Here is a 128,040-nt window from a genome sequence, read left to right as displayed (position 1 = left end):
TTAGCCGCTGACAGCCGCTCAGGGAGGACCGTGTGCTGTCAATCAGCCTTCGCTAATTATCACTTGGTCACTGCCGGGGTCACGCGATGCTCAGTGTGTGTGCTCGGGTCGAAGTCCGCTCAGCTGCACTAATTCATCGACTGTCATTTGTCAGCCTGACCAGTGTCACTTGATTCGAATGGGAGTGTTCTTCAGGCTCAGACGGCCGGGCCCTCAGTAAAGTAATCTTGGCCAGGCCCTGCGGTGTGAGGAGCACAGGCTGGGCCATGACTCGGTCTGCCACGGTGGGTTTACAGGCAGAAATGTCGACTAGCAAGGCCAGCCTGTCACAACAAGTCACAGGCCGGTCAGCGCATCTCTCTCTCTCTCTCTCTCTCTCTCTCTCTCTCTCTCTTCTCTCTCTCTCTCTCTCTCTCTCTCTCTCTCTCTCTCTCCTCTCTCTCTCTCTCTCTCTATCTCTCTCTTCTCACCCACTCTGTCTCTCTCTTTCTCTTTCTCTTTCTCTTTCTCCATGTTTCAGCGGTTTCTTCCTCTGTCCTTGTCCGTTTTTCGTTTTTCCCTGTCTTTGTCCATCCCCTATGATTATCTCGATTGTCTGGTTCCTCTCCACCTATCCTCGTCAGTCGGCCAGTCTATGAGTGAAAGTGAATTAAAGCCTGTTAAAAATAGCCATGAACCACGTCTTGATCCATGTAAGGGGGCGTTAAGATGCTTATCGCTGCAAAGGCAGGGGTTATTTTCAGACGGTACCGTGCCCTCTCAATTCTTACCGGGGCAGATTTTGGTGCTATATTTAACGGCTTTGCGTCATACGGATGAAGTCACTGTCACGAAATGAAAGCATGCACCAGTTGCATGTTTGAGTGTTATGTTGCCAAATAAGTATAGACTAGATCGGTCGGTCTAGGGGGGGGGGGCAGAGGAGGATCCGGAAACCTTATGTGCAAACGTGCTATTTCCAACCGTGCCGGTGCAGATTCACTTAGGATTCATTTAGGTAAGATTGGTGCTTTGCACCGAAACGAGGGACACCTATACAATAGGTACCTAAAATACTGACCGTCCAACAAAAGTCTTTCTTGATTTGAATAATAGAAACAGATTCACCCATTCGCTGTATCATCATCCATTATTTTTGCACACAAGTACAGGCATATTTCCTTTCCATTGCATTAGCTGAATGCATTGACGCATCTTTCCACGTTTGTTCAATAGTCAATGTTTGTTACGGGAGTTTTGTGTCGGCCCTAATGGTAGAGGCGGTGCGGTAATAATCCTTCGGGGCCGGGTGGGCATCGGTCCTCGCTTATTTTCACTAGGGAGGAACGGCAGGATATTTGCTGCAGTGTCAGACCCCTCTCCCTCCCTCTCTCTCTCTCTATCTCTCTCTTCTCTCTCTCTCTCTCTCTCTCTCTCTCTCTTCTCCTTTCTCCTTCTTCTCTTCTCTCTCTCTCTTCTCTCTCTCTCTCTCTTTGACGCAGTAATGCATTCTCTAATTTTCTCATCAGTCACTCACATATACCCACAAACTCCGTACACATTTAGCGCTTCCACTAAATGACTGTGGATCACACCTGACCATAGTGATCTCGCAGTCGGTTATAACAATAACTATAGGTTTAATTATCTTATGCGACCTGTTTCAATCGCATGCTTTCGTTAATTTGCTTTGTTTCTGTTTCAGGTGACGAAATCTGCTGTGGCCCTGCTGAAACACTACAAATGGAATAAATTTTCCATCATCACCACCGAATCATCAACGATAAGCAAAATCGCCGATTCGCTAAAAAAGGTAAGGTGTGATCCCTTTATCATTCTTGTTCTTTCTTGACCAAGTGAAAATGAACGGGTTAAATCGAAGTTACATGAACAAAGTATGGATGACCGACCAGGTCTCGTTTCATAAAGCGAGTCCGTAACTTACGGCAGTTTTTGGTATTTTATTGCAAGTGCATGGGAAGCGATGACGATAGTTTGAATCCGTTTGAATCGTTGAATTTATTTATCTTGCAAGCAAGAACGGAAGGGAGAAGGGGAAATAAATTTATCGCTTCACATGTGCTTGCAATACAAGCCCAAAAATGGCGTAAGTTACGGACTCGCTTTATGAAACGAGGCCCTGGTTGCCGATAACGCGCGGACTGATCTGACCTGACCCGCGCCGACCAAACTTAGTCAGACCTGAATAAATAGCACCGACCCGTCCAGTCTGACCCGGTGTGACCTCAGCTGGCCGATGGGTCCGTCGGGAGTGATCTCATCTGAACCGTATGAGTCACAGACGCGCCCTGACCTGACCTGACCGGACCGTACCCGGTCGGCTGACCGGCCGCTCTGCCCCACAGCTGGCCATCTCGGAGGGGATGACCATCAACCACAAGGTGGTGATTCCCGACTACGACCGGTGCTGCAAGGAGCGCAGCGCCTGCTGCGACCTGCAAATGCTCGCCAACGTCATCAAGGAGACCAAGGATGGCACCCGAGGTGCGTATACGTCGGATGCAGGCCGACCCCAGTTGGCTCTGGTCATTACCACAAGTGACCAAGTGTTCTGAGCGGTTTGCTGGCAGTGCTGAAATAAAACGATGGCAATGTCGGTGCTCCCATACAATGAAGTAAGGTTTCGCGTCGCTTTTGCAACTGATGAATAGTTTTTTCTGGCGGCTAATTTTGGCTGTATGTATAGCTAGTACCTACCTATTCTGAAAGCGTTTAGCCGTATGCTTGCTGTGAAATCATCAGAACATTATAAATGTTGCAATAATGCGTTAGCTGCAGAGGCGCCTTGCGGGGCCTCGGTCTGCTATGTTCGTACATACACACACTCTGTGCTAGAATCTCAGCACTGCGTCAGTCTATACCTGCCGTGCCGTGCTGAGACATACCGCGTCCCGTGCCGATTCTAACAGTACCTCCCCGTGTTCCCTCGCCACCAGTATACGTCTTCTTGGGCACGTCTGAGTCTCTGCAGAACATGCTGACCACCATGTCGATGTTCAACCTCCTCGACGGCACCTACATGGTCATCTACATCGACTTGGACTTTGTCGTCACCAAGTCGAACTCCTTCAAATACATGTGGCGTAGGTAAAACAAACGGTTCCGCGCGGGTACCCGGGCGAATAGTGTGTGCACCGCTCGTGACGCGTTCAAACGATGCTTGCAGCTCAGATCGAGCTATATCAAACCAAGAAAACAGTTTTTGTTTATTTTGCATAATTCATTATTTTATAGTGTTGTCGTGCTTTTATCTTATTCTAGTGAAGCTAGTTAGACAAGCATTATACATACAGCAGCTAAGTAGGGGAGATCCGTGTAAGACGCCCAGGGTCGGTAAGAGGCCCCATCGCTTTTTTTACCAAACCAATAATGTTTTATTTTTTAATGTTCTTGTAAAGCAGAAGCCCTCTTGAAACAACAACTCACGAAACCTGAGGTATCAGGTGCGTCGCAGCGACTTTTGGTAAGCCTGTTTCTGTTTTTGCCCCTTTACTTGCTAGATATATGCATCTTTATCACCCTTATATATCTGAAAAAACAATGGCTATCAAATGCAATCTTATCTCATCGAAATTGTCACATGTTAGCTTCAGAATAGACCATGTTCTGGTGCGCTGCAAATGTCTCATAAACCATAAATATTGTGACGTTAAAACACTGCATTTTTTTAAGAGGCCCTCCCTTCGAGGATTATAAAACGCCCCCCGATAAAAAACGCCCCCGATGCTAAAACGCCTGCACCTGCGGCAGGCGTGGCATTCTTTTTTCAAGGAGTTTGTTTTTGTTTCTTTTTTTCTGTTTCTTTTTCTAGAGGTAATAGGTACAATTTTCGTTGGTCATCAGCGTTTGGTTGTGCTAGTTTTCGCATTGTTCGAGCGCTTTGGAAGTGTTATTGGTTTCGATAACACCGTATTTGCTTAGCTTTTCGAAATAAAAGGCCTTGCAGCTGTGTTCGCAAAACGTCTTTTACAAGTCGACTTGCCTTGTTAAACGCCCGAGGGGGGGGGGCGTCTTACCATACCCATAGTGTAAGAGGCCCTTTTGCAACTTTTTCCAAAATGTTAAAGTTTACGGTTTGTGTACCCCCTAGATTCATTTTGAATGCAAATATGTATGGGAAAATGATGCATGCTCACAGCGCATGCACACGTTAGCTCTTAAATATTATCAGTTGTCTAAAAATAGCAACTGAGCTTAAGGGGGGCCTCCTGCACCACTCTCCCCTATCACATTTCTATTGATTGCACATTAATTTCAGCTGTCTTCCTGGTCGACGCCTGATGAAACACCTATGATAACTCTTTTCAATTTATATGATATATTGTGATTTCTGTTAGCCTCTTTATTGGTGGTAGTTTAATTTCATCGCTTATGAATAACCGCATAGGTTTCCATGAGCCACGCCGATGGTATCCCGATACTCTTCTGTTTTTTCAACGATACATTTTTCAAATTTTCATTTCCTCGCTCATGCGGCTATTCCTTCCTCGACGTTCCCCCCCCCCCCCCAAGTGCCCGCCGCTAACCGTCTGACCGCCCCCTGTGGCCCCGGGCCGACAGCCGCCGACAAGATGTGGGAGCTGGCACACTACTCGGACTACGAGTGCCAGGCGAGCGACGTGAGCCCGCTGCGCAGCCTGCTGGTGGTGATGGCCACGCCGCCGCGCGGCCACGACGCCTTCAGTCGGCTGGTGCGCACCTACAACGAGCGGCCGCCGTTCGACATCACATCGCCCGGCTGGTGGCCGTTCAAAAAGGTGAGGGACGCGGCGCGCCGGCGGCGCGATGTGGCGCACTGGTGGTGAGACGCGACGCGCCGGTGGTGAGAGGCGACGCGCCGGCGGTGAGACCAGACGCACCGGTGAGCAGGGTAGTGGGGTGGGTGATGGAGGGATGTGTGCTGAGGGTAGAGCATTGATAAAGGCTAGGGAATTTATCGCTCAAAGGAACTGGGATTGAGAAGCACATTAGGAAGTCCATACAGCCTTTCGCGAGCGGTTCGGGGAAACGTTGCGTGGTATTTCCCACCTCACTTCGAGCTTCGAACAAGGTGAAGGTACGAAACTAAAACTCTAAAATATTTATTCGTGCTTATTTGAGTTTTACCATGCCGAAATATAATATATATATGCGTCATCGTGGCTAATGCCGGTAACCATTCATCTATCTATATCTGGAGAGCAACGCGCTAGCTGACGATGGGGCGACTGCTCGAATTATGTAACCTGAGGACCAGCTGTGTGCCGTGTCATAGATATCCGTCACCTCCCCTGCCCCAGTGCCTGTCGTGTGACCCTCCCCGCCCCCTCCCCCGGCGCCCCCGTGTGACCCCGCCCCGCTCCTTTCAGCATGTGGGCGTGTACGCGGCCTACCTGTACGACTCTGTGATGATGTACGCGCGCGCGCTGAACCGCACCATCAGCGACAACCCGGGAGTGCCACTCCGACAGATCCTCACCAACGGCTCCGACATTGTGATGCGCATCCGCAACCAGACGTTTCAGAGTGAGTACCACCACCGCCGGCCGGTCGGGTCGCGACAGCCCCGTGATGGCGAGGCTATTGCTGGCGAGTTTTACATTTTTCACGTTTCTTGTTTTTTTTTTTCCAAGGTTATAAGGATGTATAATTCACTTAGCGTATCGATGAAATACTATAAATAGTGCGTGTATCTTCGTATGTGTGTTTTAACGGGTTCGTGGTGCCAGAGTTATCACCGCGTTACCTGCTTCTCACCACCACTAGTTACACGATGCTCGCTTATTACCACCCACATAATCTCGCAGTATTAGTTTCTAACCTCGCATTCTCTGTCTACACCATCTGGTCGTCACCTTCACCAACCACTCTCCGCGCTGCCTGCAGGTGTGATGGGCTCGGTGATCAAGATGGACGACAATGGCGACTCGGAGGGCAACTTCACCGTGCTGGCGCTGCAGTCCGGCTGCGGCCTGCACATCCGCTACGAGAACAGCCACCAGTTCGCGCTCAGCTGCGACGACTGCATGGCGCAAGTCGGCCAATTCTTCCTTACCAACTCGACGCTGCCGGTGAGAGTTGGGGGGCTGCGGGCTGTCCTTACAACGGCGGGCTGCCGGTGAGGCCGGGTTGCGGGCTGTCTTCACAATCACGGTATATTGTGCTGGGCTGTCCGTGACACCAAGCTGTCATTACAACGGTGCACTGGTCCATCCGGCTACTGTTGATGCTACGTTTCACCCTTCTACTCTCATGGTCTATGCCCTCCTAGGCTTGGATGCGCTGTCCTACCACTCCGGTGCACCGGCCACCAGCTAGTTTAGACGCTATTTGGTCATGTTGCCTGCAGTTTTACGCGCACTTATCCGACAAATCTAACATCTCAGCCTTCGTGGGGCGGTTGTTTGGCCTAACGTCATCCAAGATGATCTGCAGCTAAGTCCTCCGATGTCAGCCACTGAAAGTCGCATGAAAAATGTTCCGCACGAGACGCCACGGGTCGGTGGCACGCCAGCGCCGGCAGCTCAGCAGGCTAACCTGTGGAATTCCGAGCTGTGGAGGGTGGAGCTCAGTGGTCCGAGAGTTGTGGCTCGGTGGGGCGAGCTGCGAAACTCAGCGGAGTCAGAGTTTTGGCTGATGGCTCAGAGACGCGGGCTGTGGATCTCATCTCAGTGGTTTGAGTCAGGGGCGTAGGCAGGGGGGGGCACTGGGCAATGGCCCCCCCCCCTCTTGGGCGCCGAAGGCGCCCTTTGCGATTGGAGGGCGCCGAAGGCGCCCTCCAATCGCAAATGCAATTGTGATATAATCGAATCGAAAAACAATCGCGACTGGAGGGCGCCCTCCAATCGCGAATGTGTTTACAGGGAAAATACGGATGGAGGGCGCCCTCGGAGGACGCTCATTCCAAATACGCCCTCCAAATACGGTTGGAGGGCTCCCTCGGGCGCCCTCCAACCACATTTGTAGGCTGTAGCTCTCTAAGCGTAACGGTGGTCGCCTATGTAAGCCTGTCCTGTAAATAAGCGCCCTCTCACCCGAAGGCGCCCTCCTGTAGGTCGCCACCCTGCTACACATTGCCGCCCTTCTGCTGATCGGCGTCCTCATAATTATTGGCGCTCTCCTACCTATTGAGCCCTCATGTGAAATTTTGAAGGCCGCCTTTCTCCCTTTTGGCACCCTCTTGTTCAGTGCCGCCCTCCTACCTATTGGTTCCCTAGTCCTTCCTGTTGAATGTTAATCGGGGCCCTTCTCCTATTGGCGCCCTCGTGTAGATCGCCGCCCTCCTAACCACTGGCACCCTCTGTTGATCACCGCCCTCCTATCCACTGGCACCTTCCTGTTGACCAGCGCCCTCCGCACAGACGCCCTCCTGTTCGTGTCATCCTCTTGAGCAAAGGCGCCCTCCTCACCATTGCCACCCCCATTTTAATCGTCACCCTTCCGCTCATTGGCGACTTCCAGTTGATGACCGCCCTCCCACCTATTGGCGACCTCTTGTTGATCGCCACCCTCCTATTGGTGCTCTCCTGTTCCTCGCCACCCTCTTACCTGGTGGCGCCCTCCTGTTGATTGTTGATCGGCGCCCTCCTACCTATTGGTGCCCTCCTGTTGATCGCTGCCCTTCTATCCATTGGCGCCCTCCTGCTGCTCGCCAACTTCCTACCTATCGGTGCCCTACTGTCGAAACTTGGGATGTTGATCGGGGCTCTTCTACCTATTAGTGCCCTCCTGTGGATCGCAGCCCTTCTACCTATTGGCAATATCCGTTGATCGCTGCCCTCCTATCATTTATTTACTCCTTTGGCATGTTTTTCAACTTAGTCGTTCTATTGCACATAGTTGATGTCTTGCCTGTGAAAACTGCCACAAATGAACGTGCATTCAGCACAATGAATGAAGTATCTATACCTACCAAAACTATCTACGCTCTACGATGCATAAAACACGTCTTTGGTCTTAACGGATTGATCCTACTTTACGTGCATCATGGCATCTATATGGATTACGATTAAATATTGTCAACAGGTTCGGGCGCAACAGCAGGCATCTGAAGTTTCGGTGATTGAAGCTGGTTATGTGGGTACACTGTATGCATCTGTGAGAAGGCTATTAAGGCTGGTCTGAGGTAATTTGGATGATGTTTACGCATCTCGCGCTCCGGTATCAATCCGATACGGTGATCTGGTGCGTAGATATGCCACCGCCAATAAACTTTTATACATCGACACCCATGAGCCAAGCTTTCTGTACAGTTTGTGTGGCAGCGGCCCGACCAAACCTTAGGTATTTTTTACACCTTCAAATTTGGTAAAAGAGCGAGAGGAGCTTTGAACAGTGATCGTATAAAAGGCGTGCCTAAAAAGCGGAGGAAAAGGTTGTTTTCAAAAATTTCGCGCGCCTTCGGCGCAGCATTTCAAGAACACTTGACCTTTTGTGACCTGGAGTATAATGAATACACACGATGCAAAATCAATGCAGCACGACCTATACGAGGTTACGCAAAAAAAAAAAAAACTGGTGGCATGGTAAAAAACGCCTCCCAAACCCCACCCCCACTGAGCGATTTTTTATCTCGCGACCGTATGGCGCCCTCCTTGGGTGAGGTGGCGCCCTCCAAACCCTTGCCCCCCCCCTTCGCGATTTTCTAAATACGCCGCTGGTTTGAGTTGTGACGTCCGGCGGTCAAGACGGCAGGACACTCGGGCCATAAGCCGCCACTCGGTGATGACCATTGCCCGGGCCTCCCGGCTCATTGATGGCACTGGATACGCTGCTATATTTAGCGCTAGCTCTGCAGCTGCGTTCCATCCCAAATTACAGTCCTTCAGTGAGCCGGGCCGGGATGGCTCGGCTGAGCGTGATTTACAACCAACGTACTCCTCGGATGCATAATCATTTATCACTCGTCAGTTGGTCACCACGAGCGTCATCTAGTCTGCCGCGCCCGGCTGGGCGCGCCCTGCATCCAAACCTGGCATCAATCATTGTCGGTCAAACCGGTCAACATGTCAACTTTTCAGAGACTTTTTACAGGATTTTAAGACAAGAACGCGAGGATCTCGTAGGATCAGCCCTTTTTCAAAACGGCGTGCTTATTCAGCCCAATTAGTCAGCCATTTTTGTCGACAACAATGACTCATCGCCATCGTCATTCAGCGCTGTTTTTGCGGCATCAGGTCATGCTCAGCATACGTTAACAGCCATCTGAGACTAGGTTCCACTATCTCCTGATCTCTGCGTACTGGGTACGGAACGACGGCTCTGGTTCTTCTCAAACTGTGTATCTACTATCTACCTCGTGCTGTCCAAGTCCCGAGCACAGATATGTATATCGCATCATATGCCGCGCAGAGTAGGAAATCTCTGAGAGGATTTCATGCAGCTCATGTCACGATATCCTAGCACTATTTGAAATACATTAAAATAAACTCCGGTTTCATGTCTTGTTCAACATTGTTTATATGGTCCCGCGTGGTAGACAAATGTACCCGCTAGTGACTTAATATGTTCGTGTCCAGAATATGTCTGTGATACCAACTCATAGCCCTAACAAGTCGACCAGCTTGGCTTGTCATACTTGTGGCCGGACACGGGTCTGTTCAGGCTGGTGTTTATGATAGCCTGACCCGCCCCTGTGTCTCTATTTTCAGGAGTTTAAGATCGACACGGGGAAGAGTATCCAATGGCTGGGCGGCCTGCCGCCGATTGACGAACCCCACTGCGGCTTTGACGGCACAAAGTGCTATACGCCGGACGATAGCCGGCAGGTGGGTATATATGCACATAGACCCACGCCTCCGTGACATGCTCTATCCCCAGCGCTCTCCCCTCATTTGCACGCACTCTCTCATGTATCTGCAGATACACCCTATACATACACCACTTTGTATGTATATTGTATAGTGGTCTATGCCATATATTATCTGCCCCCACCCACACCACTCGGTAGTAGTTACCTCGTTCTTGACAACCAGAGAATATCGAGTTATTTATTAAATCCTTATTTTATCTCGGCTAATGTCTTGAAGTTGTGTTAAGTACTCCGTCAGTGGGTACTGGGTAGTCAGTGCACTGCCACTAGTTATGTCGTAGCGGCCTGGTTCCGTGCCGCTCTGTGAGTTCCGCTGTGTTGGCTCACTGACCCCCCTGGTGACGGCGTGCCGCTGCCTCGCCAGACAGTGGCCACGGTGCTGGGCTCGGTGCTGCTGGCCGCCATCCTGGTCATGCTGTACGTGTACAGGATGTGGAAGGAGGAGCAGGAGATCCTCGGCCTGCTCTGGAAAATCGCCCCGGAGGCGCTCGACACCGGGCCGCCGCCGCTCAGTGACAGCAAGGTCCGTGCACGAGGAGAGTGTGCAGAGGGAACCAGGGTCATTACTGCTCGGCCGCTTATTTGGGGTCACTACTTCATGTTTGTGTAGCAAAGTCCGTGCCTCAAATATTAAATAAGAGAATTTCATGCACTTTTACATACTGTTTTGTTAATTCGATGCATTCTTTAGTACTGACAAGTACCTAAGCAGATGCCTGTTCGTCTAGCATTATGCCTTTATAGTAGTTGCCCTATGTCGTGCAAATTTGTAGCCCCTTTGGCCTTTTATGTCATCACATAATCGTTTGCGATTTCAGCAAAGCATCACCAGTATAGCGTCGTTCGAGTCCAAGTGTTTTGGCCAGATCTTTACCATGACGGGGCGCTACGACAACAATACTGTGCGCGTGCAGACGCTCAACTTCAGCCGCAAGGCGGACATCTCGCGCCGCATGATGAAAGAGATGCGGTGAGTGGACGGCGGTGGCTCACTCGCCGGCTGTCGATCGACGGGCCATGTTGGGGGACCGGGCTGCCCGTCAGGTATGGCTGATGTGACACTACCGTGGCATGACTGGAAGTATAGGAAAATGACGTCTGGCTACGCCTCTTTAGGGACAAATTGAGTTTTATGGATATAGATGGTGGTATTTAAAACGACTCTTTTAAACACCGCATGTTTTCGGCTCCCGACCAATTTATCCAAGGTACCCATGCTGAAATGGTTTGCCGCGGAAAGCCCTCGACATCGGGTTGATATCACACAAAAAGCTTCTTAAATTACTGACGTTAGAAAAAAGGTTAGTTCACTGCCTTCGATAGCATGGTTATATAACGTTAAGGCAGAAGGAACTCTCCCACACCAGTAGCTGCTGCGGTTGACGGTGGTGATGTCATGTTCTCGTGGTCGGGTGGCCATCACTGAAATACGCTCCCATCTGATGAGTTTTTATCATACGTCGCTGTTTTTGTACTGCCTTTCTCAATATACGACTGGATGGTATAAAATGTCAGCAATCGCTATTAATAGCAACAACCATGACAATTTCAAGTACCAAGAATACTGTTTTTACTTCATGACGTTGCATGGCTCACTTCAGACTGTTCCGTGAACCCACTCAATCGGATTAGTGTTGCCAGTCGGAACTTGACCTTCGGAATTCCGATCTTGTCCAATGTCCAATTCGGAATTGGGTTGGACAAAGGCAGCAGGCTTTGGATTACATTGGACAGTCACTTGCTACACCTCAACATTTTTGTAAAGTAATCGGGTATGTCATTGATTGGCGAATAGAAAGCTCAGCTTTCGATGTGATTAACATTTTTGGGCTGGTTATAGTGCACTTAATGGAAATTAAATGGCAGTGTTGAGTGTAAATAATTGCATAGTTTCCGGATAACTTCGGACAAATGGCTGGCCTGGATATCTTTGGACGGTCAGTCGACGAAAACGTCAGACATTGAGCGGGCATTGAACACACATTTTCTGAAGCTGGCACCATAAACCGGATGCAGCAGCTGATACCCGATGCATAATCGCCACCAAAACAAGCACTGTTTCGGGCGTCCTTCGGTGACTTGTGTCCGGCGGTGGCACCGGGCGCCCACCAGTGACGCTGGGCGCCCTCCAGTGACGCTGGGCGCCCTCCAGTGACGCAGGGCGCCCTCCAGTGACGCAGGGCGCCTCGAGTGACGCTGGGTGCTCTCGAACTATACCAGGCCTCCGTCGTTGACTTGTGTCCGCCCCTCCGCCAGCACGATGTGGGAGCTGCGGCACCAGAACGTGAACCCGTTCCTGGGTGCCGTGGTGGAGCCGACCTGTATCCGGATCGTCACAGAGTACTGCACCCGCGGCAGCCTGCCGGTCAGTGATACCCTCCCTCCCCCCCCCTCCCCCACACGCACACATACCCGCGGCAGCCTGCCGGTCAGTGATACCTCCCCCCCCACACACACACATACCCGCGGCAGCCTGCCGGTCAGTGATATCCCCCCCCCCCACACACACATACCCGCGGCAGCCTGCCGGTCAGTGATACCCCCCCACACACACATACCCGCGGCAGCCTGCCGGTCAGTGCTATCCCCCCGCTGTCCCCCCCCCCCCCACACACACATACCCGCGGCAGCGCTGCCGGTCAGTGATACCTCCCCCCCCACACACACACATACCCGCGGCAGCCTGCCGGTCAGTGATACCTCCCCCCCCCACACACACACACATACCGCGGCAGCCTGCCGGTCAGTGATACCTCCCCCCCCCCCCACACACCACATACCCGCGGCAGCCTGCCGGTCAGTGATACCCCCCCCACACACACACATACCCGCGGCAGCCTGCCGGTCAGTGATACCCTCCCTCCCGCTGCCCCTCCCTCCCGCACACACATACCCGCGGCAGCCTGCCGGTCAGTGGTACCCCCCCCCCCCCACACACACACACCCTCCCCCAGACACGCCCACGCTACAACAAAAATCGGTCATGGAACGTCCTCTACGTAGCCGGTGTGTAGCTGTTTTTTTTTTCTATACCTATATATTTCGGCTAATTTGTCATCGTCGATCGACTTCAAGTTTTCTTTGCATGTTATGTGATTTTCTGTGATAGCATCTGATCGGAACAAGAATGGTCCGTGAACGGCAAAGTATTCAATCGTGAGATTTCATGACCAATCTAGTTACGACGCCTGTCGCGTTGTTTATAACAGGGGCGTTGCCCGCTCCACGATACCGTGGAGCCCCTGAGGGGGCGAGTTTCCAGCGCCCCTTGCCTCCGGGGACCGCTGTCTGATGCCCTATCCGTCCGTTACAGGACATTCTGGAGGGTGGGGAGCTCACATTGGAGTACATGTTCATCGCCGAGCTTATTCGAGATCTTGTGAAGGTGAGCAGTGTGTACTGTTTCTTCGCGATTGCCGTGATCGTGGATTCGTGACCGAATGTTAAAATTAAAAATTTGATACCAAACAGAGTCATGAAAGAATCGCACTGTGCACAACGGAAACGAAGTGCAAACGAGCGCTGTGGAAAGTCATGTCGCGGAAAGTTACCATTTTCAGAATTGGACAATGCCTATTGGGGCCAGAGACAGGTGGTTGGCTGAGCTATAAATAGCCCGGCCTTTCTGCTGGGTGCGCCGTAAACAATCCCCTGCTCGGTGGTGACGGGACTGGCCTTGGACGGCCGGTCAGCGCGGCTGGTGTGACGCCGTTTATAGCTGCGCCTGTTTTAACTCGATGTCCGGCCGGGCGCCGCTGCGGCCGTTGCAGGGAATGCTTTATTTGCACAACTCTGCCCTGCTGGTGCACGGCAATCTCAAGTCGTCCAACTGTGTGGTCACCTCGCGCTGGGTACTCAAAGTCACCGACTTCGGGATGCGCGACCTGCGCGCGGCGGCCGACCTGGACAGCCAGTCCAACTACCAGTACTACAAGAGTGAGTCGCGCCCGCAAACACAGCCCGCACACTGGCGAAAAAAGACCCAATTCACCAACCTATACTAATCCACAAACACTGACCGAAACCGTCCGGACTCCGGATACACTGACGCGGGGTGTGCGCTTATGGGCTCTGACGCAAACTGTCCGGATCCTTTGACGTAAAATGCCCTCACGCACGGATTAACGAGTGTGTAGCTTTCCTCTGACGCTCTTGTTTCGTTACATCCGAGGATCATCTGCGATGAGCGTCACGGTCTGTCACGTCACACACTTTGCGTATTGTGCCGACGTGGCCGACGTCACAGCAGACGTCCACACACGTCACAGCAGACCTATGGGTGTCGACTGGTGCGGACTTTATATCGTGCGGGCTTCGGGAAAGACGGGATTATCCCTAATTCTTGTTACTTGACAGTCACAGAGTGCAATTGATCTAAGCTACTTCGGGATACATTCCCTTGGTAGGCATTAAAGGAAACAGTCCACTTTCCTGAAATCAGTATTTTGCTATTGATTTATGATTTTTTATGCTCAAAATAATCATGAAATAAAATAAAACCTTTTTGTAAAAACAATTATTTTCTATATTTCAATATAGGACGAACTATATTCTATGTAAAATAATGTTTGACGCGGAAGCTTATTACGCATTGACCAATCATATTGCGTAGCTCAAACCTACGCATACTGCATTGGCTGTAAGCAGCACGCTGATTGGCTGACGATGACGTGGCTGCATTCCTGTGCAAGGCACGCATTCCTCTACAAGGCACTCTTTTCGGAACGAGAAATGGAATATCTTCGTCTAGGGTGATCGTTGAGCCGTAAAAGCTCCTGATTTGTGCTAGTCTCAGCTCAAGCTACGAAACTGCTATTCCAGCTCAAAACCCCATGTTAAAAGTGAACTATTTCCTTTAAGCAAATATGCATGCATTGTCTGACGTCCCCACCACCACCGACCGTCCCCCGTTTAACGTTTAGCCGGTTTGTGTATGACAGGTCAGCTGTGGAAGAGTCCCGAGCAGCTGAGGGCCCCACAGACGCCGTGCAGTCGCGCTGATGACGTGTACGCGTTCGGCATCATCCTGCACGAGATAATGTGCCGGGACGGACCGTTCGGCGGAGTCGACGGTCCTCCGAGCTTCGAGCCGAAACGTGAGTGGGCGGGGGATGATTGAACGGGGATGAGACCACATACGGGATGGAGAGTTGTGACCGGTATAAAACAGCCCTGAGAGAACACCCAACAGGCAACCGAACTTGGCATGCTCATTATGCGTACATTTTCCACCACATGCTGAAACTCTCGGCGCTTTGTCACCGACCGTCGCGTGATGCCTCCTGTCGCTGTTTAAGCTGACCGAGCTGTCGACTGTGTGCTCGTTCGACGGGGTGACTGTGTGCTCGTTCGGCGCGCTGACTTTGTGCTCGTTCGGCAGAGATCGTCGGCCTGGTGAAGCAGGTGCCGGCGCCGGGTCAGGAGCCGTTCCGGCCGCCGCTCAACTGCCTCCACCCGCCGCCGGACATGCCACCAGAGTCGGAGCGGGTGAGTGGGCGCTCCGGCCTGTCCACAGGACAGTAATTACAGCCCGACCAGTGTCCACTATACAGCCGTCTGCCGCCGGCCGAGCTGGGCCGATAAGCGTGGTTCGAACTTCGAATGGAGCCTTGATAACTGAGAGTGAGCAATGCCAAATGTGTTTTCGTAATTTTTTCAGCTACGGCCTGATTTACAATTACAACTTTGTATAACGGTACAACCAATCCACGTCAGGCTAGAAACCAAAAAGCGATTGCTAGGTAGCGTTCCCAATAACATCCCCTGCTCCGTTTCCACTCTGAGTCCGACCTGGGCGACTCTGTGTGAGTGCCGGCCGGCGCTGACAGTATATGTCTGTGCCCCCCAGCTGGTGGTCGACTGCATGCAGCAGTGCTGGCAAGAATCAGAAGCCTCCCGGCCCGGATTTCTGGAGATTAAGAAACTGCTGCAGCCGCTGCGCGCCGGCCTGTGAGTACCCCCGCTGAGCTGTCACCCGCCACAGATTTAGTGGCCGCGTCCACCGGCACATCCGGCCGGACGCGGCGCTAAGGGCGTCCTGTCGTGCACATGTCAGCTGGATCATGTCGAGTCGTCACGATGAATGCTTGCCCAACGGATATACGCCCGAATATGTCGCATCGGTTATTCGCGCCGATAACGTGTGTTAAAAATGGGATGCCATGTACAGTTTCTTGCAGTTGGACATGATCATCATTAGTTTTCAGTAATGATCGTACGATAAGTGTCACGGCTACTGACGTTGTGTGTGTAACTGTCCGGCAGCTCCACCAACCTCGTCAACCAGATGATGGAGAAGATGGAGAAGTACGCCAACAACCTGGAGGATCTAGTCAGAGAGCGGACGCAGTTGCTGAACGAGGAGAAACAGAAGACGGAGGCGCTGCTGTACCGCATGCTGCCCGAGTAGGTCCCGATGGCGGACTCTGTCTGCCGCGCGTCCCCCTGTTTCTTTCTTCACTCCATCTCCGTTCAAACTCCGTACCTCAATCTTTTCCCTCCTTTAGTCTCTTCCGGTACACGATAACGCTTTCCCGATGCCCTTTGCAGCCTCTATTTTCGGCTCACTACATGAGCGCCATATACTTTTTGACGGGCGCTGGACGAAGGTACGGCCGATACCCGTATCGCCGCCCGACGTCACAGGTCCCCGGCAGCGGCCGCTCAGTCGCCTGCCCACGTGTCATCAGACCAGTACGATGCCTATCACCCCCCGAACGCTAATATGCTCTCCGCATTTTCCTCCTGTTGACGTTGTCCGGCCGATTTTATGACAGTGCCATCCATGCCCGTTACGATTGCCGGTCGTATTGGAAAAACATTGCCGATAGTGCGATAGCGTTTTTATCGTGCTCTATATGGCCCATGACGGCGGCGCAGGAGAATGTCGCACAACTTGCCAGCGCCGTGGCCGGCATGTGACCGGCGGCTGATCGACGAGAACATTCTGTGTGTTTAGAATCCTTTCGTTTCGTAACATCATCTGTTTTATTCGAGCTGGGATGGGAAAGTTATCATTAAACGGAAGTGAAGTGCCAGTTCCACGGGCTCTTCTGCAGGCCTTGCTACTTATATCGATACTAAGCCTTATGTTTCCCGACAGAGTTACATTATTTTCTCTGTGGCTCTGTCTCCAAGCTTCAGTTCTAACTCTGAGATTCCACCCAGCCAATTCGCGGTCTGTGACCACGCAGGTCTGTGACGCATTATTCCCTGGGGGACAGTCAGCTCTATCATGCCACTTTTCCACTCTGCACTCAGGTCACACAATTCTGTCCTAACCACTAACCAGTAACATCTTACCCTGCCAATCGTCCAGGTCGTCCTGTGGACTCACAAGCAAACTCATTCAGACTTGTGACCTATTTGTAGACTGCAGTGCACTATGCATGATGTAACCAGATGACCAGTCCTGTGACGTCGAATTGAATAGCCATGCGACTTCTGACCTCTCACACGCCGTCCAGCCGGGTAACCCGTGGCCTCCGACCCACCTTTGTAGCCCGTTGACCTCAGCTGACCGATGCCGGCAGGTCGGTGGCGTCGGACCTGACACGGGGCATCCCCGTCCAGCCGGAGACGTTCGACTCGGTCACCATCTACTTCAGCGACATCGTCGGCTTCACCAGGATCTCGGCCGAGAGCAAACCGCTCCAGGTCAGAGGCGCAGCGATGGCCGTCGAGACTGAGAGGGACGGAGAGAGGGGAGGGGGCTGTGGAGAGACAGAGGAATGGAGGAGGGAATCGTTGACTTAACCCGCGCCCTGGTGGGGTCTGTTTATAACGCGACCTGGTGGGGGGGGGGGGGGCTATTTTTTGCCCCCCCTCGTATCTCCGAAACTACTGGACGGATCCGCAAAATTCAAACGGCGTTCGAAAGGCCTGTCAAATTTGTCGAGGAAAACCAAATTTCATTGACCTCGGGGTCACCGATGACGTCACAGGTCAGGTCAAAGATGAAATGTTTCACCGTTCACGGGTCTTCTAGGGAATGCGCTATAACACCGAGGAAAACGCATTTTGTCGAGAATCAGCGATAGGGCGTCAGTTGCCTAGTAGATATATTACTATTAGAGGTCACTGACAATACCAGGTCAGGTCACAGGTCAGGTCACCAAGGGTCACAGGTCAGGTCACATGAGCCCAACTTTACTAAGGTTGTGTGATGCATGTTTTATGGCCAATTTTTCATTTCCAACTCAATGGTATTGGTTATAAGACTATCAGGTACGGCTTAGGTCACTTTCTGGTGAAGTTCAGGTCAAGGTCAGGTCAAGGTCAGGCCAAAAAAGGTCAAACTTTAAAGTTGATAGTTTTGCATTAAATGGGTATTGATTCGATGCAGCTCGTCACGGGGAGTCTAATGGTGGTCTTTGTTTTGCGCTACGGGGTCTAGAATTGCTAAAAATTGAGTTTGAAAATTTGACGTCATCAATTTTGAACAGTTTTTTCGCTATAACTTCGCCAAAAAAAGAGGTATCGATCTCAAATTTGGTATGTGGATGGAAGGCGGTAAGCACTATCACATATATTCCGGTTTTTGCGAAATTCAAAAAAGTTTTTGGATTTTTCGATTATTTTATGCAAAAAATTTATTTTTTGATTTTTGGGGGTCAAAATCCAAAAATTTCAAAAATCCGAGATAGCAGTTTTGTAGCCCTGTTGATTCTACAGCTTTTATGTCTTTATCATTTTTCTGTATTTGCAAAGCTATAGGCCTGACAGCTCTTCCCGCGAAACCCTTTTTTGGGTCGAAAACGGCAGAACATGACGTCACTCTGACGTCATTTCCGGCCAACCTATCATAGCCTTTGGAAAAATTTTTGGTCACAATGTGTAAAATTGATGTCCGGGAGGGTACTGAAAGTTTGGTGACGATCGGCGCAGCGGTTCTGGAGATATATCAAAAGTCTGGAGGGGGGGGGGCAAAAAATAGCCCCCCCCACCAGGGCGCGGGTTAAATGAAGTCGCAGTTGCAGCCTTTTAGTTGGCTGAAATGCCATATTTTCAATTTGATTGAACGAGTACCGTACCATTTTCATTTGTCATGTGAAAATTATTTACCTCTCCAACCAGTCGGCTTCTTGTAATGGTACGTACACTAATTTGATGACGTAGCGCTCAGTAACCGAAGTGCGAACTGCGAAGTGCGTGCTGCATATGATTTATGGGCGGACCTGTAACGTACCACGCAGCGCACATGGCCCTTATGTTTGTTTGCTTTGTTAGGTTGGGCCAGTCCGGTCTGACGAAACCATTTCAGGGCCGGAAGGATGATAGGAATTAGGCCGGGGAGACATTGGTCTGGGCGAGCGCCCTGGTGAGTCGCTGGGGCTGAGCCCGTCCAGACGACAGGCCGACCAGCCCCCCCCCCCCCCCCAAGCATTCACTGCACCCGGCTACAGATGTGTTCCGATGGAGCTACCCGCATGGGACAAAGTTGCCCGTCCAGCCCGAATCAGGGGGTTGAGGCGTGGAGGAGAAGGCTTTGACTGTTCTGAGGGTGGAAACGACGGAGCGATGCGGCCCTTCTGACGGTCCTCGCTTGGCCTGTTACAGGTGGTGGAACTTTTGAACGACCTGTACACCGTCTTTGACCGCATCATCCGAAGTTACGACGTCTACAAAGTGGAAACGATCGGCGACGCGTATATGGTGGTGAGTGACCGGCAATAGGAGCAAATGATGATACACCGTTTAGTTCGAATCAGCAACATTCACTTGTGTAAACTCTTAAAGAAAAACGCGTATGACGATAATTAGCCAGCTACTGGCGAAAACGGTGTCTTCGAAGGCGTGTAGGTAAATGGAGTGTAGCCACCATGGATGCAATGCAAGATCGCCAGACACCAGCACCCCCAGCGGACACACCTAAACCAATGTTTCCATCCCGACCACCAGGTGTCGGGCGTTCCGAAGCCGAACGGAATCCAGCACGCGGGCGAGATCGCCTCCATGGCGCTGAGTCTGCTGGACGCCATCCGACAGCACAAGATCCAGCACCGGCCTGGCGAGCAGCTCAAACTGCGTATCGGCATACACACAGGTAGGAAGATCTCAGTGGTCAGGAGTGGCTGGGGTGGGACTGGGCGGTATGAGGTTGAAAAGGATTAGGGAGGGGTTAGGGAGGTTGGGGCTGCGTTAGCGTGTTTATCTCCTGTGGCCGCCGGTTCGATGTGTTCTAGAGTTAAAATTCGTGACCTTCGTGACACGTGTGACGTGACTGTGACGCGATCTTGTTGTGCGGCGCCCTCAGGTCAGGTGGTGGCCGGCGTGGTGGGTCTGACCATGCCGCGCTACTGCCTGTTCGGAGACACGGTCAACACGGCCTCCCGGATCGAGTCGACCGGCGAGCCGCTGCGCATCCACATCTCGGACCAGTGCCAGCGCACGCTGACCCAGCTGGGCGGCTACCAGACGGTGCCGCGCGGTCCCGTCCACATGAAGGGCAAGGGGCTGGTGGAGACGCACTGGCTGGTTGGGTCGGATCACAAACGGCCGCCGCCGCTCGACCAGCCGGCGCAGGCGCCGCTCTTCTCTCGCGCGGCCACTGTGCGCCGTCACGAGCCGTCGCACGCGGCCGCCAGCCGGCTCAGTCTGGCTAGCGTGCGGACGCGCGGCTCGGCGGCCAGCCGCGAGCCGAGCCGGCCGGCCAGCCGGGCCGAGAGCCCGCCGCGCCGCCGGCTGGCCGTGCCGCGCCTCTGCCAGCGGCCCGCCTCACTGCCGGCCGTCCGCGAGTCGCGCAGCCTGGACAACTTTCCACGCGCGCTGCGGCTGCCGGCGCGGCCGGTGGCGCGCCGGCGCGACTCGCGCTCGGTGGCCGACTGTCGCGAGCTGCTGGCGCGCGAACAGGAGACGGGCGCCGGCGGCGGCGAGAGCGCCGAGCCCATGCTGAGCTGTCGCCTGCTGCGGTCGCGGCTGGAGGAGCAGCTGGAGCCGGCCGGCGCCGAGCGTGTGTCGGAGGACGAGGACGGCCGGCCGGAGCCGGAGCCGGCCGAGCTCGGCCCGCCGCCGGAGCCGGAGGAGCACGACCACGGAGAGCAGGAGCGGGGCCCCGAGCGGGCCGACGAGCTGGCCGAGGTGGCGGCGCCGCCGCTGGCAGACGCGCCGCCCGCCTGGGACTGCATCAAAGACTGGTTCCGACGCTTCTTCAGCCGGCACAGGCTTGAGCCGAGCATCCCTCTCAACGGAAAGCTCAAACACAACGGCTACAGCCTGCACTCGAGCCACGACACGGTGGTGTGACGGCGGCCACGGCGGCACGGGCAGACCCATGTGATAGCTGCGCTGCCGGTCGGGCCGGGCGCGGCGCCGCCGGCCGGTGCATCGTTGACGCGTGTATGAGGCTGTGGTAGAGCTGAGCTGGTGAGGCGCCGCCGGATGTGACCACTCAGCCCAGTTGTTTGTTAACGCGCAGAGCCGCGGTTGGTGGCGTTGAGTTACGTTGGCAAGCAGAGTTGGAGACGAGTGAAGGTCGGTGTTGATCCCGAAAGTGCCATGTTGTTCATTAAGAGAAAGCGGTCAGCTTGCCAATGTAGCACATATCTCATCAAACAGTTTGCCATAGACTTATATTATTTCTGATGCATCTTTATGCGTGCATAGTGAATGAATATTCATGATGAAGTGTATTTGTATGTTTGTGATAAATGCTATATAATATAATCAGGGTTGAGCTCGAGAAATTTGTGCACTTCTTTATGCGCCATAGTTGGACACGATATGAGCGTTGAGCATCGAGCTATATTGTGAGCTGTACCAAGTTTTGCGCCATTGAGCTATAGGGAAGGCCCCTTCCGTCCCGATTTTTGTTTTTTGTTTGTTGGGTTAGGCCATTTCGGTCCATTGAGACCATTTCAGAGCCGGGAGGATGATAGGATATAGGGGGAGACATTGGTCTGGGCAGGCACCCTAGTGAGTCGCCGGGGCTGAGCCCGTCCAGAGGATAGGCCACCCAGCCCCAAGGCACTCACTGCACCCGGCTACGGGGTGCGCTCCCTCGGGAGCAGCGGTGCCGCTCCAAGGGAGCAGCCCGCATGAGATAAAGTTGCCTGTCCAGCCCGGAGGGGGTTTGCGGCGTGGAGGAGAAGGATTTCAGTATCCTGAGGATAGAAGCACGGAACGGTGTCCGTCCCGAATATCAGTTACTAGCGCATGTCCGTCAATCTAAGACTGATATTTGCGAATCTGCTGCGGTAGCGGGTTCGTCGAACGTCTGTCTACCAGCAGGGCAGTCTGACATGCCCACCCAATTAGATACTAGTCACCCAGCCCGCTGATACTCACTGCACCCGACCCGGCTACGGGCGCCCTCTTATGAGAGCTTCTCGGTGCCCATCCAGCCCGGAGCCTAGGGGGTTGAGGCTTTGTCTGTTTTGTTGGGTTGGGCCCTTTCGGTCAGACGAGACCAGTTCAGGCCTGGAATGATGATAGGAATAGGAGGGGGAAGACATTAGTCTGGGCGGGCACCCTAGAGAGTCGCCGGGACCGTCCAATTGGACAGGCCGACCAGCCCCCCAAGCACTCAGCCTTGCTACACTCAGTGTGCTACAGCCTTGTGCTACAGGTTATATAGCCTTGGCTACAGCTCCCTTAGGAGCTGTGGTGCGCAGTGCGCTCCAATGACAGCCGCCCGCATGGGATAAAGTTGCCTGCCCAGCCCGGAGCAGGGGAAAGAGACGAAGAGGAGAAGGAGTAAGAGCCATGTGTTGCCAATGCCATGGTAACTGATCAACGCCTACTATTGAGAAATATTGAACACATTATTCGTATCAAATGCGCGGTAAATGTAGCGCCGTTCAGATACCAAATCGGCTAGATATGGGCTAGAGACCTTGGCTTACATTTTCTAGCCAACGTTTGTTTTAAAAAATACTTATAATTGAATTGAGCAGTTCGAGCTGTTTTTAATAATAGAGGTCTCGCAATTGTAATAAAATAATGTTTGGAAATATGAAATCATTTTTTTATTTGCGAAAAATCGTCGCTCAGAAAAAAAAAATCATTTTATTTTTGCGCTGCTTGGCGAAAAAATACAAACTTGGCGGAAAATTCTAGAGCTCGCCAAGGCCTGGGAATTTGGAAGCATAAAAATAAACAAACGAGTGGAGTTTCTCAGTTGTGGTCGTGGGTTGTGGTCGTGTGTTGTCGCTCGTGAAGGGGGGACATGCCTAAGAGCTGGACTTTTTGCACGCGTTCCCCGCAAGGGGGCGCCACTGAGGAAGCACCCTCTGACGTCACGATAAAACTGCGCGCACTGTGCGCACGGTTCTGTAAGCAAGTAATATAGTGGTGGTTTCATGGTGGAAATTGGAACAAGTATTTTGACGTTGTAAAATTCCAAGCCGTTTTTGTGAAATTAATTGGTAAATGCATTTCAAAAGTATTTATTTAAAGTGAGAAAGGAAAAAAATTAGACGAACATGGATATTTTTGTTCCAATAGCTTATTATGTGAGACATTATCGGTACTAACGGGTACTTCTAAGAAGTAGTGAAGAAGTACCAAACAGCCTGCTCGGCTACGATCGTCAGCTGTCCTTTGGAGCTGGACTTCAACGCTGTAAAAAAAATGTGTGCTGAATTAATTTTTAGCTTCACCAAAATATAAGCAATTTATCATTTCTTTTTCACTTTTGTAATTATTGTTGAGTGAAGAGACATGTTGCTAGTTCTTACAATATAAATTATTAATTTAAAAAACGAAATGCGACGGTAAGTATCTGCTACTAAATTATCACTCTAACCAAATACATGCAGAATCTTGCTACCATTGCTTATAAAACGTGCTTATCAATACACAAATGTTTTATTTCAGACAAGAAGGATTTATTTGCCTGAAGTCTTGCGTCATGTGCTACTGCTTTGATTCCAAAGACGCTCTCCGGGTCGGGGTAATTTAGTTCTTCATCGATCGATACGGAGATTTTGATTCCATTGATATCCAAATTGATAAGCTCGGCACCATGGAGTAAGGGCGTCCCCACAGGGGTGACGCAGGAAATATGAATGGCGTTTACACCGACAGTAGTTTCCCACAGCCGGCAATGGGAATCTCCGGCGCCCTGATACGCGGCACTGCTATCTGTGAAGGTGCCCAAGCTGCTGCCGCTCGAATTTTGGTCGCCTACTTAACAAAACCTCCGTTGGTGCCATCTCAGTTTCCTCGAGGTCAGACAACCTTCACACGCCGTTGGCTACCTTGGCTGGCCGGCGACTCGTTCCCCTCGTGGCGACGCTCTTGACATCCAGTCAAAAGTTGGAGTGGCTGGCGCCCCCAGTGGGGGCCGGGGAAGGGGCAGTGGGACTCCACGTTGCTCTCTTCCCGAGCCTATGGTGACTTGGCTCAACTCTCCTCAATAGAATCTGGATTCTGCACGCTGTATTAACATGGGCGTAGACACCACTACGGACAATACGGACAGTGGGTGTGACAATTAGTAGTGCCATTCATATAGAGAGTGTCATATATGAGCGGAGAGGCAACAGTACAGCTGAGCGGAGAGACAACATTAAAACAACAGTACAGCTGGCGTTGCATGGAGCTGCAGGCAACCGGACAGCGGAGGCTTGCGAAAAATAACCAATTCGTCACTTCAACGTATAAACAATGGTAAAAGCACCATAAACACATATTCTCATGGTCGAACCCATGCACTAGCGGCTCACGGCGGGCACAGGCACGCAGTGCGGTAGCGGTACCGGATCACACGTCATGGGCGTTGTCTCAGCATAGGTTGTTCGCAATCTAGTTGAAGCCTAAGAAGACGGCCAGTGGGGTCTCACTGCTGCTGAGGCGACCTCGGAGACGATGCGTCGCCCCTCCTGTCGGCGACCTGCGGTGAGCAGGACTCCAGATAGCTGTCTGGCACGTTGCCGACACTGCCAGACGCTGTCAGCAGGCCTCACTGCTGCAAGTGATGTGCAGATGGACGCCAGGTGACTTCGTCTGCAGGCGATTCCGGAGACCGCGGCCTCACCAGGCAGTACCACCTGCATCGCCATGACGGTGTTTCTAGAAATGGAAAAATAACAGTATCGGTGAAGAACAAGCAATACGATGTATTCTGTTTTCCTCTCTTGCAGGTATACGTAATCTACAATTATCATTGTTCCTATTTCATTCAACTGAACCTGAAAATTCCATATTGGCACATTGACTAAATTTGTGTAGTTGGGAACAGGGGCGACGCCACGGTGCGACGACTGGAGGCGACATTGACCATTTTGGAGGGGACGAGGACCATTTCAAGTCGATTCTTTCCATGCAACGCCATAGGCGTAATATTAAAATTTTAAAAAGTGGAGGGGATGAGATCCCTCTGTCGCCCCCCCCCCCCCCCTGTGGCGACGCCCTTGGTTGGAAAGCAGATTGTTTGAAATACATGTTTGGCTGAACAGTGCGGAAAATATTTCATTGATCACTATAGCTGCAACAAAAATACTGAGACAGAAAACATTTGCGCTTACCTGGCTCCTTAGTCAGTCCCGCACAACGGAAGTGGTACCATTTATCGCAGCCGTCGCATCCGACCATCGGTGCTGCACTGATGCTGCTGCACTCCCCACATTCCCAGTACCTTAGGAGCGTCTTGGCTGTGAAAAGATTGCATGAGTCATGGCGCATACATGAATAGTAAGATGTTTTATATGTTTAACATCCCATAGCAAAGACACAACAGCTGGGAGTCAAGTGTAAGCCAAAGTGTAAGCCCTGCCATGTTTTGCAGACTGGATTTTAAGCAAGAAAAGCTTTGCTAAAAATGACGCTTGACGAAGCCCCATCCTACTGGGCTGTCTGACATGTCTCCCTGTAAAAAGCATGTGGCCCTTATATTGTATATATGATGAATATGTTAATAATGCAGAGAAAACACAGTATAAATTATACCCAACGTTTTATCTTAATCGACTTTGTCAAGGGTGTTTGAACAGCTTGAGATGAGTGAAGTGTAAGGGTACCTACCTAGGTACATCTGAAAATAAACTGAATCTGCGTTCAATAAACATTGATTTTGATAATACATTTCACAAATCAACTGCTAATAACAATCATACTAAAATAGCACGACAGATAACTAACAATCGCATGAGGAACTTCTTGATTCGCCTTTTGACATTGTCGTCCGAACGAATGTTGTCTGATGTTACACATTTGTCTTTTCTGCGCAGCATTTGTGTTTGCCATTTACCGCACCAATGTTCGCCAGCGGTGGTGACTTTTCCTTACCTGCTCACGAAACGTCACACACGACATGACGTCACCCGAAGACGTCATCAAAAAGTCCAGCTCTTAGGCGTGTCCGTGAAGGGGGTGGGGCGGAGCCGCGGACATTTTTATTGGACTTGCAATTATCCGCGTCTTAGGCCAAAACCTTTAAAATTAAGTACATAGTTAAAGCCTCAATTCAATTAACTACGTGCCACTGTGACCATCAATATGGAGCTACCTCTTTTGTGTTTGCCACAACCAATTTGGAGGTTGCGGCCTTAGTGCACCTTATTACATGCTGGAAATGAGGAAATGCTCGCTGGTTTGAACAACAGAATCAGAATCAAGATTTCAGGAACGCAGCAAGAGTAAGATGTCTTTACTAAGGTAAGCTGAACTGGAACGGCAAATGTCAGCATAATTGTGCATCAGTATGCGTGGATCGACCCACATCCTAACCATAGCCTGCATTTGGACAGACCATTTTTCATGTGGAATTTCCAATCTGAAGAATTGCCCATGAAAACAGCCATGTTTGGGGATTGCTAAATGCTAGGAATCTTGCTGGCTCTCGCGAAATGGGCCTGCCCAAATGTCCATTTTTGTAAGGAATTCCTTGGCAAGGAAATCCCGTGCTAATAGGACCCGTCTGAATGAGCGGCTAAGTTACTTACAAAACACTGGCTAGTGTATGTCTCAGAGTAGCAGTGTCCCAAAATCATATTTTTGCTTGGGTGTCAGAGGGGAAAATTGCTGACCAAAAAAAGGATGAGAGTGAAAAATTGTCGGTCAGGTAAGGCCCAAAAAGAGTGGGAAAATGATCAAAAACATTAATCTATCTACAATTGTGACAGATGCAAAACAACCATTCACGCAATTGCTCCTTCTCGATGGAATTGGGAGTGTAAAATTGGGCTTGACAACTGGAGGTGAGAGTGGTAAATGATTTTCATTTGGATGTCGTTTCCCACCCACATCTACAAATTTTGGGACAGAGTAGAGGTGTGTTGCGTTACTGAAGCGTGGATGACAATGATTGTGCCATTTTGCATGGTTTGTGATTAAGTACCTAACTCGATTTAATGCAGCAGTAAAATCCATGTATGCTCTCATCTGGCCCATCAAACTTAACTGCCTAGGATATGTGCTGTTGCTGCCTTGACGGCTTGGCCAGTGTATAGCTGACTTCATTGGTAGAAAAAGTGGATGCAGAGCTGGAAACTGCTGCAAAATGGTTCTTGTCACTGTGCCAGTTTGACAGTAGGTCAGGTTTTTTTTCAGAAGAAAACGAATGGAAAATGGTGAGACCCACTGTGACTGAACTGCAAGTCATTGATGACTGATGTCTAATGCAGGATAAGTGTGCCAGAGTCAGTCTTCTCATGTGCAATGCCTACATTTTGCAGCCATCCCAGTGTCTGATCAGGACATAGGGCCAACAAATTTTATTCCTGATTCTAATAAAAAAGGAGCTGGAGGGTGCATTTCCATTAACCATGCATGTTGTTTAATAATATCGAGAAGCTGTTTTATTTGGCTCGATTTTTATTTGCAGCCCAGGGCTCGTTTTTATTTTACAATAATGGCCTCATGTCAGAGTCTGGTAATGTTAGCATCCAGTCAGGTCAGAGTCTGGTCACTGGTCAGTTCAGATCAGAATCTGGTCAGAATGGGTTAGAGTTCAGTCAGGTCAGAGTCCAGTCAGGTCAATCAGTCAGTCAGGTCAACAGATGTCCAATGTCCACCTATTCCGGAGAATCACATATTGTGAGAACCACACAGCTTCTTCTGTGCGAGCCATAGGAGTTACGTTAGAGCCTAGTGGGATTATCTAGGAGACGAGTCTTCCGGCGCGACGCTCGCAGGTATGCCGGGGAGGGAGCCTGCAGAGCCGCCGGTCGAATACGTGCACTTCGTGTCGGACCGGACCTCGGTCGAACGACCATGGTCGAACGACCATGGTCGAACGCCGGTCGAACGTTGAACGACCGTGACATGTTCTGAGACCGTGCTCTGAAGCTGGTGTTCGATGCCTCAGTTTCCTCAGCGTGTGCCTTGTGGATGTGCGGCATGGTAGGTAGTAGGTACCTATATCACGGAGTTGGGCGGTAACGCCGTTCCGCCGGCCTTCAGGGAGCCGTTTGGACCTGCCATAATGTATGAACATGAGCTATGACACCACCGCTCAAGTTGACCACGTCGTCGAGAGGTCATGACCCTACATATCCGAGAGACGGTTGTTATGCGTCCGGTCCCAACGTGTGCAGTGTGCCCTGGCATGTTACCTGATACAGGACGATAAGCCTTGTAGGGTGCGACTGCGGTCGTATGAGATCAGGAAGCGTCCGTTGGGCCGGATAGAGCATGCTAATGATTTCCATGAGCGGCGTTCAGTCGTAAAAACACAGTAAAGAGGTGTATTATCGCAGTAACAAAGTAGGTAGTTTTTAACCGCGAACCTCCGTACCACTTGCCATCCACATTTCGTCTGTTACAGGGAAAATGTGCAGCACGTCTTCGATTGTTTCTGCGATGTCCCGATGCCTCCTGCGTTCGCGAATCGTATGAACGCGGACGACATCAGGCTCAAGTTTCCCAACACCTTTGTCGAGAGGAACACCCTGAATATGGTGCCCAAGTTCGCCTATCCTTGCGTGGTAGAAAGGTCAGTACTAATAACAGCAGCTGTTCATTGAAGAAAAGCTCACTTTTACGCATTGCGTACTACTTTCGTTAAACTTGGTTGGTTGTCTCAGTTTTAACATGCGATGTGTTTTAAAGAGAAATTCGGAACCGATATATCTTGTTTGTTTATGTTTTGCCGTTGTCTTGGCAAAAGCCAAGACATCGGCTGCACAGACGCAATCAATTTTTCTCCTCAAGAGTCGTGGACTAGTGGAACCAACTGCCTGAACATGTGGTACTGAGTCCAAGCATCAACGCATTCAAGAACAGATATGACCGTCATATGACATTGAGAAGAGGCAGCATCCTATGAGCATCCGCTCCCTATGCCTCTTTCCTATTTACCGGGTGATCATTTTTGAATGATACAAAAAGAAAGTCGCCACGTGCAAAGATAGGACAAGATATTTTGATTTCACGTGCTGGTTTACATGAGGGACATTTGGACATTTTGTTTTTTATCAACATTGTCCAAGTCCAGTGCTGGAAATGAGGCCGCTTTCTGGTCCCGGCTTTTTATTCTCCGGGTGGGTTAGCCCCGTCCAGCGCTTAGCCTTTCGGGACCCTCTCAGAGCCGCGGTTGTTTTCGCCGCTCAGCCCATTCGAGATGCCATGTTGATAGTCACACGAAGTTTATTTGGGGCCTTTGAATATACGAATTCGAAATTAATCGAGTCTACAAAACCTTTTTCTTTCATCTATATGCATACATTTAACAGTAACTCCAGACTAGGCTGGTTTGGCTGGCCCTAAATATGTTTCGTGTGACTATTAATTTTGCATCTCGACTGGGACGAGCGGCGAAAACAACCGCGACCCGGAGTGGGTTCCGAAAAGCTAAACGCTGGACGGGATTAACCCGCCCGGAGAATAAAACGCCGGGACCAGAAAGCGGCCTCATTTCCAGCACTGTCCAAGTCCGTCCTAAGGTACAGTAGATATCATCCGTTTTATAGCATACCCTTTTTGGACATCTTAGTGTAACGATGCAATATCTCAGCTGGATGGCTTTGCAACACAACAAATTTTAGTTCATGGCGCATGTGCAAAGGCAATAGCACGGTTATACGGGCTTCCTGGAACCTGCAAAGGATCTTGGAGTGCACGGAGACACTAAGAATAACAAAAATTCCGAAGTGGACATTGTTGATGGAAGTGCGTTCGAGTGCACTGGTTTGGCGGACCCGGGGACGGTACGGCCTTCTAGAGAATGCTGTAACCTGTCGTTTGGCCGGCTTTGTATGACTAATTCACGCGTCTCCGACACTCTTTTCAACAAGAGTGTGCTTCTCCACACATGTTTTTGGAGAAATAAACAAATAAACAAATAAACATCCGCTCCTGTCATTGAGTTCCCGTGTCCCAAAGCTGGCAAGCCTGCAGCTTGCGAATAAGCGAGCACGACCGCCCGTCTTACAGCCCGGACTTCTCGTGACTGTACTTGAGTGTCTGGCCTCACCTAATGACAGGTGTGGTCAGATGTGAGCCGAAGACAATTGCACATCTAATAGTGGTAGAAGGAGACTTTACCCGGAGCATGGGACGGCGATAATCAGAAAATGGTCAGACAAACCCGGCATCGAGCGGAGCTCAGCTGGTCGGCGGTCCGCGAGGGAGCATACTTTGGGCACCTCCTCTAAGGTGGCTATTGACATTAATGACTGACTGTGTGTTCCAGATAAAATGTCCCACCGTACGTGTTCGATGGGTGTGTTTGGTTTAACTATCCAGCTTAACTGTATTTACACATGGCTGGTATTAACAAATGTTTTTGTATCATTCAAAAATGATCACCCGGTACTATGGTGAGCATCTACTATGGTGAGCATGAGCATCTAATCCACCTGTTTAGTGGGGTACACACGAGGCAGCCCACCGATAAGCTTTACAATATACATACTCCTTCCTACAATGTTGTTACGCATGTCATCTAATGTGGGTGTAAGAACTGCTCTGTCCCGTCCCCAGCCAGCACAATAGCTCGTCGATGGCCGTTACCACTACGTATGTATGTCTGTCTGTGCGGTCAGCACGGCCGTGGAGCACTTTTCGTTTGTGCTGCGGCGCGAGGACAAGTGGCTGTTTGGGTTCTGCCGACGCTCTCCGACGGAAAGTTCGACTCTGGTGCTCCTCAGTGCACTGCCCTGGCACGATCTCATGTACAAGTAAGTCGTGCTCTGCTCCCTGACCCTGACAATACTTCATGTACATTTGTCCCTCCTCGCGCAGAGTGTTGTTCAGGGAGTATCCTTATATGGTACTCGGTCACTGTCATGTGGACGGCTCAGTGCAAGGCTGTATATTAGGGCTCAGTGTTTGTTTTGTGGAAGAGTATGCTTGTCGTTTGGGTGAATGTATCAGTAGGGCGGGAGCCGAGTGAGGGTATTACCTTTTCTGTCTGTTCGGTGGTTGAGTAGAGCGAGTTTGTTAGTTGGGTTACAATGTTTGTCGATCTGGTGAGTGTACTTGTCGCCGGGGCTGCAGGCTGCTCGGCTTTAGTTACGCATCCAGTCGGCATCTGACTGCTTTAATATGTTGGTGCTGCTATCTCATTTTGCACCAGTAGCTGGCATGGTGTCAGCTGTTGACACACGATATCTGTGTATGTCGGTTACCGATGCATTCCTGGCCTCTCAGCGTAGCACATAGAGTCATCATCACGATAGCCCGAGCCGAGCGGGTATCTGTTGCCGTTGGTATGACTGTGTGTCTGGGTAACTGGCTGGTGACGTACGAGTATGCAGCTAGCCATGACTACAGGTATTCCCATTACTTCCACTGAGATCATATACCCGAGGGTATTACCTTTTCTGTAATCCTGGGAAGCACCTGTCTGACAGCGTCTTGTGCGGCTTTGCACTGTGATCATTAATCTGCTCACTATGTTCGATGTTCTGGTTACGTTACTGCTACTGTTCCCGATGTCACAATGTTACTGTCATTGGGACTGCTGACGATGCCGTGAGCGGTGAGCTGTGACTGGCTGCTGGGTGTCACCCGTCTGACCGGTGCGCGGCAGGCTGCTAGACAAGCTGCACGAGGTGCTGTCCGACGGCGGGGAGGTCCAGCTGCGCCGCTGTCTGAACGTCGTCTACAGGACGCCGGTGCCGGCCGGCGGCGAGACGCTGAGGTTCCCGCTGCCCGACGGCACGGTCAGTGACATCGGACGGACCTGCGGGGTAGGATGGGGACAAGGGTCAGTCCTCGGGGTACGGGCTGGGGACACGGTTAGGGGACGGACCTACGGGATAGGATGGGGACAAGGGTCAGTCCCTGGGTACGGGCTGGGGACACGGTTAGTGGACGGATCTACGGGGTGGGATGGGGACTCGGGTCAGTCACTGGGGTACGGACTGGGGACACGGGTCAGTCCCTTGGGTACTGGGTGGGCTGCGGACACGGGTCAGTCCCTGGGGTACGGGCTGGGGACATATAGTCACATCTCGATTTGTATCTCCCAGTTTAAAATGAGGGCGTTCTCTGAGATCATCACATGGCTCATCACTGGCATGTACTTTGTGGGAGTTTCGGCTTATCTCGCCCTCTCGCCCGGGGAAGTCTGGCGGGGCCGGCAGCGGACGGGGCGGTTGGGGTACCGGATGTGACCCACTTCTCGGCAGAGAGTCGCTCGGGACACACCGGAACCCTGATGGACTGTAACTGAATTCGGACACAACGGGCTGCAGCAAATGCGTGGAGCTCGCGGCGGGCTGTGCCATCGAAATGTGAATTGAATTCGTTCATTCCTGCGTTCATTTGGAGCTGCCTGAAACACCCGACTCAGCACATTGGTGACTGGGTAGTGGCCCTGACTGTGCCGCCCTCACTGTAGCCGTGGACCGCTGAGTTCCTGAGCAGGAAGGCCGTCAGTCACGCCGGTCCGCTGCAGCGGCCCGTTTTCCTGCTGTGGAGGTGGGCCGACCGCCGTCCGGAGCGGACGATCGGAGTGACAGACCCGTCCCCGTCCCCCCCCCCCGCTGTGCGTGTGTGACGCGTCTGTCGTCACTGAGGCAGGGGAGACGAACGGTGCCAGATAGGGTTGAGCTGCCGCAGTGGCCGCCGGCCGGGTGGGGCTCGCGGTTGATACGGACATATCTATAGCATGATGTATCTGTATTTATTTATATACGAGTATATATGCCAACTGGACGGTGTCACCGTCAAGTTGTATAATTACTTTTGAAATCAGCATGCTCTAGATTAGTTTGCCTCGCGACACAAAGAACCTTTTGCAAGACGCTGAGCTCACCGCATAACCAAGACCACATCCACCTGCTCGGCTATTCGAACCGAACTCCCTTTTAATGGCGGCAATAACCTCTCAGTTGCCGATCAACATGTCTGAAATGTTTGACGCTCGAGAGTCAGCAGGCCAACTATTGCCACAGCCCGTGTTTTTTTTTCGCGCGCGTGGGTGGGCCGGGGTCTCCTAGTCAAGTGTTGTGCTCCGTATCAGACGTGCTTCACGCGATAGGCGAGGGGTGCTCACTGTTCATAGCACAGCGCTCGGACGCCGATGGGACGCATGGCGTCACCCCGCGCCGGAGGGTTGTTGAGCTCTCCCGGAGTGGAGTACCGCGCCCAGACGACCGGCGCCCGATCACCCCCCCCCCCCCCCTAGTCTCCACCGGTACCCGTGTGCCTTATTACGGACCGTACCGGACCGCGGTCTGTATCCCCACCACGGACCGGACCGGACCGCGGTCTGTATCCTCACCGCGGACCGGACCGGACCGCGGTCTGTATCCTCACCGCGGACCGGACCGCGGTCTGTATCCCCACCGCGGACCGGACCGCGGACTGTATCCTCACTGCGGACCGTACCGGACCGCGGGCTGTATCCCCACCACGAACCATACCGGACAGAGGTGCCGGGTCGTACAGGCCGCTCTGGGCCCCTAGCATTAGATAAGGGTTTCAATTCTTTTACACTGGCTTGAATCGTCTACCGATAACGGATATATGAGACAGACGGCTCGCTGACTTTTATTTCATCTCCAAACGATCTTAAACCGGCGCTGTGTTCGCTTTCTTACGTAGCCTCTACCATAACGGGAGGAGCCGTGACTATGTCAGACCCCCACCTCTGCCTTGTGTGACCTCTGGTTTGACCCTGGACCGGTGTGACCCCTTCTGACCCCGCCCGGTCACGGTCTGTCGCAGGACTTTGCTGTCGAGTGTCCCGACCGTCGCCGGCGGCCTGCCCTACTGGTGGACGTGAGTGACCGACTGGGGGAGGTCGGGGGGGGGGGGGAGAACGAAGGTCGGGTGGATGGGACGGCTGTAGCCTGTAAGCGTACACAGATCGGGTAGTCAATAGTTATGTAGCAATGGATATTGACTATTGAGGGCTCGAAGGCAGTTTTGGTCTACATAGTTATGGGTGCGGCCGGCGGGTTTTGCGCGTACAATTGCGGCTGCTAGAATGTTGTGCATGAAGTGCAGCGCAGAACGATGTCGGTGTAGGGATATCAGTGTGATGAGTTTGACAGCGCTGCGTGCGCTGTGGGTACTGGCTGGTGTTGTGTCCGACGGCAGGGTTCCGCCCGTCGTACCCGCGGTACTCTCCACTGTGTGGTGTGATATGGTCCAGCGATGTCCTACCCCCCCCCCCCCCTCGCCGCCGCCGGACCGCCGTCCGCCATCTCAGCTCTGACGCGGGTCATTTTTTCAGCGCAACCTAACCGAGTACTACGCAGTGCTGGACAACAACACCAAGCTGGAGCTGTTTGCGGCGCTGCTGCACGAGCGGCACGTACTCATCACCTCCTCCCGACTGGGCCGCCTCAGCGCCTGTGTGCATGTGAGTGACAGCGGCCGCGGGAGTCGGCTGCCGGACCGCGGCTGTCTGTCCGCCTGTCTGTCGGCCGCCGATAGCACCGTGAGCTCACGGCTGATTATTCACCGTGATAGATACAGGCCAGACCGGCGCCCCACGGCCGCGGATCGGTGTGTGAGCGTGCACTAAACGGGCTCACAGCGTGCAGTGGTGGCAGTCGGCTCCCGATATGGTAGCGGGGTCCGCGGGCGGCCGGCCTGTTGATACTGACGGACACGCCGCTGGACCGACTGACGCGCGCTACCGGTCCGCACGTGCAGCGTGCGAGGCCGCGGGGACGAGGGAGGGAGGGGGCTATTGTCAGAACGCCCGAGGCGGCGGCACGTACCCGCACATTGTGGCATTTCCGCGAATAGAGGGGGCATACCCGCCGAGCAAGGACACGGTACAGGATATTCACTTTAGAGACAGCTTTATCAAGCGTCTCCGGTGAAAAATCGCCCAGGAACGCGCTACTGCACGTCATACTGCTGATGTGGCTAGCTTTAAATAGTACTGTTATGTAGGCACTCGCTGTGCAATTACTTCGACTAATGCTAGCTTGGAAATGCAACTTTGCTCGTCACAGCTCCATCCACCGGCGCTGCAGCAATGCATGTGGGCATAATTAGATTACTACGTGTGATTTAATTGCAATGGGAGCCGACACATTTCCTGTTATCGGCACGAATGTTCCTTTCCCTCGCTCTGCCCTTCGTATTCCTTCCCGTGCAGATTTCCTTATGTGTGTCGGTCGACCCCAAGTGCCTTGACTATGTCGGACGAAAACCGTTCACGTTTAGGCCGGTACAACGTGTACCATCTCAGGAGACCTAGGATGACTTTTGACGACTGTGTTTGATGTCACCGACCATATTGCCATCTTGTTTACTGTTAACCACGACCGACCAGATTACTGGTAGCTGGTGTCTTTAATTGGAGCACCCGTGCTGCATCCCTGGATCATGACGGACTCAGACACAGACTGGTGCGGTCTGGGCGGCTACACAGACTGGTGCCGTCTGGGCGGCTACACACAGGGCTGCGGAGTCGATGGATTTTCAGCGACTCCGACTCCGACTCCGGCTTTCAAAAACCAGCTCCGACTCCGACTCCGACTCCGGGCAGAATTGTCGACTCCGACCGACTCCAACTCCGCAGACCTAGCAGGACTGCGGAGTCGACAGATTTTCGGTGACTCCGATTCCGACTCCGGCTCGGGTTTCTAAAATCGACTCCGACTCCGACTCCGACTCCGGTCACAACTGTCGACTCCGACCGACTCCGACTCCGACTCCGACTCCGACTCCGCAGCCTTGGCTACACAGACTGGTGCCGTGTTGGCGGCTACACAGACTGGTGCCGTGTTGGCGGCTACACAAACTGGTGCCGTGTAGGCCGGCACAGAGACTGGTGCCGTATAGGCCAGTGCAGAGACTGATGTCTGGGCAGGTATAGAGGCTAGTACCGGTGCCTTCTGGGCCAGTAGAGGCCGGTGCCTTCTGGGCCGGTAGAGGCCGGTGCTGACCGGGCCGCCGACCCTGCCGCCACTCGGCGCGCTGTTTACCGGACGCGGTACACCCACGGCTGAGTGCACTCAAGGCCCTAAAACATACACTTACTTAGCTGAGTGCACTTACCCGGCTGCCTGTGTGCGTCGCGCCGCCGTCGGGCTGTCGGTCGGCCGGACCCTGCCGCTGGACCGCTGTGAGAGGTGCGGCGTGTTTGTGTATTGACGTGCGGGCGGGCTGTGAGCCGTCACCGGTGGCTGACGGCCGGTCGGGCGGGCCGACAGCGACATGCCGGACGCAGAGAGTGCCGGCGCAGAGGAGCTGTTGGAAGAGTCAGGAAATGAGGAGCGTGGCGCAGCCCGCGATAGGATGGGTCGGGAGTTTGCTCACGCAAGAATATATTGATGTGTTGTCAATGGTATGAAGTTTGCTCATTTCTGCTTAGGTACAGACTTGTTTCCGGCAACTGAATCGTCGCTAAGCTCAAACAATCTCCAATCACAGAGATATTTCGGTCAAAGAAATGTGTTCAATGTCTGTGCTGATTGTTGTTTGATATACATATACATTCTGTTATTATTACCCGCTTGGCGATCCTTATTCCTTACTAACGCAACGGTCAATCAAATCACATTATGCCCACCATTTTCCCAGTGAGCTGCCTCCTAGCGGTTCGCCTGTGACGGTCGGCGTGCCCTGTGTTCTCGGCAGGCGGCGCAGGAGCTGCTGTACCCTCTGCAATGGCAGCGTCTGTTCTTTCCGGTGGTGCCGGCCGCGCACCGGGGCCTGCTCGCCTCGCCGGTGGCCTTCCTGGCCGGCTGTCCGGCGGTGGTGCGCGCGCAACTCTCCAGGGACGAGCTGCCCGAGGAGTACGTGGAGCTGGACGCGGACTGCAGCCGTCTGCGCACGCCGCACGGGGACCTGCAGCGGCTGCCAGCAGACCTGGTGAGCCGGCGGCGACGGCAGGGTGGAAGCGAGGGGTGAGTGAGCAGGATGACGGGAAAGGTGCGGATGGGTGAGCGGAACGCTAGGGCCGACCGCCCAGCGGCAGGCTCAGCTGTTTAAAGGGACACTCCCACCTTAACATTAGTTTTGAGTTGAGATAGCCAAATTGGTGGCCATGGCCTGCAAATACCGGTTTGGGCACTCACAACATCGAAAAATGCTTTAATTCGAAGATATGGAATTTCAAACTTGCAGTTTTCGGATTCTAAGGGGCTAATGCATTGGAATGCCCCCTTAGAATTTGTGACGTCATCGGAGATCTAACGATTTTTAAATCTTAGACTAAAACCATCGTTAACACGTGGTGGTATACGCTGCTTTGCGCGCAACGTCTGCCGCACTTTAAGGCTGCCAAATTATTGCTTCCAAATAAAGTCGCTAGTAACAGGGGAGATCCCAAAAAGTAAACAAAAGTAAAAGCCTAATATCTTGAAAACCAATGAATATTTTTCGGTGAAATGTGGTAGACATTCGTTTTCGCTCTTTCTGAACCAAGGGACATCACTTTCATGCCAATTCATTAACTTTTTTGAAGGTGGGAGGGTCCCTTTAAACACCCGCATTCCTCGATGTGTTCAGATAGAAGAAACTAAGTGCAATCGAGTGGAACATGAATTGACACAGGCCTTTTTGTTTGAGAGCAGCGCTGAACGCTCACAGTGGCCGGATAGTCGATTCTCGAACGGCGCCATCTAGCCCTGGTGACCTATCTGACCCCCAGTGACCTGTGTGACCCTCTCTGACCCCGTCTGCCCCCGTCCGACCCGTCAGGTCGCCTCGCTTCGCCGCCAGCTGAACAAGGTCGGCTCCATTGATGGCGACGGCGACAGTTTGGCGCGAGCCTTCCAGACGGCCGTGCTTCGACTGGTCGACGGGTACCGACACGGCTTCAGGTGAGGCCGCCCACATGTGTTCGGGTACACACGGACTGGGGATCAGTCAGTGTGTGGCCCGGCTCGCTCTACCACCACAGGGGCGTTACCATAGAGCTGAGTCCTGTGAGGATTCGCTGGTGAGCTCAACCAAACTCTGCTCGCCCGCGTCTGTCTCACTGTTGTTCCTTACACTTCGACAGACGGGACGCCACCGGTGCTCCGCTCTTTGACCGAACGGCGTTCTTAGAGAGCCAGCCGTCCAGCCGACGGCCGTTCCTGCAAACCCTGGCGGGCACGCAGATGTTCGAGCAGGTGGGTGAGGAAACACTGGAGATATTAGCAATCTCTGTACCCAACTTAGTCTATTTAGCATTGGCTTGATCGTCCGAATAGTGTCCATGGAACTGCGGGCTGCTTTGTCTTTCCCTTGTTTTCGAAAACGTATCGCTGCTACATATCGAATGAATTTTTATGACAGTTCTATCTGACGCGGACCCAACGGTCGACCAGTTTATCCAGGAGCGACTGGCGCGTCCCGAGTCGTCGGGCGACTCTCTGCTGCGTGAGCCGGCCTACATTCCGCCGCCCGAGTCGCAGTCGCGCCGGCCCTGGATCGCCAAGATGATGTGGCGGCGCCGGCTGAGCGGCAGCGGGCGCACAGCCTCCGAGTCGAGCCAGCGGCGCCCGCAGGTGCCGGCCGGCGCGGCCGGTGCGGCCGGCACTTCCTCGGCGCCGGCGTCACCGGTCACCCAGCGGCTGCGGCCCACCGGCGTGTCGTCACCGTGCCTGCTGCCGGGCGATCTGCAGCGCCGGACCACCACTGCTGGCAGCGGGGGCAGGTGAGACCCACCACCGCCACACAGTCGCCGGAGTCAGCGGCTCCGATTGACAAACTCTTCTGTCCGCTCCATATCACATTTCTGACCAGATCGTGCATCATGAGCGTAGCCTGTATTTGCGACCAGAATGCCTACCCTTGTCACCCCTGTCTTTGGCCAGATGACTGATTTTGTTCACAAGTCTGTGTGTTGGGATATTGTGACCGCGGACCGGCCGTGTGGGGCCGTGGAACAGGATGGGTCGGCGGCCCGGCCGTCCGGCCGACGAGCCGCCTGACCGCCGCGCGGTCACCGCGCATGCGCTCTGTGCCGTGGTTATATAAGGGCGCGACCGTGACCAGACTGGGTCAGTCGGCGGGTCGCCTTGTCCGTGCTTGGTCGTCGGTCGCTGGAAGCACAATACACCGTGTCGTGGTATATGCAGCTTTATTTGGCCCTAACATGTGTAATTGGGATGCCGACTCTTGTGCCGGCAGTCTTCCCAGGCCGAACAGAGCCTCTCTGTGGACCGAGCCTTCGGCGGAGGACGACCCCCTTGCCGACTTCTCGGTGATGGCCGGCTCCAGTCTGCTGGATGAAATCAACGCTGAGCTCCAGCTGAGGTCGCAGCAGGTACGGCGCTGGAAGCTTCAGTGGGGCGTGTGCTCTGTGCAGTGCTAAATACAACCCTTGGTCGCGTGTTTTATTTCCCCTTCGTCCTACCGAAATACGGAGAAGAAAATGATTTCCTCAAGACCCCACCCCTAGACCTCTGTATACAGAAATCTATGCTCCACTATTAATGCGATTCCTGTAGAAGTTGTAGATGCACCGTCGTGGTGTCCCCGGTTGATGCCCCGGCTGACGTCCATGCCTGTCCCTCCAGCTGGCAGAGATGGACGACGTCACGCTCCTGCGCCGCGGCACCTCAGCACCCTCTGGGCATGGCGGCGGCGGCTCGGACCAGGACGACGTGTTCTCAGAGGGCGCCAGCGGCCCGCGCGGCGCCCGCCCGCGCGCCGCCAACGGGCGGCCGCCGCTCCCCGTGGCCGGCAGACGGGGGGACAGCTCCCGCCTCTGACCTGGGGCTCGGTCGAACGGAACACTGCCGTGGGGGGACTGCGGGCGTGGAGTCGCCGCGCGCCGGGCATTAGTGAGCGCCACGGGTGTGCTCCGGTGTGCCCCGGTGGGTACGCGACACTCGCGTCTGTCGATTTAACTGTGCCCGGCTGTGTGAGATGTGAGAAGCACATGCCGGTGCGCGGTCAAAGAGCTTTGCTTCAGTCACTGGGTCATCTGCAGGGGTGGTCAAACCACCGGCGAACCAGCTTTTTGTTACCTGGGACTCGTCTGTGATGGTATGATGGCACAGCGTGAGAGTCATATGTGTTCGATTCAAGTTTTCAACAGTGTGCCAAGGGGTGTGTAAATGTCAGCTTTTGTGATGCGCCAATGCAATCGTCTTGTTATAGCTACGAGAGCTACGCTGTAGCTAAAGCGAAATCGTATTTTCTTCACAAATCAGTTTTATATCGATTGTTCTCTTGTGATCTTTGATGTTCGTAGTTTTATCATGTGGCGAATTTTGAGCTTATTGACGACTTGCGACTGCTATTTAGTGTCAACGATGTCACATATCGTTACATTAAGTGAATGGTGACGAGGCTGTACGGCTTTTGTAGCCTCGTCAACAAACCTAGGGCGCCTGAGTTCGCGCTTTGTGCTACGACGCACAAAGCCTCGCTCGTGATCCGTCCGTCCGGGCTGGTATGTGTGGGAGCGCCGCTGTTCTTTGACCGGAACCGCCTGTTCGTCAGTGACTGTGCCTTGGAGCCGTTCTGTCACTGTTGGACCGGGACCCAGTTTGGGTGGCGGAGCGGGACCGGAGGGTACGGGTCAGGCCACCCCCGGGTATCAGTATATCGCTGTGTACTGGTCAGAGGCGCTGCCGGTGTCTGAATTGACGAGTTACCGAGCCTCAGAGGGACCAGCCGTAAATCCAGTGTGCCTTCTCCCGAGCTAATTCACACCACGGCAAAACTCGGCCGTTGGCGCCTTGTAAAGCCAGCTCAATTCAACTCTCCTTTCAGCTTCTTTCGCTGAACAAGTCCGTCTCCTTATGTTATCATAGCAACCGTAGCGTTGCAGCTGTTCCTGCGATGTGAACACTTCGTGCGTTCGTGCATGTCCACACAGTCTACACGCCTTTATTCTAAACGACTCGTGCCTTATGATCGCGGACTTCGTTCTGGGGATCTCTGGATCGGATTCGCTCAACCAACCACGGTGGACCATATCGTAGTGACTGGGGACGACAAATCGAAGTGCTGGGCTTTCCACGACACGCGTGCCATTGTCATTTGCTGTGGTCATTGAAAGAATATAACGCGATTTTGCTATTTCTGATGTGTGTTGACGAGCTGTTTTGAACTTCGGTGATGACACGCTGGCTCCCTCCGTCTTAGAGACGCCGTTTCATGTCCAGATGCGGCTATCGTGTGGGCCTACACAGAGCTCTACCGTGCCATAGTGCTACGATTCGCTGAGCGGCAGAACGATACACGGATAGTATTTTACCGGGCGAGCGGTAACGGAGCGCCACAGCGGCCGGTTTGGCATAAAAATCGCCCGATGCACGCAACGCAATTTGTGCTGGCGCGGCGTCCGGCCGGGCGGTATCGCGGTGGCTAGATACGGACGGGCCTGGCTGGCGGAGGACCCAGGTGATTGCTGACACCAGCAGTATAGTTACGCAAACAGCGAATTGTGAGGGTCAAAACACGTGGCGCAGGGCCACACCGCCCTAGTTTGTGTTATCGGAGCGATAGTCGACAAACAAAACGTCTCTGAAAAGATCAGTCGGCTGACTGCTCCGAGGCCGTACTGCTCATTATCTAGACTGACAGGTACTTTCGACTGTCACTGAAGGACCCTGGCAGCTTTGGAAACTGTGACACTGCCATCGAAATCGGTTGATACTCTTCTGTAATTTTTCCAACCAATAGAGGACAACGATGTTGAAGCACTTCAGCTGAAGGCATACGATACAGCCTTATCAATCATCCTAGCCGACCTGATGTCTATGATAATAAGAGTGAAATAAACAAATACATGCAACTTGTTTGGTATCCACTCGAAATAAAGCGCACCAATACCGTCCGTCAATACGCTGGCATCTCAGTGCCTCTCAGACGCCTGTACATGTATCCAGTGAGCTGTGCGGCCATGGGGAGTGAGTGCCGTGACGAGCGCCTTTTTCTCCCCGTGACTACGCGTCTGTGGCCGGCCGGCGGTCACGGCTTTACCGGCCGGCATTACCTGACCCTGGGAGGGAGGAGCGCAGATGATCCGCTTACCAGCGCCACCCGTCGGCCAGCCAGCCGCCGAGGCCTCGTCGAAACCCCGGCGCATGACTTAAGCAGGCATTTCTTTGCAAGCCCAATCGAGATCGGGAACAAATGTAACACCAGCTGTTTCCGACTTCCGCTTCGACGCCGATGAAACAAGGAATGAATGAAAAAGAAACGAGCAACGACAATTGTCACTCATTAAACAGTACCCACAACGGTAAGCTTCTTTTATATCATGCCACTTGGTAGGCAGGCGAGGTGGAGTTTCGTAACGTGTTGCGTCGCTTCAGCTCACTGGACGCTCACGTCGGAATGCTAGTACGTTTCGCAACGGCCGTATCCGCTTGTCAAACGGCCTCTCGCCGTACGGGTGTTGTAATTCCTGGAGCCGTATATATCTGAGTCATCGGCACTGCCTTGGCTGCCGATGCCGGTCTAAATCACAATAAATGCATCTTTTATAACAGAACGAAGAAATTCGTAGCCTGTGGATAGCTACCTGTCGCTCGACTTTCAACGGAACTAATATTGTTCTGTTGCTTCTCCCACGCCTCTCTCTGGTTTGTTTTATTCATGTATTGTTTTATTTTATTGTTTTATTGCTCTCTCTCTCTCTCTCTCTCTCTTTCTCTCTCACTCTCTCTCTCTCACTCTCTCTCTCTCTTTCTCTCTTTCTCTCTCTCTCTCTCTCTCTCTCTCTCTCTCTCTCTCTCTCTCTCTCTCTCTCTCTCTCTCTCTCTCTCTCTCTCTCTCTCCTTCTTCTGCTCTGTTTGACGTCAATGTGGGCACGGGCAGGCGCCGTCAGCCGCCGCCCGGGGCCGGGCCTCACCATACCTCCGCCGTGTCAGGAGGCTGCCCTGGACCCTCAGAATGCGCCCCGTACCACCACTAATCAAAATAAAACTGCCTTTGATAAGTAAAAGGCGGCGTGGCCGCGGGCTGATTCAGGCTCTCCAATAAACCGTTTACTGTCGGGTGGTGGCCCCATTACGCTGGTGCCGCCGACAGACCAGCCGGCCCTCACGGCAGCGCGGACCGTGTGAGAGGCCGGACAGGCACCCTGTGTGCCACCACGTGCAGGGCGGCTGGGGGAGCGCAGAGGCAGAGGCTCGTGGCCCAAGGGTCGTGGGTCGCTCGCACTGGCTGCGGCACGGCAAGCATTCTGGCTCCATTCGATTTTACGCCCTGCGGCTACTTAACTACCGACAAGCAGGTGTCATTTACAAAGTTATACATCGATAGAGGCCGAGACAAGGCTTGCGAGTGGCCCAGACAGAAAACTGGTACCTAAGCCACAAGCTACCAGAACGGATATACCAGCAGCGGACAAGGCTATAAAACCAACGACTGGCGTCCTTCGAGCCGCCTTGCCACTCTGCGCGTATCCGCAGACCTCCGAGAGGCCGACGCATCACTCTAATGACGCTGCGCGGTGGCAGACGTTCGGCAAAAGAGCACCGTGACTCGCTCCAAGATCACGGCGTTTTTGCGTCGCGCTCGGCGTCGTTTTTGCCACCGGGCGCGGCCGCGCGGCGGTGCCTCTTTTGACCCGTCACCGTCCATAATTCGCCACTCGGCAACCGGCGGCTGTCGGGCGCGCCCAGCTGCCGTTTTTGTCGTCACGAGCTGAGCGGCCGCGGCCGCCGAGCGCACCTCGCTCGGTGGCGATCTCGCAGCGCAGGTGATTGTCATGCGCGCTTCTTGCTCGGCGCGGCCGGGATGAGCTTTTTTGTTGATCGGCGCGGAGGGAGGTCGCGATGTAGACGGGACCAGAACGTCTCGGGATGGCGCCGACGAAACAAAAACGGCTGTGAGATCATTGTCATAGTCACCACATCGGTCGTTGGGCGACGCGTCCCGGACCGGGCGGGCATGGAGACGGATATTTCGCACTGGGGTGCGGCGTGTATACGAGTCTCCCTCCTCCAGGAGTTCAACGAGAAACTGTTGTACCCACCAGGAAATTCTTCATAACGGGCGCTCCCGCCACCGTCCTACACAGCTCCCAGCGAGAGCACCACGGCCACATCACGGTAATCGAAGGCGGCGCACTCTGGACGGGCCGAACGGAAGAGCGGGACAATCACGGCGAGTGGCGTGTTATTGGAGCGGCAGATGACCGTCATCAGCGGCTGGCTCATGACGCTAATCGCGGCCCGGGTCATTACACCGTCAGTGGCGGCGCACCGCCGGCAGTCGAGCCGTGGCACGCCCGGAACGCGACGGGTGCCGCCGCCACTGATGGCGTACCGTCACTGGTGCTCGGGTGCTAACGGAGAGTGTAACGTTGCTAATGTCCCGAACACGGTACATAAGAGACATGCACAGCTGGTGGAGGCGCCATGCTATTATCGCAAGAAACAAGCGAAGGAATTTTACTTGCATGTGTACCTAGTTCGTAGGTATTTAAGCGGCACACAAAGTTGCTACCAAAATGGTGATTAAAACGAGCAAAAGGTCTCAAAAAGTCAAACAAACGGCTAGAACATCAAACGTACGAGTGGCCGAGCATCGAGAGAGTTGTCTTCGGAGGTTGTTGAGGCCAAGATTGTCACTGGAGTCAGGTGTCAGGCGTCTGACGGAGAATGTCGGACGCCCGTTTCGCCGCGTGACGAGCCATTTAGTCGGGCGGTGGGCCGGTGGACCTGTATGCGGGACACGGTTCGTAACGACCCTCCTGGGTCGGCGTATCCCGGTCAAGTCTAGTTTTAGGTGTCTGTATTCCGGCACAGTTGAGTCTACAAGGCGTCTGTACGTATTCCGGTACAGCCTACCTTCAGGCGCCTGTATGCCGGTACAGTATACCTTCAGGCGTCTGTATTCCGGTAGGTACCTACACTATATTTCCAGGTGTCTGTGTTACGGTACAGCCTACCTTTGCGCGTCTGTACCTATTGCGGAACAGCCTACCTTCAGGCGCCTGTATTCCGGTACCTACACTATATTTCCAGGTGTCTGTATTCCGGTACAGTCTACATTCAGGCGTATGTATTGCGGCAGTCTACATTCAGGCGTCTGTATCCCGGTATACTCTATTTCCAAATGTCTGTATTCTGGTACAGTCTACATTCAGGCGTATATATTTCGGGACAGTCTACATTCAGGCGTATGTATTGCGGCACAGTCTACATTCTGGCGTCTGTATTCCGGCATATATGGGGTAGAGTGGAGCAAGGCGACCATCCGGGGCAAAGCGGCCACCCTCGATTCTAGCCCTCCACAGTCCACAACTTGAGTCAGCTCCAATCAGTAGCGGCGGAACACCTTCAATTAAGGTGCCGACTTGTGGTCCCATTCTTTCCATGCAACGCCCATAGGGCTAATGTTAAGATGTCAAAATCAAAGCGGGCACGGTGCCCCGGTGCCCTCCCCGTTCCGCCGCCTATGGCTCCAATTACTGGTTGCCAATTATACTTCTCTTCTCCACCGTTTGAATCAGCCAGACCGGGGTTTCCGGCCCGTCGCCATTTTTCCGTGACAGACGGAAAGGGATATTTTCCCAGGTTTTTCTTATTATCCCAATATTCTTAGGCATTTTTAATGCTTTTTATAACACAACCGTTGAGAAGTTGATTTAATTGTGCTCATTCCTGAATTAAGCGGTTATCACTTATCGTACCTGTCCTCTATCAATTTTGATGCGTTTCACTCCACTCATAACAGAGCTGGAAGATGCTTTTCTTTCGGAAGGTGGGAGCGGGGAAAAGCGGGCTGGGCAGAGTGGACAGCTCCTAATTTCATAAGTTGCTTCAGGCTGGGCAAGAAACGTTATTGATGTTGAGATCAAGATGCATCGTCATGCGTTAATCTCGGCCACTTTTCGGTCACAGGATTAACCAAGAAACGCAATTAAATGTTTTTCTATGAATGCCCTTTCTTTTTTCCTACACGTGGGAGGATGACAAACGTAACATCCATCCTTGTTTAAACCTTGTCACCATTAAATGTTTAAGTCGTACATGAGGCAACTATTCTGTTTCTCATATCGGGGCTTCACCAGTCGCCGGTGGTCGCTTTGTCTCAGGGTATGGGGCAAAGTGACCAAAATGCATAGGTTTAAACTTTTGCCAACATCTCCTATAACAGTAAGTGTTAAGAAATGAAACGCAATTGAAATAAAGAGCAATTTAATAGCCGTTTTCACGACGGCCATCTGGTACACATTTGGTGCACATCTGGCGCAGATTTGGTACAGATTTGGTCAACTTAGTTTCAGTGTGTCTCTTAGTAGCTATCAGGGGTTGCACTAATTGCTTATATGCCTACTTTGTCATATTATCAGAGAGTATCAGCGTTTAAAACACTGAAATAAATTCATAAAATAAAGATATTTGCTGTAAAGGAGATTAGGGGCAGATTTGGTCAAATTAGGTGCACTCGCCGGATAGCCCGTCGTGAAAACGGCTAACAGGGATCACATTGGTATAAAAAGAATCTTTCAAAGTTTAAAAGCAAGTGTCGGTACCGTAAGAAGCGGTGGCCGCTTTGCTCCACTCTCCCTTACTCTATTTCCGAGTGTCTGTATTCCGGTACAGTATACATTCAGGCGTATGTATTGCGGCACAGCCTACATCCAGGCGTCTGTCTGTAAGTATATTTCGGTACAGCCTACCTTCAGGGGTCTGTATCCCGGTATACTCTATTTCCAAGTGTCTGTATCCCGGTATACTCTATTTCCAAATGTCTGTATTCTGGTACAGTCTACATTCAGACGTATGTATTCCGGTATAGTGTACATTCAGGCGTCTGTGTTGCGGCACAGTCTACATTCAGGCGTCTGTGTTCCGGTATAGTCTATATTTAGGCGCTTGTATTCCGGTATACCTTTCTTCTAGGGCGACCATATGTAGTCCGGCCCAATATTTTTTTTTTCTGCAGTAGGAATATGACCGAACATTAACTCCGAGTATATACAAACGTCTGAATGTAGACACTTGTACGGGAATACTGACGCCTGAAGGTAGACTCCTAAAAAGCTTAAAAAGAAGTATCTATCATGGCAGAATAATTACTACTAGCATCCGCAACACTTGATCCAAATCGAGGCAACAAAATTACTTTCTTTGGCGTCGACCAGAGGCGGGCAAAGTCCGGCCCGCGGGCCGGATGCGGCCCGCCAAGCTCCGGCGTCCGGCCCGTGGCCTGGATAGGCAGCCAGCATTGCAATCCGGCCCGCGAAACCTATGATTCCTAGTGTGTGTGTGTGTGCACTGTGCGTTTTACATAAGCAGACTTGATTTTTAGTATGGTTGTCATGGGTCAAAAGTCATTCGTTTGTAAGTGTTACTATAGGTACCTATTTGTCTCTGTCTGAGCCAGTCATTGCCCGTCGTTGGTCAGTCGCGTCATAGCAACATAGCATCCATTTAAGTCATTGACAAACGAAACTCTGGCGAGCTTAGCACTCCGGCCCCCCAGTTGCTCACAAATGCAACACCCGGCCCGCGCTCCCAATAGTTTGCCCGCCCCTGGCGTAGACAATCCCTCTGTCCCCACAGCTCCATGGAGAGGAGATTCCATTCCCGAATTCGGCCAGTTCTCGCTGACGTCAGCAGGAGAGCAGTTCTGCTGAGGCGGATCAATCTTTCATCATCAGCCCAGGCATTGTGTGAAGTGAATGAATAGACCGCGGCGGGGTCACGCCGACAACAATGCATGCAGCAATACAGTCAGCTCAAGACGACAGCGTCCTATTCATCTCGATTGTATCTTCGCACCGCCAGTCACAGCGCGGCCTCGCCGCTATAGGTAGTAGGTACCCGTTTCCCATGGACTCATCCGGTCGTCCGGGGCGGGCGGCCCACGGTTCTGTCGATTCTGTCGGGTGTGAACTGTGAAGTACTGTGCAGTGGTGCACCCTCGGTCGCCGTGAGGCTGTCGCAGAGAACAGACGCCCCTGTCCATACATAGCCTGCCCTCCGCGGCGGGGCCGCTGGCCGGCAGCCGGTAGTGTCAGGCCGGCCGGCGCGGCCGCTCTCTCACAGGCCGTCCGCCGTCGGCCCGGCGGCGGATGACGCCTCACGCTGCATACCAATGACGTGCAGGTGCTGCCCGGAGCGCAGCGACCGGCACCTGCAGCCGAGCGGCGCCAGTAGCGGCCGCTTTATGGTCCTCGCTAAATCGGGTGGTCCACTTTTCTGCAGACGCCACGAACACAATTCATCCGCTTCAGTTGATAGTGGTTGATAAAAAAGATGGAGGTGACAAGTGTATGGCCAATGTGCATATACCCGGGCCATATATGCAGAAAGTTGGTTACACACGCGGGCAGTCGTAAAGCGCTCCAGTAATCCCAGTCAGCCGTGACTAATTCAAATAAGAATAAACGAGTTTACATACCTTACGACCGAAAATACTAACGTTCGAAAAGAAGTATGCAATTGGTATTCTTATATTTTTCAGGGGAGACAAATATGTTGACACCTCGTTTTTTTGTTAATGAATTTAGTTCGAATGTTTGAATAGACGGATTCAAAGCCGGAGGCAACGCTAAGCAGGGCTTGTTGGGTAGACCGCCCAGTCCGTAACGTCCGATCGCGCAATTCCGGGTAACAGGAGAATTTAGGCCTGATTTGTGACCATTGATAGGATAGCATACAGAGCATCTATGATATATACTATGCACAATAATATTTTTTTGCGCTTGACTTTTGGCTTATTTCCCACCTTTCTCAGTGACAACATGTGTGGGATTACGCTGCAAAACGTTGATGGCTATTGAATAAGGGATTGTTCTAAATAAAATAAAAAATGTCACGGAATAATTCAGTGACGATCAAGAACGGCAGCATTAGAAGCCGAGCAATATCATACGTGTGTCAAATTAGGCTGCTGTTGCGGCTCTTTACTTTATAGTCTGAGAGCGAGGGTCATGTCAGGTCTGTAAGGAAGGATGGCTATCTACCCTATGTCACCGTGGCAAATATCGAGCATGTCGTATAATTTAGTGAGTAATGACGGGTCTGGCCTGTCACATGACAGCTTGGGCACTGTCAGACCCGTCATATGACAGCGTGGGTCAAACTGCATGTGTCAGTGTGGGTAATGTCAGGTCTGTCAAGTCTGCGGCCCAGCTAGGGCAATGCTACCAAGCTGACGGCTCGTGTTATGTGGGTCAGCATAGCTATCGCCTGTCGCCATGTCTGACAGTTTTTGGGTCATGTCATGTCTGTCATATGACAGTACGGCTGTCATCTGACGGTCCGCGTCATTTTACATCTGCTGGCGCACCGGTTCAGACCGGTTTCTGCCAGTTTTCTGGCTGCGTAACCTGTCCAGACGGCATATTTGTGCCGTCTGGACAGGTTACGGCTGCCGGCGGCCGGCGGACGCTCCTCGGGCCGGCACGCGGCGCCCGATTGGGGACTGAGCCAGCGTGGGGTCAGTGCCGAGCCTGCAGGGGTACGTGGGGTCTGCCCGTACCCCTGCAGGGGTACGGGCAGGTGCAGGGTCAGCTAGGACGGGCCGGGTACTGGAGGGGTGTGAAAAGGGGGAAAGCCATGATATAGCACAGAGGGACGATCGGGGGCGTTCCAGCTCAAACGGGAAACTTGGAATCAATGACGGTCCACCATGCCATGGACACTGAAGACTGAAGAACGGAACACCCGGGCACATATGTAAATTGTTAATGCAGGACTAGGACTAACCACGGACGAAAAGGCCCATAGACACTAGCAAACTTGATAAACGTTCAAAATTTGATACCGGGAACGGTGGTGGAGATTGAGAGCCTGTTCTTACTCTTTTACACACGTATCGCTAGACAAAGAAGTCTGAACATCTGAGGCCGGGGATCGGGTACCGGGTTTAGGGGTTCGGGGCGACGTCTGAGCCGGGTCACAGCTCCAATCCCGGAGCGCTGGGAGCGCGCCGCAGTCGGCGGACGGAGCCGAGCAGTGAGCACCGAGCGGCCCGGCCCGGTCGGGGCGGCTGTTTATCCAGGCGGCGCGTCTCCGTCTCACGACAAACGACATTCTCCGGCCGAGGGCACGGCCGGCCCTCGCTCCCCGCTTTGTGTAAACAGAGCCGAGCCGAGCGGCCGGCCGGCCGGCGGCGCGGCCACAGCCGCCGAGATGGCCTCGATCCGCCGGCGGAGCGGCGCGCCGCGCGGCCACCACGTGGGGCGCGCACGGACCGACACGGACCGAGCAGGCAGCCGCGCGGCCGGCCGACCGTGAGAGCCGGGGCACGGCCCAGCTGGCTCCCATCAGCTCTCCGATACGGCCGGTCACAGGCGACGGCCGAGAGAACCGTCAGAAATTACCGCTCCGAAAATTAACAGAATTGACAGCGAAAATAAACTGAACACGGCTTTTCTCGGAGCTGGCGTCTGAAGTTACAAAGCTCTAAAACAGCAGCAAGGCAACTTTTTACCTTGGCTCCAAACGCAGCCCATCGCCAATATTGTCTTCTCCAGCTCTCCAGCAGTAGCGCCGCACGCCGCACTCCTCTATGCCAATGAATGGCCGGCGGTTCAGCCGCTGTGCTGACCGGTCCGGCTGCGCCGCGCCGCGCCCGGCTGGAATGTGTGCCTGTCTGGAGCGGGCCGTCCGTTCAGCCGCACCCCGACCGACCAGCCGGCGGCTCTGGCCGGGCGTCCGTCAGGCGGTCGGTCCGCTCCGGTTACCGGCCGGCCGGCGTCTCAGAGGGCTCCGCCGACCGACCGACCGGCTGACACGGTGACGTGCGTCACGTCGCGTCTCATCCGACCGGTGCCGGGTCAATGACCCACGCCGGCCGCCGACAGGCGTCGGGATGGACACTGACCGGACACCGGACAACGTCCACCGAACGGCAGACCTGGACCAGACGGAGAGTGGAGAGCTGGACGGCTGAACCATGCACCGAATAACTCGGCTTTTCAAAAACTGGCCAACTGGACGTTTCACTATAAGCATTGACAAACTGGATATACGAACGATTGACACCCACCCACTGGGCATAGAAGTTACATCGGACACCGTCCACTGGACAGCTTGGCATCGACAAACTGCAACAGACAAATGGACTTCAACTGGACAAATCTCACTCGAACATCCATTCGTCTAACGTATTTTGAAACGGCAGCGTTTCTGCCACACCCACCGGAGACCGGACTACAATGCTTTGTCGCGGAAACATATTAAAGTAGTATGAACTGAGTTGGACAAATAGCCTTCCCCGGGATACAGTGTACCGGGACCGGCGTACCGAGACGCGGGTACAGCGGGCCGCTGACCCTACTGTTCGATCGGGGTCACCAGTGCTGACATAACGGTGCGCCGGGCCGCGCGCCTGACTCCTATTTGGACCACGCCGATACTGATGTCCAGCGTCTGGCCCCTGTCAGACGAGCATTGAGGGCACCGAGCTGAACCGAACACGCGCGTTGTGGGCTAATTCCACTGCCGACGTGGCCTAATTATAATCCGGCGTATCGTATAGGACCGGACTTTGGTAGCAAACGCCCTACAGTGAGATAGCGCAGTCATGGGACTGGAAAGAGCGTGTGTAAGAGGGGAAAGGAAATCGTTTTCAAAAGAAAAATAAGTGCCAATAACTTTCGGTACAATCACGGCATTCCGAAATCTTGTTACAAAGGAAAGAAGAAAGAGAAAAGAGAGAGAGAGAGAGAGAGAGAGAGAGAGAGAGAGAGAGAGAGAGAGAGAGAGAGAGAGAGAGAGAGAGAGAGAGAGAGAGAGAGAGAGAGAGAGAGAGAGAGAGGAGGAGAGAGAGTCCTCTGGCCGATGGGACTGGACATGAGGGACCGGACCGGACCGGAGCGGACCGGGCCGGGCCGGGCCGGGTCGGCCGGTCGGGACGGGTGTGAATTTATCACTGTCGACGGCCGGGGAGCCGGCGGCGCCGCCACCAGCGTCCCGGGCCGTCCGACGCGCGGCTCGACAGGCGTCTGCGACACGTGAAAGCGGCGTGACGGCCTCCAGAGATGTGTCGCTTTGGAGCCCTGTCACAAATCTCCGCGAGCGGCGCCGTTTCGAAATGAGGGTCCAGCAGAGGGGACGTGCCACGCCAGTGGTGCTCTGAATTCAGGTCTCATGCTAGAAAGTGACACGTTTTTATGGGATCCGCTGCTGTACCCAATAAAAGATGTCTGGAAAGTAACTTACAACCTAAATAACATCAGCCTGATTTGTTGAGAAACAAAGAAAAATTGATAAAACAACGTGACATTCAAGGCAGCATATAGGCTTGCCCTTATAACGCGATGATAGGCAAAAGTTATGAGCTAAGCTTACGGCTATTTTTATCAGCAATTTGAAAACGACTGAGCTATCCATCACACACCATTAAATGTGAGCGTATAACATTGCGATTAAAACAATTAGGGCAAAAAAGATCCGCGTAATTCAAATTGACTTCCTTTGATGTTACACTTCCCAATATGTTGGGATAGAGCTTAACCCGCGCCGGCCGGGCCGGTGCTCTGCGACTTCCGCGCCGGGCCGGGGGTCTGAACAACCCCCTGCCTAACTCGGCTCCTGGGCTACGTAGCGACACGCAGTAAGCGGCATTCGAGAGCGCGTCAAAGATAATGACGGAAACACTTCAGTCATTTTTTTGGTCAGGTCAAAGGTCAGGTCACCAGAGGTCATCAAGGGTCAAATGTAGTCCATTTCAACAATTTTGGAAACTGCCAACGGCTAACTCGGGAACCAATAGAGCATACAGCACCGCGGAAAAGCGCATTCGATAGCCCTTTTACAGACCTTTCTGCGTATTGTCCTCAGATTTGACCTCAGGTCAACGGTTTAGCCTGCAGAGGGCAAACACTGTAAAAATAGCAGTTTTCACGAAAGCTGTTTTTCGGCAATAATTTTTTGCTCAAGAGAGCCACGACATTACTTTTGGCAGCATCGTGTTCCTCTCATCGAGACGCGTCGAATGAACTATTTTTTGACCATGTAGGGTCATTTTGAAAATTTGACCTCAGGTCAAGGTCATGACCTGACCGGAAAGTTGCATATCATAATCATATATCTGGACCGGTCATGTTGCATATCAGCTCTTCCCGCGAAACCTCTTTTTGGGGTCGAAAACGGAAGAACATGACGTCACTCTGACGTCATTTGCGGCCAACCTATCATAGCCGTTGGAAAATGTTTTGGTCACAATCTATAAAATTGATGTTCGGGAGGGTACTAGGTACAAGTTTGGTGACGATCGGCGCAGTGGTTCTGGAGATATATAGAAAAGTCTGGAGGGGGAATAGCCCCCCCCCCCCTCCACCAGGGCGCAGGTTAAAACAAACCTTGTTCAAACCAGCTGCTCGATTTTCTTTATTTGCTAGCAAAACGACAAACTGTCTTCATTATCTGACGCTGAGGGAGGGACAATGCTTCAAATGCCGCAATACATAGTTCAGAGTTCTGCAGGTGCCCTTCCTCCGGCATAAAAATTTTGAGTTCAAGTGACCTCAGGTCAGGTCGCCAGGTAACGAAAACCGATGCATCATCAAAATGACAGTGAAATGCACGTATTTTTCTACGAAAGCAAGAGTTTTGTATTCATTTGGTTCAAACTTGCTGATGTGCTAAGTTCCCTAAGTAACATGTACACCGTTTTTTCAGTTGACCCGAGGCCAGTTAGAGATCATGACGACTTAAAACTTCTAGAAGATAATTTTCTAATGGCTCCAATTATCAAAACATGAGTCATACCCGCTCCATTTTAACGTTTTTGTGTTGTACTGCCTCATTTTATATTAAAACGTGACTAAGTTTATGCTTGTTTACTGCAAGAACGCTTGGGTCGGGTCAACTGAGGTCAAATGGGGTCAAGATATGTTTTGGCACACAGTGAGGCCAGAGCTTCAAAAACTGTGTCGTTATGTCCCTTTTGAACAGCCGAGTCAAATGCTATGTGATATGATGCATTTATGTGAATTTATGAACATTGAACATGTGAGTTTCAATAAAAATGGATTTACATGTGAGCTTATGAATTCACGTTCATTTAATTTTGCGTGGACTTGGGAGACTGGGACAATGGGCCACCGTAACGCTTCTCACAATGCCGACGCTTGCTTTTTAACCCACGAGCCGGTGGGGGGGGGGGGGGCATAAAGAAACATTGCCCCCTTTACAAAACGTAAAGGGCGCAAGTTGCCCCCTTTACGTTTTGTAAAATATCTCCGAAACCTGATGAGCTACGAACGTGAAACTTGGCATAGCATGGCATAGCTTAAAAAGAATACCTAGGCAAGGTTTGAGGGAAGTATGGTGGTTGTAGTACTGAAGATGACGTCACAGTGACATCAATTTTTTGTCGATTTCCGATATGGGTCGTTTCCATGATGTCGCTGAACATGAAACTCAGCTGTAAATGAACTAAACAGCATCTGCTGTAATCCTAAAACATCTAAATACACTAACAACTAGTTCTTGACCATTAACCCGCGTCCCACTGGGGTCTGCGTATAACACGCCCTACTGGCGGGGGGGGGGGGGCTCTTCATAGCCCCCCTCCTAACTCCGAAACTACTGGGCCGATCGTCAAAATTCAAACGGCCTCTGATAGTCCCGGAAAACTGTAGAGGGAAACCTAATTTCATCGACCTCGACGTCACCGATGACGTCACAGGTCAGGTCAAAGTAAAAATTATTAGCATTTTGGCTTGTTCACATTTCGGGCTCTGGCCGCCGTCTTACAAGTCAGAGCGGGCTCATTTTTGGTTTACACACTCGTGAACAGATACTCTAGATACCCTGAGGGTACCAAATTTGTACTTTGATTTTCAGGTCAGGGTCAGGTCAGGTCATCACAGGTCACGGAAATCTTATATCATGCGTCGGTCACGTGACACACGTTTTATGGTCCATTTAGGCCATAGATTTTGAAGTTGATGTCGTCTGTGTCATTCGAGGCCATTTTGAGTCGAATTGAGCTTAGGTCAGGTCACTTTCAGGTCAAAAAAGATCAAATTTTGAAGTTAAATTTTTTTCAACAAAAAAGGTGTCTATTGAATGCAGTTTGAGCTCAGGAACACGATGGTGCTATTTATATTGGTGTGCGATGTCAAATACGTACTGAAAAATTGATTTGAAAAATTAATAATTATGAATTTTTGCAATAATGCGTATAACTTAGCCGTTTTTGAAGATATTTAGCTAAAACTTGCTAGAGTTAGTAATAAGCATGCGTTCTATCACATATTTTCCGTTTTTTTTCGAAAAGTCAAACACTTTATGAAAAAATATAAAAATATAAATTTTGAATTTTTTTATATAAAAGTTTCGAAATTTTCAATATTTTGAAAATCCAAGATAGCAGTTTGATAGCGCAGTCTATTCTGAGGCCTCTCATGCAAAGAAATTGGAACTACCTTAAAAACTGAGCTCTTGGGAGCGATTGCCGTGGTTCAATGTTTTGCGTCGAAATCGGCCGAACATGACGTCACTTTGACGTCATTTCCGGCTGACCAATGGTAGCTACGAAGTTTATATTTTGACACAAGGTGTAAAATTGATGAAGCCGAAGGTACTGAAAGTTTGGCGTCGATGCGTCAAGCGGTTTGGAAGTTATTGCAGAAAAACGGGAGGGGGGCTATGAATAGCCCCTCCCCCAGTGCGGTGCGGGTTTATCTGTCCTCCATATTCGGTCTCATATATCGGATATATCGTGAGGAAACTGAGAGTCGCCAATCTATAATTTGACTTCTGACGTCACTGTGACGTCATTTCAAATGGGATCGACACCAAATGTAGACACAACCTCGGCTAGGTATTCAGGAAGATGTGTGCAAAATTTTGCTTCTCTATCTCTTCGCGTTGCGACGTACGGTTCTCCAGGGTATTAGTCGTTGGTCGCTCGGCGAGCGGGAGGGCAACCAGTTCCGCCCCTGTATCGCGTGACCCCTTGCTCCGCCCAGTTACGCACGAGCGTACTCCACGCCGCGCAGTAGCGTGGGGAGGGTTAGAATGGTGGCATGTGTAGAGGCTAGAACCGGTTTCCACCGCCATTCCACCGCCCAGCGACATGGAGCGGGGTCAGTGACCAGGGCGCAGGGAAAGGTCAGAGGTCAGCTATAACGTAGAGCTTCGTGTCTCCCTCCCCGCCGCGTGTAACGACCGCACGACAGCGGCCGGCCGCCGATCAGGCTTGACATGTCAAGGTCACCCGCAGTCAACGGGCTCAGAGCGTTGGTCGAGTGCGTGTCCGTGGCTGACGACAGTCTCTACCATGTGCTATGGTGCCGATAGACTAGCGTGGGTAACAAGTTTTTGTTCAGTGCATATGGCTGCTGAGGTGTGTCATCTTGATATGATGCTTTGTAACGCGTATGATACGCTTAAAACCTCGCTGGCAGTGGCCGAGAGGAGAGGGGGGGGGGGAGGCGGGTGTCGCCTCCACATGTTTATTTTTGTTGATAGCTGCGAGAGCTGAAATTTGGCAAGCCTGACCTTTGATTCAAGCTGAGTTTTTATGACAGCAGCTGTATTTTCACCCTCGCCCATATTGGTGTTTTGCCAGCGTCTATCGTAAAGGGGGGGGGGGGAGGAGGGTCCGTTGGACCCCTTTGTCGTTCGGCCCCTGATCGAGCTAGAGCTTCGCGGAAAAAGGGCGTGTTGCCCGTGACGAGAGGAGGCCGATGATACCCAATTTTAGGGTCCTAGGTCATTGGTTGACAGGTCAATATAACTCAAAAGTCGGGGAATCGGGACCTGTCAGAGCTTCGTAAAGTGAAGCTGTTATAAGGGGGTTGCGGGGTGCTGATCACGAATTTCAAGCTAGTTTTGATCACAGATGATGTTTTCGTGCATTTAGGCCAGGTCGGGTCAGGTCAGGTCACATGTTACGAGGGAACCAAAACTACTTCTTAAATGTTCAAACTGTTTCTAAATGCAAAATCAACTCCAAAATCTACCCTAGAAACTTGTAGGATTCGAAAGAGTGAACAAAGGTCATCAAAGGTCAGTGACCTGACTGACTTTCACGTGACCTTGATACCCACTAGAATCCATGGGATCGACATCCTTTCACATGTTTGATCGCTTAAAGCCACAAAAAGACAACAAAACGCGCTCTTCTCGAAATACGCCAAAACGCGATTCCGGCCAAACATGGTCTCGGAAAACAGGTCACAAGTCAAAGGTCTTTTAAGTCAGGGTCATACAAATTAGGTATAGGGTAGGCGTAATATTGATTAACTCGAGGGTACTGGAAGTTTCGTCGCAATCAGTCGCTTTTTGCGCGAGTTATTTGCGAAAAAAAAACTGAGGGTAGGAGGTCTGTTCGACACCCTCCTACAAGTGCGAAGGTTAAGGTCAGGCCGTTGACCAATGACGTCAAAAGTGAACCTCTGTAAGGTCCCAAAATGTCGCGACGTCGCAGCACCCTTCGTGTCAGGGGACTTTTCAACGGGGAATGAAGCTTATATGATCTAGTACAATCTCCCAGAGGCCTCACAACTTGTATGTAGCTTTCTCGTATTTTTCTCAAGAGTCACCTGAAGTCAGGTCGGTCACGCAACCTCACGATTATCAATCAATTGGGAAATATGAAAGCTGTTATTTTGGCGCCGGGAGCCATCTAGAGCTGTATCAAGCGCATTAATTCGCAATTTTATACAATCTTTGCAAGCCCCAGTGGCCAGCATTCACTTTTCCATTCTTAAAGTTAGGCGACTTCATTTATGACGTCACTAAGGTCACAGGAGTTTTCCCCAAAAAGTCCCGATCAAATTGAGCTAGCGAGTCGGGAAGCCACCAGTGGACTTGTGAGGACCTACCGAATCTAAGAAGCAATATGACCTCCTTAGTCCTTGGGCCTGCTTCGTGGCCTGAGTGGCTCTGCCCTGACCGTGACCTGATGTGAACACCTTAAATTGACCTCAACAAAAGCAAAGCGTATACTATTCGACGCGCTTGAGCATGCAAAACTCGATGGTGCCATTATCTTGGCTCCGTAACCACTTATGCTGGTTGTTTACCAAAAACCGATCCCGCGATTTGGAGCACTTATACTGACCTCAGAGTTTATCGGTTGACCTGAGACATTCAACTCGGGTACCAGTTGCTGCATCTCATACGACGCACGCGCTCAGTTTTATCCGCAAGGCGCTAACTCAATTAGGGGCAAAAAGACGGAGAGGGGTCGTAATCGCCCCCCCCCCTCGGCCGGGGTATATGCAGAAAACCCAAAATTCCGTTGAGGGTTAAGCACTGAAGTGATATATTATGATGCGAGAAGGCATAGGTCAAAACGAGTATGCACACCAGCGGGTGTGAATAAAACTGTGTTTGAGGTATGCCTTTTTTACTTTACATTCGATTTGCTTTAGTTATTGGTAAGAACAGATACAACCAAAGAGCGCCCCTGAAGAAAAGGTGGCGCACCGGACGGGTGCGATTTTAAGGTCTAAGGTCAGTCGGGGACCTCTAAGTTCGGATCAAGCGCTGCATGTTAGGGGTAAAAAAATGGTGACAAAAACTAAAAAAGCATCCCGATTTTGGCAGCATCGTCATGCTTTGTCACGGCACTCATCCACTCCCTCGGCCGAAATTGTATTTCCTTTTTGTATGAGTTCTGGCATAATCCCGCCCATTATGCTGCATGTTGTTTGCCATGAAAAAAACAATGCATGTTCAGCTACGTTCTACGCAGTACGCACTAACCTAACCACCATGCCATCATCCACCACTAGCCACCATCCCGTTCTGTGCTCCCTTCCACCCCACACGAATCAGCCGAGATACCAGTCAGTCGGGCTAGCGCCATCCTATCCTCCCTTCCTGACTGCACAGCGCTAAAATCCAGAGCCGAAACTTCCCGAGCGCGACCTCTGACCCCACGCGGTCCGAAGGGTCGGCCGATGCCTAAGGGCGCGCCGCGCGCCGGCCACCCGGATAGCCTCTGCCGAGTCTCCCTTTCATACACCGTTTACTACGCGCTCGATTCATTCATGATTCTGTATTTCCGCGTTCCTGTCGTTAGATGGCTCTACTGATGTCATATAGGCGATCCCAGGAAGATTGCGGCCAGAATACCCCAAACGGCAGAAAATGAGGTTTTTGGTGAATATCTCGGAAAGTATTTGGCATACAACGATGCAATTTCACAGTCTCGTGGTAAATGTGCATACACATAATTCGGGTTGAGACTTATGCATTTGAACATTATATAGGACCAGATATGTCCGGAAAAGCAAAACCAACAAGACTTTTACTGGAGAACCGTACATATCTTCGCAGAGGTAAAGGGGGGTAACTATATGCCCCCCCCCCCCACCCAGCGGCCGGCGGGTGGCGCGGAGGCCCAGCGGCCACCGGGTTAAATTTTGAGAGATTATTTCTATGTATGCCAATGTGATCCTCATTTAGCTGCCCTCTAATGCAACTTCGTTTCCTTTCTAAAGAACTTAACGTATGGGAGATATTGGCAAAGCTTTGAACCTATATGCACTTTGGCCTCTTTGCCCCAGGCAAGCGGACACCGGTGACTTCCTTGCCCCAAGATGAGATGCAGGATAGTTGCCTCATGTAGGAATACAGTTTTGATTGTAATAAGATTTGAAAGAAGATGGATGTTTATTTTGTCATCGTTCGCCTGCAGGTAAACACTGCAAGCAGTGGCGGCGGAACACCTTCAGTTAAAGGGGGGGGGGGGCACTGACGACTTTTGGTCCCATTCTTTCCATGCAACGCCCATAGGGCTAATGTTAAAATGCCAAAATCAAAGGGGGCACGGTGCCCCGGTGCCTTCACCGTTCCGCTGCCTATGAATGCAAGGACATTTATGGAAAAGCATTGAATTGCAATATTTGGGCAACTCATGTAATCGAAAAGTGGCCGTGATGAGTGTATGACGATACATTTCAATATCAATAACGTTTCTTGTCCAATTTGAAGCAAGATACGGAATTAACCCGCGCCCCGCTGGGCTATTCAGCCATACGCGCTCTGCTGGGGGGGGGGGGGGGCAGATTCTGCCCCCTTGTCTAACTTCCGAACCGATGGTCGTAGAAAGACGGGGAAAACGGCAATCGTAAGCTCTCAACAAGGCGGATCTAAAGAGTCCAAATTTTTTTGCTTAAGTAGGTCAGAGGTCAGGTCAAGGACAGGTCAAGGGTACAAAATGCAAGTTTCTACAGTATCGGCCCTGCACCGTAGTTGCCGAAGAATGGACTGAGACTGATTGCCCAAAACGTGTTCTTAGACTGCCAAGACAATATTCGTTGCATACAATGTCATTCAAAGGTCAAGGTCAAGGCCAGGTCAGGTCAGGTCAGGTCAGGTCACCAAAAACAAAATATAGAAAAGGGCATATGCGACACATGTTTCATGGGCCATTTTACTCATAGAATTCAATAGGCACACTCAATAAGTGATATGGACCACCTCTGGATAAATGTCAGGTCGAGGTCAGGTCAAGGTCAGGTCAAGTGAGGTCAAATTTTGAAGTTGGTTGTTAAGGCCTCAAAAGGTGTCTATCTGATGCAGTTTTTCACGGCGAATCGAATGGTGCTATTTTCGTGTCCGTACGAGGTCTAAAACTTCCCAAAAAATCATTTTTCAAAATTTTTGTTTGTCGTGACGTCATAAAATTCTGAATAACTCCCACATTTTTGAACCGATTCTTCTAAAAATTGGTATGTAGGTGCACATAGACCACTTCTCTGACATATATTCCGGGTTTTTTGATGCACTCAAAATTTTGGATATTATAATTATTTTCCCAAAAAAGTCAGTTTTTGAAGAAAAAAAAATTGGGCCAAAATCCAAAATTTTCAAAAAACCGAGATATCCATTCGATAGATAAAGTAGAATCACGTATAACCTTTTTTGTTACGTCTTGATTCCTTTAAAAATGAAGATGTTAGCGGCGTTTGAAATTTTGCCGTTTTTGAGGCGAAAATGGCGAACATGACGTCACTAAAACGTCAATTTCTCAAAATTTCCGACGGATTTCGCTCAAATTTTCAGGGAACGTGTCAAATTGATGTATGATAAGGTACTGAACGTTTGACGTCGTTGGCGTAACGCGTTTAGAAGTTATTGGCGAAAAACGGGAGGGGGGCAGATTCTGCCCCCCCCCCAGCGGGGCGCGGGTTAAGAGCTGTCCACTCCCCCCGTTCAAGCTTTGCTCTGCTCTATTAGAGGGGCAAGGAAATGTACGATAACCACTCAATGCAGGAATGATAACACTTACATAAGCTATCAAACGGTTATGGCATAAAATAACATTTAAAAAGCGAAAGAACAATGGGATGATAAGAAAAGCCTGGGAATAATAGGTAATAAGAAGAGCATTTTCGTCTGTCACGGAAAAAAGGCCGGAATAACGCGTCGGAAACTCCAGTCTGGGTCATTCGAACGGCAGCGCCAGTTGAGCTATCAAACGATTTTGGCATAAAATAACATTTAAAAAGCGAAAGAATAATGGGATAATACGAAAAGCCTGGGAATAATAATAAGAAGAGCTTTTTCGTTTGTCACGAAAAAATGGCCGGAATAACGCGTCGGAAATACCAGTCTGGCTCATTCGAACTGCAGCGAAGAAAGGGTTTACTGGGCAACATTAACAGGATCTGACGCCAGTTGTGCAGGGTTTATACGAAGGGTGGCCGCTTTGCCTCACTCTCCCCTATATCCATTCGATGCGGATTGACGAGCTGAAGATATTGCTGCTTTTTGTATTTCCTCTTTCTTTACCGGAAGTAAGGTAAAAAGGCGAAAACATTTGGCGTGTTTTAGCGATAATTTTTACATTTATACCCCTGAACCCCGTAAATATTGACCTAGAGTTACCAACTTTTCGCAGGGACGAGATTTCTTATTGGTCCACCTACCCTGTATATCCCGCGACCTGGTGGGGGGGGGGGGCTATTTTTTGCCCCCCTCCAGACTTTTCGATATATCTCCAGAACCACTGCGCCGATCGTCACGAAACTTTCAGTACCCTCCCGGACATCAATTTTACACATTGTGACCAAAATTTTTTTCCAAGGCTATGATAGGTTGGCCGGAAATGACGTCAGAGTGACGTCATGTTCTGCCGTTTTCGACCCAAAAAAAGGGTTTCGCGGGAAGAGCTGTCAGGCCTATAGCTTTGCAAATACAGAAAAATGATAAGACATAAAAGCTGTCGATTGGACAGGGCTACAAAACTGCTATCTCGGATTTTTGAAATTTTTGGATTTTGACTACCAAAAATCAAAAAATAGATTTTTTGGATATAATAATAGAAAAATCCAAATAGTTTTTTTTTTGAATTTCGCAAAAACCGGAATATATGTGATAGTCCTTACCACCTTCCATCCACATACCAAATTTGAAATTGATACCTCTTTTTTTTGGCGAAGTTATAGCGAAAGAACTGTTAAAAATTGATGACGTCAAATTTTCAAACTCAATTTTTAGCAATTCTAGACCCCGTAGCGCAAAACAAAGACCACCATTAGACTCTCCGTGACGAGCTGCATCGAATCAATACCCATTTATGCAAAACTATCAACTTTAAAATTTGACCTTTTTTGGCCTGACCTTGACCTGACCTTGACCTGAACTTCACCAGAAAGTGACCTAAGCCGTACCTGATAGTCTTATAACCAACACCATTGAGTTGGAAATGAAAAATTGGCCATAAAACATGCATCACACAACCTTAGTAAAGTTGGGCTCATGTGACCTGACCTGTGACCCTTGGTGACCTGACCTGTGACCTGACCTGGTATTGCCAGTGACCTCTAATAGCAACATATCTTCTAGGCAACTGACGCCCTACCGCTGATTCTCGACAAAATGCGTTTTCCTCGGTGTTATAGCGCATTCCCTAGAAGCCCCGTGAACGGTGAAACATTTCATCTTTGACCTGACCTGTGACGTCATCGGTGACCCCGAGGTCAATGAAATTTGGCTTCCTTCGACAAATTTGACAGACCTTTCGAACGCCGTTTGAATTTTGCGGATCCGTCCAGTAGTTTCGGAGATACGAGGGGGGGGGGGGGCAAAAAATGCCCCCCCCCCCACCAGGTCGCGTTATAAACAGACCCCACCAGGGCGCGGGATATCTAAGTGCCAATTGCCAGAGGCTGCTATGGCAGTTCGTGTACCAACCAGAGGGGTTGCCATGGGGGGGAGGTCGTATGCGGAAGGGGTTCGTATATAGGTCGTCCGCGTTATGAAAAATATCCTGGACTGGCAAGGGTTAACCCGAGCCCCGTAGGGCTATCGGTGGACCCTACCACCCGTAGGGAGGGAGGGATGGGGGCGTTTCGACCCCCCTAAGATCTCGGAAATTTACCGGCCGATTTTCAAAACTCAAACGGCGTTCGATAGCCCCATCTGGGAACTACTTTGTGGCCCAACTTCATTGAACTTGGTCCAACCAATGACGTAACAGGTCATGTCAAATGTCGCATTTTCACCGTTTACAGGCATTTCAAGAAATGTGTTGTGAAATCGAGGAAATAGGTATGCTATTGAAAATCATCGATGCAGACTTGTTCGTAGAACACATATCTTGCTATCTGAGGTCACTGATACCAGGTCAGGACACAGAGGTCAGGTTACTGAGGGTCAAAATGTGCAAGTGTCGTGTAGTACAAGTTTTATGGTCTATTCTAAATGACAAATGCGATTATGTGGGACAGGCAACCTTTGGGGCCAGTTAAGGTTATATTCTGGTGAAGGTCAGGTCAAGGTCAGGTCAAATTTCAAAGTTGATATTTTGCATACCATGGGTATCGATTCGATGCAGCTTGTCACGGTGAGTCTAATGGTAGTCTTCGTTTAGCGCTACGAGGTCTAGAATTGCCAAAAATTGAGTTTGAAAATTTGACGTCTTCATTTTGATTTTTTTTCGCTATAACTTGGCCAAAAAAGGTATCGATCCGAAATCAGGTATGTGGATAGAAGACGATAGGTACTATCACATATATTCCGTTTTTTTCGAAATTCGAAAAAAAACTTTTGTATGTTTTTGACAATTATACAAAAAAAAAACTTTTGTTTTAGGGAGTTAAAAACCGAAAACTCAAATACTCCGAGACAGCAATTTTATAGCCCTGTCAATTCTTCGCCTTTTATGTCTTGAACGTGTTTTTGTAGCTTCAAAGCTGTATGCCTGCAACAGCTCTTTTGGCGAAACCTTTTTTGGGTAGAAAATGGGAGAACATGACGTCATTCTGACGTCATTTGTGGCCAAACTATCATAGCCTCTGGAAAAAAATATTTATGTAGTCACAATGTGTAAAATTGATGCCCGGAGGGGTCCTGAAAGTATGGTGGCAATATCTGCAGCCGTTTAGGAGATATCTACGAAAAAAAATCATATTTTTTATTGAAGATTGTGTGTCGTTACCTCACCGAAACGCCCTTTATTCCCAAAGTATTGAAAAAATGTGTCTGCTAATTTTACTGCAGTCCTCAAGACCTAGGCATTTCTTTGACGTACCGTTTCAGTGGTTGTCTTCAAAATCGGTTCCCTAAATTTTGGGTAAGAAAACAATGTTTTTTTTAAATTACACGATGATAGCACAAAAACTTATTAAGTAGTAGGTAATATGTTTATGTCTTGCTGTCCTTAAAGGGACCCTCCCACCTTCAAAAAAGTTTATAAATTGGCATGAAAGTGATGTCGCTCGGTTCAGAAAGAGCGAAAACGAATATCTACCAAATTTCACCGAAAAATATTCACCGGTTTTCAAGATATTAGACTTTTACTTTTGTTTACTTTTTAGGATCTCCGCTGTTCCTAGCGACTTTTTTGGAGGCAGCTGAAAGTGCGGCATTTGTTGCGCGCAAAGCAGCATATACCACCGCGTGCTACAAAACGTTTTAGTCAAACATTTAAAAATCGTTAGATATCTGCGCTGACGTCACACATTCAGAGGGGTATTCCTATGCATTAGCCCCTCTGAATCAAAATGCTGCAATTTTGAAATTCAATATTTCCGATTTAAGGCATTTCTCGATGTTGTGAGTGCCGAAACCGGTAATTGTGAGCCAGGGACCCCATTTTGGCTATCTCAACTCAAATCTAATGTTAAGGTGGGAGGGTCCCTTTAAACGTAACACTTTTATACGCGTATGCACTTACTTTTTTAGGTACCTAATTACCTATAGCAAAAATGATGCGACGTGACGGCACTAAAACGAAAACGTTCTGGAAGGATTCCGTTTTTTTTCTGAGATCATGGACTGGACATTAATGTAGAAGAGAATAAGGTGCTGGAACTGCTGAAGCTTTCACACAGCGTTTCGCATAGGGCTCACATCATACATTTAAAGCATTTGGAAGATATTGCAGAACTAAGGGAGAGAGGCAGATACCACTTTCCCTTAGTTCTGTAATATCAGCATGGTGGGTTTATACGTTTACTGTATGCCTGGCCTATTCAAATACATTAGTCTGAGGCAAGCAAGGCCATATATAGTAGGTAGCGACACTGAGCGATTTGTTTACAGCCAGTTTCGATCCCGATGACGCAAATGTGTCGTCACGAGACAAAACAATATGGCCACCTCTAATGAGAACCAAGTGCAAGAAGTTCCCGGATGTAGACAGCACTGACGTCACCGGGATCGAAACCGACGACATCAGTACTGGACCTATGGCGAAGCAAAGTAGTGACATCCCCCTGGAGGCAAGTCTGAGGGGTGTGGTAATAACTGGTGTAAGCAAAGTGACCACGGTCAAAAACGAATTACCAAGTCAACATTTTGGGATGGCCTCGTTCAAAAAATGGCTAAGAGCTTCGGTCTAGACAATTATTTTATCGTTGGCATACAGTAAAATGCATACCAAACTCGGCCGGTGATAAATTTTCAAGACCTCAGTCCTTACTGATTTTTGAACTCGGCCTTCGGCCTCGTTCAAAAATTCAGTAAGGACCTCGGTCTTGAAAATTTATTTACACCGGCCTCGTTCAGTATTGTATATCATTACGGTTATGTGATTGATAAAACTAAACACAGCAGTGACAATCTACGTGAGGGCAGACTACGGGTAGGTACGGTCTAGATTACCTTAGTGCTTCTATTGCACGCTTCCAACTGCACACTTTGAGTTTGAGTAACAAGGCTAGCCGGCCCGCGTTTTTAAATGCAGTGGATACATTTAGGCAATCTTGTGTGGTACAGCCTACATTCAGGCAGTCGTGTTGAGCGGTACAGTCTACATTCAGGCGACCGTGTCGTGCGGTACAGCCTATATTCAGGCGACCGTATTGTGTGGTTACGAGTGAGCGCGAAGCGATGCTTTTGAATAAACCTTACAGGAAAATTTCAGTATGAGCAGCCCCGCCCGGCCTGCAACACTTTTGAGAGGCTTAACTATAGCTCAGCAACCGCCGGGCCGAATGATTCCACGTGCTAAACGAAGAAGTTCCAAGTTTGTTCCTATCACAATAACTCGGCAATTACCGGGGCACTTGCGCAGAAACTTGGCATGTGGGCACATGCATCCACCATTTCATGCGTCATGCGTCATGACAAAAGTGGGTCCATATTCATGATTCCAATAGATCTCTAAACAAATTAGAAAGCTGGAGCTATAATTCCATCGGACCAGAGGTAACATTCATGGGGATTAAATTTCATATCCATCTAGTCTGAGCCAAAGAAATGTCTGGTTACGGGTTCAAGCTAAAATGAGCTCATGTAACGTGCGAAGCGATGGCTCGAGCCGGATGTGAACATGTCTGTTGATAATTTCTGCTTAGAACTGACGTAAGGCAACCTGAGACGTCTTGAGGTCAATTATTTTTTTTTTAATTTCGTTTCGCTTGTACTCGAGTTATTCAGAAAAAAACTAGTCAATATTTTCTTTTCGAGAGGGTTACCAGAGCTATGTACCAAACGTTGTTTGAATTTTAAAACCAGTTGTTTCGGAGATCCACCCCTCAGTCACCCGCAGTTAGGAACATCCCCCAGCCATGCGTGGTTTATTTTAAATGTTTATGTCAAAGTGTCTGACTTCCATCGGGTTACCAAGCAGCGGGCTCGTTTCATCACATGGCGTCCTGTCGTCCATTCTCTCCGAATTTCTCTGCCGTTCTGTTCCCCGGCCGGTATCTGTCCATCCATCTCCTGAGCCGAGCCGGCCCGGACCGCGGCTCCTTTCTCATCCGTCAGTCTTCCTTTGGCGGCCGGGCGCACCGTCAGGGGGCGGCGGCTCTCTCCTCATTGACACCGGCATCCATAACCTGGCGGCTCCCCGGCCGGACAATGCGCGCCGACCCGCGCCGCCCGCCCGCTCTCTCTCCCTGAGGAGCCCTCCCTCCGTCCGCCGGCCGAGCAGCCGGCGACGCCCGCTTTCGCTGCCGTCTCCCTCGGCCTCTCCTTCTCCGTCCGACGCGATGATCAGGCGCTGTTCTTAACTTTGGTAACCTAGCTTTATGACGTCACAGCCACTCATACAGCTAGATAACCAAAGAGAAAATCAGCACCGCAGAAGTGGCCGCAGGAGGCGGCCCGCAGCTGTTGCCGGTCGGTGGTGATCCGCTGGTGTGCGCCGAGTGGTCCCATGGCCACGAACAGACCGCTGCGGCCGACGAACCTTTTGATGGGGCTTGGAGATCCTTTAAAGGTCTATAGGTGGATATATGCGCAAAGGGATAATCCGCGCAATCGTGGTACGGTGCTTGTATTTTGTTTATCATAAGTCATAAGAGTCATAAGAGTTTACCAATCAAATCAATCGGAGGCCACTGAAAACCCCTTCTTAGTACATGCAACACCACAAATTACTAATCTGTTAGGTATATGCATTGCAAATATTACGCTAGGCATCGAGCATAGGAGTTAAAAGGCATTACCTGTCATAGCTTTCTTTTTCCTTTGGCCATAATTCACCGCATGAATTCATATTTCCCAACGCAAGGATTTATCGAGCTTCCTTCAGCGCGCAGCGCTGGCGGAACTGCGCCGGATCGGTCCATCGGGAGAAAAGACCATCAGAGTCCGACCCCGCGCTCCAGCCGTGCGTAGACGGTCCAGCGCGCGACGCCATCCATCAGACGCCGGCCGGCACCGGACGGTGTTTGTGATTGTAACCGACGACCTCGTCCGCTGACCGGTCGCTCACCCGGCCCTGGAGCGCTCTGGTGGCGACAGAGCTGACAGCGGGAGCGGCGACAGTAGGCTAGACAAGAGCGGACCAGGCTGAGTAACCGAGTGATTCTCCGGGAGCATGCCTGTTCGGCGCAGACATGGGCCTACCCGTTTCGACAAAATACTAACTATTCGGCTCGACGGCTCACTTGTCCGGTGATTTGAGATTCCACACCGTTCACGCTAACACCCACAGGTTTTCGGGCCCGAAGATTCTTTGTTCACGAGCCAATGGTCTTCGGATATTTCATACTCGGCGTCCCACCGATAACCATCGCCCATTTCCAGCGGCACAAACAGCCAACAAACACCACGTGCCGGCCGCCTCGGCACCGATTACCGCGAGCTCAGGGGCCGACCAGCCGCCATCTGGAGATCGAAATGTCGTTTCAATATGCCCTGGATCGAGACTGGCCCATCGTGCTCACTGGGGGAGCTTGGTGGTTCGAAAAGATCTAAAACCGTCCTCGCAGCAGCAAGCTCGAAGGACAGGACCGACGACGCGGCGTCTCGCAGTCGCTATCGCAGTTTCCACAGACACGGGGCCGACGCACTGCCGTCTGATAGAGAATGGCTCAGATAGTGGACGCGTTGTATAGGCGGACAGGCTGAGCGCACTGGCTGCTGACGGGAGGTGGAGTAGAGAGGGACAGGCGACCGGGACAGAAATGGATGCATCGGAACATTGCTATAGATGCCTCCTGCATGACAAACCATCCATTTATATTAGGCTAAATAAACTGTCCTTTATTGTCTTTGAGTGTTATAATTTCAAGCTCGACTTTCTGATGGCTAAGCTAATGCGGTGCGGGTAACAAACACTGGAAACTGTAGCAAAGTAGGTAAGGCATTCATGTCCAATCACTTCGAGAATGACATACAAGTGAACTTTGCATGATACTGACACACTGATGACCCATCCGAAACGGTTCGGGCACTCGCATTACCAAATTTAAAAGGCGCGGTTGAATGATACCCCACTACACAGTAAGACTATACGGATAGTTGACTGCTGGCCCAGGCATGACAGCAAGCCACACTAATGGCCAAGTAGAGACGGTATTGGTCGGTAAAATAACGCCTCAGCTCATGCAAAGCAGGGACATTGATGACACCGTTCAGTCGCAGGTATAGATGAATTCAGACGGCACCGGTCGAAACGGACAGGTATGATTGGCAGCAGGCCAGGAGGAGCAGTACGATCCGACACGGGTATGTCGCGTCACGACACTCCACAATCAACAATGCACATTGAACTTCGTAACCGGTGCGCTGAATTCGAATTGTCTTCGGAGACGGACTCATCGGTAGTGAGGCCGGGGTGGGCCTAAACCGTCAAATCAGTGGGCATCAATGGACTCTCTAATTTCATGATAAAGCTTTCCTTCCCTGTTTTGGGATGGAGGCTTGGCCCGAGTCCACCTGCTAAATCTGTCTTTGATGCCTAGATACATTTCCAATGCCAATAATAGCGAAAAATACGTTAATTGGCCAATTATAAAAGCGGCGACTTGAAACGAGCCGCCGAAAGTATGCTTACTAATGCTGCAAATCTGTCTGCAACTGAGCGCTCGGACAGAAGGTCGCGACTTGTGACCTTCTGCTGTATTGCCGTAGCTCATGGCCATAAACGGCGCAAAGGACAGAACGGTAGAGTAGGTACTAAGTTTTAATGCAACAAGTCTCGACCATGGGTGAAGTGATTTTCATCCCGCTTTTCCCATTTTTTATTCTGAACGGGCCCCGCTGTTAGTTTACGATCTGCTTGGAGTTGGCCTGTAAATCTGCTCATGCTGCACGGAGTTTCTTAAATCGAGTCCCAGGAGCTCCTTCCGCAGGTCACGTGGACGTACTAGGTAAATACTGATACGGACGGACACGAGCCACAGCCTCTCCGACGTCAGGTCTCCATAGCTTGGCCGTCTCCACTTACCTCTCAGCGGCTGCTCTCCGGTCCTTCTCTGTTGGAGATCGTCAACTTCTTCACCGGCCTCCCATCGAAGTCGCACCGTCGCTACCACAGCGGCGGTCCGGCCCGGCGCGGGGTCACGGGGGGCGTGGCAGGGTCAAGCCGCACGCGCCACCGCCTGCCGACCGCTCCTAACCACAGTCCCGCCGACCACCGGCGCCTGTCTGAGAGCCGCCGCCGCCGCCCGGCGCCACCGCCGGCCCTGGGCACCCGCAGGCGGGCCGTGACGTCACGGCCACGTGGTCGGCGCCGCGCCGAGACCGGCCGAACCCGCGGAACCAGCCGCGGTCATTGGTCACTGGTCAGCCACGCACGTCAGAGGGGTACGGACTTGTAGCGCCATCCGCGAGTGTCGGCCGAACTACGAGTTAGAGTTGCTCCCGACAGGGGACAAGGCAAGTTGTGGATGAGACCTGCCCGGAGGCGTGATGGTCAGGGCAGAGAGCACTTCCTCGAGCCTGCCAATGGCATGCTCGATGAGTAAATCCGAAACCATACGATAGAACTTTAAACCAACTAGACGCACCTGGAGACAGATGGAAGAATCAAAAGACGATAGTACCCGATAGCACCCGCGACGGCCGGTCTAAAAAAGCCTTGACAACGTCCCGCCCACTTCGCGGAGAGCGCATCTCATTAGCAGGAAGGCGACAAAAAGTGTGAGCGAGAACACTTGTATTTCCCGCCTGGACAGGCAATATGATATCGAACCTCATATCGCGTCACGGGGCACCGGTCGGCACACATCACACTGTGGCTGTGTTGGACCACTGCCGGTCGCCGAGCAGTGTCCCAGGTGCCTCGGACCGACACCACCCCGCCGGGAGACGCCAGTGGGCACCGCGTCACTGGCCGGCGGGGCCCGGCATCGTCAAGACACAGACATTATACGACCGGCTATCCAGGACACAGCGGACCCCTAGACATCGTCAGGACACAGGGCTTGCCGCCTCATACATTCGGCTACCGGCGGGCGGCATGCCCAGTACCCTCGACTTGGTCTTCACTCTCACGCAGGCAGATATGCGTGCAAAAGTCACTCTCAGCATCCTTCCAGCCACGATGGATTCACTGTATGAGCGTTCGAACACCCATGACCAAGCCCGCTGTGGCTGCGCTCAATACGCACTACACAGTGATACCGCGTCCCGCGAGTCCGCGACTGACTTCGTTCGGCGATACAACGGTGATACAAAGCCTAATCCAGTGCCGGGAGATTCGAGTGGCTGCCACAAAACAGCCGCATCCCAGTCACAAAGCGGTTCGCGTTCCAGAGATGTCTCCCAGTATGGCAATTGGCAAGAGAACATGCAAAACACACGTGAGTATCGTCACAGCACAGCCATCAGAGGCTGAGCGACAATGGCACGCCGAGCCCCACGGATAAGTAAACTAGCAGCGACGCGGACAGTGCGAAATTGGTACAACACGGTGACACTGACAGGTGAAAAGAAGCGGGACATTCGACACAGTACGGTGAGCAATGGGAGTGATACAGAGTGACAGACGCAGAAGAGGCTGAGTCACGGCACGATGCACAGGCGGGCACATCTGAGCTCGGTTACATGATTATATGGTCCGAGAAGTCAGGAGAGGAGAGGAAGTCGCGAGGTCTCTGGTCGCCGAGTGGACCCGATACGGGCCGTCGCCGCGGGCCCTACCACCCGGTACAAAACACAGCGCATGATTGGTCTCCATACCACCGTCACGCTCCCAGACACAACACGATTGCTTGTTAACAGCTAGCTGAACACGTGACGACAAAGCCAGCCGTACAACGCTGAAGGAACAGCGAAGAGCGATAGTTTGGATGATGGACGTCAGGAAATACTGGTCGAACGGGAGCTGTCGGCGGTGGCATTAGGTCTTCACACCAAGGCGCATCACCAGGGCAGTTAGCCGCAGAGCTGGTAGCCCCGGGTCCATCCGCCACGCGGCGCCGCCACCCAGCTGCCCTCCCACTGCAATCGCGGGCACGACACGTGTGCCGCTCCCTGACGATACAAATGCCTCTGAATGATGTAATTCGACTATAAAAGCTGGCAGTTCCTTCATTACTGCACCTCCCACCGTCCCTCCCGGCTCGGTTCACTCCGCTCACTCTCGTCATCAACTCATCCTCCGCCGTCCGCACACCTCTCACTGCCTCCTCCACTGACTAGAGCCGGACCGGCGGACGCGCTGGATGTGAGGCCGTTCGTCCGCGCCGCGCTCAGAAGCGGTCGCCGTCCTCGCTCACAGCGCCGCCGAGCCGAACCGAGCGGCGCGGCGCGGCGCCGGAAGCCACCGCGTTCAGCCGGTCCCGCGCCGACACTCCGCCTGGGGGAGGAGTAGTGAGTCAGGGCGAGATCGGTGATTCATCGCGAGGGACAGAGGGACACACAACAATGACACGCACAAGGAGTAAAGCGTACGGACAGCGTCTACAGAGCTCAAACATCAGATAATTATCTGTCCAAGGATCTGCCTCTGTGGCACTCACCAGCGCGTCGGCGCAGATCGGCGCTCCGCTCTGCGGAGGGGCTCGGCCGGCGGCCGCCCTCCCCTGGCTGGGGCGTGTCCAGCACACTCGAGTTCAGGTCCAGACCGGAGTCGTTACCCACGTCCTGGGGAGAACAGGGGTGCTGATAAGATGGGATTCGGGTGCTTGGAACGAATGTGCAGACCTGGATAAGCCTTAAACATATTTTTTTTTTTGATAAGTTCGCGCCTCTTCGTCTCTTCATTCACACCCCACCGCAATTTGCCTGCTCTCTGTCCTGCCTCTCACCCACAACGGTTCGTCCACATCTCAGCCCATCCTTCTCCGTTCCTTCTAACCCTCATCGCGCCCCTCTCACCCGCCGCGGTTCATTCTTACCTTGATCTCCTGTCGCCGGTTCCAGGTGACGCACAGGTAGACGCACACGAACGTGATCACCATCTGCAGCAGCAGCCAGATCAGCACGTTCGTCACCACCGTCTGCTTGAACAGCTCGCGGCCGAACTTGAAGCAGATGAACGCCTCCGAGAGCGTGATGCAGATGTAGACCCAGCACTGGGTGCCCATCCGCTTCACGCGACGGTCCGTCACGTACAGGTAGTACTGCCTGAGGACGTGAGAGAGATGAAGTTTGTAAGGGAAAGTAAATGTTGCTGACTGGGGGCAGGTCATCAGCTGGGCAGACAGGACTGAGGACATATCAGCAACGGACAACTGTCACTCCACTGCCGGATATCTCTTGACGTCGCCGGTGGCGACGTCAAGCTGATTTGTGGGCGTCTCACCTGATTGTGGGCGCCACGATCGGTCCCAGACACAGGATGCGGATGGCGTTGAACGGGTTGTGCGGCGGCATCTGAAACACGTGCTTCAGGAAGAACGTGTTGAGCTCGGTGAGCTGCCAGGCGATAACCAGTAGCGACACGGAGAGCACCCGCTTGGCCGGGCTGTCCGAGTCCATCCACCGCACCTGGATCCACGACTCGGGTGTGAACTGCATCAGCGCGCGCTTCACCTTGCCGCTCGTGGTCGAAATGTCCCTGGGGGAGGCAGACAGCCGTACGATTAGGTGGGCAAGCTGTAGAGGGCGAGTCCAGCGTACGAGGGGCGTTCAAAAAGTTCTCGGCCCAACCATGAAGGAGTTGGAATTTTGGCCTGCAACGCGGTGTGTTCAATGATGTGTTATTGGGATCCCAACTTACGTAGCCATTAACCAATCTGCCCCGTGATTGGTTCAGGCTGCTAATTAATCGTAACATAGTTTGCTATTCCCGGTCAGAATGGGTGACGCCCAGAATAGAACAGTGATTTGGTTCATGTATTGCAGAAAAATGCATCAAACGTTATTCACGAAAAGCTAGTGCCAACACATGTTGAGGTTTGTCTTTCTTACAGTAGCGTCAAAAAGTGGGCATCTCTGTTCAATTTTGGTCAACAGATCATTAATGGTCACCCCCGCAGTGGCCAGCCATCAACAGCATTGACTCAAGAAAATATGAAAAATAAGCACTTCTTTTTGAAAAATGACAAATGTTCCGGTCTGAAACAACGCAGCAGAAGCGGAGTTGTCTATCAGGTTCCTCAAAGCCATTCTTCGACAGCGTATTAATATGTTTAAGATCTCTACAAGATGCATCCCCCGTTTGCTGACTCCAGAGGAAAGGCAAACTGGTAAGGATGCGTAACGCGAAAATTTTGGCCCCTATTTCGAAGATCCAAAAGAGTTCATTAAACAACTTGTTACCGTGGAGGGATTGTGGGTGTCACACATTGACCCTCAGGGCGTGACCGAGTTGCACAAGCGGAAGCACACTGAGTTAATGCCACCAAATGTGTGCGACGTGTTAAAGTCAGACGGCAAGGTGACAGTGGTTGCATTTTTGGATGATGGCGGGGCTCTGCTCGTCAGCTTTCTAAAACAGGGGCGCACAATTAATGATGAATGCTACACCTCCCTTAGATAACAGAAGCGAGCAGCAGATATCAAGGAGAGACTAGGGAAGCTGACTAAAAGTGTGCGCCTGATCCAGGACCACGCATCAGCACACGTGAGCAGTGTGACGATCAGCGAAGCAGTGAGCTGTGGCTTCGAGTTGTTGTCACAGCCACTTTTTTCTTCGTACCTTGCACCCTCAGGTTGCCACCTCTTCCCCAACATAAGGAAATTGCTTAGCAGTGGCAACTTCGCTGACAGCAAGGAGACAAAAGCAGCCGTCTTGGACGTGCCAGATGCGTCCAAAACCCACTTGGCTATGGAGACCCAGGGGCCTCTCGCGAAGCGCTGCGCGAAATATTTTTGTCTTAACGCTGGTTATTTGACTAAATGAACATTTTTGGTCTAATAAGTCGATGTCGTATCTCTGCTCCTTCATGGTCGGGCCGAGAACTTTTTGAACGCCCCTCGTAGTTAGAGCGGGGCTGCCTACCGACTTAAGGGGATAATAGCGTCATCCCTTTCAGTCTAATGTACGCTGATGAATTAAACAAGCACTAATAATGTGCAACACAGGGAATCATTCAGTACAACAGAACGAAACACCTCCTTCAACTCCAACATCAACCAAATATGTAGTAAAGGGCCTGTTTGCAGGCAGATCTACTGCTCTATTCTCTCAAAACCACGGAACGCATTACTGCCTCCGACTTTTCCTACGCGGCGACTCACTTGATGCTCTCCCACTTGTAGTCCCGCATCTCCAGCCAGCGGCACACCTTCATGCCGATGTAGATGCCGACGCCGTTACAGAGCAAGATGTCCAGGATGATGGCGTCCCACCAGCACTCGATGAAATTGGGCAACAGGTGGGCAAACAGCAGCTGAAACGGGCGGGCCAACGTCACACAAACGGACAAGTCACGTTCACAACAGTTAAATTCGTCATCCTTCCTGAACAAATAACTCGAAAGCCGATAACCGACGCGCGCCCACGGACTGAACAAAGTACGGACATATCTGGGCGGTCAGTAGGCTGACTCATCGGATATCCATACAATTTCAACCCACGATAAACGGTTTCAATTTTCACCAAGCGCGAGCATACTGGACAGTGGACAGGATACCTACTCTCACAGACTGACTGACCGGACACTGTCACTAACCTGACCTTTCCACTATTCCACAAACTGACCTCTCCACACTGGCTGACCTGACCCCTTCCCTGTCCCACAGACTCACCTCAGTCACCTCCCACATGATGGAGATGGTCCAGAGGAGGCCGTAGTGCCGGATCAGCAGTGCCTTCATCATCCAACCGAACAGGTGCGCGAACGCGAAGATGTCCAGGCTGCTCCAGATCTTGTCGAACGTCAGCGGGTTGCAGTTCTGTCCCCAGTTGCTCTGGGGATTGGTGTAAAGAAGAGGGGAGGTTAGGCTTGGAACACTGAGTGCTTATTAGGGTTTGGCACGGTGGGAGAACAGTACAAGGACAGCATTTACACTGGCTTGTGTTTGATAATATGTTGGTCCGTAATGACGCTAACAGGGCCAGATTGTGACCGAATTGTAATTTGTGATTACAACGTACCGCTTGTGTACGATGTAAGTAGTGTCGACAGACACAAAGGGACTAGCGCCTTTGGTCAATAATCTAAATGCTAGTTTGGTGAGAATGACCTTAGTCTAAGGGCGTTCTACTGGCGGGAGCTACATACCTCGTCCATGTCTATAGTGAAGTTCTGCAGCTCCGGGTAGAAGAAAACCAAAATGCTCCGCACCGTCTCGTAATCCTGAAATGCAGATGACAGTTTGAGAAAACTCATCGATGAATGGTGGACTTGATGATTCTGACATAATTAATTCAATTGATTTGTAAATAATTGAACAACGATGGATCTAACAAGTTTAACGCATAAATGATTAATATCAACATTATTTTAAAATACGATAGAAAGACATTGAAAACAAAGAGGCGATAATGAATTCAGTGCAGCAGTATTATATGGAACTCAGTACTCAAATCAATGGTGAGAAGTCGGTAAAATTGATCAGTAATACGTAAAAAATCGGTAAGAGATACGCCTAACAAGTTACCATTCCATTCCAACGCAAATGACTTTTTAGCACTGGGAAAAGATGAACAATGCCAAGGAGCTGCAAAAGCTCATGGGTTCACTGACCTGGAAGAGTATGAAGACCAGGAACATGAGGTAGAGCACGCTACAGCCGAAGACGAGCCGCCAGAGGGCCGGGTGCGGCCGCGTGAACGGTCCGTTCGGGAACGTCAGAACGGATATCACCAGGAAGAAGAAGGTGGCGCAGCACATGCCCGTCCAGATGTTGTTCTGGTGGCTTACGGTTTCATCCCTGCCGGCGGCAGCACAGGTGGGGTCACGGGACAGAACGGAGGGGAACAGAGGAGGGGCGGATACGGCGGAGATGCGGGCCGAGTGGTGGTCGGTGGCGGCACAAATAGGAGGAAGATGTATTACAAAATTGATAAAACAATTAGCATCACCGTACTAATGACCTTCGCACTATACGAACACGACCCACAGACACTGGAGCCAAATGGTACGATGTCAAACGGTGTTCTGTTGACTATCAACAAAGTTAGCTAAACACTTAAAGCGAATAAGGCCAACAAACTTCCCGAAGACGGCGACCACCGTAATTTACCAACCCTTCCTCACCGGGTCACCCCACACACGATCATTTATCATCATCTCGCCGCCACTCCTCCCTATCCCTGCAAGGCAACCGGTCAGAGCGGGCAGCCCGAGGCCCCGCGGAGACCCACCTGGTGAAGGCCATATAGAGCATAGTTCCAACGGACAGCAGTAACAGCGTGATGGTGTGCGGCTTGTAGAAGAACTCGATGGAGATGTCGTCCACCTGGCGGTCGTTTATCTCGTGGAAGTACTCGGAGAAGTCGGACGAAGCCGACACAGTGCGCGTCCGGCCGCCCATGGTGCCGCTCTGAAATCGCGCCCGGCGTCAGCACACAGCACAGGACCACGCACGGTAGCCGACAGGGCTGGACGGGTGTCGGAAGTGCCGTCAAGTGGCGTGTGTGGTACAATGAAACAGGAACTTCCTGGGCTGTGCCTTCTCAAGGAGGATACAGCCAGAGTGCCGTAAGACCACAAACACCTACGGCAGCACAACTACCCAACCATTATTCAAATAACACCGGAGCCCATGAATGCGTCCTCTAATGACACTCACAACTCAAAGAGCAGCTCCTCTCGCAGATCGAGTGGCACAACTACACGGCGGCCCAAAGGGTAGCGCGGTAGAATCCGTTAGGGAGACACGTCTAATTTCTCACTAAGAGGCGGAGAGCGTCGAGTCGATCGTGCTCGACGGAAGGGCGACGAGCCAGACGGAACGAGCGCCGGCCGGCCGACCGACCCGTCACGTGCTGTCCGAGCCACGGAAATAAACACCGTCTGGCCACGCGACCGGTCCGTCCGGCGCTCACGCCACCGTGGTCCGGCGCGCGACTGATGGACCGCTATCGGCGGCGGCGCGCACCGAGGGAAGGGAGGGGGGGGGGGGGGAGGCGACAGTGGGGACGCGTCAGCACCGGTCGGCGGCGGCGCCACGCCACTGCAGACCGCGTCGGCCGCTGCCGGAGCGCCAAAGGTCGCCGCTGCTGGGTGCCGACAGCCCACCTGGCCACTATGACCGGTGTGCAGTGGTGGCGCCATGGCGTGGCCCTACTGAGTCGACGGTCCGGCGGAAAGTCCGATCCACGATACCAAAGCATCATACTGCGTGCGGTACAGTCGCTCGGATCAGAGTCCAATTAACTTAAAGACTGGGGAGCAGGGCGTTTCAACTGACCGAATGCAGAACCTAGATGCTTAATGCATGACGTACCACGACACCAGATACATGCATGATATAAAAATATGCCTGCTGATGCTCAATGCCCATACTTTGTGCCTAGCCCATCTGCTAGAAGTGGGGAAAATTTTAGTCAGATTGGATGTAGTCGTAACAGTTCAGAGGCATCGATGTAAATCTATTGTTTTGTAATTAATTTCTCCTGAAAATCTCTGCTAGCAACAATATAAGATAAAAGGAAATGCTCTATCTTCTATTTGTTTTAATGAATACAGAATCTAGAAGGCTACACTTGGCCTAGTGGTTTTCAAATACATTGAGCTCCTTCCTAGTGTAGCAGAAATTATCTTGAACTGGGATGTATCACCACAGTAACATTCGAGTTTGGAATTTGGATTGAAATTGATTGACTGAAGTGAATAGGACGGTGGAAGCGCTTCAGTTGTGAATATCTCTGACTAAAAGACAACTTCTTCTGGCTCTTGAGGTAGCTGAGACTCAGAGCTTCTGCAGCTTAAACATATGAGCTCTGCTAACAGTTGCGAGTGCAGGCTGGAAGACGGTAGAACTGGTCCAGTCTACCTATGTTGACACCACCTGGTAAGGTCTTGAACACACCAAGCCAAATGGTGATTGTGTCAACCATTTACCTTCTTCTTTTTCTTTAAGAGATGGTAGTCTTTTAGGATTTTGAAGATGCTTTTATATTGACAAATGTCTCAGTTCAGGTACTACTTTAGTCATTCCCAACTGTAGGTATTTTTTTCTATCAACTCAATTCAATTGACCACAATTAAGATCCCTATACCCCAAATAGGGCCACATTAACCGGTCTCCCAGAAAAAGAGTAATATGACTGCATCCATGCAGCAGAAGGATCACCTCACCAACAGCAACAGTCAACAGTCTTCTCTATTGTGGAGCGATGAAGGCATAGTTCATCCAGTGCTTGTCCGGCTGGTTCTGGAAAACATTTGACAATTTCCTCTGGTAGGGCGTTCCGGGACCGCTAATTGCTAAAGTAATATGCAGTTTTAACAATCTCAACAAATGGCTTTGACTGGCGATTTTTTAATGCGGAGTGATTGAAAAGAAGACATTAATAGATAAAATTGCAGCTGCGAGGGTGACAATGCATGAAAACTACATTCAAAGTTTCATTGTAGTCTAACTAGTTGTTCTTAAGCTTCAGAAGGAGAACATACCCATGACTGAAACCGCGCATTACTTCTACTGTGTCCCTGTCCCTGTCAGTTTCACATGCAGCACAGTGGTGCCTATCATGAAGAAGACCGGACTGGACCCCGACTCTGCCGATAGCTACCGCCCCATCTCTCTCGTGTTGACTATCTCCAAACTTCTGGAACTGATCCTTCAGGAAGAGATCGACACGTCATTTGAGGCCTCTGAACTTCAGTTTGGGTTCTTAGGGCATAGGGGCACCAGCGAAGCGTCTATGCTTGTACACGAGACCGCGCAACATTACCTATGCTATAAACTCCCGCTGTTTGCAGCTAACCTCGATGCTAGGAAATGTTTTGATCGTTTGTGGCATGATGGCGTCCTCTTCCGAGCGAGTGAGCACCTCCCACGCCGGAGCTGGGCGCTTCTGGCCTATTGGTACTCTCACCTGTCAGCCCGAGTACGTTTTGGTGGGAAGCTGTCAGACGCCTTCTGTGTGCGCCGAGGAGTGAGACAGGGTGCGCTTTTATCGCCGTGCCTCACCAATATGTTTTTATACCCGCTCATCCAACAGCTCAATGACTGTCGCTTGGGCGCCACGCTGTATGGCCACCACATCCCAGCAGTTGCATACGCTGATGATATTCTGATTATGTCTAGTAGCGCACGCGATCTTCAATCAATGCTTCATATCGTCTCCTCCTTCTCAGTGTTGTGGAGGATAGATTTTGTACATGTGAACCAAAGCTTGACCAAGAGTCACAGCTTTATATTCGGGGCCGAGTTCCTCTCTCGGACGCCTCAGTGGCAGCTATGTGGACAGATCCTGAAGCACCGACAGGAAACCACACACTTGGGTGTTGAGCTGCGCTCCCAGCTACACGGTGCCGATCAGGTGACTGCCCGAATTCAGCGGAGCAGGGGTGCGTTCTTTGGCCTAACGCCGGCCGGCATGTTTAATCAGCACCTCTCTGCTGTTGATAAGGCATTTCTATGGCGGATGATTGTCGCTCCTGTTCTGATTTATGGATGTGAGGTCTGTTTTTTAAGCTCTGGAGATATTGCTCGCCTCGAAGGCTGGCAAGCCTCGGCGGTCAAAAGCGTGCTACGCCTACCGCGCACTGCCCACCACTCCGCACTAATGGCGCCTGGCGGCACTTCGCATCCCAAGTGTACAAGCTCTCGTTCGGCGGTCTATTTTTCGCGCTACTCAAAACGCTTTTCGTGGCCAGCACCGCCTCTGTTGTGTGCTGGTGAGTAGCCTGGCCCAGTTGGCGACCAATGCGAGATTCGCGGAAACATCTGCTTCTATTGTGTGCCATCTAATGTCGCTATGTGGGGGAAACTTCATGTGGGTACTGGAGGCTGCCAGCGGTCATATACACGGAGACTGGGTGCACACGCCCAGGCCCGAGTGTGGCCTTGCGGACTCGCTCAGCTGGCTGATGGACAGCAACAGCGCCGAGTCATGGCAGCTAGTAAGGCTGCTTGTAACAATACATTCAAACTGATTCTCCTAGTCCGCCTGATGTAAAAAGCTGCCCGTGCTTTGCAAACGTGACTTTGTTGTGCCGTGCTGTGTTTGTATCTTCATGTGTCACGGTTATGTTATGAAGATATGTTCTCCTTGTTTTGTCCTCAAAGGATGTCAAATAAATATGATGATGATGATGATGACTGTGGACTGTTCCTATATAACTCACATTACAATTATGATTGGCTGAGTCAAAACACACAGCAAGCCCCCTTGAGACCAAGCTGAAGTACACACGGTATATAGGTATATATGGCCTTGGGTATATAAAGAACTCAATTACCTTGACCAGTGACCTAGCCTTTCAAAATTTCACACCCTTTATGACAAGAGAAGCATAATCAGCATAATAAAAATTTTACATATATGAATAGCAGGCAAGCAGCCGGCAAAACCGAGCGCTGTTCGCTCGCAATCGTCTTTTACCAGCGTGCTACGATTTCTCGGCTCATCATTGGTGAACTTCAAGTCGCTCATGCTATTCACCAATGAAATGACGAGATCCTGCGTCAGCCGGGTTTGCGAAATCGGCTGTCTACTAATAAAATAAATAGTGACAAACTTGGTCTGCTTATTTAAATGTATTTAATATTGACGTCATGAAAAATATTCTCACAGCCAATCATAGCTGTACTGTGACGTTTTGACAAAAGCTCATTCAAAGTTTTTGCCTGATATTTTCCTCACTGAAAGACATTTGAACCATCCTCATCTGATAAAACATAACAGCTTCTCCAAAACATAACCAAAACTTTTTTATTTTAATTGGTGCGTCGTTAGACTTAAGTTTCTATGATGTCATATCATATCTAGTTGATCAAGACTGAAAGCATTCGAATTTTGAAGCATAAATGTTGACGAAAACGGCGCAGTGAGTGGGAGTTGGGGACACTGAACTCTATAATGTGGAATGCGCATCGGCCGCCAGATGGTGTCCAACGGTGCCGCCATGTTGCGCAGACCAGGAAGCGGCCGCCGCCTGTGTTGGGGAATAGGGAATTCGGGACCTCGATTTACGTTTGCGGTCGCTGCATCCGTTACGTTCAAGCTATGTGGACACGGAACCCGGCATCTTACGCAGAATTGAGTGGAAAATAAGATGAAATCCTAAAAACTTCTCAGATACAAGGAACTAATACGTTAAGCCCTTATAAGTCAATGGGGAAATATGAAAATTGCTATTTTGGCGCCGAGAATGATCTGAAACTATCTCAAGCATATAAAATCATGATTTCATGCACTCCTTGCAAGGTTCTATGCTTCATATTTGCATTGTTGCCCTTGCGTGACGTCATTTGTGACGTCACAAGGGTCACAGTTTTTCTTCAATAACTCCCGATCAAATTGAGCTAGCGAGTCGGGAAAGCCACCAATGGACTCAGGAAGACCTGCCGAAACGAATGATATGCGACATGACCTCTTTCGACCAACTTCGTGACCTGGGGGTGCTGACCTGACCTTGACCTGAGGTCAACACCCTAAGTTCACTTGACCCGAACAAAAAGTATATCACTCGATGCGCCTGAGCTAGCTGAACACGATGATGCCAAAATCGCGGCTCTACGGTCATTTTTGGCGAAGTTATTTACCAAAAACCGAACCTGTGCCTTAGATCACTTGACCTGACCTCAGAGGTCACCGTTTGACCCGGGACCTTTACAGTGGGTTCCTACCAGTCACTCTGCATTATCCTTTGTCGCAAACAACCAATTTACCGCTTAATTCTAGTTTAATTAGCGGCGCATTAGCGAGGTGGGTTCAATCAACCCCCTCGGCCGGGGCAAATGTAGGTCCGGCGAGTGAATTTGAGGAATTCTGAAGATACGATCGTGTTCCCCACTCAATTCTGCGTAAGATGTCGGGTTCCGTATCTACGTAACTTGAACGTAACGGATGCGGCGGCCGCAAACGTAAATCGAGGTCCCGAATTCCCTATTCCTCAACACAGGCGGCAGCCGTTTCTTGGTCTGCGCAATATGGCCGCCACCGTTAGACACTACGGCCAATAGGGTTCAAGCGGCATTGCTCCCCTGTGGTTGGGGAGGAGGCTTAGGTAGTTTTTTTTTACGTTTTTTACACAGTGTATATAGTTTTTTATTGCTTATGGCTTAGAGACTAGAGTGGAGCGTATTGTCAGTAAATATCCACAATGAATTGTTCTTTCGACTGATGTACGACTTCATAGCATTTTGTAAAAGAGTTCGAGGTTTGGGCATTACCTAGTAGACTAGCAGACGTCACACGAAGGTTTTCCAACCAAGGAGAGGCGCTGTAGGTTTGTAGGTTGTAGGGTAGGTTTGTAGGTTTGTAGGTTGTAGGTTAGGTTAGGTCAGGTTAGGTTGGATTTGTTTGGGTTTTGTTAGAAAGAACTACCTCCAGGCATTGCGCCTCTCCTTGGTTGGAAAACCTTCGTCTGACGTCTGCTCTACTAATACCGAGGTTTGTTCGTTAAGCCGTCTTGAGAACGAGAACACCCTGAGAAGTGAGAACTGCAGGAATTTGCATAATAAATGCCTACACTCAAAGAAAAACACACCTCAATAGACTGACAAAGCCACAGAACAGAAGACTCAAGTGCTTACAGTTTTTTCGGTATAAGTAAGCCCTTGGTTTATAAAGCCTTGAGTAAGTCTGAGCTCTGTTTGCCCCCCATTTATTTATCAGCAGGCTGCGACCAGGTTGCTACTTCTTGGCTCCTCATTGGTCAAATTCAAGTGGTCTATTAGTTAGACCAATGAGAGGCCAAGACGCACCAGCAATAACTTCCTTATATGGGAAAAACCGACAGTACGCTGATATAAAAACATCGACTGGCATGCTGGGAAGATGCCAGATACGGTGGTAGGTGGTGATACGGTGATACGGTGGTAGGTGAAAGTGCCCACTCACATATTTTGCGATTGAATGCATTGGATTGTGCCGCGTGACTAAGGAAAGAATGAATACATTTTTGCTTAGGCTGGTGGTAGGTTGTAGGTTTGTAGGTTTGTAGGGTATGTTGTAGGTTTGTAGGTTTTAGGTTTGTAGGTTGTAGGTAAGGCTAGGTGACGGTCACATCAGGTTAGGTTTGTTTTTGTCTATCTCCATCGTCCCAATCTGGCATTCTGGACTGTTATCGCCATGCCCCGTGTGGATTGTCCATGAAGGTAATACAATACAATACAATACTTCCTTGGACGCCAGGCTTACTAATACCATATTAAAATATTTTCTACATTCAATCATAACTCGTAAGACACTGGCACCAGTGGCACCCATCACCTGCACAGGCTGCACTGCCTTCAAATTTGGTGCTTACTGCTTACATCATACCTTGTTAACCTACATTTTGGCGCAGTCAGCTGTAACGTTAGGATGTCGAACAAAAATGGTCCCGTAGCTCAGTTGGTAGAGCATTGGACTCCGCGTGGTGAGAGCACGCGTTCCCGGTTATAACAGTCCGGGTTCGAAGCACGACGGGCGCTCGACATTTATGGGCCTCCTGACAGGTATGGTTGTGGTTGGTGGCAGGCCGTAGCCAAGCGAAGTCAGTGAGGGGACCGGCCGTGCGCGGCTATGTGCGCACGTTAAACTTTGGACTCTAAATTCTGCCATAGAACTGGAATTGCGCGATCGGAGGGTAGAGGGCAGGGTCACCGCAACAAGCTTCGCTTAGCGGTGGCTCTGTCCTTGTGAATCCTTCCTATCAAAAGGTTCGCACTAAATTTATAAAAAAAATAGTCATAACTTATATCCCTTATGCGTTTGGTTTCATAGGATAAGTAAGGTTATGGCTATTTTTTATGTTAGGTTAAAATGAAAATCCTGAATGTAGGTAATACCTATGATAGATAATGATGATGATGGGTTAGAGTATTTGCCTTTGCAATGGCTCCTCCTACTCTTTTAGTTTCTACATGCTGTACAGAATATGTTTCTTTTTTCCATGTTCGTTCTATTATCATCTCATAGAAATTTCATAATTACTTTTTCCTTATCATCCCAGTATGGCTGCTGTAGTTCGTGACATTTCTCTCTAATCTCACTCAATATTGGGCATTCCAATTGTTATAAGTTTGCGATGGTGGTGATGGATGGTGCACTTAAATGACTTCCTTTTTAAATAATTGTATTTAACCTTCGCCCCAGTGGGTGGGGAGACGGGGTTGGGCATTTGTTACCACCCTGTCGCGTTTTTTGCGTGTGAATAAAAAACCGTGGCGCGTAGCTCCGCGCCGCTTGGGGTAGCTTTTGGTCAGGGCTGCGGAGTCGGAGTCGGAGTCGGAGTCGGAGTCGGAGTCGGTCGGAGTCGACAGTTGTGACCGGAGTCGGAGTCGGAGTCGGAGTCGATTTTAGAAACCCGAGCCGGAGTCGGAGTCGGAGTCACCGAAAATCTGTCGACTCCGCAGCCCTGCTAGGTCTGCGGAGTCGGAGTCGGGAGTTGGAGTCGGTCGGAGTCGACAATTCTGCCCGGAGTCGGAGTCGGAGTCGGAGCTGGTTTTTGAAAGCCGGAGTCGGAGTCGGAGTCGGAGTCGCCGAAAATCCATCGACTCCGCAGCCCTGCTTTTGGTACATCAATTTTGGACAATGTATGAAATTTTTTACCCCAGGTCAGGTCATGTCAGGTCAGGTCACCAGGTCAAGTTAACTGACCTGTGACCAAGCCTAAAAAGTTTGCAATCATGTCCAGCCTGCAATGTTTGTCAGAAAGGTTTTAAACTTGGTGGATTGCATGCTGTTATGGGCGCCTACAATTTGTATATCTCATATTTTTTATATCTGTGACCTAAGGTCAGGTCAGTGGCGTGACCTTTCCATTACAAGTCAATGGAGAAAAATGAAAAAGCCTCTAGATCCGTGTGTACGCATAGGAACAGTCCAAATATTTCAGAATCACAATGATTTGGACCACCCGTGATGACCAAGGTGTCATTTTTGCTGATAGCTTCTAGAAAGGTCATCCAAGGTCATTTGAGGCTACAAACAGATTTTTGCCAATAATTCGCGATTGGAAAGAGATAGAACGCTGGGGATGGTCTCATTGTGTTTGTCTTATTGAGACGCATCGACTGATATGCAACATGACCTTTTCCGGTCAGGTCATGACCTTGACCTGAGGTCAAATTATAGTTCATTCCACGGCCACGCGTCTCGGCGAGAGGAACATGATTCTGGCAATAGAAATGTCGTGGCTTTTTGTAGTCGAAAGTTATTGTCGAAAAACACTGTAAAACAGCTATTTTTGGAGTTTTGCCCTCTAGAGGCTAAACCGTTGACCTGAGGTCAATTTTGATAATGCCCTTATCAAAAGAAGAGTTCAAAAGCTATCGATTGCTTTTCCATGCGTTTTTCTAGCTACCATAGTTCCTGAGATAAAGGCATGTTTTCTGAAAAATATTATGACAAGTGGCAAATTTTCACCTAAAATGACCTCTGGTGACCCTAATATTGCTCTAAGATGAAAAATGACTGAAATACTTTCAAACGTACGCATTGAGAGCTATCGACTGCTTTTTACTGCGTCTTTCTAGCCCTCTTAGTTTTTGAGTTAGAGGTGGGTGGTAACATATGCCCCCCCCCCCCCCCAACTAGGGCGAAGTTGGCTGAGACCGTCACTGGGGCGCGGGTTAAGATAGGTATCGTACTTTTGGGGAGTAATGTGCATGTTTCAAGAATTTTCTGTGTTGATTTATTGTTCCTTACCATTTTGCTTAGTATGTACCTATCCAATGATGAGTGAGGTGAGTTCAGGTCAGCAAACACACCTGACTCATCTCACTCACTCAGTGTTCAGCTCAAGTTCAGCTCCTTTGAGCGATCTGTGTAGCTCAGTGGTACTAGCTTATCAGTTCACTCAGTTCACTTGCACAGTGTACTGAACTTTGTCCAAAAGTCCTATAGCTTTTATGTAATCAGGGTCCAGTGTGCCATAACAGGTAACATTCCAGACTGCAAGGTAATGCCTTAACCTTTGTGATTAGTAATGCAATACATTATTCAAATTAAAGGAGATGGTGAAACAGACTGTTGCCGACAAACTGCACAAGGTAGTTGGTGTTGCGGCTCATTTCGGCTCTGATCGTAGCTGCCGGGCCGGGCCGATTCGTGATCCCGGCCGGCGCCGCTCCGCGCCGCCGCCGCCCCATCCCCCTGCCACGCCGCCGGCAGATGGGCCGTCCGCGAGAGACTTTATGGCAGTGATCGGGTGACGGGACGCTCCTCTCTCCCTGCGACCGTGTCTTACAGCTGCAGTTGTATGAAAGGATGCGCTGTTACCGGAGGGACTGACCCGGGGGAGGGGGTGGGCTGGCGTGGCGTCGCACGTGGAACTGTGTCCCCGGCGGGCCGGAGCCGTTAGGCCGACATGTGCCGACCGCGTGGTAGGGTTACCAGGACGCTGTGTAGTGTGTAGCTTCTTTGTTATTTTCATCACTTCCGTCGCCATCTGCGTCCTCCCGACCCAGTACATAAACGGGGCGGGAGCAACCCTCGCTCTCACTTCTTTACTTTTCGGCGCCGAGAGAGCACTGCCTCGCTCTCTCTGGCCAACTCTTCTTGTCAGTGATACTGTGTTGTCATCGCCTATTCGCCATCTGCAATACTCACCAGTTCGGAAGAATCTTGTGTTTGTGAATGGTGAAGAGTGGAGTGCAGCGGCGGATAAGAGCACGGGGAGAGTGGCACACAGTCAGTTCGCACAGTCTTCTATTTCACGGTGACCGGGTCTACTTATCATTCCTATCTGATTCCTTATTTTCCTAATACCTCTTGCTCTCTGAAAAGAGGGTTCCTTTGTCTCTCTGTAAAGAGGGCTCTATATTTAGGTCTTAACATGCTCTCTGTAAAGAGGGTTCCTTTGTCTCTCTGAAAAGAGGGCTCTGCATACCCTTTTAGGTCTTAACATGCTCTCTGTAAAGAGGGTTCCTTTGTCGCTCTGAAAAGAGTGCTCTTAAACCTTGATCCAAAATTATATCCATTCATATAGCATCCACTTCTTATATTATAAATTCCCAATTTCGCCTCATTACCATATCAACCTATATCCTGTCAGGCCCCGGTCACCACACCAAATGATGCGAGACGTCAACACACACACAGTTATACAGTCCACTGAGTCAAGTTGAAGAACGTCTGCAACATTTTCTGGTCCTCCGGGCCGGATGATCCCGGCCAGAGGTGAGAAGTCAGAGGAAGAGGTCCAGGGTCACAGCTCGCAGTAGCAACCCTCGCCAGTGTTCGTCAAGTGGTATCAACTCGCCCCCTGCAGGATCTAAGTGAAGGTTAATGGAAGATTCAAAGGAGGGAGACGACAGAGAGATGATGCTACGGAGCGGCGACGGCGCTGGAGCAGAGAATGGACGTGTTGCTGGAGAGTTGGGAGCCCTGACGCCTCAAGACTCAACAGAGGAAAGCAACGGGAAGGCGATGCCGCAGAACAGGGTCGATGACGGAGTGAAGGAAGGAACAGCCACCAGTGAGCTGAAGGTCCTGAAGCTGCAGCGTGGCCGCAAGGCCGCCCAGTTCACCCGTGCCTGTAACGCGGCTGAGACACAAATCACTTGCCGTGCGAACGAAGAGGAACTAAGGAAGCGGCTTGAGGCCCTGAACACGGCGCTGGACGGCGTCCTGAAGATAAATGATGATTATGCGGAGAAGGTGCAGGAAGTGAGTGAGATAGAAGAATCAGAAGAGTATGCCACCCGGATGACTGCCAGGCACGCCTCAACAGTCAAGGCTATCGAAGATGCCATCAAGTTGAAGTCCTCAGGCTGCTCGGCGTCCGAGACAGAGGGGAAACCGATGTCGCTCGCTCCACGGCGAGACGGAAGTAAGGTCAGTGGGTCACGGGCTTCAAAATGCTCAAAGGCCTCAACAGTGGCAAGGGAGGCTGAAATAATTGCAGAGATTAAGGCCCTCGAGCTGAAGCATCTCAGGGCAAGAAAGGAACGAGAAAGGCAGAAGAAAGAGCAAGAGGACATGCTGAGGAAGCAAGAGGACATGCTGAAGGAGCAAGAGGACATGCTGGAGGAGAAGGCTATGGAGGAAGAGGTTGAACGAGCGCTTGTGAAGGCACGTCTCTGCAAGGCAGCTGAGAGCGACCTTGAGTGGGAGAGACGGCACGATTTCGATGGCGAGAACGTCGCTCTGGTCCCCAGGGAGTGCAATGTGGCGGAGGGTCCAGTAACGGTCGACCTGCCTCAGCGTAGACCACCGCCACAAGAACAGCGCCGAACACTGCAACCTGAGCAGCAGACAGCCGCAAATAACGCCGAGCTGCCGAGCAGCAAGAACGAACAGCATCCCGCTAACTGGGTGACAGATGCTCGCTCTGAGCAACAGCCTTTGTTTTATCAACAATCGGAGTTTGTGAAGAGCATCCCACGTCTTACCCTGCCGACGTTCCGAGGAAGCGCTCAAGAGTGGCCACGCTGGATTGGGCTGTTTAAAGCTTTGGTGCACAATCAGCCGTCGTTGTCAGACTCCGAGCGCATGGCACACCTTCAGAACGCGGTAGAAGGTCCAGCTGCTCAAGCAATCAACGGCATGCTCTTCGACGGGGAACTCTACCAGGAGGCTCTCAAGACCTTGCAGGAACGCTTCGGCAGAGAGGAAGACATCATACAGGCCCACCTGCGGAAGGTCTTCACCTGCACCCCGCCATCCCTCATGGATCTCCCAGCCATGGAACAATTCTACTCAGTCGTCCACAACACGGTGACAGTTCTGCGTAATCTGGGATACTCAAGCGACCTAGCGAGCAGCGAAAACTTGAGAAGAGTGGTGGAGAAGCTACCAGTCGAGCTTGGTCGAGAGTGGGGCCGAGAAGTGCATAGGCTCCGACCAGTGCGACCCACCCTGGAGGCGTTTAGCTCATGGTTGAAGATAGAAGTCGATGTCCTTAGCCACTCTGGCAGCCAGTTTGTGACGAACGACAGGACAGAAGCAGCCAAGTCCAGGGACGGTGGGACGACAAGAAAGTCGGCATTCGCGACAGGCGTCACTTCTTCGGCAGCTCCAGAATCCCGACGGGCATGTGTGCTGTGTGAGGACACGCACAAGCTCCCAGACTGCCCGACGTTCAAGGCCAAAACTACCGAAGCGAGAATGAATATCGTGAGCGCTGGGACACTGTGCTTCTCGTGTCTCGGCAAAGGGCACTGGAGCCGAAGGTGCAGGGTGGCCAGAAGGTGCGGTATCGAAGGCTGCAAGTTCAAGCATCATCCTCTGCTTCATGGCAACAAAGGACAAGCGGTACCCGACAAACCTCGCAAGGAAGAAGGCAGTGACAGCGCGCCGTTCGTGGCGGCTTCACTGAACGAGGAGACGGACACCCTGCTTCAGGTAGTTCGGGTCCAAGTCCATGGCACCAGAGGCTCGAAAGAGGTTCTTGCGCTGCTCGATACCGGGGCGCAAACATCCCTCTGCCGTGAAGGCGTTCTGCGCGACCTTGGGATCACCGGACACTGTCGCCAACTCCGAATTCAGAATGTGGAAGGAAGTGGCGTCCAGAAGCCCTCGCAGCGCGCCTCACTGACCATAAGCGCACTGGACCCTGATGGAAGGAAGAGCGAAATCCAAATCCCGGAAGTGTGGTCCGTTCCAGCTCTCAACGTGACTGCCCCTGTGGTAAAAGGAAGCCAGCTCAAGGGATGTGAACACCTTCACGGACTTGAGTTCCCACAGTACGACGGTGGGCAAGTGGAACTGCTTATCGGAGCGAACGTCTTAGAAGCGGTCCTGCAAAGGGAGACGCGTGTCGGACGCCCGAATCAACCAGTAGCAGTGAAGACCGACCTCGGATGGGCACTGACAGGATCGGTCTCGGCCATCGTTCCCAGTAGCTTGCGCCAAGTCATGTCCACGAAGCTGCTGCTGACGGAACAGGAGGACGAGCGGTCTGCTGCTCCCAATGAAGGGCGGTCTACCGAGCCTTTCGGGACTGAGCGCTGCCAGACTAAACCCAGGTCAAAGGAGGGAGAAAGAGTGGTCAAACCGTTGGAAGAGAGCACAATCAGAAGCCAAGGACGATATAAAACCGGTTTGCTGGGGGCTCGATCGTCACCAGGCATCGCCAACTATGTCCTCAAAGAAACGGCCCAAGAGCACTGGAATGAAGGATGGACAGCGCCTCCGAGAGAACCCGAGCAGATCCAGCGAAGCTTCGACATGGATGACTTCTCGCTGTATGACGCGGATGTGGATACCGCCAAGCATCTGAAGCAAGGAGCCATCGGAGCCCTCTCTGATGGGGGATTCAAGCTGACTAAATGGAGGAGCAGCCGGCACGAAGTCCTGGAAGGCACTTCGATCAGCGATCTGGCCTCCGCCTGGGTGCGCCAACGGCTGCAGCTGAGAAAACCTCAGGAGTCGTCTGGAAAGAGAACCTTCAGCGGCACCAGGCGGCACGTCCCGGAAAAGATGAACCCGGCCGATGACTGCTCGAGGGGACTGGCTGCCTCCGAACTCACGTCCGAGAGCCGGTGGCTGAGCGGCCCAGCGTTCCTGAGCGACGACGAAGAGAACTGGCCGGCGCAAGCGCCACCGCCACCGCTGACGGACGACCTGAAGGAGGTGAAGTCAAGCATCCTGGCCAGCGGTGTGATGAGATGCAGTTAGTGGACGTGCCGGAACGTTTGTCGTCTCCTTAGTGTGTGTTTAGAATGCATATCTAAACACAGGGGGGAGTGATGTTGCCGACAAACTGCACAAGGTAGTTGGTGTTGCGGCTCATTTCGGCTCTGATCGTAGCTGCCGGGCCGGGCCGATTCGTGATCCCGGCCGGCGCCGCTCCGCGCCGCCGCCGCCCCATCCCCCTGCCACGCCGCCGGCAGATGGGCCGTCCGCGAGAGACTTTATGGCAGTGATCGGGTGACGGGACGCTCCTCTCTCCCTGCGACCGTGTCTTACAGCTGCAGTTGTATGAAAGGATGCGCTGTTACCGGAGGGACTGACCCGGGGGAGGGGGTGGGCTGCGTGGCGTCGCACGTGGAACTGTGTCCCCGGCGGGCCGGAGCCGTTAGGCCGACATGTGCCGACCGCGTGGTAGGGTTACCAGGACGCTGTGTAGTGTGTAGCTTCTTTGTTATTTTCATCACTTCCGTCGCCATCTGCGTCCTCCCGACCCAGTACATAAACGGGGCGGGAGCAACCCTCGCTCTCACTTCTTTACTTTTCGGCGCCGAGAGAGCACTGCCTCGCTCTCTCTGGCCAACTCTTCTTGTCAGTGATACTGTGTTGTCATCGCCTATTCGCCATCTGCAATACTCACCAGTTCGGAAGAATCTTGTGTTTGTGAATGGTGAAGAGTGGAGTGCAGCGGCGGATAAGAGCACGGGGAGAGTGGCACACAGTCAGTTCGCACAGTCTTCTATTTCACGGTGACCGGGTCTACTTATCATTCCTATCTGATTCCTTATTTTCCTAATACCTCTTGCTCTCTGAAAAGAGGGTTCCTTTGTCTCTCTGTAAAGAGGGCTCTATATTTAGGTCTTAACATGCTCTCTGTAAAGAGGGTTCCTTTGTCTCTCTGAAAAGAGGGCTCTGCATACCCTTTTAGGTCTTAACATGCTCTCTGTAAAGAGGGTTCCTTTGTCGCTCTGAAAAGAGTGCTCTTAAACCTTGATCCAAAATTATATCCATTCATATAGCATCCACTTCTTATATTATAAATTCCCAATTTCGCCTCATTACCATATCAACCTATATCCTGTCAGGCCCCGGTCACCACACCAAATGATGCGAGACGTCAACACACACACAGTTATACAGTCCACTGAGTCAAGTTGAAGAACGTCTGCAACACAGACCACTGCTCATTCTGACGTAAGCCTTACCCACCCAATGACAAGCTGTGTGTCAACACTTCAGAGGTTAGCAGTGCACCATGCAGAATGCTGAGGGAAAAGGTACCTCACTTCAGACAACTCAAAGAACAATGGAATCACCTAGTGATGATCAAAAGCTGAAGACTTGCAAGCCTGTTGATTATGCTAAGACTAAAAATAACCTTGCCACACAGCTCTCTTCTGGCCGTAAGCAGTAAGTGTGATATGGGATACAGTGCTTCCTACTTAACCTTACTTACTTACTCCTCGGCGACAGCTTCGTCGACGGAACGGGAGCCGAAGATCCGCCTCCATGCCGTCTCCGCTCCTCCCAAGTCCCAACGTGCAGATGTCGGCCAGGGTTCGTCGAGACACCGTCCCGCACGCGAGCTGGCACGCCATCCTCCCACGGGGGCCGCAGAGGCCCGATCTCGCGATCCAGCCCGGCCTCAGACCGACACGGGCCATCCTCCCGACTTCCGCTTCTACTTAACCAATAACCAATAGTCACTACCATCACAGATGCCTCATTCAACGTCTTGTGTTTGTTTATTGTTAGATTCTACTTATTACCACCTGTTTTATTTTTATTTTGTGGATAGATACGTTGAAGCATTTTTACTGTAGGAGAGTCAGGGATCATACCCATCCTTTATTTGATCTTGAGATTCTAATTAGTTCAGTAAAGCATGCTGTCCTTTGTTTTGCAACCCCTTTGATAGCACTGAGCAATAAGATGTAAACAACAGTTCACAATAGTTGATTCACTGTACCTCAAATGACTATTTTATTAATTTTTCTTATGTTGCTTTTGTAACCAGCCGTACATCAATAAAATTCCTGACTCCATCATTTTTAGTGAACATATTTTCTGTTAGGGAATCAAAGACAGTGAAAGGCATGGTGATTAACACACTACCTATTTGAATTTTCATAAGTACCTAATGTGCGTAACAAGGGATTTTGATTTCAGGAGCTACAGGAAAGGGTTTCCAAAGGAGGCAAGGGTCTGTCCAGTTCGCACCACAGCTGATGAAAAGCTGAGAACAAAGATTTATGTGGAGAAAAGAATGGCTCGATTGAGGAAGGAGACGTTCCCAAATATGAAGGTTTTTGATCACGGAATGAACCAACGTGGCCCGAGGTATGTTTTCTTCAGAAACTGCTGCTCTTTCAACATGGTGTCCAATCCTCGCCTGCATTGGCATTTTCACATCAGCTAACGTATGTGGGGGGGGGGGGGGGGAGTCGATCGTGTCCCCTAGTCACTCGGTCCATGATCAAGCTAGAACTCAGCAAAATGCATTGTTCGTCACGAGAGAGAGGGCCAATGGTACCCAATTTCAAGGTCTTAGGCCATTTATTGATGTTTCAGGTCAGGTGAATAACCCGAGTCAGGTCAGGTAGATTTTCCGGTGCTATTTTGGTGGTGTGGTTTCTGAATTTAACATTTATTTTGTTAAGGAATGTTGTCCCATTCGCATTTGCGTAGGTCGGTTTTAGTCAAGTCGGAGGCGCATGTGATTCCTATCTAAAAATTCGCTGTTCCTGACTGACAAAAGGGTCTGTTTCAGCCTTAGTGGTTTTGATAGTTGGCACCTAATGCATTGACATTTTCTTGCAGTTTTTTTTTTAACAATTTACATTTTTGTTTGTTTGTAATATCTCAAACGAATAATGAGTCGACGCATGTGGCTGGTAGACAATTGTTCGCCTGTTACTACAACAGTTTATGTGTCTTAACTTCAGTGTAATTTTCAGGAAGCTGCCAAAGGGGACGACATGCGTACCACTACCGCGGCCAGAAAACACTGCTCACACACCGGTGTCGCCGCCAAAGAGCACTACAAGCGTACCAGTGTCGCTGCGAGAGAGGGCTGCTGGTGCACCAGTATCGCTGCTGGAGAATGCCTTACTCTCACCACGACCGCTGTCGGAGAACGCTCCCCGTGAGCCAGTGTCCGGGAACACCGCGCGCGTACCACCACCGCTGTCGAAACACGGCTCTGGCGCACCGGTCACTGCAGCTGTACACAAGCCAGCCAATCTTTTCCACAGTGTCAACACTTACGGCGAGCTTCTGCGCGTTAAAAAGGTTTTGAACCGCGGTCATTTATTAGCTGAAACGGTGGTCAAACGTCTCAAGGTACTTGAGGGGCTGAAGGCTGCTGAAGCCGCAACACCAAACACTGCTAATGAAGCGAAGAATGGTACGTCAAATGAAGGGACAGTCGGATGTAGCGACCGAACCTGTGTCACCGAAGGACCGAAGGATGACTCCTGTGCTAAGGACGCCAATGAGCTGCTGGTGCTACGTTCCGAGGATGTAGTACCGGAACTCGGCGACCTGCCAACGATGAACCAGCTACTCACTCTGCCCTCCACTCTCACGGAGGCAACTCGCATGATTTTCGATCTGCGCAGAGACATGCTGAAGCTACGTAACGCCCTACTAAGGCGAGCTCTTGAAAAGACGGAGGGGGAGATCCAGATGCGCACTAAAAAAACTCGCCCGGACAAGCAGCAGCGTCTCATAAAGCAGCTTGTTAAGTTGTTCAGTGGAGCACAGCTGGCTTTCTGGCGTGACAACGGCAAGTCGGTGCCCTGGGGTCTCGAGGACTATCTTCACGCCATATCGCTGCGCAAGCTATGCAGTCACAACACGTACCAGTATGTGACGGGCACTCTGAAGCTACCACTGCCGTCGATGTTCTCTGTGAGGAGTATGGCGGCCTGTGGTCTGCTGCCGGAGGTCTCAGAACGCTACCAGGAACTGGCGGAGATCAAGCACCTGAACTTTGACCGGCGTAGGTCTCGCAAGAAACGTGCTCAGTCCCCCGAGGGTTTGGCGGACGGCACCATCGCGCAGCCAGAGAGCACTGACACGAACAGGCCGGTGGCTAGGGCGAGACGCGGTGGTGGCAGTGGCGGGATCAGTAGATCGCCCATCAAACGCGCACGAACTGAGGACTTAATCGAGCCGGAGGCACCGCCAGCGATCCTGCGTCGTCCCTGCTGGGGCGACCTCAATCAGCGGGTGACTGTCGATCAGTTCGCAAGTGACGCCGAGCAGCGATCGGACTCGTCCGGAAACGAGAGTTACGTCACGATGACCTCGCCGCTCCGGAACAGAGTCCGAGGCCGCGGGAGGGGACGTGGAGGCAGGGGACGTCGCCAGCGAGGCGCAAGGTCATCCCCGGACCCCAGCTGGACAAGGGGGAAGCGAGGGCCGTGGGAAGGCGGTCAGCACGCGGTCCATGGAGACGTAAGCTATTCTTCGGATGAGGAGTGGAGTCGGACGGATGTAGAGGACTTCTCGCCACCTGGAGCCTCGCGGCACCATGAGACCAACAGAGAGCGCTACTTTCCGGGTGCCTGGTCGCCGCGAGAGCACTGGACGGTGTCGCGACGATCTCCGGAGCCGGGGAGTGGGCAGTCGGCGTCGCTTCGTAAGTCGAAATCCAAACTCGGCAAAGACAAGTTGCAAAAGAAACACGGGAAAGACAAGCCGAAGAAGAAGCACGTGAAAGAAAAGTCAGAAAAGAAGCGCGCCAAAGAGAAGTCGAAACACAAACACGTCAGATAAGCAGGCGATCGACTTCTCGGAAGAGATTGGTCGGTGACTTTTGAAGTTGGAATCTCGCTCCATCTTTTGTATTGCTCGTTTATTCCTGTTGAGTGCAACTTGATATGGGTGCTGCTGTTGCTGCCGATATAAAGTGTTTGCCATCACCTTAATTTGGTTTGATGCGATAGATGTCTAGCGCATAGTTCAGTTAGGGGATCGATATTCAACGTAATAGCCATTGTCATGCGGTGGAATACAGGGTTGGGCAGATAAATTGGGACAAAATGCATATTTCCATTCAGAACGCCGTAGCTTAGAAATTTGTAAACATAGGCATTTCAAATTTGGATCATATATTGTCACACCAATTTTACACATTTATCACCAAATATGGTCACCGTGGTGCACCTGCATCAGTCCTTATCGGTGTCTGGACTGGCCGCACGCGCGGCGAGATCTCCCGTCTGAAATGGCTCGTAATTGTAGCCGACTGGCGCTGCTGAGACTCGCCACAGTCACATGGGGACGTTCGTTAGACTCACCCGCAAAAACGCCCCAGCAACCAGAACTTGTGTGGGCTGAGGTTTAATGAGGAAGAGGGCATTTTCCCTTGGGTACAGTTTGCGGGATCCTCCGTTTCAGGAGATTTTGTATTTAATTTACTGTATGTCGGGGAGCTGACTCCTCGAAGAGCATCACCCCATGCAGGATGTTGCCTTCTTCCATCTTGTTGGTTCGAACTGCCGGAGTAATGGTTAGGTACCCTGTAATGGCGAACCCCCTCCCGATTCCGTAAAATAAGGGGGCCCCACGTGACCGTCAGAAGTCACCGAGTGGAATGCCATCACCGATGTCTGCTGCATGTTTTTTTTTTGGAACTAAGATCACGTCTTCTGGGCTGGTTGCGATGTTACATGGTGTTTGCGGTTGTTCATATGTTCGATTATGGGGATACTATCGTCAGAAATGACCTGCACGTGCTTGCTCACTTCTCCAAGCCCTTCAAGAGGAAACAATCTTTTCAACGTCACAGCTGCTTCAACATCCATGTTAACAGGTTGATATGCATCAATGCCTAAGAGTGCATGTTTGAGGTGCTGGTATATCGCTTTCTGATGGCGCGGCTACCTTCGTTGTAAGCTCGCGCCACTGTTTTCGCGAGGATCCTCTGATTTAACTGAATTTTGCCTTTTAGCCCCCCTGGAAAACCGGGGGAGCGGCCGGTGTCAATGCAATAGGTATGTAAGGATGAGTCAATATCTTCTCTTCCTCCAACGTTTACGTCTGTTCGATACACACTACTTTCAGCCATTTGATAGAGCATAATTAGAGTATTGGCATGCATGTGCGCGCGAACTAAGTTGATAGTGGCTTGCTTAAGCCCACGTTCTGTGACCAGCCGACTCAAAATTACAACGCAACCTGCATAACATGGAAAAGTATTCATTAGCCTATATTTATGTTAAAAAATTATCTTTATAACTAAAAAAATTGTCGTTTTAGAGGAAGTTGAAATTTGTCCCAATTTATCTGCCCACCCCTGTATGGAACATGACCTGTCTTTTGATGTTTTCGTTGTATGTTTTGCACTTCAATGTTTTTGATATTGAAAAATGCTTCCCTTCGTTTGTTTACTTTCTTGGTCAGATAAGTACTGCGAAGTATACTACAATTGATGAAACCATAGATTAGATAATATTAGTCTCTTGGAAGTGTCGCGCCTTACGTCTCGGAAAGTATCATTATCGTTCCCTGGTTTGAATGTCCTTGCTTTGAGTGTTGACCGCCTGGCCGGCCCGTGAAACCGTGAAATTGGTACGGGCCGGCCAGCCGGCCAACCCTCAAAAGCTAGGGGCTGTCAAACCAGGGAGTGATAGCGATACTTTTGAGACGCGATACTTTAAAGAGATTATACGATCTAATCCATGATATTGCCATGGTGAGAAGTATTTTTTCTTGAGCTTTTTGATGGGTAGATGCATTTTTCACTGTTTGGTTAATCCTGCTTCAAATATAAAACAGGAAAGCAACCATCCCTGGCTTTATCACAGTCGTGGCCACCACATTACCGCGTTCATAGATATACATGCCATTGGTTTTAGGGTTTATTGTTCTTATCGCTCAGTCCGTAGTAGCCATAATTTGCATCAGCATTTTGCTCACTATACCTGTGGCGGACTTCGAGGACTTCGAGGACGAGGACTGGCGGAAAAGGAGGACTTCGGCACGGCGCATCAAAAAGACGAGGGAAGGTTAGACCGTGCTGGTAATTGGTACCTAATAGTGGAGGCGATGTTGAATGAAGGATGCCGTAATGTGTCAATCCAAATAACAGACCACGCACAACCAATAACATGCGCTTTCCCGGTGTCTTATTCACGACATTTACCAAAAGAAGTGAGCCTAGCATTCTGATCTTTGAGCACCTCAGTCCTCTATGTAAGCCGCTGATCGAAGCTGGTCATGCGCCACAGCATGTAGGGAATGCCTAGTGAATGGTTAAGTGATACCTAATGGACGAGTGTGTGCGTGCCCATTGAAGCGCGCTCGTGTCGGCGTTTGGTAGCGGTACGCTCATTGGCAGTGAGCCTCCACCGATATCCTGATTATGAACGGTAGGACTAGGCACCATGCACGGTCTTCGTTACCAGAGACTCGTGGTCAGTGGTATGGCCTACCTATTGAGGTTGGTTCGAGTACCACCGATGGGTGAATGGCTGTCTCGCTAGATTGTATGGATCGAGGTCATAGAACTTCGTATGGATGACGTAATGTGAATACGGCATGCGGCAAGGCTGCACTTATGAGCCGTGTAGCAGCACGCGACGGCGAGCTGCGGGCGGAGTTGTTCACTCGCCAGTGGGCGGGCCCGGTGTCAGCAGCGGTCTATACTGGTTTCTTCGCTCGGTCACTCTCTCAGCACTAGACTTCACCCCGCTGCTGAAGAGAGAAGAGTAAAGCCTCTGTTCTTGGTGGAATACTGGACCGGACACCCATTGAGAAGTTGTGACATCATAATTTTCTTAGGAGATAACCCTCAGATCACTGATGATTTGTTAATAGATATTTTCAGAATTACAGATTAGCAGACGTTCAAGAAGCTGCTGTCTGTATCACAGACAACCCGACGTTGGTCCGTTCGGTTTCGATTGCGTTAGTCTTTCTCGTCTCATTCGGTCGGCGCTGATGTTGATACGCGTGGTATTGCGGCCCACGTCCGGTGACGGCCGACGGGCCCCACCTCCGGCCGAGGAGGACCCCGGACGACGGTCACTGTCCTGCTCGTGGCGCGCCGCGCTGCAGTCAGTCGCCGCCGCCGCCGTCCTCGGTCTGAAGCTGGTGTCCTCGGCCGTGCTGCTGTGGCTCTGCTATCAAGAACTGGTGCTGTATGCCTCCGAGCCGGTGGCCACCGACACTCTGTGGACGGCCGCGCCGGCGCCGGCGCTGACTGTGTGTCCTCTCTGGCCGGCCGCCGCCGTCTACAACGCCAGTCTGGAGGAGCTGCGCGCCGGCAACATCAGCTCCGGCGAGTTCGTGGAGCGGCTGCGGCCGGACCCGGCCCGCCTGCTGCGTCCCTGCGACGGCTGCGACGTCACCGCAGAGCACACCGTGGCCGTGCGCGTGCACCATTCGTTCCAGCTCGACGACGAGACGCGGATGCCGTACTGCGTGACGGCCGAGCCGCCGCCGCGCTCCGCGGACGCTGCCGGCGGGGAGCGTCAGGTGGCGCTCGAGCTGGCCGTGGAGCCGGTGTTGTCCCGGCGCGTGACCCACCTGCTGCTGATCCACTGGCCCGACCAGGAGCTCACCCTGCCCGAATCTGTGTACCGGGTGCACGAGACAGCCTCCGCCGAGGTGCCGCTGCGGCCGGGGACGGTGGTGACGCTCCAGCTGACTATGATGGCTTCAGAAACGGTGAGCCGGCGGAGCGCGCCGTGCGGCTTCACCAGCCAGCAGCGGCGGCGAAGCTGCATGCAGCGCGCGCTGGCAGAGACCGCCGGCTGCCGCGCCGACTGGATGGCCTCTGCCGAGGTGCGCGCGCTGCCGCCGTGCCCTCTCGGCTCCCAGGCGGCGCTGCGCGAGGCCTCGTACGGTCCCGAGTGGCGCCAGCGGCTGGTGGAGCGCTGCCGCGGTCCCTCCAACTGCCGGTTCGAGCAGGTGCGTCTGGTCGAGGAGGCGCGCGTGACGCCGCTGTTGACGCGGCCCGACACGGTCCGGGTGCACCTCAGCTGGCCGCCCATGATGCGCGAGACTCGCCAGCGGCTGGCCGTCACCGAAGGGGACGTGGCCGCCTACGTGGGCGGTCTGGTCGGCCTGTTCTGGGGCCTCTCCGCCTTCACTGTGCTGGATGCCGCGCTGGCGACGCTGCGTAGACTCACGGAGAGTCAGTGACCTTGACTGAGGTTTACAAACTCCGGCATACCTACAGTCAACAACTCAGTGGAGCGTTTCAACAAAATCCGTTTAGGTAAACTTTCTTTTCCGATTGCCCTATATAAAGGTACGCCTTGTTTGTTGTATGGGTGGACAGTGAAGGTGTTTTGAAGAGTCCTTCTACCGATGTTCTAGTATTCCTAACGTCTTCAAAGTTCAAATATACCTAATGACTCAAATTCCGGTGGCGGTGGGTATCAGATAAAACCATTTTTGCTGCTCCGCTCCGTAAACTGATATATTTACGAGAATAGGTATACACTGCTTTTGTTTGGGTAGTATTGTATAACGTGAATGCATTGTACAAAAATTTGAACAACAGGATGATCGGGTATGTATTGACAAAGGAGATCTCGTTACAGGCCAATATGCTATTTCGAACCACTTAACAATCGTATACCTTTCCTCATCGGGCATATCATCTCGAACCATTCTATGGGCGAAAGCGGAGTACGCCAAGGCGTAACAGAATCAGCTGCGCACTACCGCCTGTCTCTCCGTTCACTTGCCCAGTGATTGCGCCACCGCGCGTATCCAGGGCACGTAGTGGTCCACCCGGGTGTACACGCCGGGCTTCAGCGCCGCGCCGCAGCCCTCGCCGAACGACACGATGCCGGCCAGCTGCCAGCGTCCGTCGCCGCCGGGACACACCAGCGGCCCGCCCGAGTCGCCCTGGCACGAGTCGGCGCCGCCGGCCAGGTGACCGGCGCACAGCATCCGGCCGGCCGCGAACCGCGCGCCGTACAGCTCGCGCACCGCACACAGCGTGTCCGAGATGACGGGCACCACCACGCCGTGCAGCACGTCGGCCGCCGAGCGCGGCGAGTCGGGCAGCCCCGCGTCCGTCTTGCCCCAGCCGGAGACGTGGCACTCCTGACCGACTGTCGGCGGCCCGCTCGGCAGACACAGCGGCTGCACGTGCGAGCTGAACACCACCGGCCGGCCGAAACGGAGCCGCAGCTTCATGACGCCGATGTCGTCGGAGGCGCCGCTCGCCGAGTCTGACCGGTAGCCCGGGTGGCTGAGCATGTTCTCCACGGCAAACGTCTGCTCGAATTGCTCGCTGGCGTCGCGCCGGTCGTGCTGACCGAGTTTCACCTGCAGTCGCGTTCGCGCCGGTTCCAGACAGTGCGCCGCCGTCAGCACGAGCCGCTCGCTGATCAGAGCGCCGCCGCAGTGGTGCTCGAAGTGGCCGGCGTCGCTGTACAGCTCGATCTGCGCCTGCCACGGGTACGTGCCGTAGGTGGCTGGCTCGCCGCCCACCACGCGGTTGGAGGTGCGGCCGGCCGGGATGACACGCAGCTGGGTTCTGGCCGACAGAGGGTCCAGAGGCCGTCGGCCGCAGTCGGCGAACAGCTGCGAGCTCTGAGCCGGCAGCTGAGGGGTCGCAGTCGGAGCGGCAGCCGGTGTCACCGATCCGCTGAAGGAGCTGGAAGGCGCGGTGGGGGAGTTGTTTGGTGTTGCGAGCGTCGGCGGCCTGCCGAAAAATTGGTCCTGAGCCTGACCACTGTTGGGCTGATTACCGGGAGGCTTCCTCCTGGGGGGAGGTCGAGGCACGCTTCCCGGGCCGATAGTGGATGCCGATGGCACCGCCGTGCGAGTCGGATTCAGCAGGGTTGAGACGGCGTCGGAAGACCGAAGGTCGGGGATGGAGATGCCCAGTGTCTTCAGAGACTCGGTCAGTTGGTGAACTGTCGGACGCAGGCTCTCAAAGTTAGCAGCGTCCCTGTTACTCGGCGAAGCGCCAAAGTCCACAATGGCGGCAGCCAGCGCTGCCGTCCCTGCAACGTGCACCGAGTAGAACTCTGATCCAGTCTCGTCGATGACTTGAGGGGAGTCGCCGCACGAGCTGCAGCCGATCAGACATTGTCGATTTGAGCTGCGGTACGCGAAGAACAGACATTTTGGGTGTTCGGTGGAGTGGTACAGACAGTAGGCCGCGCAGGTGTCTCGACTGACGGCCGGTAGCGGGCTCGAGTACGATCCGATCGTCTTGCCATCCAGTCGAGAGTATATTTTCAGGTAGAGGGGGCAGCCGAACTCCTCGCTGTTGCCGGAGCACTGCTGGACGCCGTCGCACAGCTGGCTGTACGGCACGCACTGGCCGTTACCGGACGGACACGGGCGCACATCGGACCGGGAACAGTCCACCGCCGGCGGCGCCATCTGCAGCGCGTCCGCGCCGCCGCGCCCCAGCCGCGGCGTCGACGGCTCGTTGCGAATGTACAAGCTCCCGCCGATGTTGCTGGCCACGAACGAGCCTGGCTGAAAGAAGATCCGACACCGATGTTCGCCTTCGTTCAGCGCGTTGAAGCTGAATCCCACACAGCCCGACTCGATGTCATTGCAGGCGCGCGCGCACCCCTTGAGGTTGACACCGATCCAGTAGCGCACCGCGCTGTCAGGCACAGACGCTGTGACGCCGTCCACACGTTCGTACGGGCACAGGCACTCGTCGCAGAAGAGCTCGTCCCGGCCCGAGCTGCAGTCCTGCTCGCCGTCGCAGATGTCGGCGTTGTAGTAGCAGACGCGCGGGCGGGCGCTGGGGTCGCACAGGTTCTCGAGACTGCACTCTGTGTCGCTGATGAGCAGCCCTCGCCGCCGCCGCCGCCACTGCTGCTGCCCGCCGGCCGTCACCGTCCCGGATGCGTCATCGGGCGGCGGGGCGCCGACCCAAGCAGACGCCGCACTGGCGGGGATTTCCCGCGGCACGCAGCCTGCCGTGAAAAACAAGAGGTCAAACCATCTATTGCGCAGCAACGCAGCCTCGTAGCTCGCACTGTGGTAATGCATAATGCAGTCACTCGCACAAATTGTCCGGAAAAGGATCCGTTACATGTTCATGCACACCAATGCAATCTCATTCCGTAACATTGCACGCTAATGGACATAGGTAGGTATTAGCGCTGCATAATTATATAAAAGTAACTCCAAATGTGGTCTTGTGTGCCTCGATAATTTTGGATCACATGTAGATGAAAAGTGTCTAAATATGAGGACTGCAGAGGGCCCGAAGGAGGCCAAGCCGCCTAGGACGGGCTCAATAGCTGATATGCTGTGTTATGTATGCAAATTAACGCGGAAGAGTCGCTCGTCGACCGATATAATTTTGGTAAACTGTTCCGTTCAGTGCTGACTCGCGAAACTCAGCTCTTTAGCGCACACTGATGGCACGGGTACAATCGGATACAATAGCCAGAAAGTAAACTACCGCCGAGAGGATGACCACAAGCTTGGGACTGTAGTTGGTCCTCACTGGACACTCACCGCTGACGGGCCGGTCGGTGCTGTTGTCTCCCAGCTGCCGACAGCAGCCTGGCAGACACGCCATCAGCAGCAGCAGCGACAGTGGAGCCAACTTCGCCGTACTTCCGGTCGGCAGGTGGGCACCGCGTCGCGCTGTCATCTCCCTCTCTGGTCTCACGGAGCGTCGCACTGCGTCCCTGAGACGACCCACCGCACCCCTCCGCCTCAGCGCCGCGACTGACCCCCGCCGGCAGCGGCTCCGGCTCCGGCCCATCTGCATACCCGCACTGCACTGCGCGAGCCGGCACGGACACGGCAGAGGACGCTCGGGACGGGCGGGCCGCGGGACTGATCAGAGTCGGACAGCACAGCGCAGTGCAGAGGTCGGACTGAACGGACATTATACATACATTAGAACTGTTGTATCAAAAATGAATTGATTCAGAGATTTAAAGGCGAATTTACCTATACCCATTTTGGAGTTAGATACCTACCTACATGCCCGATCGTCTTTTTCATGGCCATGGTGAAACAACGTAGCTCTCGAGACTCGGAAGTCTTCGGTTTTCAGTTTTCGCCTTGGGATACAGTGATATCACGATACCTACTAGGTACATAGAATCACACGGCAGCTACAAATATAGAAGAAATTGTAGAGCACCTTTTGTACTCACACTAAGCTTCTTTTATACTTCTCAATCGCACTTATACCTACTACCAGTCTATTGCAGATCATCTAAGGAAACAAGAAACCCCGATAAGACCGGCGATCAATCATCAGTGATCGTCACTCTTCAAGTTCTTAGTCCACGTTTTAGCATGTTGTATTGTAACACTTGGTTTGTACGTTTGCATATATTAGTTCCTATACAGTGCGTTTGAACACAGGTATGCGCTGTGACGGTGCACACTGCACAGCGTGCGACTCGCGTCCTCTCGTCAGGGGTCAGTGAGCGTCACGGTTCGGAGAAGGCAGACGCGCCGCCGGCGGCAGTCGCCGCCTCGCGCTGCCTCTGATGACGCCACCAGCACGCGGCAGTAGGTGGCGAACTGCGCCGTCAGTGTCGCCGCCCCGTCTCCGCCACTGGTGAGCAGGGCCAGCAGCCAGGACGCCGGCAGACTAAAACACACGACGCCACATAGTCAGCCCCACCGGGGGGGGGGGACACACAGGTTCGCTCCACCCACAGCGTACGAAATCGATGAAAAATTGCCGTCTTCCTCGGAATACAAAAAAAAAAAAATAATGTGATGACTGATTAGCAGAAGCTCACCTAATCGTTCAGACAAGCCGGATGAGTGACTAAGCTCCCGTCGTGTTATTGTGGATGGTTCCAAGCGTAGGGAATAGGTATTAGTGGAAATCCTCGCGCGTGACGAATGAGCTCGGCGCGCATTGGCGTGCGGCTGCAACCGCATATCCGCAGCACGGCAAACTACCCTGAAAGTGCGTCATATGTCCCGCTCTGATGCGAACCCAGCGCACTCACACGCGTGACCCACACGCAGCGGAGGGTGGCGCGGGGACATAGCGGGGACGTATAGCTCCCGGAACCGTGCGCGTCCCCCTTCCATGAGAACCTCTACTGCCCGAGCCTCACCTGGCTAGGCGAGCCTGTAGACCTCCATTGGGGAGAGCCTCGTCCAGACTCTGCAGTCCCCGGCAGAGCAGCTGCGCGGGACAGCTCCCACCACGGCCGTGCCGTGGGTCACCCCCGCCGCTGGTCCGGGCCACGGCGGCCAACCAATCGGACGGCACCTCCCAGCCTGCGGCCAGCCAGCAACAGCAGCACTCGGTTAGGCACGGCAACGACAGTGCATTGTTCAACACAAAGTGTCAGCACTCAGCTTAACATAGTTTAGCTCACCGCTCCTAAGGGTGGATGAGGATGGTCCAGTTAACTCCAGAACCGCATAAGAATCGCATTTGAATTATATTTGGTGATATTTTAATTCTGATATTTGATTTGTTGGTAATTGCCGTCCAGGATCCATTTGCTTATTTTTACTGGTTTAGACACTTTCACCTACTCCAACTAAACTGATGCATCGGAAATGGAAGATACCTTTTGCAATTCCTGCGACTTTCAAGCTACCATTCGCAGTTCGTCAATGACAGACTGAGCTCGTCGATTGTCAACGACGCGAAGTGTTCCACGGAATGAAGACTTTTTAAAACAAAGAGCGGAACGTCTGAATACCTAATACCTATAGACTAGACCTCACGACTGATTGATCAATGTGGAGTCGTAGAACATACTAAATGACTGAATGCAGACTGTACCGCACATCACATCACGGTCGCCTAAATGCAGATAACCCGTTACCGCACAATACGGTCGCCTGAATGCAGACTGTGCCGCATAACACGTTCGCCTGAATATAGACTGCACCGCACTACACGGTCGTCTGAATGCAGACGGCACCGCACAACAAGATCGCCTGAATGTAGACTGTACCGCACAATACGGTCGCCTGAATGTAGACTGTACTGCACTACACGGTCGCCTGAATGTAGACTGCACCGCACTACACGGTCGTCTGAATGCAGACGGTACCGCACAATAAGATCGCCTGAATGTAGACTGTATCGCACAATACGGTCGCCTGAATGTAGACTGTACTGCACTACACGGTCGCCTGAATGTAGACTGCACCGCACTACACGGTCGCCTGAATGCAGACGGTACCGCACAACAAGATCGCCTGAATGTAGACTGTACCGCACAACAGGTCGCCTGAATATAGACTGCACCGCACTGCACGGTCGTCTGAATACAGACGGTACCGCACAACACGATCGCCTGAATGTAGACTGCACCGCACTACACGGTCGCCTGAATGCAGACGGTACCGCACAACAAGATCGCCTGAATGTAGACTGTACCGCACAACAGGTCGCCTGAATATAGACTGCACCGCACTACACGGTCGTCTGAATGCAGACGGTACCGCACAACAAGATCGCCTGAATGTAGACTGTGCCGCACTACACGGTCGCCTGAATGCAGACGGTACCGCACAATTCAAGATCGTCTGAATGCAGATCGCCTGAATGTAGACTGTACCTATCGCACTACACGGTCGCCTGAATGTAGACTGTGCCGCAAAACATGGTCGCCTGAATGTAGACTGTACTGCACTACACGGTCGCCTGAATTTAGGCTGTACCGCACTACACGGTGGCCTGAATGCAGACTGTAGGTACCCATTATCGAGTTCAGTGACTGTCCACATATCATGGGAAGTCTGGATGTAGACTACCGCGTCTGCATAACACGCTCCCGGCCCTGAATGCAGCCCGTAACTCAGCGGCTGCCGTACCGATCAGTCAGTCACCTGCATCCAGGCTTATTTCCTGCCCTCGGGCGATAGGACCTTTTCACGGAGATAGCGGCGACATTCGGCCTTCAGGGGTTTCAGGAAGCAAATATTCCACAACAAGAATTCCGCGCTTGAAGGCCTTTAATTTAACCCTCGCCGGACCTATTGGTTTTCTTCATACCGAGGGGAAGGTCCGAAGGGGGCGGGGGTACGACCCCCCTCGCTGTTTCGCCCCTAATGGAGCTAGAGCCTCGCGGAAGAACGAACGTGTGCGCCCGTTACGAGACGCAGCGATTGGTACCCGATCATAAGGTCTCAGGTCAAACGGTGACCTCTGAGGTCAGGTCAACTGGCCCAAGGCAAGGGCTAGGTTTTTGGTAAATAACTTCGCAAAATGGGCACAGAACCGCTATTTTGGCACCTTCGTGCTAGTCTAGATCAGGGGCGTCGAGTGGTATACTTTTTTGTTAGGGTGAGGTCAACTTAACCCTCGCCGGCACAGGCCATTTTAAGTCCTTCGCTTCGACGGCACAAGGGGGGTTGGTACGACCCCCTCGCGTTTGGCCCCTGATGGAGCTAGAGCTTTACAGAAAAACGAGCGTGTTGCCCGTCACGAGAGGAAGCCAATGATACCCAATTTTAAGGTCCTAGGTCATCGGCTGACCTTCCAGGTCAGGTCAATGACCCAAAAATCGGGAATATCGGGATCTGTTAGAAAGTCGTAAAGTGTGGTTGCTAAGGGGTTTTCCGGGGTGCTGATCACAGTCGTGTTAGTTTTGATCACAGATGATTTCGATAAGCGTTTAGACCAGGTCGGGCCAGGTCAGGTCAGGTCAACCGGCAGTAGCGGCGGAACACCTTCAATTAAGGGGGGCACTGCCGACTTTTGGTCCACCTTTGCCGACTTTTTTTTTTGGGGGGGGGGGGGCACGGTGCCCGGTGCCCCCTCCGCCTATGTCAACCGGTAGGGGTCGTGACGGGTATTCGTAGTACCTGTCATCCGCCTCTGACAGCTTCGTAACATGTTACGAAGGCACCAAAACAACTTCGTAAATGTTCAAATGGTTGTTAAATTCGAATTCAGCTAAAAAAACTAGCCTAGAAACATGTACCTAAAACTCGAAAAAGTGAACCGAGGTCACCAAAGGTCAATGACCTGACCTGACCTTCAGGCGACCATGACACCCACCCTAATGAATGGGAGCAACATCAAATCACATGTTTGAACGTTTGAAACCACGAAAAGCTTGCAAACGCGCGGCTAATGCGAGCCGACATACGCCGAATCGCGATTCCGGCCAAACATGGCCTTGGAAAAGAGGTCACAGGTCAAAGGTCATTTGGGTCAGGGTCATGAAATTTTTAGGGTAGGTGTAAAATTGATCAAGGCGAGGGTACTGAAAGTTCCGTGGTGATCGGCCGCTTTTTACGCGAGTTATTCGCGAAAAACCTTGGGGGGGGGGGGTGCATCAACCCCTCTGTGCCGGCGAGGGTTAACGTTTCCCTGTATAGGGGGGGGGGATCGAGCTGACCCCCTTGGTTTTTCGCAAATAACTTGCGTAAAAAGCGGCGGATCGTGACGAAACCTTTAGTACCCTCGCGTTAATCAATTTTATGCCTACTCTGAAAATTTCTGACCCTGACCCAAGTGACCTGTGACTTGACCTATGACCCACTTTTCCAGGACCTGTGAGTGTGACCCACTTTTTCAGACTGTTTGGCCGGAATCGTGATTCGGCGTATGTCGGCTCGCGTTAGCCGCGCGTTTGCAGTCTTTCGTGGTGTGAAGCGTTCAAACACGTGATATGATATTCCTCCCATAGGTACATTAGGGTGAGTGTAAAGGTCACCTGAAGGTCAAGTCAGGTCAATGGCCTTTGATGACCTTGTTCACTTATTCGAGTTTTACATGCTTATAGACTAGTTTTTGGAGCTGAATTCGAATTCAGCAGCCATTTGAACATTTACGAAGTAGTTTTGGTGGAGCCGTAAGACGCGGTTGATTCATCCTACGAGTACCCGGCAGGACTCCTACTGGTTGACCTGACCTGACGTGATCCGACCTGGCCTAAATGAATAAAGACATCATCTGTGATCAAAACTAACATGATATTCGTGATCAGCACCTCGAAAAAAACATATGCAGCCACACTACCATATTCTAACAGGCCCGATTTTCCCGACTTTTGGGTAATTGACCTGACCTGGAAGGTCAACCGATGATCTAGGACCTTAAAATTGGGTACCTATCTATCATCGGCTTCCTCTCGTCACGGGCAACACGCTCGTTTTTCCTCGAAGCTCTAGCTCGATCAGGGGCGAAACGGCAAGGGGTCCAACGGACCCCCTCCCTCTTATACGCTCGACCGCTTGATACGCTCGATACGCTCGACTTCCGAGCGAAACCTATTTTCATTGACCTCGAAGTCACCGATGACGTCACAGGTCAGGTCAAAGCAAACATTATCAGAATTTTGGCTTATTCACAATTTAGGCTCTGGCCGCCGGCTAACAAGTCCGATCAGGCTCATTTTTTGTTTACGCACTTCTATGAGTATGCACCCCTTGGTATATGCTTTAGATAGGTACCCTTAGGGTACCGAACATTTATTTCGAATTTTTCAGGTCAAGGCCAGGTCATCCTAGGTCACGGAAATTTTATATCATGTATCGGTCACGTGACGCATGTTTAATGGTCCATTTAACTCATAGGTTTCGGAAACAGTAGGTATCGTCTGAGTCATTTGAGGTCATTTTCAGTCGCAGTTAGCTGAGGTCAGGTCACTAATTCAAGTAAAAAAGGTCAAATTTTGAAAATGAAAGTTTTCAACAAAACAGGTGACTATCAGATGCTGTTTGAGCTCAGGAACACGATGGTGTTATTTATATCCTGCACCTACGATGTCAAAAACGCACTGAAAAATGGATTTGAAAAATAGAAAATTGTGAAATTTTGACTAGGAATGCGTACCTATAACTCAGCAATTCCTGAGGATATTGCGCACCTGGGTGACCGTCACGGCACGTGTCACGTGCTAATTCAAGGGCATCAAAATCGCTCCACAACGTCGGAAGGAAATTTTACCAGTATTACTAATTAATTGTTGGGTCGAGTGCTTATAACAGTGACCTGCACACCTCATTTTGGATTTGATCCGACAAGTGAATGTTATTCAATATGCATACCTATCCGCCGATGCAGTGGCGTAACATTCGACATGGTGATCGCCCTGATCGGTACCTATCTCTGTGGTGCATTCATTTACTCGTCTCCCTGCCGCGGAGACCCCGACCCGCTGCCTGCCCGCCCTCCCGTCCCATTTCACACTGCCGTTTACCTGTCTCCTTGCCGAAGAGACTCGCCGCCCGTCCTCCCGCCCCTGCCGGCGCTGCTGTCGTTGTTGTCGTCGTCGTCGCAAGTACAGCGGCTGTGGCGGCGAAGGCTATGGCGCCTGCCAGCGCCGCAAACCCGGCCAGCGAGCCGAGCATGCCGCCGTAGCAGTCGCACTCCTCCAGCATGCTGCGTCCGCCGGCCGCCGGCCGCGGCAGCGAGACCGGGCTGCGGGCCGCCTCAGCCAGCCGGCCGGCCGCGCCGCAGGTGACACTCAGCAGGCGGTCCGGGTCGACCAGTGCCACCCGCAGCGCCGCCCGCAGCCGGGGCGGCACCAGCGCGGCCAGCGGCGTCGCCTGCTGGCTGCGACCGGTGCCGCCGCTGGCCAGCTGCTGCACCAGCGCGGCGCCCAGCGCACCCAGCGCCGCGCCACTGGTCGCCAGCCCCAGCAGACTGAGCACCGAACAGTCGCAGCCGGCGCGCGGAGACACGGCAGCGCCTTCTGACGGTGCCGGGTGAGGTCGCTGGGCGTCTCCTGGCCCAGACTGACCTCTGCCCGACCGCTGTGCTGCGCCACTCTTGTCCTGGAGCTGGCCGTCGGCTCTGCTACGTTCCCAGCGGACTGCACGCTTTAGTCTGTGTGATCTGATGCCGTAACGAGGGCGGTACTGAGGACGTGGGCTTCTTTGCACACTAAGTTCAAAGGCTCTATTGATTTCATAATTGTTAGAGCCGACTAATTCACGGAACTGATCACTGCCCGTACCCTCATGGGATACTTTTAGTTCACTGATGGCATGAGTGTCCGTTCTACAAGACTGAGTGTGATAACGCACTGTCAGGTGACTACTCGACGGCGCTGAGGACTCTCGAGAGTGCTGGATTGACGGTGCCTGCAAGAAGCCGGCACCGCGTGTCAGCCGCTCACTCTCCGCCCGCACCGAATGGCAGCAGCACTGCACTGAGAGCGCGACCAGCAGAAGGGCGGCACAGACGGCGCGCACCATGACCTCATGGTGGTCACTCGGCGAGCGGCGCACTGGCCGGGAGCGCGCTCACTCCGCTCCGCAGAGCACCACGGCACCGAGTCGCCAGCGCTCCGCTCTCGGACGACAGGGTCGTGACGACAAGCGCCGCGCACAACGATCCGCTCAGTCCCGGGTGAGCTGCCGCCCGCACCGATCCTGGCGCGCGGAGCGGGGACACGGGACTGACGCTCCGCTGCCGCCGGAACGCCCACTCCTCGCCAGTGACGTCCTACTAACGGCACGGCACCCAGCGCCGCCGCACTTTAGACGCCCCACTGCAGCTGCAGCTATGAGCGGGTCAAGTAGCCCGTCGCCAGTTCCATGATGTGGTCTGATGACTTTACGCCACTGCTGGGTGACGCGTGCCTAACGCCTCCTCTATATCTTTTCCAAGCGGGTTACTGAAAAACCGAGCGACGAAGAGACGAGGTTTTTTTTCTGGAACACACGGGGAAAATGTATCCGATCTTCCACGAGTGAGCAATGGAAAATCCTCCGACCCTTATATGTAGAGATTTATTCATACTTTTTTAAAATGTTATATTCAAATGTTTTTATTTATGAAAACGTTTCGAGCTGTTTGTTTTAATTCATACATAAAGTGAGCCATAAAGATTTAGGTACCCATCGAAAATCAACGCGCCCGAGACACGAGGGCACTATGGCACGCGCCCGCCGCACAATCTTTTCTCTTATTTTCCTCGATCACTCATGTTAGAACGATGCTGCGCCGTATGTCATTTGCGGTGTCTCAAGGACTAAGTAGACTGGCTTTTTTTGCAGGATATATCAGTTGACTAGGCCCATGGGGCTGCTGGGATAAATTGTGCCCAACATTTTTTAGGCCAAAGAGTGTTCAGCATTCAGCAGCCAACACCCAATGCCCAATGGTGATTCCTGAATTTCAGGAGCGGCGTATGTGCGTTGAGACGACCTCGCATTTCATTAGCGTAGCAAAGACAGTGGACGAGCAAATACAGAATGAGCTACACTGTGTCGCGGAGGCACCGAAGGCGAGAGACAGGTCCGAACGGGCCGAGAGGTGTATTCCGAATGAGTACAGTTTGTCAGCGTCGGTGTCGGCGCAGAGCAGCGGTGATTACAGGATACCGACCGGTCCACCGACCAAGGGCTATATTTGGGTCGGCGGCCGGGCTATGACGCGTTGGGGGAGCGCGTCTCCGAATGACAGCGGGTCTCGAACGTGTGTGCTCTTTACCACGATATAAGAGAAGGGAATCGGTCCCACAATTGCCAGGACTGGTCATTGGATACAAATTTACGATACATAAGTATGCAAAAGATGGCCTACCTATGCCAGTCCATTTGGAAATAAGGTGAATTTATCGATGAGTAATTATTTATGGCGCACCCTGTAAGTCTCAATACAACAACCTTCGGTGCTTCGGTTATTGACCCACCATCACTTGAATGCTTGAAACCCTCGAGAGTCGAGACTCCATCTTTGCATCTCGGAGGGATGCAAAAATAACATATTCTTATCTTTGCATATCAGAGGAGTGCAAAATAGAAATATCCTTGCACTGTAGACCCAATGGGAAAGAAACCTCGAAAGATGCTAATTTCGAAACGAGAAATGGAATAATATCTTTGCTTATGGTGGTCACTGAACATGATTGGGCCGTAAAAGCTCCTGATTAGTGCAAACTGCAAATATCAGCCAAAGCTACACAACTGCTATTTTATTCCAAAACCCCATGTCAAAATTGGTATATTTCTTATAACGGTTACAATAGGTCCCATGGTCCAAATCAAATGGATTTTCGTGCATAAATTACACTCTAGTCGACGATGATTCATGTATCCTTCTATCTGCAGTCAAAGATAGGTATACATCGACAGCACGATAATGACAGGTAATGATATAAATTTGTTAAATGACATGGGTTTTATCAATGACGTTTTAAGTACGGCTCTCCAGGTATTAAGTGGTTGGTTGCCAACATCACAATAAGCGATTTGCATTGATGAATACGCCTAGGGGAGAGCGGGGCCAGTTGAACCACTTTTTATATAATGACATGCACAGCGAGATCTAGTTGTCATATCGAAAAATGCACAATGCCATGAAAAAATATGCTCTTTTGGCTTTATTTTAAGATGTGTAAAATTATGTTTCAAACATATTTTGCTGCCAAACGCATGCTTATAAAACAGCTCTACGCCCGTTTCAAATGACCCCGATGCGAGGGTCAATTGAACCAGCCCATGGGGTCAATTGCACTTATCCTTAACAATGGGATGTTTTCCTCTTTAAGGTTACTTTCTTAAGGAGATATTTTGTCCGGTTTACTTTTCCAAATGCTACATTCAATAGGTCGTTGGAAAGCTAAAAGTGCAAAGTTCCTCAAAATAGGTGACATAAAGTACATAGACTATGGTAAAATAGGCGGGTGAGAAAAATGAGAAATATCTCAGGATATAGTGTGCTTTCAAGCAAGAGGCTGGAGAAAAGGGGGTCAACAATTGAGCTCTATTAAACTACTATTTCAGTTTAAAAGCTCATTTCAAAGGTGGACTATTTCCTTTAATGTTTACAGCCCCTAAACAATAACCATTGCAAAGGTCACCGGGGTCCATTGAACCGGCCTGTGGCCCTGTTTCAGCTGACCCTCAGAGAAGCGTTTCAATTGACCCCATCCGCTCCCGCCATCTCGCACGCGCCGTAAAGCACATGTCAAACGAGCTGGAGGGACGGCAGCATGCTGAATGAAGGGCCAAATAAGGTGTTATTCCGGAGCCAGGAGTTCTTCTTTCAGCAAACAAAGATATATGAGATATCACAAAATATTCATAAGAACGATTTCTCCCAAACGCCGCTCAAAAACACAAAAACAAGTGTTAACCCGCGCCCTGATGGGGGGCCATTTTGGCCCCCCCTGTGGTTTTTCTTAAATAGCGAGAAAACGGCGGCGCGCAGCGCCGCCAAATTTTGGGTACCTTACCGGACTTCAATTTGACACCTTCACACAAAATTTCAAGTCACAGGTCACCTCAGGTCAGGAGTTATTGAGGTCAAACTGAGGTCATGTTCGAGTAAAAATGAGCAAAAAACATGACATCTTGAAACGCTCACCAATTCTACAGTTAACAAGCAATTTTAAAGTTCTTTATGTGGTTGTGTAGAGAAAAGACGGCGCTACAAAACTGCTATCTCGGATTTTCGAAATTTTTGGATTTTGACCCCCAAAAATCAAAAAAATTGATTTTTTTTAGAAAAACTCAAAACAATTCCAAAATTTTTTCGAATTTCGAAAAAAACCGGAATATATGAGATAGTCCCTGCGCTCTTCGATATACATACCAAATTTTAGATCGATAACTCTTTTTTTTGGCCAAGTTATAGCGAAAAAACTGTTAAAAATTGATAACGTCAAATTTTTGAACTCAATTTTTAGCAATTCTAGACCTCGTAGCGCAAAACGGAGACCACCATTGAACTCCCCGTGACGAGCTGCATCGAATCGATACCCATTTTATGCAAAAATATGAACTTTGAAATTTGACCTAATTTGACCTGACCTTGACCTGACCTTGACCTTACCTTGACCAAAACGTGACCTAAGCTGGCCCTTAAGTCTGTCTGACCCACATAAGCGCATTTGTCATGTAAAATGGACCATAAAACATGTATCACACGACGCTTTCATATTGTGACCCCCAGTGACCTGACCTCTGTGACCTGACCTGGTATCAGTGACCTCAAATAGCAAAATATGTGTTTGAAGAACATTTCACCATCGATTATTTTCAATGAAATGCATTTTACACGATTTTACAACGCATTTCTTGAAATGCCTGTAAACGGTGAAAATTCGACCTTTGACCTGACCTGTGACGTCATCGGTTTGACCGAGGTCAATGAAATTGGGTCACAAGGTAGTTCCCCGTTGGGGCTATCCAACACCGTTTACCGCTTGTCGCTATGTTGCGCGGTTCTCGAGATCTGAGGGGGGGGGGCAAAATGGCCCCCCCCATCAGACCGCGTTGCTCGGCAGACCCCATCTGGGCGCGGGTTAAATCAAAATTACCGTCCGTTTGCCGCCCAAACGCCGTTGACAAAGAAAGTGGTCGAGCGCGGATGCGCAGTGGTGTCGGCAACGCCATATGTTGCATATATGTTGAAAATAAAGCCATGTTTCATCTGACCCCGTGTTTCAACTGGCCCCGCTCTCCCCTAATGGCTGTTGATAACCATTGCCGAAGTGTGTGCACGAACCCTCTTCTCATTTATATTGAGTCATTTTACAGGAGTGTCTCTGTCATTCAAAGATATTACACCAAAAGCACATAGGCTAACCAACCACTCTTTTGCTGGAGGGCCGTACATGTGAAAAGGCATACCTACCCCTACTTAGCATAAAGAAGACGGCACACAAGTGCAATGCAATCTTTTATTGGTAAATGAAGAAAGATGATCATCATATGATAAATGTCAGGCTCAGATATCACGATAGCTTGGTTCATTAGTCGATAGCGTATTTCACAAGCCACCAGGGCATTTCCGAGCTACCAAGTCATAATACAAGCGTTGGGTTATACGCATCAGGCCCCTGAAACTACCCTGTTCCCGTCAGTTTTATCAAATATGCGGTGATCAGTGCTGATCCCACTGCCGACCGCTGCGAGCAGCCTCTTCCGACGCCGTCCGATGGTGACCGCCTCTGTTGACTCTCCTCCTGGCCCCTCACTCTCTGCGGACGGCGCAGAGCGGCACACGGCCTCCCTCCGGGCTCACCAGGAACGCCTTCTTATCCAGCGGCATCGGGTGTGGCGGCGTCTGCGGCGTCGGCTTCAGCGTCAGCTCCCGCAGCATAGTGACCAGCGCCACCTTGGCCTCGAACAGCGCGAACCGCATGGCGATGCAATTGCGCGGCCCGCTGCCGAACGGCAGGTAGGAGCACGGGTGGCGCTTCTCTTTCTCCTCGGGCAGGAAGCGGTCCGGGTCGAACCGCAGTGGGTCCGGGTAGTACTCCGGGTCCCGGTGGATGGGAAGCACGGGTATCGCTAGGAGCGTGCCTACGTCGATGACCAGGTCCGAGCCGGGCAGCGTGTACTTCTTGGTGCAGACGCGCTCGGTGCGCGGCGCCGGCGAGTAGAGACGCAGCGTCTCCGAGATCACCCGGTCCAGGTACGGCATGTCCATGACGGCCTCGTAGGTGAGGCCGCCGTGACGCTCGACGGCGTCGTCGACCTCCTGCTGGACACGCTGCTGGATCTCCTGGTCCAGCGCCAGGCAGTAGGCGGCGAACGTTAGTAGCGTGGCGGTGGTTTCGTAGCCGGCGAACAGAAACAGGATCGACTGCGCCACGATGCTGCTGTCCGAAAGGATCCGCTTGCCATCCTTGTCCTTGGTGTCCATCAGCAGCTGGAGGAAGTCGCGGGTGGAGCTGGGGTTCTTCTCGCGATGACTTATCGTCTTCAAGACTGCGCTTCGGAAAAACTCGCCAGCCTTGTCAACGGGCGTGGGGATCAGGGCGGCGAGCTTTGCTGAGACACCCTGGACAATGAATTGAAGCATAGATAGTGGATCGAAGTCACTCAGACTTGCCGACATGGCCGCAAACTTGCTATTTGGGTCGGTGAAAGAGTTGCAGTTGATCCCAAAAGCGCTAGCTGCAATATTGTCCATCGTGAATTTCCCGAAGGCTTCTTTGATCTCAACCTCACCCTTGTCTACTTGCTGAGCGTTAATGTACTTCAGCAGATTCTGAGCGTTATCCAGTGTCAGCTGATACATCGCCTTTAGTTTGCTAGCTGAGAAGGTTGGAGACATCACGGAACGTGTTTCCTTCCACTTGGCGCCCTTAAGAATGATCAGCATCTCTTTGAAAAGATCATTTCCGAGCTGGTCGCGCTGATCGGTAAAGTGGTCGAAGTCTTTGATAGTGATGGCTTTAATCATCTCCAGATCTCCCACGAAAAGCACCGGCTTTCTGAGCTCAAAGTAGCCACAATACTTCTTTCCTCCGTGCTTGTGATAGAGCCAGCTGTCGAATTCACCCACCTTCGTGAACGGCGGTCCGAACTCGTTTCCCCAGGGCAGACATGGTCGCGGTCCAGGCACACCGCGCGACTTCCAATAGTCAAAGTTCTTGGTCAGCATATAGTAAACAAACGCGACGATAAGGACTATTACCGTCAGCGGGAGCGGCGAGCAGAGCCAGCGGAGCGCCGCCAGCGGCGCCGTCAGCAGACCCTCCAACATGGCGCGCTCTGTCACACCGTGACCTCTTCATTGCTCGGGGTTACATGAGCAGAGTTAATACGCATTACAAACGGACTACAATGGTGAGCGAATAGGAAAATCCGTTCCTGATACGCATTTACTTGCTCATGTAACCCCGGTAACTGTCACCGGCGGTCCTCGGGGGAGTCAGCGCGCACTCAGTGGGGGGAGGTGTCGCTCCACCGCACCTCTGGATCTGTGTGTCGTTGCAGCTGTCGGGCGGAGGTCCCGTCCGCTGCGCTCTCCCGGTGCGACTGCAGCCGCCGCCGCCGCCCATCTCCGTCAGCGCTGACCTTGGACGTCCCCATCGCGCCGGGCTGTAACGCCCACTGACCCTGGGGTGCCATATTGGCGAGACAATCTGCTGAGTCACGTCTCGGTCTCTACGACATGGCCACAGGCGGAGTCAGTGGGCGTCTGGGATCCTAAATAGCTAAAAGGTGTCTACTTGACCTTTGCTCTAAGAAATAAATTTTACAACCTTAAAACTGCATATAATGTCGAATTTCCCAGATCCCGCTACCAGCAACATATTTGCTACCGGTGCGTTCAACTATTGGGCACGATTCTATTCACCACCTTGACCTGGTCACGGCTGGATCCGCTGGTAGGCAAGGAAGAAGTTTATGCCTGCCTGGCCCGTCGCTTATCCCCGCCCGCTCATAGCGAGATTGAACTTGAATGAGGGCTGTAAACAGATAAGCAGATTCCGTGCTAAGTGTGCTGCGGAACTCGCTGCACCGATAGTTTCGATAGCGCTAATGCTATACCTATAGGACGCTTATGACTCCCGTACAGGGGGGGGGGGGTGGAACGGACCCCCTCGGTTTTTCGCGAATAACTCGCGTAAAAAGCGGCCGATCGCGACGAAACTTTCAGTACCATCGAGGGTAAACAAGGGCTTAAAGCCCTTGTTACACTGCCGAATTTGGTACACGAATGTGCACGAATATGCAAGTCATCCTATGTTGCGAACCGATTCGGGATCTTTCTTCCACGGTCTTGGCATTTCGCAGACCAGTCGGTGCCCACCGCGCGACTTTTACGGTTCGTCACGACCGCCACGAATATTTCATGAAAAATGAAAATTTCGTCGCCGTTCGCCGAACTTATGATAAACGAACATGATCGCCAAACACTCGCCGAGTCACCGCCGACATGTCGCTACGTGCGCCGACTTGTTGCCAAGGTATCGCCGACTATTCGCAACAAATTCGCCATTCATTCGCGATGTTCGCCGAATCATGGATCGGCTTCGACCCGCGCACGATTAGGGGGGCCCCCTTCCGTTGCCTGCAAATCGGGCTCTGTCGGCGAACTGTTCGCCTCTGTCGGTGAACGGTTCGCCGATTTCCTACACGACGTGATTCGGCGACAGGGTCGAGGCCAAATTTCGGCAGTGTAACACGGCCTAAGAGAGATCAAGGTAGATACCGGCTACGAGTATTGTTCTCATTTTCGAGAAAAGAATATGAAACATGGCACCGGCCCATATCACCCGGACCCATACCTCCCGGTGTATTTTGATGAATCGAAAAAACGCATTATTTATTGAAAGTTATCTCGAGATAAAATAGTTGATCCCAGATGCCTAATATCAGGCACATCTAGCAGGCGAAAGGCAATTTCACGTACACAGAGTGAAAAACCGGGTCTAGTCACTGCCCACTGGAAGAAAATTGCCTTTTCCGAAAACCGGCCCATACCTCTCGGGTCTCCCCTACCTACGTCTTGGGGTAAGTTTGGGGAAAAATGGATTTCTGTGCAGTTCGTAGGTACCTACTAGCCTAGGTAGGCATACTGAATACCGAATTAAATTTTTACTTCAGATGGTTCAAACGCAAAAGTTTAAAAATGACGTTGGGCCGCTTTTGTTGTAGCTCGTTTAATTCTACACCTGTTTCTGTTAACCCGCGCCTCGCTGGGCTATTTAGCCCGCGCGCCCTGCTGGGGGGAAGGGGGGCAGATTCTGCCCCCTGTCAAACTTCCGAATCGATGGTCGTAGAAAGATGGGAAAACGGCAATCGGAACACTCAACAAGGCAGATCTTAAGAGCTGATTTTTTTGCTTTAGTAGGTCAGAGGTCAGGTCAAGGTCAGGTCAAGTGTACAAAATGCAAGTTTCTGCAGTATCGGCCTTGCACCGTGGTTGCCAACGAATGGACTGGGACTGAGTGCCCAAAACGTGTTCTTGGCTACCAAGACAATATTCGTTGCATACAATATCATGCAAAGGTCAAGGTCAAGGTCAGGTAAAGTCACCAAAAACGAAATATAGAAAAGGCCATGTGCGCACGTATTTTATGGGTCATTTTATTCATAGAATTCAATAGGCATACTCAATAAGTGATATGGACCACATCTGGATGAATTTCAGGTTGAGGCCAGTTCAAGGTCAGGTCAACTGAGGTCAAATTTTGAAGTTGGTTGTTAACCCGCGCAGGGCCGGTGCTCCGCGACTTCCGCGCCGGGCCGGGGGAGGGGGGTTTCTGAACACCCCCCTGTCTAACGTGGCTCCTGGGCCACGTATAGCGACACGCGATAAGCGGTATTCGAAAGAGCGTCAAAAATCATGACGGAAACACCTCAGTCATTTTTCGGGTCAGGTCAAAGGTCAGGTCGCCAGAGGTCATCGAAGGTCAAATGTACAGGCCATTTCAACAATTTTGGGAACTGCCAACGGCTAACTCGGGAACCAATAGAGCTACAGCGCCTCGAAAAAGCGCTTTCGATAGCCCTTTTACAGGCCTTTCTGCGTATTGTCCTAAGATTTGACCTCAGGCCAACGGTTTAGCCTCCAGAGAGCAAAAAACTGTAAAAATAGCCCTTTGCACCAAAAACAGCTTTTCGGCAATAGGTTTTGATTCAAGCAAGCCACGACATTACTTTTGACAGCATCGTGTTCCTCTCGTCGAGACGCGTCGAATGGACTATTCGCTGACCTTGAAAGGTCATTTTTAAAATTTGACCTCAGGTCAAGGTCATGACCTGACCGGAAAGGGTCATGTTGCATATCAGTCGATCCGCATCATCGAGCTGAATACATCTGACGTGTTTTCATCGCTCTAGCACGTCTCTATCAAAAGTTAGAGCCAAAAAACTGCTGGTGACCGTTTGTGACCTGAGATGACCTCAGGGGCACACAGAGGGGTCACAGGTGCATTTTTCCGATTCAGTGTGTCATGTTTACTCATGAACCGATGTTTGAGAGGGTTTTGAACACCATTCGTCCACAAGAGGCGCATTTCAATTTTCTCCCATTGACTTAGGTACCTATAGGTAGGGTATGGTGCCTAATTAGCGACCCCCTTAATTTGAACCGCCATTGCTCACGCTCTGTGGGTGCCACTGTATTACTGGCTTGATTTTCGGAGAGATCGTTCATTTTTCTATTAAAATATAGTCATTTTCTGCCCCAATATTCACTAACTTATTTGTAGTGAGCATTTTGGCAAACCATTGCAAAAAACGCTAATAGGGAACGCTTCCCGATTAGCGACCGGGGAGGGTCGCTAATAAGTCTATGGGTTTCCCCATATTAAAAATGGCAAAAAATGCGACGCCTGAAAAGATGAAATGTTATCTCAAAAAGGTAACCTATACGCAAAGCACTCAATCACTCGAACAGGAACGGTTATCCAACACATTTACGTAAGTAAAAACTGATCAAGTGATGCACCGAAGGCGAAAAGAAGGCGGAAACCCAAATTTTGCGGGCTATCTCGTATGATATTCGAGGTCCGCGCTGAATTCGGCACCCCTGCAGTCCGTGACAACATTTGACATCCCCTGCCACACATTGCTAGCTTCAGCAACACCTCATTTTCATTTCTCACTTTTCCCCTTTCTTTTCCTTCTTGAGCTATTTGCGACCATGTCAGGCGCAAATAGGAAATATGAGTTGCGACACATTTTTAACCGCCATGCTGTGCACAGTTAAGCGATTCACTATGGTAAAACGCAATCAATTGAAAAAGGAATGTCGATTCAGAATAAAAAAGATGCATCATGATAATGTGCATCGCTTTTCATCAGAGAGGGCCCAAACACACACGTTTTGGATAAGAAACTCGTCATTTTTATTTAAACTCACCTGAAACGTCCCACCAGAAACATCGACAACCGTAAAATAATTTAATTTGATAACCAAAGTATGGCTGACCTTTTGACGATGTTTTTACCCCGTTTTCTCCTGCCAGTTTTTCTGTAAGGAGGTAGGTCGCAAATCGGAAAGGGTCGCTAATTAGGCACCTTACCCTAATGGAGAGGTCGCAAAATTGACGTGACCTTAGGTCACCGATATCAAAATTCCGAGATAAATATTTTGTACATACTGTTATTCTTATCAATCGCTAGAAGTTTGAAGGCGATCGTTCAGAATTTTGGATTTTTTTATGATTTTCCCCCAAAAGTCAGTTTTTTTAAAAAATAAAAATAGGTATTGGGCTCAAATCGAAAATTAAAAAAAAAACAGGATGGCAATTTGATAGACAAAGTAGAATAACGTATAACTTTTTGTTACGTCTTGATTCCTTTAAAAATGAAGATGTTAGCGGTGTTTGAAATTTTGCCGTTTTTTTAGGCGAAAATGGCGGACATGACGTCACTTAAACGTCATTTTCTCAAAAATTTTGTGACGGATTTCGCTCAATTTTTCAGGGAACGTGTTACATTAATAAATGATACGGTAGGTACTGAAAGTTTGACGTCGCTGGCGTAACGTGTTTAGAAGTTATTGGCGAAAAACGGGAGGGGGACAGCTTCTGCCCCCTCATTATACGCATTACGCATTTTAGTAAAAATTTCATAAATAGGTATAGATCTTTCAAATCCATTTTCAGTACGTTTTTGACATCGCACAGCTGACAGCAATATAAATAGCACCATCGTGTTTCTGAGCTCAAATTACATCTGATAAGCCCCTTTTTTAAAATGTAAATTTCATGTTCAAGATTTGACCTTTTTTACCTGAAAGTGCCCTGACCTCAGGCAAATTCAGCTGAAATTGACCTCAAATGACACAGACGACATTGTTTTCGAAATCTTTGAGTAAAATGGACCATAAAACATGCGTCACGTGACCAATACATGATATAAAGTTTCCGTGACCTAGGATAACCTGGCTTTGACCCTAAACATTCAAAGTACAAGGTCGGTACCCTCAGAGTATCTAAGGCATATATCAAGGAGTACGTAAACAAAAGCCGGAGGCCAGAGCCTAAATTGTGGACAAGCCAAAATGCTAATAGTTTTTACTTTTGCCTGACCTGTGACGTCATCGGAGACCCAGAGGTCAATAAAATTAGGTTTCGCTCGACAATTTTTCCAGGGCTATCAGACACCGTTTAACCCTCGCCGGCCGAGGGGGGGGGCGGGTGCCGCCCCCCCCCATAGGGTTTTTTCGCGATAGCTCCGAACACGCTGGCGATAGAGAGCTGAAACTTGGCATACCTGACCTTTGATCCAAGCCGGATCTTTTGACACCAACCGCATTTTTGGGTCAGGTCAGGTCACTGACCTATGACGTCATAAGTGAACCTCTGCACGGTCTTCAGATGTCGCAACTTCGCAACGCCCTCACTGCCAGAGGAGATGTCACAGGGAAATGAAACTTGCAGGATCTAGTATCCATTATGAGTCCCACAACTTGTATATCTCGGATTTTTCCTAAAGGTCATATGAGGTCAGGTCATTTTCGTGACCTCACCATTATAAGTCAATGGGGAAAAATGAAAACTGCTATTCTGGCGCCGGGAATGATCTCCAACTATCTCAAGCACACAGAATCGTGATTTGATGCACTCCTTGCAAGGTTAGATGCGTCACTTTTGCAATGTTGACCTTGCGTGACGTCATTTATGACGTCATCAAGGTCATATTAGTTTTTCGTCGATAACTCTTGATCAAATTGAGCTAGCGAGTCGGGAAAGCCACCAATGGACTCAGGAAGACCTGCCGAATCGAATGATATGCGACATGACCTCTTTCGACCAACTTCGTGACCTGGGGGTGCTGACCTGACCTTGACCTGAGGTCAACACCCCAAGTTGACCTGACCCGGACAAAAAGTATATCATTCGACGCGCCTGAGCGAGACGAACACGATGCTGCCAAAATCGGCGCTCTGCGGCCGTTTTTTGCGAAGTTATTCACCAAAAACTGAACCGTACCTTGGGGCACTTGACCTGACCTCAGAGGTCACCGGTTGACCTAGGACCTTAAAATCGGGTACCAATCTCTGCGTCTCGTAACGGCGCACACGCTCGTTTTTTCCGCGACGCGCTAGCTCCACCAGGGGCGAAACGGCGAGGGGGGGTCGTACCCGCCCCCCCTCGGCCGGCGCGTATGTAGAAAACCAATAGGTCCGGCGAGGGTTAACCCGCGCCCTGAGGGGGCTGCCGAGCAACGCGGTCTGATGGGGGCATTTTGCCCCCCCCCCTAAGGTCTCGAGAACCACGCAACATAGCGACAAGCGGCAAACGGCGTTGGATAGCCCCAAAGGGGTACTACCTTGTGACCCAATTTCATTGACCTCGGTCAAACCGATGACGTCACAGGTCAGGTCAAAGGTCGAATTTTCACCGTTTACAGGCATTTCAAAAAATGCGTTGTAAAATCGAGTAAAATGCATTTAATTGAAAATCATCGATGGGGAAATGTGCGTCAAACACATATTTTGCTATTTGAGGTCATTGATGCCAGGTCAGGTCACAGAGGTCAGGTCACCGAGGGTCGCAAATTAAAAATATCATGTGATGCATGTTTTATGGTCCATTTTATATGCCAAATGCGATTATGTAGGACAGGCAGCCCTTGGGGTCAGTTGAGATTATGTTTTGGTGAAGGTCAGGTCAAGGTCAGGTCAAGGTCAGGTCAAGGTCAGGTCAAGGTCAGGTCAAGGTCAGGTCAAGGTCAGGTCAAGGTCAGGTCAAATTAGGTCAAATTTCAAAGTTGATATTTTTGCATAAAATGGGTATCGATTTGATGCAGATCGTCATGGGGAGTTCAATGGTGGTCTCCGTTTTGCGCTACGTGGTCTAGAATTGCTAAAAATTGATTTAACCCTCGCCGGACCTATTGGTTTTCTACATACGCGCCGGCCGAGGGGGGGGGGGGGGCGGGTACGACCCCCCCCTCGCCGTTTCGCCTCTGGTGGAGCTAGCGCGTCGCGGAAAAAACGAGCGTGTGCGCCGTTACGAGACGCAGAGATTGGTACCCGATTTTAAGGTCCTAGGTCAACCGGTGACCTCTGAGGTCAGGTCAAGTGCCCCAGGGTAGGGGAAGTTGGGGCAATGCCGGAGTTGGGGCAAAGCCGAAATTCGAGATATTTCTAAAACCGTACGACATGGATGCCACGTCTCAGTGATGCTCTGAAGCTTAAGTGACTTCAATTATCGCATGTTTGTTACGAGTCGTCATTTGGAATACTTCGGCTGTGAGGGCGCCAAAAGCGTTTTCAAGGTACGTTTCCCTTGTACTACATGCGCCCTTGAAGCTGCATTTCTTACTCATTATGCTACCGTTTGTCTGGCCAATTCGGTCAAGTAATCTTCAGCATGTCTTTGCATAAGTGTGCTGCCTATTTGAAATTTATACAGCACGTTTAAAAGTTATGGATCTGCAAATGAAAGTATGGCTGGCTGGGGTAATGCCGAAAACGTGCAATTACGCACGTTAAAGCACGCTACGTGGACTTTACTGAGCTAGAATAGCAACGCGTATTTTTAGTCAAACAAATTACACTTTCAGCCGGCACAACGGCCTGTTACCTATAAGGAATGATTTACCTGGTATTTTCTTATTATATCACACAATTTTAACTTCCAGTGTGCACCAAGCGTCCTCAAGCTCTTAAAACGCGTGTCAGCTTTGATGAATTTTGGATAAAGTTTGAGATAAATTGGCAAAACATCAATGTCGGCATTCCTCGTAGATCATTTATCCCATTTTCGGCTTTCCCCGCAGTCCGGGGCAACGACGAAAAAGTCAGTTCTTTGATATTTTAGTTTTTGCGCTTAACGGTATGCGAATTCATCAAATGCGCCTGGTATGTTTGAAAGACAAAAGACTGGCCTCTCGAATGACGCCAACAAGAATAGCTTATGTTGTCTACCTTGCGTGCTACGGGCGTCAGAAAAAAAGTATTCGGCGTTCCCCCAACTTCCCCTACGGTTCAGTTTTTGGTGAATAACTTCGCAAAAAAACGGCCGCAGAGCCGCGATTTTGGCAGCATCGTGTTCGCCTCGCTCAGGCGCGTCGAATGATATACTTTTGTTCGGGTCAGGTCAACTTAGGGTGTTGACCTCAGGTCAAGGTCAGGTCAGCACCCCCAGGTCACGACGTTTGTCGAAAGAGGTCATGTCGCATATCATTCGATTCGGCAGGTCTTCCTGAGTCCATTGGTGGCTTTCTCGACTCGCTAGCTCAATTTGATCGGGAGTTATTGACGAAAAACTAATATGACCTTGATGACGTCATAAATGACGTCACGGAAGGTCAACATTGCAAAAGTGACGCATCTAACCTTGCAAGGAGTGCATCAAATCACGATTTTGTGTGCTTGAGATAGTTGGAGATCGTTCCCGGCGCCAGAACAGCAGTTTTCATTATTCCCCATTGACTTATAATGGTGAGGTCACGAAAATGACCTGACCTCATATGACCTTAAGGAAAAATCCGAGATATACAAGTTGTGAGACTCATAATGGATACTAGATCCTGCAAGTTTCATTTCCCTGTGACATCTCCTCTGGCAGTGAGGGCGTTGCGAAGTTGCGACATCTGAAGACCGTGCAGAGGTTCACTTATGACGTCATAGGTCAGTGACCTGACCTGACCCAAAAATGCGGTTGGTGTCAAAAGATGCGGCTTGGATCAAAGGTCAGGTATGCCAAGTTTCAGCTCTCTATCGCCAGCGTGTTCGGAGCTATCGCGAAAAAACCCTATGGGGGGGGCGGCACCCGCCCCCCCTCGGCCGGCGAGGGTTAAAGGTAGTGTGCCAGCTTTCCTGGACCGTATGGAGTTAATGGCCCAGATAAGGAGAACCGGATTTTTAGATCTTATCCATACCTTCAAAACTCATGGAAACGTCTTAAATTCTTCAAATTTTGAGTACCCCAGTGCGAAATTCGCCCCGACGGGTTGTCGGTCGTACCCCAACCACATTTCGCACCACTATGAACAACAAATGCACACACTGAAATCGCTATTACCGATATGCTCATCCAATCAAGTTTCGATAAACCCGTTCATCATCATCTCCTGCGGTTTCGAACACGCCTGTTTGGTGGTGCGGTAGACCGCGCCCAAAGCCAGGGCCCCGGTAACGTGAGGTAGCCGAGTCGGGGCAGCGTGCGCTGACCCAAGCCGGGGCCGCGCGTCCTCCCGGTGTCATGTGATAGCCCGCGGCTGCCCGCGGGGATGCGGTAGACCGCGCCCAAAGCTGCGGCCCCGGCTTGGGTCAGCGCACGCTGCCCCGACTCGGCTACCTCACGTTACCGGGGCCCTGGCTTTGGGCGCGGCTCCTGCTCATACTTTGTGGTGCGGTGGTGGTGCGTCGGGCCGCGCGCTCTGACTTCGGCCAAGAAATATGCGTCAGCTGATCATTGTCATTTCTGCCACTTGCGTGTGGTGAAATGGGGTCATAACTTAAGAGACGGCTTTTTCATATCAATTATTTACATAAAATCATATTTCAAACCATAAATAATGTTCGACAGCCAAATAAAAGAAACAATACCAATACAGGCTTACAGTTTAAGGCTCGACATTGTGTTGTCTACGATTAGACAGCTGATAACTCATGCCCGTACGTCGTAACTCTATAATGACCTTTGCTTATTGTCACATGTGCGCCGCATTCGCGATTGTTGCCGACGCCTGTTTGCAGGTGAGCCCACTACAGTTGTTATACATATCGAAAAACCGATAAACTTTTAGGCGAAAAAGGCACTATTCCAGGCCCATTTTTGATTTTTTTTTGCGAT

At 51.4% G+C, this 128,040-nt stretch overlaps 7 protein-coding genes across 19 annotated transcripts; 3 read left to right on the top strand and 4 right to left on the bottom strand.

Annotated features, from left to right (window-relative positions):
- Window positions 1–1,684: 1,684 nt before the first annotated feature.
- On the top strand, window positions 1,685–21,474 carry LOC122374646 (receptor-type guanylate cyclase Gyc76C-like; the record flags this gene model as incomplete). The annotated part of the gene is made up of 20 exons (XM_043353519.1): window positions 1,685–1,792; window positions 2,346–2,484; window positions 2,937–3,083; window positions 4,561–4,757; window positions 5,349–5,505; window positions 5,866–6,050; window positions 9,630–9,746; window positions 10,155–10,313; window positions 10,609–10,760; window positions 12,047–12,155; window positions 13,104–13,175; window positions 13,561–13,726; window positions 14,731–14,886; window positions 15,171–15,277; window positions 15,639–15,739; window positions 16,055–16,195; window positions 17,323–17,446; window positions 19,349–19,447; window positions 19,691–19,835; window positions 20,046–21,474. Coding segments are annotated over 20 exons (3,570 nt in total), but the record flags the coding sequence as incomplete, so codon positions are not given.
- Window positions 18,750–41,114, top strand: LOC122374645 (DENN domain-containing protein 1B-like). Of its 2 annotated transcripts, none has more exons than XM_043353518.1 (13): window positions 18,750–18,761; window positions 26,099–26,386; window positions 28,497–28,664; window positions 30,715–30,849; window positions 31,704–31,836; window positions 33,848–33,901; window positions 34,359–34,487; window positions 36,725–36,958; window positions 37,790–37,911; window positions 38,094–38,205; window positions 38,404–38,732; window positions 39,209–39,344; window positions 39,598–41,114. In XM_043353518.1, exons 2-13 carry the CDS (start codon window positions 26,373–26,375, stop codon window positions 39,790–39,792), a joined length of 1,761 nt encoding a protein of 586 aa, XP_043209453.1. In that variant the 5' UTR covers window positions 18,750–18,761; window positions 26,099–26,372; the 3' UTR covers window positions 39,793–41,114. The 2 variants fall into 2 exon arrangements, with proteins under 2 accessions (XP_043209453.1, XP_043209452.1); XM_043353517.1 differs by lacking the exon at window positions 18,750–18,761 and adding an exon at window positions 22,892–22,948.
- A 29,630-nt stretch (window positions 41,115–70,744) lies between these two features.
- LOC122374644 (phosphatidylserine synthase-like) lies at window positions 70,745–81,497 on the bottom strand. 7 transcript variants are annotated; one of them, XM_043353512.1, is made up of 10 exons: window positions 81,354–81,497; window positions 77,303–77,481; window positions 76,683–76,869; window positions 76,218–76,292; window positions 75,742–75,903; window positions 75,232–75,383; window positions 73,352–73,606; window positions 72,945–73,173; window positions 72,567–72,690; window positions 70,745–72,403 (listed from the first exon to the last, which is right to left on the bottom strand). In XM_043353512.1, exons 2-10 carry the CDS (start codon window positions 77,470–77,472, stop codon window positions 72,297–72,299), a joined length of 1,461 nt encoding a protein of 486 aa, XP_043209447.1. In that variant the 5' UTR covers window positions 77,473–77,481; window positions 81,354–81,497; the 3' UTR covers window positions 70,745–72,296. The 7 variants fall into 7 exon arrangements, with proteins under 7 accessions (XP_043209447.1, XP_043209446.1, XP_043209449.1 ...); XM_043353511.1 differs by having other exon boundaries at window positions 81,433–81,455; XM_043353514.1 differs by having other exon boundaries at window positions 81,240–81,358.
- Window positions 81,498–81,922: 425 nt separating this feature from the next.
- LOC122374643 lies at window positions 81,923–96,612 on the top strand. Of its 6 annotated transcripts, XM_043353504.1 has the most exons (4): window positions 83,097–83,123; window positions 92,918–93,088; window positions 93,848–94,018; window positions 94,636–96,612. In XM_043353504.1, the coding sequence occupies exons 2-4, from the start codon at window positions 92,934–92,936 to the stop codon at window positions 96,458–96,460; spliced, it is 2,151 nt and encodes a 716-aa protein (XP_043209439.1). In that variant the 5' UTR covers window positions 83,097–83,123; window positions 92,918–92,933; the 3' UTR covers window positions 96,461–96,612. The 6 variants fall into 6 exon arrangements, with proteins under 6 accessions (XP_043209441.1, XP_043209437.1, XP_043209439.1 ...); XM_043353506.1 differs by lacking the exons at window positions 83,097–83,123; window positions 92,918–93,088 and adding an exon at window positions 81,923–81,941; XM_043353502.1 differs by lacking the exon at window positions 92,918–93,088 and having other exon boundaries at window positions 83,084–83,123.
- Window positions 96,613–101,186: 4,574 nt separating this feature from the next.
- On the bottom strand, window positions 101,187–104,385 carry LOC122374647. The gene is made up of 2 exons (XM_043353520.1): window positions 104,144–104,385; window positions 101,187–103,593 (listed from the first exon to the last, which is right to left on the bottom strand). The coding sequence occupies exons 1-2, from the start codon at window positions 104,280–104,282 to the stop codon at window positions 101,378–101,380; spliced, it is 2,355 nt and encodes a 784-aa protein (XP_043209455.1). The 5' UTR covers window positions 104,283–104,385; the 3' UTR covers window positions 101,187–101,377.
- Window positions 104,386–104,949: 564 nt separating this feature from the next.
- On the bottom strand, window positions 104,950–118,363 carry LOC122374642. The gene is made up of 4 exons (XM_043353501.1): window positions 118,244–118,363; window positions 110,785–111,670; window positions 105,724–105,889; window positions 104,950–105,242 (listed from the first exon to the last, which is right to left on the bottom strand). The coding sequence occupies exons 1-4, from the start codon at window positions 118,361–118,363 to the stop codon at window positions 105,062–105,064; spliced, it is 1,353 nt and encodes a 450-aa protein (XP_043209436.1). The 3' UTR covers window positions 104,950–105,061.
- On the bottom strand, window positions 116,192–118,324 carry LOC122374648 (cytochrome P450 9e2-like). Its single transcript, XM_043353521.1, has one exon. The coding sequence runs from the start codon at window positions 118,032–118,034 to the stop codon at window positions 116,514–116,516; it is 1,521 nt and encodes a 506-aa protein (XP_043209456.1). The 5' UTR covers window positions 118,035–118,324; the 3' UTR covers window positions 116,192–116,513.
- Window positions 118,364–128,040: the final 9,677 nt, after the last annotated feature.

Source organism: Amphibalanus amphitrite, unplaced genomic scaffold (genome assembly GCF_019059575.1).
Source record: "Amphibalanus amphitrite isolate SeventyFive unplaced genomic scaffold, NRLGWU_Aamphi_draft 001687F_arrow, whole genome shotgun sequence".
Classification (NCBI taxonomy): Eukaryota; Metazoa; Arthropoda; class Thecostraca; order Balanomorpha; family Balanidae; genus Amphibalanus; species Amphibalanus amphitrite.
This window is presented reverse-complemented; position numbering and strand designations above follow the sequence as displayed.

Coding starts and splice junctions, on each gene's coding strand:
- LOC122374645 (XM_043353518.1), top strand. Junction 28,665..30,714: donor TATCCTTGCGTGGTAGAAAG/GTCAGTACTAAT, acceptor CTGTGCGGTCAG/CACGGCCGTGGAGCACTTTT. Junction 34,488..36,724: donor GCCTCAGCGCCTGTGTGCAT/GTGAGTGACAGC, acceptor TGTTCTCGGCAG/GCGGCGCAGGAGCTGCTGTA.
- LOC122374644 (XM_043353512.1), bottom strand. CDS start 77,472: ATGGGCGGCCGGACGCGCACTGTGTCGGCTTCGTCCGACTTCTCCGAG. Junction 76,293..76,682: donor TGGTCTTCATACTCTTCCAG/GTCAGTGAACCC, acceptor TCTGCATTTCAG/GATTACGAGACGGTGCGGAG. Junction 75,384..75,741: donor TCATGTGGGAGGTGACTGAG/GTGAGTCTGTGG, acceptor CGCCCGTTTCAG/CTGCTGTTTGCCCACCTGTT.
- LOC122374643 (XM_043353504.1), top strand. CDS start 92,934: ATGCAGAATGCTGAGGGAAAAGGTACCTCACTTCAGACAACTCAAAGA. Junction 93,089..93,847: donor CTCTCTTCTGGCCGTAAGCA/GTAAGTGTGATA, acceptor TTTTGATTTCAG/GAGCTACAGGAAAGGGTTTC. Junction 94,019..94,635: donor ATGAACCAACGTGGCCCGAG/GTATGTTTTCTT, acceptor TGTAATTTTCAG/GAAGCTGCCAAAGGGGACGA.
- LOC122374647 (XM_043353520.1), bottom strand. CDS start 104,282: ATGACAGCGCGACGCGGTGCCCACCTGCCGACCGGAAGTACGGCGAAG. Junction 103,594..104,143: donor CACCGACCGGCCCGTCAGCG/GTGAGTGTCCAG, acceptor TTTTCACGGCAG/GCTGCGTGCCGCGGGAAATC.
- LOC122374648 (XM_043353521.1), bottom strand. CDS start 118,034: ATGTTGGAGGGTCTGCTGACGGCGCCGCTGGCGGCGCTCCGCTGGCTC.
- LOC122374642 (XM_043353501.1), bottom strand. CDS start 118,363: ATGGGGACGTCCAAGGTCAGCGCTGACGGAGATGGGCGGCGGCGGCGG. Junction 111,671..118,243: donor AACGACACACAGATCCAGAG/GTGCGGTGGAGC, acceptor GGCTTCTTGCAG/GCACCGTCAATCCAGCACTC. Junction 105,243..105,723: donor CTACAGGCTCGCCTAGCCAG/GTGAGGCTCGGG, acceptor CGTGTGTTTTAG/TCTGCCGGCGTCCTGGCTGC.